At 40.6% G+C, this 121896-nt stretch overlaps 1 protein-coding gene, 1 long non-coding RNA gene and 1 pseudogene across 4 annotated transcripts; 1 reads left to right on the forward strand and 2 right to left on the reverse strand.

Annotated features, from left to right (window-relative positions):
- Positions 1-26251: 26251 nt before the first annotated feature.
- LOC115898378 lies at positions 26252-50573 on the reverse strand. The gene is made up of 4 exons (XR_004058111.1): positions 50304-50573; positions 28065-28225; positions 26833-26987; positions 26252-26372 (listed from the first exon to the last, which is right to left on the reverse strand). It is a non-coding gene; the product is annotated as an uncharacterized LOC115898378 (long non-coding RNA).
- Positions 46814-47141, forward strand: LOC115898377 (annotated as a pseudogene).
- Positions 50574-66731: 16158 nt separating the features above from the next.
- Positions 66732-119977, reverse strand: HERPUD2 (HERPUD family member 2). 3 transcript variants are annotated; one of them, XM_030932663.1, is made up of 10 exons: positions 119642-119783; positions 119023-119469; positions 116775-116807; positions 98291-98368; positions 95469-95582; positions 91708-91862; positions 72516-72638; positions 69210-69533; positions 68387-68504; positions 66732-67924 (listed from the first exon to the last, which is right to left on the reverse strand). In XM_030932663.1, exons 2-10 carry the CDS (start codon positions 119167-119169, stop codon positions 67763-67765), a joined length of 1254 nt encoding a protein of 417 aa, XP_030788523.1. In that variant the 5' UTR covers positions 119170-119469; positions 119642-119783; the 3' UTR covers positions 66732-67762. The 3 variants fall into 3 exon arrangements, with proteins under 3 accessions (XP_030788523.1, XP_010359428.1, XP_030788524.1); XM_030932664.1 differs by having other exon boundaries at positions 67167-67924; positions 119023-119439; positions 119642-119779; XM_010361126.2 differs by lacking the exon at positions 116775-116807 and having other exon boundaries at positions 66734-67924; positions 119642-119977.
- Positions 119978-121896: the final 1919 nt, after the last annotated feature.

A 121896-nucleotide genomic window follows, 5' to 3' on the forward strand; every position in this document is an offset into this window, starting at 1 on the left:
GGGCCAGTGCTCTGCCATCAAGCCCTGCTTTTACTCAGTTTCATGGCCTAGTTCTAAGTTCTTGGTTCTGTATTATGCATCTGGGCCTCCAATGAACTAAAAACTCTATGTCCTGTTTTCTCTTCTTACTCTACTGTGCCCCCTGCTTCTTCTTCTCCAAGGGAAAGAACGGGTGCTCGGGTAAGGACAGCGTTGTTGGCAATTGGGCAGGCAGGTGCAGCTACTGCACCAAGTTCAATGTATGGATTTGTCCCTTTTGAGTTCTCTTCCTCTTGAGGCCCTTCCCGCCACTTGTCTGCAGAAGTAAGGTGGCCCGGGGCCTCCTTCTTCAGAGTACCTTCAGTCATCTCTTGCTCTCTCCTTCTTTCTCTCTTTTTTTAGAAGTCAGAATTATGAATGTTTCTGGGCTACCTGAGCAGCCCATCATTTTTTCCCTTTTGGATATTCTCATCTCTCGCAAGTTGAAGTCAGACTACTGCTCTGGCCTGAGAAGGTCTGTGGCAGAAGCAGAAGCAGAAGCAGAAGCCAGTTCTCCTTCTGGCACTGGGAGCACTCCTGTCTCTGTGCTACTTTCTGCGACACGCTGGCATGTGTGTGCATATGCATGTGTGTTTTGTGCACCTTCATGTCCATGGACTTTCCTTAGATCAGAGCGGTAAAATCCAAGACTCCAGCTTGCGACTAGAGGAAATAGGGACTGCCTGCCTTTTAGTCTGCTTTGATTAAGGGCCACTGGATGTAGCAGTCCCAAATTCAAGTCCTGATCTTCCCTCTTAATAACCATGCAAACTTGGGTGATTTACCTAAACTTGCTGAGTTACAGAGTTCTCAGCTGTAAATGAGATCACAAAGCCTTCCTCAGACCCATCAGGACTGAATGAGAAGTCACACGCGAAGTGCCTAGCACATCAGGCGCCGTGTCTCAGCATTCTGCTGGTCTCCTGGGAGGTCAGAAGACATGAATATTATTTTATCTCATTTGGAAGCGTTCATGCCACCTGAGGGCAACATACGTTTTTCCATCTCAAAATCATTACAGAATAGGGCTACGAAGAAAGTGGTGAGGGGGGAGTTTTCAAAACCCTGAGCAAAGAAGGCTGCTAGAGCAGTGCCCAGTAAGATGTTGAGGTCTCGTGTCAAGTGGAGTGGTATGCAAGAGTCCCTGCAAGTGTCCCTCATGAGCCCCAGGACAGGGGCCAGAGGTCATGGTTTGAGTGAACCTCCCTAGAAGTAACATCCTGGTCCAGAAAGAAATCTCCTGATCCCCAAAACTTTTCCCACCCATTCATTGGAAATTCCTGCTACAGGGAACACACATTTTCCTGTACAGTGAGAGAGCTTAAAATGCAAGTACTGTATATCCTTATTGTGAGATTGACTACTCACTGAAATTTATTTGTAAGTCCTAAAACTTGGACGCTTTCAAAGCCATTCACAGACATGCGTAGAGTGGCAACAAAATTTGAGTTGCAGACACTTGTGTGCCCGGCTGAGGTGGAACAAAACAAACCTCTGCCTTCCTGTTTCAGCTCTTATGCTATAAACAAGCATCCTTTTCATGATCTATTTAGTGTCACTTTTTCACGTTTGTGCTTTCTGTTGGTGGCCTTGCTGTTTGAGATGGCCCTCCTGCATGGTGCTGAAGTACTGTCTAGTGTTCCTAAATGAAGGAAGGCAAAAATACTTGTGTTGGATGAGGTTCATTAGGGCATGAGTTACAGTGCTGTTAGCCATTAATTCAATATTAATGAGTCAACAATGCAGTACATCCAGAAAAGGAAGAGGAAACACATCAAACTGTGTGTGAGTCCTCTCTGGAAAGTGCTAAAGTAACATCTACAGTGCATGCTGAAGCTACGGAAAACACAGAAAAGCTCAACATCTGTGGATTCACAAGATGACAACCAACTACAAAAAAGTGTAGTAGACAGACAGCATTGTTGTGAGGCTGGAAGCCAAAGAAATTTATGATCACATTATCATAATTAAAATATTATTTTATTATTTAAAACACTGTATTTAATTACCTGTTTGTAAGAAATACATATTTTTAAAAGTGTCTTCAGACTCAAATATACATAAAACAAGGTTATGTACTGATCAGCTGGTAAAAATGGTGTGACCAGAAATTCAAGAGAACCTCATGCTGTATTTCCCCTGGAAGCAAATATTCCCTAATTCAGTGTTTGTGGCAACTTTGTAGGATGTAACTACTCTAAATAATAAGAATCAACAGTAGCACCTCAGGAAGAGACTCTCAGAATCAATGTCACACTGAAGTGTGAATTCCTGATGGTGTCTGCTTTCCTGAGAGCACATTTGAAAGTCTCACTGAATGCCTGGTAGAAGATTCAGTGTAAAGAAATAGAGGAAGTCCCGAGGGAAGGACAAGTGGGAGTAAAAGACCAACTTCTGCTTCCCCACAAGATTGTAGCTGCAGCAAAATGGAAATGATCTGCTCAAGACCAAAGAGCTTAGTGACCATGGAACTTGGGCTTACAGTTCAGGTCTGTCCTCTCTTCCCCTGCCCCCAGAGTTTTAGAAAATTTTCGTCATGCCAATGTTCAATGCATGCCAGCAGGCACCCCAGCTGTGCCAGGACTGCCCATCCCCAGCTAGCCACCAGCTGTGAGTCTTGGAACAGAGGAATACCACACAACACGATTCAGCCTAAGGGTAGTTCAGAAAATAGCCAGGCTGGAGAATGAGCAAATTATTACCATTGAACCTGCTATTCCAAGGCTTAGGATCATTCCTGATCCACTCAAGAAAGAATGACATTTGGCCAGGTGCAGTGGCTCACGCCTGTAATCCCAGCACTTTGGGAGGCCGGGGTGGGTGGATCATGAGGCCAAGAGATCAAGACCATCCTGGCCAATATGGTGAAACCCCGTCTCTACTAAAAATACAAAAATTAGTTGGGCATGGTGGCACATGCCTGTAGTCCCAGCTACTCAGGAGGCTGAGGCAGGAGAATCATTTGAACCCGGGAGGCAGAGGTTGCAGTGAGCTGAGTTGCGCCACTGCACTCCAGCCTGGCAACAGAGCAAGACTCTGTCTCAAAAAAAAAAAAAAAATGACATTTCTCAGTCCAAAAGACCACGCACAAAATACATGCCTGGTAACAGTAACAACAACAAAAATGATAACAGCAATATTTATTGAGTGCTTACCCCATGCCACCCATTGAATTCAGTGTTTAATATGTTAGATAACTTGTAGAGCTTAGGGTACATCAGAGTTAAGCCAATTAGTGCAGCATTTTAAGGATGCTGGTTTGTACAGACAGGGAGGTTCCTCATAGGCAGTGTTATTTCTGTAAATCTCACATTGAAATGTGTGTCCTGGCAATAGAGATCACTGAGAACTTAACAATGAGTGTATTACATTATATTAATTATGGAATAAATACTTATTCAACACACATCATGAGAAAGAAGGTAGGCTGGGTCCTAAAGACACCAAGCAGAACAGAGTCTCTGTCTGCAAGAAATTTACAGCTGGCCATGGAGAGAAGTCGTAAACTAACTGAGAGGTAAGCAATGCCCCTGTAAGAAAGGAACCATGGACACACTGCCTTAGTGGTTTGGAGCATTTCTTCTGCACAAGAGACACTGGGAGACTCTCAGAGGAGGGGACATTTAAACCTGACATAAAGAAAGGACTTGGGGACCAGGGGTTAAGGGGTGGAGTTCCAAAGGCAGGCAGAGTGAAAAGCAAGGGACAGTCCATCACTAGGCAGGAAACCACACAGCAAGCGTGGAGAAGAGAGTGTCCAGCGTTTGTAATATTCCAAGCCCTGGGTTACAATGAGGAAGCAAAGATGATGAAGACAAGGCTCCTGGCCTTAAGAGGCTCAAGCTTTAGAGCAGTGCTTCTCAATGTGCCCATCCACAACAAGGAGCACACACCAAAATGAAAAGCAACCTGCTGATCCTTTTCTTAGAATAGTCTGGCTAAGAAACAAGTGAACTGGCCTAGCAACAGAACTGATTTACATTTCAGCCCATGCTCACCCCATCACAGACCAGCAGCTGGTGTGCAAGCCATGCTTGGAGCCATACTTCTGCAGAGCAACGGCCTCCAGAATGAGTGCATGCAAGAAGACTTATTCAGGCACAGAAAGAAAATATTAAAATTTCTTCCTACACAGGGCCTGAAATCTTTGAAGCCAGATGTTCTTTGGCTTACCAACTTTTTTCCCTGATGCTAGAAAGGCAAAATAGTGCATATGCCATGTACTTATTACATACCATACTGGCTGGGCACAGTGGCTCACACCTGTAATCCCAGCACTTTGGGAGGCCAAGGCAGGTGGATCACGAGGTCAAGAGATCGAGACCATCCTGGCCAACATGGTGAAACCCCGTCTCTACTAAAAACACAAAAATTAGCTGAGCATGGTGGTGCACACCTGTAGTCTCAGCTTTTTGGGAGGCTGAGGCAGGAGAATCACTTGAACCTGGGAGGCAGAGGTTGCAGTGAGCCAAGATCGCGCCATTGCACTCTAACCTGGATGATAGAGCGAGACTCTGTCAAAAAAAAAAAAAAGGAAGGAAGGAAGGAAGGAAGGAAGGAAGGAAGGAAGGAAGGAAGGAAGGAAGGAAGGAAGGAAGGAAGGAAGGAAGGAAGGAAGGAAGGGAAAGGAAAGAAAGGAAAGAAAGGAAAGAAAGGAAAGAAGGAAGGAAGGAAGGGAAGAAAGGAAGAGAAAGAAAGAGAGAAAGAAAAAGAAAAAAGAAAGAAAGAAAGAAAGAAAGAAAGAGAAAGAAAGAAAGAAAGAAAGAAAGAAAGAAAGAAAGAAAGAAAGAAAGAAAGAAAGAAAGAGAAAGAAAGAAAGAGAAAGAAAGAGAGAGAAAGTTACTGCCTAAAAAGGGTGGAATGTTGCTTTATTTCTGGTAAAGCTGATACTGGAGGCTGAGCAAGGTGGCTCACACCTATAATCCCAGCCCTTTAGGAGGCTGAGGTGGGTGGATCTCTTGAGGTCAGGAGTTTGAGACCAGCCTGACCAACTTGGTGAAATCCCATCTCAACTAAAAATACAAAAATTAGCTGGGCGTGGTGGCACACGCCCATACATAATCCCAGCTACTTGGGAGGCTAAGGCAGGAGGATCACTTGAACCTGAGAGGTGGAGATTGCAGTGAACTGAAATTGTGCCATTGCACTTGAGACTGGCAGACAGAGTGAGACTCCATCTCAAAACAACAACAACACACAGACAAAAAAAAGAAAAAAGCCGATACTGGAGGACACAGCCTCCCCCATGGGTAGGTGGGTTATGAATACTGAGTCTTGCAATTAAACACATGCATTCAGGAGCAGGACTGGCCTGGACAGTGGTTCCCCTGCAGAGTCAGCGCTTTCTAGTTGGAGGAATTGAAAGAAATGTGTCCTTCCTGTTCACTCTCCAGAGAAAGGGGAGGGGGGTCTTGGCTGGGCTGTGTCTCACCAGTCACATTGTCATTCCTCCTTTCCAGGGTACAGGGAGAGAAAGGCAGAGTCTGGAAGGAAACACAGAGTCAGGAGAAACACTCTATCCCTGCCCAAAGCCTCCAGCCAGGCCAAAACTGGTGGGATCTCAGATGCCACCTGCCTGCCCTCAGCCTCCAGGCCACACTCCCCTGCGACACACTCCCTGCCATTTGTTTTTCAATTGATCCATTGGTCCTGGAGGTCTGAGGCCAAGTCCTGTCCTCCCATCCTCCCTCCACCTGCAGATCTAACAGGAACCATAACAAGGCACAGGTGGGCCCTGTGACCCACTCTCCAGGCCTCTTGCCCTCTCGCATCTCTGCCCTGCTATAGCCAAGCTGTCAGCAGCGCTGCGGTTCTTGGAGGTCTGCCTCTTCCTGGCTTCTGCACATCTGTGGGAAGCTCACGGTGGGTGTTGGGGGAGGAGTGGGAATTGTGTAAACGTGGCCATCCTGCAGGCCTGCACACGCCTGCTCTCAAACTGCCAAGGAGAGCCCCTTAGCACAGCACTTGCCTCCAGGAAGCCAGGAGCCAGGGCCTTGGCAAAGCTAACCAACAGGCCCAGGGCACACAGCAAGGGGCAGCAGGGCTGGGCAGGAATGCGAGTCTACCAGGCTCTGTCAGGGGCCCAGCTCCTCACTCACTCATCATGCTCGGATGCAAATGTGCCAGGAGCACTGGCAATAACCTGCAGTAAAACCTCACTTAAGGCAAACCTCCCACTGCTGGGACTCTGTTTGCTTATTTGTAAAATGGGACTAACACTTTCCTACCAGCGGAAATTATGAGGATTTGGGAAGATGATCATAAGACCATGCAGATGAACATATTCTGGAAATTAAAATGCCATGTCAATAAGGGATTATTGTTACTGCTCCCATCATGATGGTCCTGAAACCCACAAAATGAGAATGAGGAAAGTGATTTCTAACCATGCCACTGCCTCCCACTGCAGCCTAGAAAGGCCCAGTGACACCGGGGCCTTTCCTAAGGGGTTCACCCTAAGGGGTTCAGGCATTGGCCAGCGACACCCCAGGTACACAGTAGAGCCTCAAGGGAAAGGGAGTTCTGGCCCCCACCCACCTGCAAAAACAGAACTTGTCCTGCTTTCCATGTCCTTCATTCCAGAAATAGCCAGGCACCCTCCGTGGGTTGTGGGGAGCACTGTGGGCTGCTGGGTTTTGATTTTCCCCAGAACTGATCGGAGAAGAGCAGTTCCAGAGCCAGCTGAGCAGGAATGGGGGTCGTGTTGAATTCCCCCCAGTTAGCTAAACATTCTCCCTTGGTTAAACTGGCTGAGTCTGGAAAAAGTAAATATTTTTAGAAAGTCAAGCCCAGTGATTTTGTTTTCTAAATCTATGCTAGCATGGTGTCTGGAAAGAAGAAATATGGGTTCCGATGGGGTTTAGGGAACAGAAATTGGTATTTGAACACCAACTGTGTATCAGACACAAAGTTGGGCATGTTCACATTCCTCTCCTTCCTTCTCACAGCAGCCTTGGAAGGAAAGATGTCACGATCATTTTATTATAAATAGAAGCTTGAAGAGTCTGGGCGGCCTGCTATAGACACACAGGTGGCAAGCCACAGTACTGGGTCCAGATTCAGCCTGGCTGTTTACCATGCCCATGCCATTTCCAGGACACCCTGCTCTGCTGATCAATTTAAGATATCCCTTTCTCGCCGGATAGCCAAAGAACAGACAGACTGTAGAATGCCAGTGCCTCTTATTTTCTCTCTTTGTCTGTTCAAAAATATCATAATTTTTCTCCTTGCAGATTAGAAAAGTAGCCCCTTTGAATTGGCCAGGCATGGTGGTACACGCCTGTAGTCCCAGCTACTCGGGAGGCTGAGGCAGGGGAATTGCTTGAACCAGGGAGGTGGAGGTTGCAGTGAGCCGAGATCACACCGCTGCACTCCAGCCTGGGCGACAGAGCGAGACCCCGCCTCGAAAATAAATAAATAAATAGAAGCCCCTTTGGACAATGAAATGGTGGTGTTGACTTTTCCATCTCACCTAATAAAGTCATACCTGAGACTGGGCAATTCATAAAGGGAAGAGGTTTCATGGACTCACAGTTCCACGTGACTGGGGAGGCCTCACAATCATGGCTGAAGGTGAGCAAGGAGCAAAGTCACGTCTTACATGGCAGCAGGCAAAAGAGCTTGTGCAGGGGAGCTCCCATTTATAAAACCATCAGATCTCTTGAGACATATTAACTACCACGAGAACACTATGGGGGAAACCGCCCCTATGATTCAATTATCTCCACCTGACCCTGCCCTTGACACATGGGGATTATTACAATTCAAGGTGAGATTTGGGTGGGGACACAGCCCAACAGTTTCAGAGGAATACCTTTAGAAGCTGGCATAGAGGTCCCTAGGTTGCCCTGATTTCATTTTCTCCTCACTTACTAGATTCAGGCTAGCATGTGATGCTGCTGAAAGGTGGAAGACAGAGATATCAGGGTGAATCAGCCAATTCCCAGAGGTGGTGCACCTGTGCCCAGGCCCAGCCATGGTGATCACCAGACGCTCCCTGGAGGAAGCCAGGCCTCTTCACAACAGCAACAGGCCCAATGGTCTCTGTTCCTACAGCCCAGGGAGTGACAGGGGGTCCCTCTTGCTTAGGGTCACGTGTCCCTTTCCTTGACCCCCTTTCCTTGCTGGGACTTACAACCCAATATGAGAGGTGCTGGGTCCAGTTTAGACTTGAAATGAAAGGGTAGATTTGAAAAGGTCTAGAAGAAAGTGTTAAACATTGTTAAAGAGACTGAAGATGAGAAAGACAGAGAGAGAGAGAGATAGAGAGAGAAAAGGAGAGTATAGTCACTTTGACCAGAGAAGGAGGACACATTTGAAATGCAATCAACTCCTTATTTTTGTATGCATTGAAAATCTAAGGACTTTACAATAGAATCTTCTTTATGTCATTGGGCGTTTACCACATGGTAGACACTGGTTGCCCACCCTACCCACATTATCTGGAGTAAGGTACTCCTTCCAAATCCATACTGCATATGCATTGATGCCTTTAGAGAGAAAACAGAGGAATGACAACAGAGAAGAAGAGGAGGAAAGGGAGGGGTAAGGAGTCCCTGCTGCTGTAAAGGAGTTGAGCACTGACACACTCTAATCTGTTGAGATCATATTTTCCACTCTAAATTATTAATTTGCTGTGCTGGTTTCTACCCAGTGCTTAGTGCTATGCCTGGCATGTGGTAGGCTCTCAGTAAATATTTGTTGAAGTATATGAATACACAATTTTTTTTTTTTTTTTTACTTAAAGTTCTGGGATATATGTGCAGAACGTGCAGGTTTGTTACATAAGTATACATGTGCCATGGTGGTTTGCTGCACCTATCAACCCGTCATCTAGGTTTTCAGCCCAACATGCATTAGTATTTGTCCTAATGCTCTCCCTCCCCTTGCCCCCTACCCCTCGACAGGCCCTGGTGTGTGATGTTCCCCTCTGTGTGTCCATGTGTCCTCATTGTTCAACTCCCACTTATGAATGAGAACATGTGTACACAAATCTTTTTTAGTGTGTCCAGAGATTGAAGTTTCTAGATTTATAAACCTTGAACCCACCTTAGTGGGAGGAGGCTTACCTAAGTGGCCAGCAGCAGCCCAAGATGACACCTATGCCTCTTTGTTAACCATCAACACCACCAGTTTCAACAACACAACTTTCCCCTAACCAAGAAGCCATTTCTGCACCTGCACAAGAAATATGGGCCCACCCCTCAGAGAGAAGCTGGAAATCTGGACAAAAGACCCTGTGACCTACAATTGTCCACTTAACCCCACAGGGAAAAGTCTAAGAGAAAAGTATTTCACAAAAGCCAAAGCATATGGCCAAGCTGTTAGTTCACTGAACTCATGCCTGGTGCCTTGTTGCAAGTATGAGTTCAAGGTCTGGAGAGCATTCATGGAATGTGACTGATGGATGCATTTCTTCTTACACCTAATTCCCTCTAAGTGCTGTGAAATAGTTCCCAAGCCTTCATTCACTGGTCTAATTTCAAAGCAGATTCCCTTAGAAGTTTCAAGTGGGCAGAATGAAGAAGAGTCAAGCATGAGAAAATCCAAAGCATGGTCAGGAACCAACTACTCAGAAACTACAAATATTAGAAATAATGGCCGGGTGCAGTGGTTCATGCCTGTAATCCCAGCACTTTGGGAGGCCGAGGCGGGTGGATCACCTGAGGTCAGGAGTTCAAGACCAGCCTGCCCAACATGGTGAAAACCCATATCTACTAAAACTACAAAAAATTAGCCGGGCGTGATGGCAGGTGCCTGTAATCCCAGCTGCTTGGGAGGCTGAGGCAGGAGAATTGCTTGAACTCAGGAGGCAGAGGTTGCAGTGAACTGAGATCATGCTGTTGCACTCCAGCCTGGGTGACAAGAGTGAAACTCGATCTCAAAAAAAAAAAAGAAAGAAAAGAAAAGAAATAATAATTTTTGGCTAGGTGCAATGGTTCATGCTTATAATCCCAACAGTTTTGGAAGCCAAGGTGGGAGGACTGCTTGAGCCCAAGAGTTTGAGACCAGCCTGGGCAACATAGGGAGACCCCATCTCTACAAAACTAAAAAAAAATTAGTCAGGCATGGTGACACATGCCTGGGGTCCCAGCTACTTGGGAGGCCAAGATGTGTGGATGCTTGGGCCCAAGAAGTTGAGGCTGCAGTGAACCACGATTGTGCCACTGCACTGCAGCTTGGGCAAGAGAGTGAAACCTTGACTCAAAATATATATGTGTATATATATATATTTTAACTACTATTTGCCTACATATTTAGACCTCACCTTCTTCCAATAAATAGATTTAAGACACATACACATACATGCATAATCTTTCCATGGAAGGAATAGTGAGAAGGAAAGATGTTTGATTTAGGAGCAAGACAGCCTGGATTCACATTCTGTTCTCCCCCTAAATCAGTGTATGACCTTGGGCTAATGCCTGTGGCCTCAGTTTCCTCATTTGTAAAATAAAGATAAAAGTAGCACCTACCTCATAGGAATGTTGTGTGGAATGAACTCAACTTGAGGCTCAAAAAGAAATATTAATCACCTCTACTGACCATTTATTAAATACCGAGACTGTACTAGATACTCTTTCATACTGAGATTCAATACAACTCACAACAGCCTTATAAAGTAGGTATTACTAGTCACATTTCACACACAAAATACTAGAAGCTCAGAGAGGTTGGTAATTTGACCAAAACAACATAGACAAAGGGAAAGGCTGGTATTTGAATCCTGGTCTTCCCAAATAAAAAAAATAAAAAATAAAAAATAAACCAAGGCTGTAGACAACACTGCTTCCCAGATCCTGAGTCATCCCATGATGGTTCCTTATTCTCATAATGAAGGGGATCAACCTGCCCGAAATGCCACCCCTCTGAATTCTCACAATTAAGTAATTTCTACACATATGGAAGATAACATTCAAATTTAATGCCTAGGTCTGACCTGTCTACACCTATGATATTAAGAAAGACCACATTGGCAGAAACAGACTTTATACAATGCAAGAAGACCACAACCGTCACTGAAAACACCATCCTTTCCCACTGCTTAGGGATTGCTTGTGTAGGTTGGCCTGTGTTCCAAAGGCTTTTGTCTGTAACACCCTCAGTTAATTCACAAGATAGCACAGTACAAGATCGTGTAATAGTATTCACATGGACTCAATCAATGATAGGCTTTACTATTCACTTATTTTATCTTCAAAACTACATTATGAGATACTATCTCCATTTTACAGAAGGGGAACCCAAAACTTAGAGAACAAAGCTACTAAATAGCTGAATTCATTATGTATTGCTGCATTACAAATAACTCCAAACTTTCATAGCTTAAATCAATAATAAACATTTATTGCATCGCACAGTCTCTGTGGATCAGGAGTTTGAAAATGCCTTGGATGGGTGGTTCTAGCTTAGGACTTCTCACGAGGTTGCAGTCAGGACGTCGACTGGGACCACAGTCATTGGAAGGCTTGACTGGGGATGAAGGATCCGCTTCCAAAGTGGCTCACTCACATGGCTGGCGTACTGACACTGGCTGTTGGTGGGAGGCCTCAGTCATACTCCATATGGGCCACTCCACAGGCTGCTTGAGTATCCTCATATCATGGCAGCTGGCTTCCCTCAGAGTGAGCAATCCAAAATTCAGAGAACTCAATAGAAGTTTATCCTTTTTAGAACTCAGCCTTGGAAGCCACATAGTGTCACCTCAATCACATTGTGTTGCTTAGGAGCAAATCATTAAGTCCAGCCCACTCTCAATGGAAGAAGTAGACTCCATTTTTTGGGGGGAAGTACATCAGAGAATTTACGACATATTTTTAAATCACCACAGAGGCAGAACTGGAATTTTCATTTCTCCCTTTCTAACGTAGAACTCCAGCTCTTTTCTTGATACCCAAGGCAGGAAAAATGTGGCATCGCCATTTCCACAGTTCACCTCCACCTCCATAGCAGATATCATGAGCAACCCCAGAACTCATTCGGCCGCAGCTCGACCTGGCCTCAGAATCTCTCTCACGCTGTCCCCATGGAAGTCACCAACCATCAGATGGAGCTGGCATACAAGTAGAAATGTAGTGCATCCTGCCCATACCACAGCTATAGAGAAAAGCTCACAGGTACGTTAGGTTTCAGTATCTTAGAGCCCCTAATCTTATGGATCACCTCTGAGACACTCTATAAAACAAGATTTGTAATAATAAACCCCTCTCCCAAAAATTCTCTAAAGAGGAAAATGCTTTAGCAAACCTCGTGTTCTAACTTTTAGAAGGTGTTCTCAATTCCAGAACTCCACCGTAATTATACACTCTCACCCCACCCCAGAAATGTCATTTATGCCTGTAATGACAGGAATAGAGGCCTGCGGGTGGCATCTGCTGTTTTCTTAACTTGATACAGTGTTTGTCACCCACAGGTGCACACTGGAATCACCAGTGCCGAGGCCTGGTCCCCATCCCAGAGACTCTGATGTAACTGACATGAGGCCTGGGTACTTCTCAAGGCTCCCCGGGTGATTCTAATGTTCAGCCAGTCTGAGAACAACTAACTTAGCACCTCGTTTTCATTGCCAAATAGGTGATTCTCTGTGCATTCATTAAACTCTGCCACCTTGCAGTTGGTTAAATGAGCATATTAATAGAACTTAGAGAGTGATGAATCCCCAGGCTATATCCAACACTTACTGCTCTTTTTCAAAATGTCAATCTCAATTCGACTTTGGATTGTCCTTCCTCAGTAGTTTTTCCCGTCTCCATTAAATGAACCAACCCATCTGATTCAATAAAAACCCAAATGTTTTGTGCATTTATGAGACTTTGACACACTCTTTTCAGAATCACCTTCAGAACTACCTCTGTTTCACGCAATGTTCATATCCCTCTATAATTCATCCCAGGTCCACAAAAACATAAGATCACCCTGAAGCAAATATAAAATTCTGCTGATCTGGGAGTTTATAATAGTTTTTCAGTAAACAGTCTTCTCATAACTACATAGTAAACACTTACTTTCCTAGGTTAATAGCTAGAAATTTTTAAATTAGCTCGATAATCTAAATATCAAAATGCCACTCCTCATTCAAATATCACATCTATCCTAAAAGGGAGATTTTTTAATGAGAAAAAAAAGGTTTTACTATTGTTTTGCTATTGCTATTGTTGCTGTTCATATCTTTTAACTTCTCTTGAAATCATACATAAAAACATCTTAAGATTTTTTTAACTTGTATTATTAAGTCAGGGGTACATATGCAGGTTTGTTATATAAATAAACATGTGTCATGGGAGTTTGTTGTACAGACTATCTCCTCATCCAGGTATTAAGCCTAGTACCCATTAGTTATTTTTCTGATCCTCTCCCTCCTCCCACCCTCCACCCTCTGAAAGACCCCACTGTGTGTTGTTTCCCTCTATGGGTCCATGTGCTCGCATCCTTAAGCTCCCACTTATAAGTGAGAGCCTGTGGTATTTGGTTTTCTGTTCCTGGGTTAGTTCACTAAAGATAATGGCCTGCAGCTCCATCCATGTCTGTGCAAAGGACATAAACCCATTCTTTTTATGGCAGCATAGTATTCCATGGTCTATATGTGCCACATTTTCTTTATCCAGTCTGTCATTGATGGACATTTAGGTTGATTCCATGTCGTTGCTATTGTGAATAATGCTGCAATGAACATACATGTGCAGGTGTCTTTATAACAGAATGATTTACATCCCTTTGGGTATATACCCAGTAATGAGATTGCTGAGTTGAATGGAATTTCTGTCTTTAGGTCTTTGAGGAATCACCACACTGTCTTCCACAATGGCTGAACACATTTACACTCCCACCAACAGTGTATAAGCGTTCCTTTTTTTAAAAGGGTGGTATTTCTAACAGAAACATTTTCATCTGTACACCTTAGCCAAGGCAAGGACAGACCATCACCATACGATATTGAAGACTTCTAGGGGTAGAGGATGGCAGCAGTTCCCTTAACACAGTTCCCACATTTTATCACACCTAGAGATTACCTGGGAAGCTAATAAACATTCCTTCACCAGGTTGCACCCATATAGTTTACTCAGAATCACCAGCAGCACAAGACAGGCATTTGTGAACTTCACTGAATTTGTAAAAGTTTCCCAGGTGATGCCTACATACCACAAAGTTTAGAAACTACTGTCTTAACTCTTTATTGCTAAATCTTTACAGATCTGTAAGAAACAATGTTCTACATCCCTAAGCTGTTTTAAGAAAAAAATATCCACTCAGATTTGAGATATTTGCAAATAAAAGTTTATTTACTGGAATAGACTGTGTTACACTGTAAGGCACTTGAGAAATCTAAATGTCTCCTTATTTGCTAAGTTTTAAAATTAAAACAGAACACATCAGAACATATTCTTCAATAAATTTTTCAGTAAATTATTACCCTTTGGACTTGGAGCCTAAACAAAAGTATACTTTATGGTTTATAAATGGGCTCCTCTTTCTTCCTTTACTGTAGTTAGCTGACTTCTCTAGTTATGACATAAATGTTTCACAACTAAAGATCAAAAAAATGATACCAAATATCAGATATTTAATCATGAAAAATAAATTGCTTAGATTTCAATTGTAAAAGATAAGCATTTATTAGCTTAACTCACAAAATAACCATCTGCATCACTTTTTAATTTTTTTAATCTTAGGCTACTGCCTTGTGATTTAATGCATGTAACTTCTTTATATAATTTATTCTTGTATAGTATCTTTACTTTTAATGTACGTGTGTCTCATCTCACAAAGACCTGTAAGAGAAAGGATCATGTATATCAACGAATATTTATTGAGCATCTGCTATGTGCCTGGATCTATATTAGCCCAGAAAGTTTTCCCACAGCTGTATTATTCAATTTGCAGTTTACAAGTTGTTATTCAGTGGTAAAATCAACTTAATGGCCTAACTACCTTTTTTGTTAATGACATAGTATAAAATGGAAGCAAATAGGAAGGAATAGCAAGTAGCAGCATGCTTCTCGTATAATGAGAATAAGTTTTGACTGGGTGCTGTGGCTCATGCCTATAATCCCAACACTTTGGGAGACTAAGGCAGAAAGAATGCTTGAGCCCAGGAGTTCAAGACCAGCCTAGGCAATACAGTGGGACCCTGCCTCCACAAAAAATTAAGAAATTAGCTGGATATGGTGGCACGTGACTGTGGTCCCAGCTACTCAGGAGGGAGGTTGAGGCAAGAAGAATGCTTGCACCCAGGAGGTCGAGGCTGCAGTGAGCTCTGCTCATGTTACTGCACTCCAGCCTGGGCAACAAAGTAAGGCCATCTTAAAAAAAAAAAAAAAGAAAGAAAAGAAAAAGAAAAAAGAAAAGAAAGAAAAGAAAAGAAAAGAAAAGAAAACAGAGAGAATAAGTTTCATTTAGCAATATTTTGTTTCACTAAATGAAACAAAGGGGTGTGTGTGTGTGTGTGTGTGTGTGTGTAGGTAGGTAGGTAGGTAAAATGGATCTCGATGTAAAATATTTTTCTTCATTAAAAAGATTTGGAATGTATGCTATAGAACAGTATTCTGTGTGTCATAGCGTTCTATAAGTATGGATTAAATGGTTAAAGTCAAAATTCTTAGAAATTGAATTTTTGTTCATTTATTTGTTTTAGTTTGTTTAAAAAAAAAAAAAAAGCTGGCAGCAGCTTCTCAGGCTAGGAGAATAGAAAGTTACCTTGGAACGGATATTCATTTAGCGACTTTGAGCACTTGAGGAGTCTCTTATCCGTATGTAAACATAAAGAGCTGAGGCCTCCTGTTGGGAGAAAAGAGTTCAAGACCTCTGGCCTGGAGGGCTGAGATTCTCTCTGGTGTGCAGAGCTGGTTTGCAGGGAAAGTGTGTCTCTTTGTCTAAGTGCCAAGAAGTCACCTGAGACAGTAAGAGATGGAGCCCTGACTTTCCATTTAGAGGTTCAAAAGGCCTGATACAGACCCAGCCAAGGTCCATGGACAGCAGAGGGGAGTCTGGGCTGGCTTAAAGGCTGTAAGACAGAGATGGCCCCTGCACAGCAATATGGAAGAGGCTTTGACACAGAAACTGTGCTTTCTGCTTAGCAGGACTGGCGGGACACCTTAGAAAATCACACAGAAAAAATAATAAAGATATAACAGTGATTAATATTCTAAACTTTTTTAAATGCATACCAATTATTTGCAGGACGGAAACTTACACACAATCTGTGATATTCAGGTATATTATAACTTACTAATAGCTACTAATTGTCCATCAAACCCTCATCCCCATGATGTACCATGGGAACTTGTCAGAAGGAGTCATGGCACCATCACAAAAAGACAGACCACCAGATCTTCCGTGCCCCTGATGGAAGAACACAGTGGCACCTGCACAATGGTTTTGTCAAGCAAAAATCAAACCTGAAACTGATCAAAGCATCAGATCTGACTACTAGATAATGGTAAATGTGGAGGAGAAGGGAACAATGCCACAGGTGCACTCCACAAAATACAGACTGTGGGACAGGACAGACAGCCCATCTTCTCCAACAAATACATTGTAGGAAAAGAATAGAAGAGAAGACTCTAGATAAAATGACTCTTAAGAGGCACAGCAACGGATTGCAATACTACTCATATCCTGATTTTAACAAACCACAAAACATAATTTGAGAAATCAGGAAAATTGGAACACAGATTGGATAATCATTTAATTATGGTGAGGGACTGTTGATTTTGACAGATTTTATATTGGTACTATGATTATGTTCATAAAGAGTCTCTTAGAATTACACTCTGAAAAGCTATGAATATAAATATAGACTTGCGTCAAAGCATGAGGTGAGGAGAAATATCAGTGCAAAAACATTGGCCATGAGTGGATATTAGTCACAGCTGGAGATGAGTACCTGGGATTTTATTATTCTGTTTCTATATGTATACGTTTGGAATTTTTCATTTTCCAAAAGCCATAGGCACCCCAGTCTTTTTTGTACGCAGTGTGGACCATGTCACTTTGCAGCTTCTGTTCTATCACATCCTCAACTCCATCCCCTTCCAATCTGATGAACAGACTCAAAACAAGTATTTCATTTCATTCAGTGCACTGAAGACTGTACCAGAAACCAGAGACTTAAACAAAGTGTAAGAACTGACAATAGGTGTAAAATTCCCATGATTGTGATCAATGCAGTGATTCATGCTTGCTGATGTGCATATAATACATATACTATATACAATTTATTTACACTTTAAATTCATTCAGTGGCTTCACCTCAATGAAATGAGAGGAATGCAGTCACACTCAAAGTCTACCTAGAGTTCTACACAGTGTTTCAGTAAAACGAATCATTGTGTTTCACTGCAAGGCACACCATTTGAATGCTGAAAAGACATGTATAAATTGATTGAACCCATCAATCTCTGGGTGCTTACAATATGCCAAGCACAAGTAAATAAAATATAATTATTTTACTATGGAATTATAATAAAGTTCTACCTGCATCAGTGGTATGTCACAGGAACCATGAATTGCCACATTGATTCAAGAGTAGAGATTCAAAATGTTGAAATTCAGAGAGGACATTACGGTAACTTACACAAATTTTAAAATATTACTTGAAAGTGCAAAGTGCTACTGGGGTGCAAAGACATTAAAGATAAATTTAAGAATAAGCCACCAACACACTTGACTCATGAAGGTGACAGACTTCAGACAGACTATCTGGTTAACCATTTGCATGAATGTGTGATGATGGATAGAATGTGCAGAAATGTGTACAGGAATTGTGTATCTGTTTCTATTATGTTTCTTTCTCAAAATGCTTAGAAGTGGAAGGTTATATTTGGCACACTTGCTTCCTTATTGAGTTACTGCAACATTTTCATATAATTTTCTTTCCAAATCAATATTTACATGCATTTTAATAAAATAACCTGCACTCTCTGTCGTTTAAATTGTAGCGTGAATGTTCAGTGGCCTTCCCTTATTATTATAAGAGGCAATAATTTGGCAACAGGTTTTGCTACTGCAAAGGGAAGAAGTGTCTTTGTGGACTTTTTTTCCCATCTATTTTCTTCCTTTCTGCAAACTATCATTTGACAAACACTTAGACATTCTGTGATAAGCAGGAGCGCTTCCTTAGGAACAGGCTCCACAGGTCTGAAAAGTAGCTTTCTTGTGGAGGAATATTACCTTGTTTTTGAAGATCTGAAGAAGGGTTAGGAGAAAGAATTGACAATCACTTTCTAGGCTAGTTGAATTCCACTTAGAAGAACCAACTTTGTTTTCAATCTTTGTGCCTCAAAAGATGGGAAGCTTTATTCTTGCCTGGTATTTTTTTTATCTCCCTTCCAGGGATAAGTAAGTAATCAGATACCTGCAGTGCATTGAGCTATTTTACCAGTATTTGCTCAGGTGTCTTCTCCGGTTCTTCCAGAGTTTTTTTATTTCTTACAGCTATTGGTTTTCTATGCAGATTATAATAATTATAGAAACTTTTAATATTTTGTAACTAACAATCTGATTTGAGATCAATGTAAACCATAATCTAAGTTCAACACAGCAGTTTAGCGTACAGGAGTGATACGGTTTGGCTCTGTGTCCCCACTCAAATCTCATGTTGAATTGTAATCCCCAGTGTTGGGGGAGGGGACCTGGTGGGAGGTGATTAGATCACGGGGGCGGTTTCCCCCATGCTGTTCTCCCGATAGTGAGTGCGTTCTCATGAGATGTGATGGTTTAAAGTGTGTGGCACTTCTCCCCTCACTCTTTCTCTCTCTCCTGCTGCCATGTGAAGAAGGTGCTTGCTTCTTCTTCACCTTCCACCATGACTGTAAGTTCCCTAAGATTTCCCAATCATGCTTTCTGGTAAGCCTGTGGAACTATGAGACAATTAAACCTCTTTTCTTCACAGATTACCCAGTTTTCTAGCAGTGTGAGAACGGAGTCATACCATGAGAAAAACACCAGGACTGGAAACCAGATGACCTGAATTCAAGTTCCAGCCGTATCACTAGCTACCTGTGTGATCCTGAGCAAGTGAGTTATTTCATCTACAAAATGAAGAACTCAGAAGATGTTTTTACCTCCTTTAGATGTTTAGACCTGTGATGGTTAACATTGGGTGTCAACTTGATTGGCTTGAAGGATGCATAGATGGCTGGTAAAGTATTGTTTCTGGGTGTACCTGTGAGGGCATTGCCAGAGGAGATTAACATTTGATTCAGTGGACTGGGAGAGGAAGCCCCACCCTCAGTGTGAGTGGGCACCATCCACTTGTTTGCCAGTGAGGCTAGAACAAAGCAGGTGGAAGAAGGTGGGATGAGCTGGCTTGCTGAGTTCTGGCTTTCATCTTTCTCCCATGCTGGATGCTTCCTCCCATTCCTCCTGCCCTTGGACATCAAACTCCAGGTTTTTTGGCCTTTGGACTCTTGGACTTACACCAGTGGTTTGCTGGGAGATCTAGGGCCTTTGGCCAGACTGAAGGTTGCACTGTCGGCTTCCCTACTTTTGAGGCTTTTGGACTCAGACTGATCTCCTACCAACTTCTTTCTTCCTCAGCTTGCAGATGGCCTATCGTGGGACTTTGCCTTGAGATCATGTGAGCTGATTCTCCTTAATAAACTTCCTTTCATATATACATATATCCCATTAGTTCTGTCCCTCTCAAGAACCTTGACTAATATAAGACCTAAACATTTAGTGCTAAAATTACGTGATTTTGGCTTAGAACTGTCTCACAAGACCTTTTGCTATACTTTGTGAGCCAGCTATTCACAAACAAGCCACAGGTCCCCCCACAACTTCTCTTTCTCTCTCTCCTCTCCTCTCTCTTTCTCTCTCTCCTCTTCTCTCCTCTTCTCTTCTCTCTTCTTCTTCTTGTTCTTCTTTCTCTCTTTCTCTCTTTCTCTCTCTCTCTTTCTCTCTCCTTCCTCAGTGATGGGCTGGAAAGCTAACATTCTTGGTTTTCAGACTCCCCTGTGCTTAAGTGGGATGGCCAAGTTCTTTCTAGCCAGTGACATCAGTTGAAATTGATTTGCTCCAGACGACCACCAGAGTAAGTGCCAGAGAATAGGCAAGTAAGCAGGGTAAAAGAAAAGTTTATTAACTTGCCAATGTGAAGGAGGGGCGAGGTTCACCGGTCTCCAGCGGTGGAGGCCGATGAAGTCGCTCAGGCCTTCTCGGGGCGGTTCCTAGGTCCGCGCACGAGCAGGGGCCAAGGAAGTTCGCACCGCGTGCTCGCCGGGAGCAGCTTTTGTGTCCTGGGCCCTGGAGTGGGCGGGCAGTGGGCGGGACATAGGCGGGTCGGGGCAGGATATAGGCGGGTCGGGGGCGGGACATAGGCGGGTCAGGGGCGGGATATAGGCGGGTCGGGGGCGGGGCAGTAGGCGCGGCTAGGTAGGTTTCATTTTCTTCGTCAGACGTCAGACTCTGCCTGCGCAGTCGACCTGTGTCTTTCCCGGGCGTGGGAAAGTTGACAATGAAGAACCCAGAAATGCGCCATTTTAGTCCCTTTGTTCTTTTGTTCCCTCCCTCCCTCCGTCCAGACAGAAATCTCTTGGAGAAACTTTCAGGAAAGCTTTTTTTTTTCTTTTTGTAAAAAAAAAGAAAAAGAAAAAGACCTGGTGTGACATCCCTTCTCCCTTTCATTTCTTCTTCCATCTTCCTGATTGTGATGTGAACATGAGCCCAAAGCCTCAGCAGCAATCTTTGACCAAGAAACACAAATGCGAGGGCTAAGGCTGGACTCTACTGTGTGCGGAGGGCAAATATGAAAAGAGCCTACTTTACAAATGCACCACTAAACCATCATCCCAGACCCAGCTGGCCTACAATCACAATTCTTGTTGCCTGAAACAAATAAATATCTACCTTTTGAAAGCGCTGTTAATTGGGCTTCCTGCAGGCTACAAATGAGTGCAGCCCTAACAAACCTCAAACACAGTTATTTTTCCAGGATAGTACCAATTTTAGAAAGACTTCGTTACATTTTAAAATGAATCCTACTGCTTGGAATCAGTTTCCATTTCCCATCACCTTTGTTTCAAGCTTCCATAACTCCCACTCAGTGTTCAAGACCCCACTTATGCCCCTCTGCCCTGACTCCTCCAAGTAGAGCCCATCACAGCCTCTTCGGTGCCACTTTCACAACCGGCGCTCACCTTTATTTTTGTCCCCATCTCATTATACTATGATTTATTTAGTCTACCTTTCATCCTATCTAAACCAAGAGTCTCCAGGGACAGATACATTTTATGTTGCTTTGTTTACCACAAATACAGCTCTGAACCTGTTACACAATAGATGTTCAATAAATGGTAGTTTATTTAATTTTGGATAAGTACATTCACTTACTCATAATCATATAATATCATAATCATTTAGCAAACTCATCACTTATGTGGAAGTGACTGGGGACAACTGAACCTCATGTTGATTGTTCTATCCACAGATCTCAATCTGCATAATTCTATATAGACTCACTGCTCCTGTCATCTACCTCTAAATACATTATACACTTAACTTTCTTTTCATTTATTTATTTTTTTTCTATAGGTTATGGGTGTACAGGTGGTGTTGGGTTACATGAGTAAGTTCTTTAGTGGTGATTTGTGAGAGTTTGGTGCACCCACCACCGAGCAGTATTCACTGCACCCTATTTCATCTTTTATCCCTCACCCCCCTCTCACCCTTCCCCCCAAGTCCCTGAAGTTTAACTTTCAAAAGGAGCTTCTTTACAGTGTAAAAGCTATGCTGAACTCAGCTACCCTCCCACCTTTCTGATGCATTGTAAGCAGCAGTAGGATTGATCCTAGGTTTGTTCATTACTTTAAGGGAAATAAAAGATGTTATGATGGCCCTGAAACTCGTGGGAATGAAAATTGGAGAACTTATCACAAACAGTGCTCAGTAAACATTTATTATGCCTGGGAGGGATGCATTAGGCCTTCCTGGGACAGTGTATATTACAAATGGAGGACACAGCAAGATACTAATTCTTTCTGATCTATTGATTGCCTTGGAACAACACAGGAAGAAGACATTAGGAATTGCAGGATTGTGTGTGTTTAGGCAGGAACTATCCTTAAAATGTCAAATAAGTAATTGGGATGTAATAGGATTGTGTGAGATTACATTAAAGCCTACAGTTATTCAGTTTATTACATTTTGCTATAAACCACTAAAATGTCTATCTATCCAGGCAAATTGAAGCTGATTCAGTTATGTTTAAGAATGCTCAGAAAATTAATATTTTAGTGGCCTCATTACTGAAGCTATGGATAAAACATGTTTTCTTTCTCAAGGAAAGTGCTCCTGCCCAGGAAAAGATGCATGGTTGAGAAAAACATTCTGAACATAATTCACATATAGAATTCACAACTTTGGATACAAATTTTGCCAGTACTATCATACAGTTAATGAACTGGTTGCTCTTCTTTTAAAAAGTTACTTTTCTTTTTTCCTTTTCTCTTCAAATAAATTTACTTCAAAAGGAATTGCAAACCTCCTACCACAAAATTAACTAAGTGTTTGTTTGTGTGTGTGTGTGTGTGTGTGTGTGTGTGTGTGTGTGTGCATATCTATGTTACTGCCAAGACTAGGGTCTGATCTTTCTTTTTTAAAAGTGAGATACGAAAGTGTTAGTTGGCTGGGTGCGGTGGCTCACGCCTGTAATCCCAGCACTCTGGGAGACTGAGGTGGGCAGATCACCTGAAGTAAGGTGCTTGAGACCAGCCTGGCCAACATGGCGAAACACCATCTACTAAAAAAATAAAATAAAATAAAATAAAATAGCCAGGTGTGGTGGTGTGCACCTGTAATCCCAGTGACTTGGGAGGCTGAGGCATGAGAATCACTTGAACCTGGGAGGTGGAGGTTGCGGTGAGCCAAGATCACGCCACTGCACTCCAGCCTGGGTGACAGAGTGAGACTCTGTCTCAGAAAAAAAAAGAAAAAAGAAAGGGTTAGTGAGGTGATAGGTTTAGAAACATACTGGTTCTAACTTGAGACTTTTTCATTGACACAATAATAAAGATAACTTATGATTTTTCATTATATGATTGAACATTGTGTCCGTGTACCATACCATTGTACTATGAAGTCCCTGTAAATACCAGTAGATGTGCACACCCTAAGGCATGAGTGCAGTAGAAAGAGCACAGGTTGGCCTGGTGCAGTGGCTAATGTCTGTAATCCCAGCACTTTGGGAGGTCAAGGTGGGTGGATCACAAGGTCAGGAGTTCAAGACTAGCCTGGCCAATATGGTGAAACCCCATCTCTACTAAAAAATATAAAAATTAGCTGGGTGTTGTGGTGCGCACCTACAATGTCAGCTACTCGGGAGGCTGAGGCAGAAGAATCAGTTGAACCTAGGAGGTGGAGGTTGTACTGAGCCGAGATGGCACCATTGTACTCCAGCCTGGGTGACAGAGTGAGATTCTGTCGAAAGAAAGAAAAAAAAAGAAAGAGAGAGAGAGAGAGAGAGGAAAGAAGAAAGAAAGAAAGAGAGAAAGAAGAAGAAGAAAGAAAGAAAGAAAGAAAGAAAGAAAGAAAGAGAGATAGAGCGAGGAGAGAGAGAGAGAGAGATAGAGAGAGAGAAGAGATAGAAAGAAAGAAAAAAAAGAAAAGAAAAGAAGGAAGAAGAGGAAGGAAGGAAGGAAGGAAGGAAGGAAGGAAGGAAGGAAGGAAGGAAGGAAGGAAGGAAGGAAGAGATTTGGAAGCTAGACAGAGCTGGATATAAACTCTGGCTCCCCCACTTACCGTGTAACCTGGACAAGTTCTCTTATCTCTGTGCTTCAGTTTCCTGACCTGTGAAATAAAGTAACACAGTACCACAATGGCATACAATTACACAGTAGAATGTCATCATTTGCAAAAGCATGCTGAAGTGTAAAGGGTAAAGATGACCATAGTTTGAAACAGTTTAAAATATCAACTTGGCTAGGCTGAGCCATGCTTCCCAGAATTCCTTTCTGGTTCAGGTGGGCCTCAAGAGATGTTTTACACGAGATTTGGAGGGTGAAAGTGAAGTGGCAGTCATTTTGATTTGTATGCTCAGGTTATTATAATAGAAAAATCCAAGTAAAAGCCACTAAACAGATTCTACCCATAAGAATTTAAGCAAACCAAAAGCAATGTCTCATTCCTGGAGGTACTGTAGAGATTAGTGCCACCATAGGACCCCTGAAAGATCAGAGGTGATGATTCCTACCAATCCCCATTTGACTCACTGATTTGACCTGTGCAGTAAACAGAATGGCAGTGAATAATCAGAAATTTAATCAGATGGTGACACAATTGCTGTTATTCCAAACATAGTTTCAATTGCGTATTCCAAACATAGTTTCAACACATCCCTTAGCACCTGACATGCTGCTATTGGTCTGGCGAATACTCTTTGTTTCTCTACTGTTAGTAGACATCATCAAAAGTAATTTGCTTTCAGCTGAGAAGGCCAGCAATTTTCCTTCACCGTCCTGTTGCAGGGGTATATCAACTCTCCAGCCCTAGTGTATAGGATGTTGATCACATTTTTCATGCTGCAGAACATTATTCTGGTCAATTGCATTGATGATGTTATGTTGACTGGATCTGATGAAAAGGAAGAAATGACTTCTAGCTGCATTGGTAAGATATCACCAAAAAATCCACAAATAGCATACAACAGCATACAAAAAAAATCATACATTTATACTACAAAAAAAAAAAAAAGAAGCTTTCTATCTTTGTGAAAAATTGAAGGATTTAATTGTCTGAGGCATATCAACATATTCCTTCCATATTTAAGAGCATGTTGCTGTATCTGGCCCCTCCTACCACTAAGAAAGAGGCACAACCCCTGGTGAACCTCTCTGGGTTTGGGAGGCAATATATTCCTCATTCAGGCATATTATTCCAACTATCTACCTAGTGAGCCACAAAGCTTCCAGTGTTGAGTGAGACCCACAAGAGAAAGTTCTGCAACAGGTCCAGGCTGATGTACAGGCTTCTCTTTTGGGACATAGAACCCATAAGAACTGACGCTGCTTGAAGGGTCAGTGGCAAATAGGGATTCTGCATGGAGTGTTTGGCATACCTCTCTAGGGTAAATCACAGTGAAGACTCAAAGGATTTGGCGGAAAATCTGTGGCTCTCTGCTGGTAACCACTCTCCTTTAGAGAAACAGCTTTTAGATTTCTGTTGGGCCTTAGTAAAGACAAAATTGCCCATGGGCCACCCATCACCATATGCCTTAAGCTCCATGTCACGTGTTGGGTGCTTTCTAACCCCCCAAGCCATAAAGTTGAGAATATGATGCAGTGCTCCATCGTCAAGCGGAAGTGGTATATATGGACTGAGCTCCAGCAGGTGCCTATGCCCTCGTCCCGGCTACACTGGCCCTCAGAAACCCCGGCCCCCTTCCCTTGCTACACTGCATCCTCTCTCTCAACCCATGTGTATGGCCTCATGGGGAGTCCTTTATGATCACTTGACTGATGGGGAAGAAACAGGCTTGTTGGACAGGCAGTTCGGCCTGATATCTAGACACCATCTGGGAGTGGGCGGCAGCACTACCATCTCACTTTGAGACAGCTCCGAAAGGCAGTAGTGAAAGGAAACCCTCCCAGTGTGCAGTACTATGAGTACCGTGCCTGTTCCTTTTGCCTTGGAGAGATGGCCAGGGGCAGGGGGGCACCACTCAGTGAGTCCTCTTCAACTCAGGGTGGCTTTCCTGCACGTGGCTCCCCACAACTGATTCTGGAGGTTAGCGCCCCCTAGATGAGACTCCAGTGTCTCATATTCCCTTTTATCAGAGGTGAGGTTGTCAAGGATTTACAGATTTCCCTAATCAACAGACAAGTTCTGTGCCAACTGCCTCCCGCTTAACATAAAGCCAACTTTTAGCTAAATAAAAACTTCTGAATGCTTTTTGAATACAAATAAGAGATCTATGAAAAATCTAGCCATAGCTTCACATGTCACCGATTCCCAGGGACAGAAGTAGTCAGAGCCTGGACTTTAGATGTCGTAGTCCCTCCCTGCTCACCTTCCCAAGGACCACCTCCAAGGAGAGCTGCACAGAGGGCCACAGTCCAGGATGCCAGGATGGCCCTGAAGCCCATCCCCTAAAGGTCCCCTGGAGGAGACTGCTTTGCTATTTAGAATGTGTCTGAGAAAGCAACCAAGGCTTAGGGATGGGTGAGCACCCCCACCTCTTCCTTTGCTCATGGGAAAGATATCCATTTTATGTCATATTTGACACACAAACAGTCTCTGGCACTGGGAATGCAAAACAGAAGAAGTATGTCAGGATGGGTGGGAAAAGGGGGTCAGGGAGAAGACTCACCACAGTTCCTCCTTCGACTTAGGCCACACCAATGACTGGTTCTCCTCTTCCCCTAGACAGCCAAGACAAGGGGGGACAGGACTAGGAATCAGAAATGCCCCCTAAAGTTCAGACCCGGCCGGAGGAAGGGTGGTTTATACCCACAGCAACTCTTTCACAGAGTTTGCAACATTATTGCTAAAGCTTCAGTAATTCACCTATCAAAGGGACAATTTTTGCTATAATTTCTTCCATGTACTACCAATATTATAACACTTTTATTTAAGTAAATGTGTATAAAAAGTTTCTTCATATCCACTGCCATGCATTTTTAAAATATAAAACATGGGCATATGCAAAAATATAGCCATAAATGATAGATAAGTATAAAATTAAATACAAATTTTAAAATACATCATTAAATTTGAGAGAGATCTTGTGCCTGCAATCATTCTACACCTGAGATGTGCCCTCTCTGCTGAAAAGGGAGACAAGGGAGTGCCAGGGAGATGTGAGAAAGGATAGGCACTGACCTGAGGCCTTCTTCTCCACGCAGTCAGAAAGATCACTGTAAAATCTTCTCGCAACCTTCAGAGCTAGTGAGAGCTGGATATAAATTTCAGGTCTGCAATTTCCTGTGTAACTTCTTCCTCTGTGCTTCAGTTCCTTTCCTCATCTGGAAAATGAGCTTAACAAAGGACCACAGTGACATACGGAAATGGAGTACAATATGCATACGATTTTCAAACGCACGCTGAAATGTCAAGTCATCTATCACTTTGAAATGTTTCAGAGAAAAAAAGAGACAGAGATAGAAGTAAATGAAGGAAAATGTCAATTGTTCTATCTACCAGGTACATATAGGGATGTCCATTGTACTAGTCTTTCAGCATTTCTTTATGTACCCATGTATGCAATTATGAGAGAGAGGAAGGAGGGAGCTGGATGTGCTGGCCAGTCCCAGAGCATAGGTACTCTTCGCTGAATCTGTCCGGCCATCTCCCAAGGTTCCAGGGTTCTGCGCTGCTTCCCAGGTGCTGATGAGGGCTCCAGGCTGAACGCTTGGGGTGGCTCTGTGGTACGTGTGAAGTGTGACCTCATGAAGCCATGGCTACAGGATGGTGCTCAGGGTGCCCTCTGTGTAGCATCCCTTGGAGAATGTCCTTAGGAAAGTGAGTAGGGAGGTTGCCATGACCCCATCCAACCTGAGCCTGACTTTGACTTCCTCCTCCTCTTGTGAGAGTTTGAGACATGTGCAGCCATATGTAGACTTTTCATGCCTTTTTTTCTCTTTTCAGATACATTAATCAGCTGAAATCCAACCTTATGTTAAAAGAGAGACACAGCTGGAAGAAAAGCATGTCCCACTGACTCAGGAGAAATGCAAAACCACTGATAATCTCAGCTCTGACAAAAAGGAGGCTGTGGAGCTAGAATCTTCCTTATAGAGCATTAGCCTTTAGGATGTCAGCAGGAACTTGGAGCCTGCCAGAAAACCTCGAGAACTGAAGACGGTCAACTTAGTTCCTTAGGAGGACCTGCAGGAAGAGAAGTCCAGGCCCAGAACAAGAGGAGATAGCTGAAGTCAGGGAAAAGGTCCAGTTTCTAGAAGAGGAATTATGAGTCATCCCACAGCAAGTAGCTCTTCCAAACAGAGCCACTGGTGCACAGCTGGTCCCTCACAGCAAGGGGGCCTCCCTAATTGGAAAACAGAGCTCCCCTCCTCTCTGCTCAGCTTCCACTTAAGCTGCCAGGTTATGCTCACCTCGCTCCTCCTTCCATCCAAGGAACTGTGTATGATATTTCAAGGCCTCATTTTCCTCCTCCCTCCTTGCCTCTTTCTCTTCCTTTCTCTCCTTCTTCCAGATGCCATGCGTGGATCCCACCATTTCCACCACCGTCAAGACCTCCCCCAAACTTCACAGCCTGAAAATAGAAATGCGTGCCTGCAAAATTAATTCAGTCTTCAAACAAATCAACTATTGCACTTCCAAAACTACGCCAGGAAACTTGGAGCTTTCCTTTGTCTTGCTTAGAAAAAAATTTAATTGTGCCTCTCTCCTTATTAGTTTCTGCAGCTGCTCCTGCTTAAGAGATTATATTTTTTGCTAGATGAAGCTATAATATCCAGAGATTTATAAATGATAAGTATATCATTTACAAAATGATTATATATATAATTACTTTTTATTTTGCCCTCTCGAGAGTATAAAAACTGTATTGTAATTTTAATTATGTGTCCATTATAACCTCAACAATAATGTGAGTAGTATGAGTATCAGCAAGAAAAAATATTTTTCACTTTAAATGTTGTCTTTGTTTGCCCAAATGCTATATTATAGTTAAAAGGCAAATGTAAAAATTGTTTCATACCTATATAAATATTGATTGGCTTTAAAAAACAGACACATGAACTATTTTCTTCAAAACATACCTTTCTAATATTACTCAAAGCAGCTCACTTACACTCTTAGCATATGTGACAAAATTTATCCATAAAATGAAATTACAAAAGGGACTCTTTGTCCAGATCCGGACCAAATAGCCACAATGTATAAAACACAGTATCAAAATGAAATTAAGTTGTAAAGCCTTCATAATGATTTCTAACAATACTAAATAGTTTATAAATACTATACTTATATAAATAGTTTACTTATCTGTGAAAAGGAACTAGTAATGGGAACCCGTCATCAAGAGAGTCATTGTATAACTAAATAGAATCATAAAAATAGATGCTATTTTAAAGCATTTAATCTTATAAAACTTATTTTAATATTACAAACAAAATAGAAAGAACTAATGTATTAATTAAAATCATAACCTTTAGCAACTTTAAGACCTAAGGCAAATACTGAACTAAATCAAGAAATAATTTTTGATACCTAGACAAGTCCTAAGAACAAGATTCAAAAGACTAAATATAATTTTAATTTACCCTTATTTCTTGAGATGGCTACAAATCAACAGGGTACGCAAATGACTTTTATGATTACCTAAATTTGTTTTGCTATCTTAAATTTGCTGAAAATGGCAAAATTTTAAAACAATTCAACAGTTTTCTAGTTTTCTTTTTTGTTTGGGGAAAAAAGCAGGTTAATTTGGCTACATATAATAATATAAATGGTTGAGTAGACTAGTGCAATAATTACAGAAAAAAGGAAGGAATATGTATATAAGATAATTGATGTGATTTGATTATTAAAAGCATTACAGTGTATTAAGACAGTATTTTATATATATTGTTTTAACAAATATCAACAGGTCAATTATATTTTGAAGTTATAGTTAAAATATTTACATTTATCATTTAATTTTATGCTAATTTACATGCATATACCTAAATACAGCCATGAAGGTTTATTTATCTTTCCCTGCAAATTGTTACATAAATAATATATAAAATTAGTAAAATTAGAAGTAGAGGGCTTGGTTTTCCTTTTTTTTTTTTTTTTTTTTTTTTAAGTGACTGTCATTCAATAAGGTCTGTGCTCCATACAGTATTACTCTTAAGTACAAACTACCTCTACTGTGAAGGCCCAAAATAAACTAGTTAAATGGACTAGTTAATGGGGAATTCATGCTATAGTCAACACTCCCTGTGTCATTAACATATGTACAATTGGAGAGATGGAATAGTCTGTGATTGGACTGAAAGAAAGGGGCATGGCTTAGATCCCTAGAGCAGACCCACTTGGACTTGGACTCATGTTTTCATGGCCTGGGGTTAGTCATCCAGGCCCCTGGCCTTGGAAAACTAATGAATAGTCATTTTGTCTTTCGTAAGTGCCTAGAAACCATTTGACTGATGCATCTTGTACTGAGTCTAAAATACATCACCATTGTCATGTGAGATCACTCAACAACTCATCTGATAACAAATGGAGTAAGAGGTACTAATTTGTCCAAACACAAAGAATGTTCTCTAGATGGTCTCCCAACAGGCAGAATCTCAGTAATGGTGAAAAACCTCAATATCATGGATTAATTACCTGTGGCCTAACTTCATCTGCTGTTGGCCAAAAGTCAGAATTACAAGAAAAACATATCCAAAAGCCGTCAGCTTGCACTAACAGCAAGACCATGATGTTCTACTGAAGATAAACAATTTCACAGAACACCTACATCAGATCAATTCAACATGGGACCATGATAGAGTAGGAAAAAAGTCAAATCCCTCGGAAGTTATGTCTGAATACAAACACGAGAATACTGGAAATATAAAAACAATCCAATTTCTTCCTCTCTCAGCTCACATGAGTGGCCATTGCCTTTTTGCCAATTATATCTTCAGTTCCATTCCATTTCTCCCACTTCCAAGGTAAAATATTAAGTTGTCCATGCATAGATTTAATTTTACTTCCTGACAGTATCCAACCCAGGAGAGTACCCTGCTTCTTCAGACACCCCCCAAAACCACCTAACAAGTTTAAATCCTGAAATGCTTCCTGATTTCCTCATGGTGTGTGGTCTCCTTTGTTGCAGCAACTAACACAGGCAAATATGTTTCACTGCAGATGTATTCCTTGGGAGTTTTGACTGACAGGCAATGATACCACCAATGACTCAAACACTGAGTCATTTGATCCAAAAATGATCAAAAGCCAGTGAATACAGAAAAAAAATGAGAAACAGCAATAATAATTTTCACACACCAGACATGTGCCAGAAGGTATTTTCACATTTGCCTTTATCTCACGCATCAATTATATGAAAGCGTTCTCATTAGAGTAATTTTATAGTTCAACACATTAAGCTCAGAGAGTATAAAAGGCTTGCTCAAGGTAATTTTCATATCACGTCTACATTTGCATATGTTTTATAGCATTTTTAGCTAGGAAACGCTAAGGCTAAAATTCAGTTTTAGGTTTCTCCAGCTCTCAAATCTTTCCCTCTATGACATGATACCTCCAAATACTATTACACTGCTTTAATTAGATTCAAGAACAAATTCTTCTGACTATCTTCATGGCAGCTTCAACAAAAATCCAAGAGACCTGTTAAATTTACTAGTGGAATTCTGGAGGGTAAGAGTGACAGCTGTTGGTAAGAGGAAATACGGTGCTAAAGAGACATGTTTTGGGGTCAGAGGAAATTGAGGAACTATATTAGGAGATGGATAAAGGAAGGAGGAGCAGCCTGGAGCCATGAAAGGAGAACTAAACTTCCTTCTGCATTAGATGATGTATTTAGGATTAAAACGAATGGGTCATGGAAATGGCTGTAAACCATTCACATATTTTTTTCTTTTTTTTTTTTTTTTTTTTTTTTTGAGGCCGAGTCTTGCTCTGTGGCCCAGGCTGGAGTGCAGTGGCGTGATGTTGGCTCACTGCAACCTCCACCCCCAAGTTGAAGTGATTCTCATGCCTCAGCTTCTCAAGTAGCTGGGATTACAGGTGCCTGCCACCACACCTGGCTAATTTTTGTATTTTTAGTAGAGACGAGGTTTCACCATGTTGACCAGCCTGGTCTTGAACTCCTGACCTCAGGTGATCCACTTGCCTTGGCCTTCCAAAGTGCTGGGATTACAGGTGTGAGCCACTGTGCCTGGCCCCTTTCCTATATTCCAATCCAATAATCCTGATCCTGGAAATTTATCTTAAGTAATAATTTAGCAAATAAAATATACATATATATGTAGAAGTGTTCATTGTAGCATATATTTGCAAAGATTTGGAAATAGCATACATATCCAACAATAAGGAAATAAAATAGCACATTTTATGGTTTATACCATGCAATATTATACAACATAAAAATATAATTGTGAATAATATATGAATAGAAAAAGGCTTAATGCCTAAGGTTCAGTTACACACAAATCAGAAAACAAATAAACAGGAAAAAATAAAACATGTATGAGAGTCACACACAAAGCTGCTGGAGAAACCTTCCATCTTCTCTAAGAAGTCATTCCCTACCCTCAAGGAAGACATCAGTCACCTGGACTAGATGCTTAGCTGCTACAAGAGGACACCTGGAACCAGCCCCAAGAACTTTGCCTGAGAGCATCTGAAAGAAAGATCAGCCACCCTGGTCCTTCCCTGAGGTTACCAGGGATCTGGAAGTTGCCTCTCCAGTTGCTACTGAGAAGGTCCCACACCTTACATGCTCAACAGCTAAATAATCTACAGCTTTCCTTTGATGCCCCTCCTTCCTCAAAGGAAGGACCAATTCCACTATACCACACATTCCGTTTGCTTCTGTCCTCAGCATAATCAGAGACGTGCTTACCCCACACTGATCTGTAGTGCCCCAACTGGACCTAATCACTTCCTCTCTTCATCGTCCCAAATTAACCACCTCTCATCAGCAAAATCACTTTTAATCTCCAGCCATATCCTAAAAGTTATTATTATTATTATTTTTTGAGAGGTCTCCTTCTGTTTGCCCAGGCTGGAGTGCAGTGATGTGATCTTGGCTCACTGCAACCTCTGCCTCTCGGGTCCAAGCAATTCTTCTGCCTAGCCTCCCAAGTAGCTGGGATTACAGGCATGTACCACCATTCCTGGCAAATTTTTGTATTTTTAGTAGAGATGGGATTTTACCATGTTGCCAGGCTAGTCTCAAACTCCTGAGCTTAGGTGATATGCCCTCCTTGGCCTCCCCAAGTGCTGGGATTACAGGCATGTGCCACCACGCCCAGCTAATTTTTGCATTTTTAGTAGAGACAGGTTTCCACCATGTTGGCCAGGCTGGTCTCAAACTCCTGACCTCAGGTGATCTGCCCATCTCAAGATCCCAAAGTGCTGGGATTACAGGTATGAGCCACTACTCCCAGCCTGTTCTCCCTTTTTTCTTCTGAGTGAAACTTGGCTGGCACTGGAGGACATGCTTTACCTGAGCCCCCTTAAAAGATGCACTGCCTGATTTTCATTATGGCCCTGCAAGCAAGTAGCAGTAATGCAGGATTTTTTCAGTGCTGCTTGGCCAGCTGGAGATATCCACAGCTGGAAAAACCCACACCTGAGCCTCACTCAGCCCTGGGCTCACAACAGGAGGCACCCTGGCCACTCGACGAGCCAGGCCACACCTGGCTTGTACTGTGGCTGGATCCCACCCTGGCCACTCGACGAGACAGGACACACCTGGCTTGTACTCTGGCTGGATCCCGTGTTCACCACAGGATCCACACCCAGCCCACAGCTGGGCCAGGCTGGGGATGCCTTGACCTGCCTCCACCCTGTGCACAAGCATTCCAACAAGGGGAATGTGGTGGTGCTTGAACAGGGATGCCAGTGACCCTGAAGCCCCAAAGGGGATGTTATAGCCTTTTTCATATCCACATTCAGTGGGTCTCAAGTTCTTGTCCCATGTCCAAGAAGAATGAGATTACGCTGACAGTCAAAGGGTGAGCAGGGCAGAGAGTTTTACTGAGTAACAGTTCCCAGCAGAGAGGGGATCAAGAGAAGGCAGCCCCCTACCTGAAGTTGGGCACTCCCCCCACCTGAAGGCCGGCAGTCCCCACCAACTGTGGCAGAGTCCAGTGCTTTTATGGGCTCAGAATGGGGCAGTGCATGCTGATTGGTTTATGAGTATGCAAGAAAGGCTAAAACAAAGGCACCAATCAAAGGTGGGTAAGAAACACAGTGCAAGAAACCACTTAGGAAAGGGTAGCTATATGCAAAATAGGTGAAAGGTGGGGATCAATCAGAGGAAAACATGCCAAACGAGAAGAGAGGTTCTCAGTCTGGTCCATGGATTTATCCAAGACTTGTAGCTGGGCTTTCAGGCTTTGAACTGTCTTTGGTTTGAAGGGGAATTTCACTGGGGACCCACCCCATCTGCCTAGGCATTTGACTGCCTCCTGCCACTATCAGAAGAGTGAGGTGGACCTCACTTCAAGGGCACTGCAGTTGAGGAAATCAAGCATCTGGAGCAACAGGTTATTGGACTCATAATCTGTGGGCACAGTGAGTTGCCCAAAGTTCTACATGAGTAACCATGTACAGAAAGCCAGTGATCCAAATGCTAAATGCACTGATTCAAGAAGTGGGGTGTGGGGCATTGAAAGGTGTTGAGTAGATGGCTGCAGTGGATAAGAGAAAAGGCTTGATTCTTCAGTCTGAGGTTTTTGAAAATGAAATAGCTTGGAATGTGGCATTGAGGAGCAAGTTGATCTCCATGTCTTGAGGTACCTAGGTTGTTGCAGACAAAGCAGTCAACATATGTGAGCGCAAAGTGGATGCCCACATCTCCCATTAAATCCATGAACTGGTCTGCATTCGTACCCCATATTCCATTTTCACTGTCTAACAAATATCCCTGAGCAAACCAAAGATATCCTTCCCCTTGCAGTCTGCACCCCATTCTCTCTTGACTTCTCATTGATAAGTAGAAGGTTCTGCCATTATTCCCTCTCCTTCTGGCATCATCCATTTCTCCCACAGAGAAGAACATTCCCATGAGCCTACAAACATATTGTTTTTAAATCTTTCCTAGATTCCAAGAACAGATACATATTTTATTTTATTTATCTGTTCCCTTCAACACAAAATTCCTCAAGAGATTTGTCACCATCTCCTCTTCCTCTTTAACCATTGTAATCATGATTCTGTCCCCACTGCACCAAGAAAGCAACTCTTATCAAACATATGATCAAAGTTAATATCAATTTCTTGTTCCCATCTCACTGATTGCAGTTGACACTTTTTTTTTTTTTTTTTTTTTGAGATGTTTGAGACAGAGTCTCACTCTGCCGCCCAGGCTGGAGTGCAGTGGCATGATCTCGGCTCACTGCAACCTCTGTCTCCCAGGTTCAAGCGTTTCTCCCACCTCAGCTTCCCAAGTAGCTGGGATTACAAGCACACACCACCACGCCTGGTTAATTTTTGTATTTTTAGTAGAGATGGGCTTTCATCACATTGGCCAGGCTGGTCTCAAACTCCTGACCTCAAGTGATCTGCCCACCTAGCACATCCCAAAGTGCAAGCCACCCCACCCGGCTGACACTTTTGGAATATTTCTTCCTTAGGTTTCTTTGGTAGAAAACTCACTAGATATTTTGTCTCACCAGTTGTTCATTTTCTCTCCTTCTCTAGACTCTGCTTCTCTCTCAGAACTTTAAATTATTACATTCCCCAGTTCTCGGTCTTCATTTATCTATCTCTTCTCTCTCTCTCTAAGAAATCTCACCCATTCTCACTGCTTTAGAAACTATCTGTACTCTGGCTCCCAAATCTATATCTCCAAACTAATCCCTCCTGATTTCCAGGCTTGTAAATCCAACTGTTGACTCAGCATCTCCACTTGTTTAATAGACATCTTGCACATAAAAGAAATCTTAGTCCATCCTTCTCACTCTAACCTATTCCATCCTGTCTTCCATACCTAAGGAAATGAGGCCACCAACCACTCAGTTGCTCAGCCTGAAAACCTCCAAGTCATCTTTTTTTCTCCACTTCGCTTATAGTCCATGTCCATCAACACACACTATTAGCTCTCCCCCTACAATACATGTCCCAACTGTGAACTCTTCTCACCACCTCCACTTCTCACACTCAGCCCAGCCATTCTTGGATGCCACCTGCAGCACAGCAATGGCCTCTGGATGTGTCTTGCTATCTCCATCCTGCCCCTCAGTCCCCTCCCACTGTGCATTTATCATCTTGTCACAGCTAGAGTGAGCTTTACAAATAGAAAATATACATGTATAATATTGAATTTCTGAAAAGATGTTCGGTCTCAGCAAGCAACTAAACATTTTGAAATTAAAATAACACATTGCTCAATGTAGTGCTTGGCACAAAGTGACTTCTCAATGAATATTTATTGTATACATGAAAAACAATTTTTCATTTACGAATTGGCAAAACTTTTTAAGTATAAATGTACAGTGTTAGCAAGGGCTCAGAGAAATGGCACTCTTCACACTTCTGGAGAGACTGTGTTTTCTATCAGGAAATTTGTCTCAAAAGTCTCCGAAGTGCCCATATATTTTGAACAATTACTTTCTTTTTTTTTTTTTTTTTTTTTTTTTTTTTTTTTTTTTTTTTTTTTATAATGGGAGACTTCAACACTCCGCTGTCAACATTAGACAGATCAACGAGACAGAAAGTTAACAAGGATATCCAGGAATTGAACTCATCTCTGCACCAAGCGGACCTAATAGACATCTATAGAACTCTCCACCCCAAATCAACAGAATATACATTCTTCTCAGCACCACATCGCACTTATTCCAAAATTGACCACATAATTGGAAGTAAAGCACTCCTCAGCAAATGTAAAAGAACAGAAATTATAACAAACTGTCTCTCAGACCACAGTGCAATCAAACTAGAACTCAGGACTAAGAAACTCAATCAAAACCGCTCAACTACATGGAAACTGAACAACCTGCTCCTGAATGACTACTGGGTACATAACGAAATGAAAGCGGAAATAAAGATGTTCTTTGAAACCAATGAGAACAAAGATACAACATACCAGAATCTCTGGGACACATTTAAAGCAGTGTGTAGAGGGAAATTTATAGCACTAAATGCCCACAAGAGAAAGCAGGAAAGATCTAAAATTGACACTCTAACATCACAATTAAAAGAACTAGAGAGGCAAGAGCAAACACATTCAAAAGCTAGCAGAAGGCAAGAAATAACTAAGATCAGAGCCGAACTGAAGGAGATAGAGACACAAAAAATCCTCCAAAAAATCAATGAATCCAGGAGTTGGTTTTTTGAAAAGATCAACAAAATTGACAGACCGCTAGCAAGGCTAATAAAGAAGAAAAGAGAGAGGAATCAAATAGATGCAATAAAAAATGATAAAGGGGATATCACCACTGACCCCACAGAAATACAAACTACCATCAGAGAATACTATAAACGCCTCTACGCAAATCAACTAGAAAATCTAGAAGAAATGGATAAATTCCTGGACACTTACACTCTCCCAAGGCTAAACCAGGAAGAAGTTGAATCCCTGAATAGACCAATAGTAGGCTCTGAAATTGAGGCAACAATTAATAGCCTACCCACCAAAAAAAGTCCAGGACCAGATGGATTCACAGCTGAATTCTACCAGAGGTACAAGGAGGAGCTGGTACCATTCCTTCTGAAACTATTCCAATCAATAGAAAAAGAGGGAATCCTCCCTAACTCATTTTATGAGGCCAACATCATCCTGATACCAAAGCCTGGCAGAGACACATCAAAAAAAGAGAATTTTAGACCAATATCCCTGATGAACATTGATGCAAAAATTCTCAATAAAATACTGGCAAACCGGATTCAGCAGCACATCAAAAAGCTTATCCACCATGATCAAGTGGGCTTCATCCCTGGGATGCAAGGCTGGTTCAACATTCGCAAATCAATAAACGTAATCCAGCATATAAACAGAACCAAAGACAAGAACCACATGATTGTCTCAATAGATGCAGAAAAGGCTTTTGACAAAATTCAACAGCCCTTCATGCTAAAAACGCTCAATAAATTCGGTATTGATGGAACGTACCTCAAAATAATAAGAGCTATTTATGACAAACCCACAGCTAATATCATACTGAATGGGCAAAAACTGGAAAAATTCCCTTTGAAAACTGGCACAAGACAGGGATGCCCTCTCTCACCACTCCTATTCAACATAGTGTTGGAAGTTCTGGCTAGGGCAATCAGGCAAGAGAAAGAAATCAAGGGTATCCAGTTAGGAAAAGAAGAAGTCAAATTGTCCCTGTTTGCAGATGACATGATTGTATATTTAGAAAACCCCATCGTCTCAGCCCAAAATCTCCTTAAGCTGATAAGCAACTTCAGCAAAGTCTCAGGATACAAAATTAATGTGCAAAAATCACAAGCATTCTTATACACCAGTAACAGACAAGCAGAGAGCCAAATCAGGAATGAACTTCCATTCACAATTGCTTCAAAGAGAATAAAATACCTAGGAATCCAGCTTACAAGGGATGTAAAGGACCTCTTCAAGGAGAACTACAAACCACTGCTCAGTGAACAATTACTTTCATATCTAAATTTTCAATTTAAGAATTTGACTAAGGATGTGCACAAAGTTGTAGCTTCTGCATCTTTGATGTAACCAAATGAAACCTTCAGAAACCAGTTGGTGTCTTGGTGTGTCCATTTGCTTGTTTTGTCTGTCGCTCTAGATGGGTCGGGGGTTAAGAAAAAGGATTTTTGTCACATGACACAGAAACATTTTCCAGGCCTTTGTCCTAAGAGAGGCCAATGTTTCACAACCCTGACTTGAGTTCACTAGTTCGGGGTGGGACCTAGGCAGGATATTTTTAAAGCTCCTTACAGAGTTCTCAGAGTAGTCTACTGAGAAGGATTGACCTGGGTTTTCCTCACCCACAGCAAGAAGGGTTGTTCCCCACACTGCAGTTTTCTGAGAGGAGCCCCCCAAGTGACTTTGCCTGCGATGGGCATGGCTGTGTAGGAACTGAAGGGGCTACATCCTAAGCCCCCCTGACTTGACAGGAGCAACTAAGAATCCTGGTTCAGATAATCTGTCATGAGGGGAAAGCCTCATGCACTCTTCACTTATAGAACAAGCCTCTTTTCCATAAAGCAATATTATAAAGGGGAAGTTTTTTCAGACTCCATCCAAATTGCCATCCAAAATCTAGTACCTAAATTAGTTAGATTTTCTGTGAATATTTTAGAATATTGCCTGTCACATGGTGTTATGAACTGAATCTGTACCCCCAACATTCACATGTTGAAATCCTAACCCCTAATGTGTTGGTAGAGATGACTCTCTTTGAAAGGTAATTAGATCATGAACCTGGAGCCCTCACAAATGGGATTCGTGCCCTTACAGCTCTCTTGATCTGTTTTCACCATGTGAGGACACAGTGAGAAGATGGTCATATGAAAACCAGGAAGAAGGCAACGAATCAGCTGGAACCTTGATCTTGGACTTCCCAGCCTCCAGAACTGTGATAAATACATAGTTTTCTTTAGGACCTCCAGTTTATGGTATATTTGTTATAGCAGCCTGAATGGACTAAGATACATTATGAAAGTTCACTTTCCTCTACTATAAAATGGGTGGAGAATAAAATGGGATAACAAATTGCAAAGTACCTTATCTGTAGCTGGCAACATTTTTCAGGTTAGAATTCCTAAAAGGTTAAGAGTATGAAATCAAGCTACACAGTTACTCCTCCCCTTGCCTTCTTTTCCCCACTGCCACATCTGCCTTGCATTCATTTTGCAGCCTGAGCTTGCCTGCAGAGATGCAAGGCAGGGCTTTGCCCAGCCTGCAGATGTTGCTGGATGAATGGCAGGATGGGGATCCCGAGTCAGCTCCTCCTTTGGCTCTTCCCCTGGCCTCTCCCACCATTACCACTTCTCCCCCAAGGACATGCAGGGGTCAATTACAAGAGCAGGGTGCCTCGTTGGCAGGAAAAACATGGACACTGAATTAGAACAAACATCTTTGCCTGTGGTCCTTTGCTCTCCCTGAGGCTGCTGAGAGGGATCTGGAGACAGCTTCAGGTGGGCTCTTCTGGGCTCTACAGAGACCTGGGGTGGCAGACAGGCCAGACTGCCCAGGCACTGGGGCACACTATCTTTTGAACCAGTTGCTGACTCTAGGTTCACCTTTCCTTGCCATCAGATGACCAGAGACAAGATCAAGGCAGAACAGATGTTGGACCTTCCTAGAGCCTCTGTTTAAAATCAAAGGGGACTTCCTCTTACTGATCCCATCTATCTCAGTAAGAGAAGGAGCAGCTGATCCTCTCTGCTTCTCAAACATCAGTATTTTGGCTAGAAAAACACCAATTTATATTCAGTAATCCAGGCATTTTAGGTGACAATTTAACCTTCCATGTTCAAGGATGGATATTTTTGTTTCATTTATAAAAATTCATTATTGAATAGAAAGAAGCTCTTTGTTGTTTGAAGGGTATATTAATTTCCTGTTACTGCTAGAACATTAGCCCCCACTTTGAGGCTTTGAAGGACACAAGTGCATTGTCTTACAATTCTAGAGGCCAGAAGTCAGACATTGATCATCCTGGGCTAAAATCAAGGCGTCAGCAGGACTGTGTCCTCCTGGAGGCTCTAGGAAAGAATCTTTCTCTGCATTTTCCAGCTCCTTGTGGTCCCTTTCCCCATTTTCAAAGCCAGCGGTGGAGCATCTTCAAATCTCTCTCTCATTTTGACCTCCTCTTCTGCTTCCCTCTCCCACCTTAAAGACCCTAATAATTACATTAGACTTGCTTCGGTAATCCAAAATAACTTCCCGATCATAAGGTCAGTTGATTAGCAACTTAATTCTTTCTGCGACCTTCATTCCCCCTTGCCATGTCACATGATATACTCACAGGTTCAGGGGATTAGGATGTGGACATTGTTGGAGGGTCATCATTCTACCTACCACAGGGAGTATACAACATTTTGGTTTGGCTGCTAAGCAAATGATGACCCCACCTACCTACCTACAGATGAGCCTTCAAACTTCAAAAGAGGGCCTCGGGCCCCAGACAAGGAGCAAGACTTCCCAACACCATCAGGCCACTTTCTGGTGACAATAGTCAGAGTGGTTAGGAATCAGCACTGATGATATTTAGGTGACTAAGGTAGCATGATCAGAGCCCAGATAAGTATTTTGTCCTTGGAGAAAAAGTAGGTCTGTGTCTACTCAAAGCAGTCAGGAAGGGGGAGGCCAGAGCTTGAGTTATGAGGCGATCTGAGCATCAAAGTCGGAAAAACAAAGTTCAAACACAAAATCTATGTGGCAAAAGCAGGGCTGACACTGTGAGACCAAGTCCCTGGCAGAAGCCAAGGGCAATGAGAGTGAAAATGGAATTTAGCATCCAAAAGTAAGCCTACTGAGCTAATGCACTGCTGTGTGCCTATTTGCCAACTGCCCTTATGGTGTTGGGCAGATCAGCCTGGCTTAAGGATACAGGGTTTCGCTGATATCATTTTTCTCAGAGATGACATTAGAACTACATATTCTTTTGATTCATTTTTGTTGTCTCCCCAAAATTAAAGAAGCTCAGTGGTTAGAAGATGACCATGCCCATTAGTAATCCTGATGTGGAAGTGGCATTTGGACATCCTGGCTGGACTCTCTTCCCCACCGGCTCCAGCATCTTTGCAGGTTACCGAAGTGTTTACAAGCTGAAGAGAAATAAGATAAAAACCTGGCATCTTAATGCATGCCACTCATATCTTTTCAAATAGCTTCATATTCCATGGAGTCCCCTTTCATCCAGGTATCAGTGCATTTTCTTCGCTGCAATAACGGACTCACATTGGTGAAGGAAACAGAATACTATCAGAGTGATACAGGAAAGTCTCCATTTTTTTCCACTGTGGCTCAGAGAAAAGAGAGTTAGCATTCAGCCTCTGACTAATGTGCTTCCTAGATTTGAGAAGCAACACAAACCTCAGCTGATTTCATGGTAAAGTGTTATCTAAGCCCATGTCTTTCTTATTGAGGATACAAAGAGCTCTAATATTTAGCCATAATTTCTAAGATGATGCAAACAAGGGAAAATTGAATGGAAGGAAAGCAAACTCAAATAAATACAAGGTACTGTACACCAGATATGAGGCTGTGTGTTTCACGTGCTTTTTTGTGCACCCCTCACGCTAATCCTAGGATATAGTGATAATTCTTCCCATTTAAATTGAGCACTTGAGGCTCACACAGAGTATAAATGACTTGTTCACGGTGATTTTTTAAGCACATGCCTACAGGCTTAAAATTCATTTACATTTTAGCTAGTAAGGGGTAAGACTAAAATACACACTTAACTCTCTCTGATCCCCCATAAGTTTTCCTCTATTACATAATTCTTCTAAATATTATTAGTACTCTGTTAGTTTTCCAAGCAGATTCCACAGCAAAATTCTGAATATCCTCAATGGTGGTTTTAGCACAGATACAAGAGACGTGTTCAAATTACTGATGGACTTCCCGAAGGGTAGGGGTTGGCTGGTAGTGAGAGGAAGCCTGGCTCTGAGAAGGAGCATTGGGGAAACGGGGGAGATTAGGGGTCCTGGTGGGAGAGGGAGAAAGGGGAGCCGTCTGGAGCAGTAGAAGGAGGATTGAACTTGGCCCTGGATTCGATGAGGCATCAGGGACTAAAACAAAAGAATCAATGAAATGGCTTTATACCTTTTATATTCTGATGCAGCAATTGGAATCCTGGAACTGTATCTATCCTAAGGGATAATTTAGCAAATATATAAGCACACACATATACCCAAAAATGTTCATTGCAACATATATTTATAAAGATTTGGAAACATCATACAAGTCCAACAGTATAGACATAAATGAGCAAATCTTTATACTTTCCTGTCATGCCATGTTCTATTTTAAATGTATAATTTGTATGTATTTAAATAAAGAAAAATGCTTGTAAGATTCGCTTTTAAAAATCAGAAAATAGAGAAGCAGGGACAAAAATCTTCACAAAATATATATGAAAGAGAGTGTCTTGGGCTGTGGAAAGAATAGGCTTCTGCTGCTGTGTGTCCTTCCTTACCTGCAGAGAGAGACTGATCCCCTGAACCAGCTTCCACAACACAGTACATCTCTCCCAGCCCCAAAGACCAGCAGGCCTGGAAACCTGGCCCAGCATTCCTGAGCTTCCAGCTGAGCAAGACCAGCCACCAGCTCCTCTTCCCAGCCACTATACCTCAGGCTCCTGCCTTCTCCAGCTCAGAAAGTGAGGCCACTGCCCACTCAGTTGCTCAGCCTGAAAACCTCCAAGTCATCCTTGATTCCCTTCATAGCTCACATGCAATCCATCGGCAAATGCTATTAGCCCAACCTCTGCAATACATCCCAAACCTGACTCCTTCTCATGGTACCCACTTCTCACACTTGCACCACTGAAATGGCCTCTGGACATATCTCTATCTGCCATTCTGGCCCCCTCCCCCTCCAACTATCCACTCTCACCTCAGCTAGAGTGAGCTATACACAAAAGAACTGAGAGGCCGAGGCAGGTGGATCACTTGAGGTCAGGAGATCGAGGCCATCCTGGCTAACATGGTGAAACCCCATCACTACTAAAAATACAAAAAAATTAGCCAGGTATGGTGGCACGCACCTGTAGTCCCAACTACTCAGGAAGCTGAGGCAGGAAAATCGTTTGAACCCAGGAGGTGGAGGTTGCAGTGAGCTGAGATCTTGCCACTGCACTCTACCTTGAGCAACAAAGCAAGATTCCACCTCAAAAAAAAAAAAAATTATAATTAGCTACCAAGTATATGAAAATATGCTGAATCTCAATGAAGATCGACACACTTTGAAATAAAGTAACACTGTCCAATGGAGTAATGGCATATAGAAAACACTCAAGAAATATGTGTTGCACACATGCGAAACTATTTTTCATCTACCAAATGGACAAAGATTTTTAAACTGAAAATTTCCAGAATTGGAAGGGTCCAAATAATCACACCTTTTTCACTTCTAGTGAAATTGTGATTTTTTTTTTAAGTGTCAAAAATATCCTGTAACTTCACATCTAAAATTTTAACCTAAGGATTTAATTAAGGAAGTAAGCAAAATGATATCTTCTTCATCTTTTCAACAACAGGCTTAGACGCTGAGGAATGAAGAAATTAGTGCCTATTTGCTCATTTCTTTATCCTTTCTGGCTGCCTTTGGGAGGAGGGCAAGGACATGCGTATTTTTTTCTCCCAGGAGGCCTTTGTCCTAGGACACTTGATGTGAAGCCTGGCTGCATTTAAAATAATCTAGAAATTTGAAAAATGTATGTATTACTAGGTTGTATCTCCAGAGATTCCAATTTCATTTGGCTCAGGGTGGGGCCCAGACAGGGTATTTTTTTTAAGTCTCTGGGGGATTTTCAGCAGCCAGGCTGAGAGGGACAGGCCTAGGGGCCCCTCCTCCTCCAGGGAAACGGGGCTCCTCCCTTCTCCACATTGCAGGTTTCTGACAGGAGCCTCCTGGAGGTGACCAGAACCTAGATGGACACAGCTGCATGGGAACCTAAAAAAGGCTGGAACCTAAGGCCCCTACCTTGAGAACAGCCACAAGGAGTCCAGGGGCCAGGCTAGCAGTTGACAAGGAATGTCCCTACAATTAGCTTGCTGTGAGCTTACTTAGACAACGGTGCCTAGACAAATAAGCCTAGTACCTGGGCTCCACCCGCAGTAGTGGGGGTGGTGCCTAGAGAATGTTCATGATCCCAGGCCTCTCCCAGCCACGTGCTTGAGCTCCAGGTCCTAGATTAATTCAAAGATAATTGATGAAGTCACAGAAAAGTCACTCATACACTCAGCAAATACTTATTGAGCATCTACTATATACCAGGCACTGATCTAAACACTGGCGATACATCAGCAAATAAAAGACTACAGCTACATCACTAGCAGGGAGAGCCACGGATTAAGCACTAAATGTAATCTGCAAGTAAAACATACAGTCTGCTAGATGGTGATAGGGACTCAGGGGTAAATAGAGACATGTAGGGGTGGGTGTGTGGGGAGGGAAGCTCAGGGGAATAGGAGTAGGTCCTGACCCCTGACCTACTCTTCCTACTCAGGTGGGAGCCTGCCAGAGGTGTTCAGGAACCAGCAGGAGGGTAGGGTGGCTAGAGAGGAGGGGCTGAGGAGAGGGCACCATTGGGGGTAAGTCTCAGAGAGGTGCATAGGGGAGCTTTGGCTTTTACTCCACATGGAATGGAAGCCACTGCGAGGTGTTGGGCACAAGATGAGAATATTGCCAAACAGAACTTGGACCCACCTACCTGGCACAGCAAAGCCAAACACTGACATCAGGATTTACAGCAAGAAAAAGTGAGGCATTTATTGCAAAGTGCCAAGCAAGGAGAATTGGGCAGTTCATGCTTAAGACCAGAACTCCCCACTGGCTGACAGATAAGGGTTTTTCTAAGGCAGTGATATACTTTGTATACTTCTCCCTGCCCAAATCTCATGTTGAATTATAATCCCCAGTATTGGAGGTGGGGCCTGGTGGGAGGTGACTGGATTGTGCGGGTAGATTTCTCATGAATGGCTTGGGCCATCCCCTTGGTGCTGAGCAAGCTCTTGCCCTGAGTTCACATGAGATCTGGTTCTTCAATGTTGTGTGGCACCTACCCCCGCCCCCCCCGATCCCTCTCTCTCAATCTCTCTCTCTCTCTCCTGCTTTTGCCATGTGAGGTAACTGCCCCCCTTTTGCATTCCACCATGACTGTAAGCTTCCTGAGGCCACCTGAGAAGCCAAGCAGATGCCAGCATCATGCTTCCTGCACAGCCTGCAGAACTGTGAACCAATTCAACCTCTTTTCTTTATACATTACCAGTCACAGGTATTTCTTTATAGCAATGCAAGAACTGCCTAATATAGGCAGGAAGGCAGAGGTTACAGGCAAAGTCATAAATCAACACAATGAAGCTATACATTGGCTTGGCCTAAAAAAGGCAGGACATCTGGAAACGGGGTTGGGAGGACCAAAGGTCATAAGTGAATTCAAAGATTTCCTGACTTGTGACTGATTAAGCTTTGTTTAAAAACTTGGGGTCAGTCAAAAGGAATGTTGAGCTCTGGCCTGTGGGCATGACTTTCTCTGGGCACCTCAGGAAGAAATTCAGAATAACTGGCAGGCAGAGTTCAGTCCTTGTTCCCCTTATCTGAGGTCTACAGGCCGACAGATGGCATTTTGCATTTGCTGGGGGTCCGGGTTTATAAAAAACAACTCAAAGACATATGTGAAGATGTTATCTTTAGTTTCTATAGGGAACCAAAGAGTTTGTGGCTCTAGTTTCCTTGGCTGTTGTTTAAAACTACTGTTGGCCAGGCACAGTGGCTCATCCCTATAATCCCAGCACTTTGGGAGGCCGGGGTGGGCAGATCACCTAAGGTTGGGAGTTCGAGACCAGCCTGACCAACAAGGAGAAACCCCATCTCTACTAAAAACACAAAATTAGCCAGGGGTGGTGGTGCATCCCTGTAATCCCAGCTACTCGGGAGGCTGAGGCAGGAGAATTGCTTGAATCCAGGAGGCAGAGGTTGCGGTGAGCTGAGATCGTGCCGTTGCACTCCAGCCTGGGCAACAAAAGCGAAACTCTGTCTCAAAAAAAAAAAAAAAGCTACTATTTACCTATTCACTTATCAGGTTGCTCATTTACTTCTCAAGGTGACCTAGGTACCTGGAATTTCCCTTAAAGGAACTAGGATTTTTCTTTATTTCTATGCTTGAGGGCCTTGACAGACCCTCAAAGGGAGCCCTGTTCCATCTCAAGACTGAACACTAATGGTTTAGTGGAAGTGGGAAAATCAGGTAGGACGTTACTGAAGTGACCTGAGGGAAGAGAGAACAGGGACTGAGCCCCAAGTGGTGGCACAGGAATTGTTGATAAGTGGGCAGGTTTGGATGCATTAGGAGGTCAAAGCCAGCATGCTGTTTTGACAAGTGTCAAGAGGGGTGAGAGATAAACCCTGACTTCAAGGTTTTTGGAGTTTCATGTTTTGAATTTTCACCATTTGTGATTCTTTAATACAGAACTGGAACATTTCACCAACCCACAAATCGGCCTGGCCCTCACGTGCAGCATGCCTGGCTCCTCCGGCATCGCCGCTATGAAGAAAGTGGTTCAGCAGCTCCCGCTGGAAGCCGGGCCCAACCATGCTCAAACGCGTACAAGTTTCCCAGGCAGCTGCAGACTTAAAACAATTCGGTCTGCAGAATGCTCAACATGACCCTGTGCTGACTGGAGTATCTTCAGGTACAAATCCCTTCAGACCCCGGAAAGTCTGTTCCTTTTTGTAGTAAAATGAATCTTTCTAAGGTTTTCCAAATCGCTTCTTATGATCCAGTGAATATTCAAGAGAGCTAAATTTGAAACCTGCACAAAAGCTTATCCCTGTAACACATGGGCCACAATATATAAAATTCTGCTTTTGTCAGTCCTTAACATCTACCTCTCTGAATTTTCATGAATTTCTATTTCACAAGAGTAATTGTTTTATAAACACTGGCAGCAGCATACAATAAAACTTAGTATGAAAAAAAAAAAAAAGAACTGGAACATTTCTTGCATCCTGAATATTCCTGTGCAATTCTTATCTATTAGATTCGGGGCACTTCATGAAGGGATTGCTATGACTCTCCTCGCAGCCCTGAGGACTAAGTACAGTCGCCAGCTGTGTGACCAGCAGGAGGGAGACCCTGCTGGAGAGGGGTGAGGGAGGTGGGAAGGGCTGGATGGAATATGCTGAGACCCAGGAGGAAAGGCACGTCCTAACATTTCCAATGAAGGAATAAGGAAATCACAAGTCCAAGTCTTTTTTTTTTCTTTTGAAAGAGTCTCGCTCTGTTGCCCAGGCTGTAGAGCAGTGGTGCAGTCTCAGCTCACTGCAACCTCTCGTCCTGGGTTCAAATGATTCTCCTGCTTCTGCCTCCCGAGTAGCTGAGATTACAGGCACCCGCCACCACGCCCAGCTAATTTTTGTATTTTTAGTAGAGATGGGGTTTCCCCATCTTGACCAGTTGGTCTCAAACTCCTGACCTCAGGTGATCCACCTGCTTCAGCCTCCCAAAGTGCCAAGTCTTTATTGTAAACCATGACTGGCTGCCTGAATTCTAAAATTCTTAGGACTTAAGAAGCAACAAGCCATGATTGACTAATCAGTTGAAATAAAAACAGGTCAAGGTGGACCCACCCTGAGGCTCAATCCCAAATGCCAGTCTCCCTTCCTGCACCCTCAAGTGCACCTGTCTGGCTTGAAAACAAATTCCCTGTATTCGGCCTCAAGCTAAGCTAACGGAGCAAACAATTCCTTTCAGCCAGGCCTCTGCTTTGTTCCAGGGCTTGCGTTTTACAGGGGCCACGGCCCTGGAGCCAGCCTCAGGGGTGAGATTTCTCCTTCTCATGAAGGAAGCAGTGTTGAAAGCAAAGTATTTGATTCCTGTTCTTGAGGCCTAAACATTTAACTGTAAAGTATGTAGTGTTCTGGAATTCTGGCTGTGGTATGTATCAAGCTACGAAAACAACATGCCATCTTGTCTCTCCATGTAACACAGAGGTACAGAGAGGCTGAGATAAAGAAACACATAAATAGGTGGTTAGCTGTGATAGTAAAATAAGGGAACCACTGGGAGAATTTCCATGCTGCTGGAAATTAGAGCTGCCACTGCATAAAAGCTGCATACATTTTGACTTGATATCACCATCAGCTAAGCAGTAGTTATAACATTTTGTCCCTGGAAACGTATAAAGTTAAGAGACTACTTGTTTTTCCAGGAGACAGCTTTCTGAAAAATGTTAAAGCAGATTTTCATAAACAAACTATCAGGCACACACCTATTTTTTTCTATAGCAATTATCACTTTTTACCATAATAAATGTACTTATTTACTTATTTTTTGCAATTACTATTTATTGACTCTTTTATATAAATTTACATAATTTACCTATTTGGTGCATTTATTGATTATTGACTCTTTCCCTCTACTACAATGTGTAGTTCTTTGAGGCCGATGGAGATCGGTGCATGTGGTGGGTGTTGCTGCTGCTGTGGTTGTTGGCCCGGGACACAGCTGAAAACTCAACCCAGGTCTTCCTGGCTCCACGTCTAGAGCTCTATTTTCTCCCCAACTCTAGCTGTGCAGGCGTAGGGCGCCAACCCTAATTCTTTATTACCCTAAAGGTGTTACAGGACTATTTAACTCACAAACAGGGAAGAGATTCTCCCTTTACCAAGCCTCTTCTATTGCGGTTCTCGGTTGCTGTGATATTCTCCACGTAGATATGCCCTTATCTACTATTTCAACCTTAACATTTCTCAGCCACTAATAAATTTTAGTTTAGTTTTGAATCCCAAGCACCCAGGACACTGGGATAGTGATCAAGGAGGAAAGGCAAGTCCTAACCTTTCTAATGAAGGAACAAGAAAACGAAAGCCCAACCCTTTATTGTAAATCATTACGGGGTGCCCAAATCAAACACAAAATGTAATTTTACATGTTACGTAAAATTGGGTGCTATTTTTGAATACCACTGGGTGCTTGGAATTCAAACATAAACCAAACCCCTGCATTAATTGCCCATAGAAATTGATCCTGTAATCAATATCCCTCTGAAATTTTACACTAGATCTCTAGCTGTATGCTTTGAATTAATCTCACATTGAACTCGCAACCTGACACCAGTTTCTGGTGTTTGTCTTTAAGATAAGCAGGCATAGGGTCTCTACTACTCCAGGTCTCCAGAGTTTTTATTAAAAGTATCTTATCTTACATGTATTATAAGTGAACAGGTGCTCACATCCCATAGTGCACTGGGAAAAGTATCCTTGAGTGCAAAATGTCACAGGTTGTACAAATCCCATTGTCATTTCAAGGAGACTCCTCACTACATTCCTAACCAAAAAGCCAAATTGAATTATTATAGAATTCTGGAATAAACCTCCTAATCCTTTCACAAATCTCTGTCAATCTGCTACCATCTGACCACACTGGTATACTGTCCACCCATGTGGAGACTGTTACTCAGACAGATCATTGGAGATTTTTAGTCAGAGTATAATTTATGTGCCAAGTCAACATATCTATCTGGAAAATATTAGAAAAAGTCAATATAACGAAAAGCTTTCCCTTGTCTCTTTCTTGAAATTCTTCTCTAGCTTAACCCAATTTCCTAAGTCACTTAGAGGCCTTTAAACAAAATGAAATCTTAATGATGTCTCTGCCATGAATAATTAATTGTTGGTGTACAATCTTCTCAACAAAATCCATTCTCATTAGATTAGAGGTTTCCGCAAGATACATGAGTTCATTATGGACATTTTTACATTCTTCTTGTATCTTTCTTTCTTTGTCCATTTTATCTGTGCTGTGATCTGGGATTCCATCACCCTGACAGCCTTCCAAAGAGAAGCAGTCGTCAGGCAGTTAAAGACCTTTGAGAAGTGGTAAGGTCTTCCTGCTTTAAAAAATGGCAGCATAACTGGAGAGGAAACAATGAACAGTGAAGGCTTGAACTGACCATGGTGGTTTGGTCTTTCAGTGGGAAAGAGGAGGATCTAGGAAAGATAGGCTTACCTGTCCTCTTAGAAACTTCTACATCCGTCGGTCTTCCATCTCATAAGAAAGCCTTGAAGACCAGAAAGTCCTGGGAAGAAAGGAACATTGCACCAACCCAGCCTCTTGTGGTTTCTTTTCAGATGCTGAAATGCAAGGTCATAGACACAATGGAGAAACTTTAGAGGCCATTTACTGCTCATTGGACAAATAGTTGGCCACTGCCATGAGTTACAGGTCTAGCCACTGTGCTTTTATGAACTTCATCCCCATCCCCTTCCCAATCCCTCCTTTTCATTCTTCCCTCCTCCATCCTCACATACAAATGTGTTCAATTGTTCCAACTGTATTGCTGAACCAAGTTAGATTCATTAAATCTGTGTTTGCATTTAAAAACCTAATCTGGAAGAAGAAAAGAATCTCAAACACGTTTGAATTTTTCCTCCTAAATATAAAGTATATACACTGGATTATGCCTAAATTACTGTATTTTAAAGTAATGATTCAAAGAACAGTTAGGCATAGGATAGGCTTTGCAGATGTCAGGCACAGAGTTCTTTGTTTCACACATTTTTTACATAGCTGGAATCACCCAAGAGACACAATCTTGTATCCTGTTCTTGTTCATCTGTCATGTACATTTCTGAGGTTACAACATTGTTTCTACAAACATCATTTAGAAATATCACATGGCACTCCATCGAGTCAATATACTCTATTTTAATAAACCATGGCCTTTTCTTTCCATTTTTAAACTATTAATAATGGTGCAATAAGCATCCTTCTGTAAAACCTTTTCCAATATTTAGGACTGTTTCCTTAGGTTCAGTTCTTCAAAGTGGAACTGCTGGACAAAGGAGAATACTTAGGTTTTTGAGATATACTGTGAAATAGCTTTTCCAAAACACTGTTCTACTTTACATTCCCACATATACTGTGAGCTGGACCAAAGTGAAAAAGATCAATAAACTTGCAATTTCAGGTGGTCACAACGTACATAAGAGCCTGACTTTAAATATTTATTATGAAATGTACAGTACATACAGAAAAGTACATAAAAATTATGTGGTTTAAAGAATAATAATGGCCAGACACAGTGGTTCACGCCTGCAATCCCAGCACTTTGGGAGGCCCAGGGTGGGCAGATCACCTGAGGTCAGGCATTCAAGACCAGCCTGGCCAACTTGGAGAAACACCGTCTCGACTAAAAACACAAAAATAAGCCAGGCGTGGTGACACGTGCCTATAATCTCAGCTACTCAGGAGCTGAGGCAGGAGAATCGCTTGAACCCAGGAGGCAGAGGTTGCAGTGAGCCAAGATCATGCCACTGCACTCCAGTCTGGGCGACAGAGCGAGACTTTATCTCAAAAAAAATAAATAAATAATAATAATAATAATAAAATTAACAGCCATGTACCCACTATCCCGTTTAAGAAATAGACTATTATGACCACATTAGTGGCCCCTCATGTGCCTGCGTTAGTGTATCACAGCAGCTACAGACAGATCTCAAAATGCCATTGATGTAAAACACACGTACACATACATTGATGTCCCTCTCACATCACAGTCCATGCAGGCTCAGGAGCTGTACTTGCCACCTCCAACAGTAATTTAAGACCCTGGCTCTGGCCCCATTGAAACACAAGCTCTGGAACAAATTTAAGACTGTTAAGAGTCTTAACAGTAATTTAAGACTCATCATTTCACCATCTTGGAATTTTTCCTTTTAGTTAAGTAGAATAAATAAGAGAGGACACAGAGAACTTACATCTGCTTTTAACTGCCTTTCTCAAGGAGTGACACATCACTGCCTTCTTCGGTAAGAGCTGCCACATGGCCTCAACTTAACTCTAAAGAGGGTTGGAAATGTGGCCTTCCTTTATGTCTGAACAACACTGCCCATCACATATTGCCTCTGCCACAGTCAGATATCTTATCCCTGACAGATAACCCTTCCTGCCTTCTGTGTTAGTCACTCCCTTGCTTTTCTTTAAATAGTGTTGTAAAAATTGCCTAGGAAGCACAAATCTGTGTAAGAGAAGGAAAATATCAACGCTATTCTACAAGGGTTCCCAACAGAAGAGAAGGTGGCAAAATGGGCGTCACAGGCTGGCTTCTGTTTCCCTGAGAATCTATGAGAGCCCTTTCTAGGGATGTGTGCAGGCAAGGTCATGGCTGAGTCATGGAAACCATACATTAGCACAGCTGGGGCATCAGACAGAACTAGAATTTGAACTACCTACCAGACACCTGTCAGAAAGAGCTTTGGAGGGAGGAGGCTGCTCTGTATTTTCTTCTGAACTCACAGCCCTCTTCTGTCAGCCCTCAAGAGTTCAGAGCTAACCCAAGCATCAAGGGGAGAGCAGCAGCTTTAATAGCACTGAGCCAAGAGAAGAATCAGGACCAGCCTCCCCCAGGCATTCTTCTCACAGATGGCGCTAAGACAGCAGGGATCTTGCGATGATGGCCCTCAACTCACAGAGGCTGCCTTCCAGCTCCGCTGTTGGCCACCAGCCTGGGAGCTCCCTTCATCATCAGCCTGTGGGTTTCCTTCACCTCTCTCCTACTTTGAATCTCCAGATTCCAGTGCCCCCAGCTCTTTCTTTCTTGGTTTACTCTTTATCAGTTGTTATTCTTTGAACATAGGGAGCTTTCGTTATTTTAAAGTTGTAACTCATAACTCCAACGCCTGGAGTCCTGAGGGCCTTTTCCACTGTCTGTTCTTTCTGCTGGAAACATACAATTCAGCAGCTTCTTAAGAAATGGTGTATGAGAGACACGTTTTTTGAGAAAATACATATGCATTTTTGAGTTTGCAACACATTTTTTACAACCATCATAGAATGGTGGCATGACATTCCATTGAGTGTACTATGGTTTGGCTGTTTCCCTACCCAAATCTCATCCTGGATTGTAATCCCTGTAATCCCCATGTGTTGTAGGAGGGACCCAGTGGGAAGTAATTGAATCATGGGGGCGGTTTCCCCTGTGCTCTTCTCATGATAGTGAGTTCTCACAAGATCTGATGGTTTTATAAGTGTCCGGCATTTCCCCTGCTGGCTCTCATTGTCTCTACTGCCGTCCTGTGAAGAGGTGCTTTCCACCATGATTGCAAGTCTCCTGAGGCTTCCCCAGGCATGCAGAACTGTGAGTCAATTAAATCTCTTTTCTTTATAAATTACCCAGTCTCAGGTATTTCCTTATAGCAATCTGAAAATGGACTAACACAGAGTGAATACATCCTATTTTACCATACCATGCCCTTTTTAAAGATATTTTATATTGTTTTCCACTTTTCACTACTATTAGTAATGTTGCAACCAGCATCTTTCCACATATGGATGCCCTCCATGGACAGGGTAACCTGGTGGGCACTATGGAGAAAGAGTGAGGACACAGTCTAGTGGGCACAAAACAAGAAAATGACAGCAAAGGGAAGCAAGTATATGTATACACACACACACACACACACACACACACACACGCATGCATGTCTAACAGAGAAACATGTGTTTTCCTAAGAGTCTGGGGTACAAAATGGCCTCCCGCTAAAACTAAAGTTCTCTGAGGTCTTTGTGTGTGACTTAATTACACATGCTAATTTTCCATTTTAATCCATAATTATCTATGATGGTTTTGATATTGAATAATGATATTCTAAGTTACTTACCAGTTATCTCATCTGTGGCACCAATTTTAGTTGCTACTTCTCTGAAACCTCCACATCCATGCCTTATACAATCCATCTCTCTGGTTCCAGTCTGGCATCCAAAGCTGGACCCCTCCTCCTGGAAGTATGTCTTCCACTGTTCCTCCCTTTTGCCTCCAACTCATAATATTCAGAACTGAACACAGCATCCCTGATCCACCTCAAACCTGCCTCTAACCCTTATTCCAGCCTGGGATATGAAGATTCTATTTCCATTATAAATCTACCAGATATCAGCCAATTTAATGAGGCGGAAGACTTTTATTCTCTGGAGGTTTCTCACAAAAAAATCAGTGAAGAAGGCTAAAATATTACCAAGGGACTGCTACCCACTGCCCTTTGACAGGAGTGAGTGAAGACTCTTAGTCATTCTAGAGGGGCTCAGAGCACCCAGAGGGCCCCGAAGCCCCAGCAGTAACTGGCATGGGAAAGAAGAATGGAGGGAAGTACAGGATGACGGGAAAAAAGAGAGAGTCAAACGCTTCTCTCTGAATGCAACTTTGTAAAAAGACTGGGCTACAAGGAACCCAGTCTTTTATTCAAATTACTTTGCATTACTTAACTGAATCTCAGTTTCCTCAGTTGTAAAACAGTAATAACAGCTGTCCACCTTGAAGACATGCTATTGTTTAATTCTTACATCTAATAAATATTTCTAGAATATTACCTGTAGAGTTGGTGCTAAGGATATCACAATAACAGGACATAATTCCTGCCTGCAGGGTCCGTGTGGTCTGCTTGTAAGAGAGACCCAAGGAAAGAGGCAATCACAGTAAAGTACAATTAGTGTTTCCCAGCTATGCGCAAAATGAGATCATGACTTTATAGTGCTTAGCAAATGTTAGAGTGTTGTACAAATTTTGGCTTTATTAGTACTGGGTACTCCTGATCCTATTCAGGGGTCTCTAACTACTCTTGCTCTGTTCCTCCCCACCAAGCCATGAAGCAGAAGGCCAGCCTTGGTACCCACAGCCTCTTCTAATGCCAAAGCCTCTGCTGAAGGGGCAGGACCAAATGAGCCCTGCAACTGATCCCACCTTACTCTCAGGCAGCAGGTGATGGAACTGCATTGACACTAAGCCCAGGCAACCAGTCGATACGCTGACTTGTGACACATGATATTGTCTAGCAAGAAACTTTGTGTTGAGCCCGTCAGGTTCCTTCTTTTGAGAATTTTAACTGGGAAACACAGTAGGAATCCAGCAGTCAACAACAGGCCTGAAACTGGAAAAATGCTGAGAACCAAGACATGAGGCAGAAATGGGAGGATGAAGGGTCATAGCGGGCAGCGGTTACTAAGAAACTATGAGTGGAGAAAAGTATACCAAGCAGAGGAAAAAACGGAAAACATCTGCAGTGACAGGACTGTGGAAAACATGCACAAAGAAAACTGAGGCTGGCCGGGCGCAGTGGCTCACGCCTGTAATCCCAGCACTTTGGGAGGCTGAGGCGGGTGGATTACCTGAGGTCAGGAGTTCGAGACCAGCCTGGCCAACATGGTGAAACCCCGTCTCTACTAAAAATACAAAAATTCCCTGGGTGTTGTGGTGTACGCCTGTAATCCCAGCTACTCAGGAGCCCAAGGCAAGAGACTCACTTGAACCCAGGAGGTGGAGGTTGCAGTGAGCCGAGATCATGCCTCTGCACTCCAGCCTGGGCAACACAGAAAGACACTATCTAAAAAAAAAAGGGAAAAGAAAGAGAAAACTGATGCTATTATAGACAGTTTAGGCCTTGAGGACAGCAACAGGGGGTATGGCTGGTCCCGCAGGTGACTCTCCACTTCCCCTGCTCCTTCCTTTTATTTGTATTTTCCTACCAAAAAAAGAATGAAACCTTACAAAGCCAAACTGAAAAGATGCCTTTGAGCACACAAAAATAATATTCACTCTAAAGCCTATTGACTGAATTCTCAGATACATTTCTTCTTTCACTGTTTTCACAATTACCGTCTTCTATATGCAAAATCTAGAAGGAAAGATGCAATTAATTTTCATGACATCACGTAGTATTTTACTATTTGTTTGCAGGCCATCAACAAACTTCCCTCATGAGAAAATCCTAACTGTAATCAAGAAAGCAAATATCTTCCAAAAGCTCTTTGGAGAAATGGCTGATTCTAGCACCGGAGCAGAAAATACACAAGATGAGCTTGGAACATCTTACTATGCCAGGAAATAAGCAAGTGCTCAAAAGAAAAGTCTCAATGATGGGGATATATCAAAGGAACACAACATCACTAATTCACATGGAAATGCAAATCAAAACCACAATGAGATACCATCTCACCCCAGGTAAAATGGCTATGATCAAAAAGACAAAAAATAACATGCTTGAGGCCTTGGAGAAAGGGCAAGCTTGTACAAACAGGTGAAAATGTAAATTAGTATAGCCACTATGGAAAACAGTGTGGAGGTTCCTCAGAAAGCTAAAAATAGAGCCACCATATGATCCAGGAATTTTGCTACTGGCTATCTATCCAAAAGAAAGGAAACCAGTATACCAGAGATATCTGCACTCCCATATTTATTACAACACTATTCACAATAGCAAAAATGTAGAATCAACCTAAGTGTCCCTCAACAGATGAATGGATTAAAAAATGTGGCATATAGACACAATAAAGTACTATTCAGCCATGAAAAGGAACGAAATCTTGTCATTTGCAGCAACATGAATGAAACAGGAAGACATTATGTTAAATGAAATAAGTCAGGCACAGAAACACAAATATCACATGTTCTCACTCTCATGGGAAAGCTAAAAAGTGGATATCAAGAAGACAGTATGACTGGTGGTTACCAGAGTCCAGGAAATGGTGAGGTGGAGGCAGGAAGAGAAGTTGGTTAATGGGTACAAAAATACAGTTAGATAAAAGAAATAAGTTCTAGTGTTTGATAGCACAGTAGAATGACTATAATTAACAAGAACTTACTGTATATTTCAAAATAGCAAGAAAGGAAGATTTGGAATGTTCCCAACACAAAGAAATGATAAATTTGAGGTGATGGATATCCCAATTACCCTGATTTTAGTACACATTGTATGCTCGTATCAAAATGACACATGTACCCTATTAATATGTACAATTATTGTGTAGCCATTAAATAGGAACACAGGAGCCACCTGAAAGACCTCCCAGTGGCCAAAGCTTAAACAATATTAACAATAAAATAAAGTCATATTGGATTAAAACCCAATGTTTAAAATAAATATCCATGAGTCCACACTAACACAAATAAATAGATTGATTAAATAAATAATTGGGAGGCAAGAGATAAATCCCGCCATAGAGAAGAATTCCAAATAATTTATGTAGATACTCCGTCCTCGAAGCAGTGAGGCATAACTCCCTGCTCCTTCTTAGCTGCACACAGTGACTTTCTTCCAAAGAGCTCAGTGTGGAAGGCAGGTGGGAATTACTTTACAGTGGGAAAACCTGACAAACACTACCAGGTGGCCAGGTGACCTTCACCAGGTGGTGAAGGTCAATATCATGTATTTCTTTTTTGAGATGGAGTCTCACTGTGTCACCCAGGCTGGAGTGCAGTGGCACAATCTTGGTCTACTGCAGCCTCCACCTCCTGGGTTCAAGGAGTTCTCCTGAGCAGCCTGCCACCATGCCCAGCTAATTTTAACGGCCCGCCACCATGCCCAGAGATACTATGTATTCTTGATATGATGTGATGAAAATATTTGGCACATTACCCCTGTTGTCTTCCTCCTAAAAATACATAACCCCAGTTTAATCATGAGAAAAATATCAGACAAATCCCAAGTCAAGAGACATCCTATAAAAATACTCCACCCATACTACTCAAAAATATTAAGGCCATCAAAAACAAAGAAGTCTGAGAAATTGTCACACCCTAGAGTAGCATAAATAGACATAACATCTAAATTTAATGTGATATCTTGGAATCTTGGAGCGGATTCTGGAACAGAAAAGAGACATTAGATAGACTAAGGAAATCTAAATAAAGTATGGACTTTAGTTAATCATAATGTATCAATACTGGTTCATTAATTGCAACAAATGTACCCTACTAAGGTAACCTGATAATATAGGGGGAACTGGGTGCAGAGAATATGGTAACTCTGTATCATCTTTGTAATTTTTCTGAAACTCTAAAACTGTTCTAAAATTAAAAGTTCATTTTTGAAAGTTAAAGAAGTTAAGGAAACATATCAAAAGCATCATTAAGCAATTGGGGCCATCTTTATATGTTTTTGTTTCAGACAGTAATGATTAGATCCCTGTAATAAAAGACAAGGTCTGGGAAAAAAAAAAAATGTCTCCCAAGAGAATTACTAAGTAGGGCATGGGAATAAGGTGCTATCTCACTAAGCAAACACTATGGCCATGGAGGTGGATTGTCTGCTGATTTGTTCTAAAGTGGAGGCTGTCAAAAATTTAAATAGCTCTTGCCCAGAATATAATGGTCTAATTCAACTACCAGGAGCCACCTCTGGACACAGAGAGCGAGACAACAGAGCTCAATGCTTAACTCCTACAGGAACTTCATTCGTCTGTCTGGTGCCAACAGCACCCTTGAGTCACCTATAAAAGTGGCCAGGTTTGTTATCTATATTTTTCTATATTTTTGAAATATTCCATAATAATATTAAGAACATTTTTATAATTTTTATTAGCTTTCAATTTTGAAATAATTTCAAACTTGATGAGAAAAGTTGCAAAAATAGCACAAAGAATTCCCACATACCCTTTACCCAGCTTCCCCAAATGTTAACTTTCTGCATAGTTATAGTACAGTGATCAAAACCAAGAAATTAACATCGAAGCAATACTATTAGCTCACCTACAGGTTGTATCCAAAAGTTACCAATCGTCCCACTGAGCTCCTTTTTCTGGTTCAGGACCCACGGTGCATGCACAGCTGCCATGTCGCCCTTCTCCTCCAATCTGGAGCATTTCCTCGGCCTTTCTTTGTTTTTCATGACTTTGACACTTTTGAAGAGTCAGTGTAAAATCATTTAAACCCATTGAGTATATGACAATCTCCCTAAAACTGTTTTGAACTGAAGGCAGCTCTTCAGCGAGCTGCCAGGCCGTCAGGGAGCACCCTTGATACAGTTTCTCAAGCTAGACAACTCTGCAGCCTCTGCAACCCTCAGAGTGGCAGGAGGCGCGTGGGAAAGTGGCACAACAAAGGCGGGGCTGCACTTCACTGGGATTCCGGACAACCAGTATCCTGAGCACCTAACACGGCACCAAGCTCCTACGTGCCAAGATACCTCCCCCACTCGTAGGAGCATCTGAGGAGGTGGGTGGGTGTGTGCTCCAATCCACTTGCTAGGGCTTTGTGGAACCAGGAGTTCACGGTTGTGTGAGCAAAACCCAGATGCCAGTACTGCACATCCTGGAGTCACCTGGAGGCTACAGTCTCCAGCTTTCCCAAAGTTCGCCATCAGGAACCAGAATATCAAGGCCCGAGAGTGTCCTGTCTTCCACGTTTTTTTCATGTTTGGTAAGGTAGCATCCTTTCCTCCAGCGTCTCCAAGCCCTGAAGTAATCTTCCTCCAAGGACCGCCGCAGTAGAGCTGTGCAGTGTTACACCACCATCTAGTGCTAAAAATAGTACAGTGCAGCCATAGCATCCCTGCCGCTCCAGTCACAGCTCCTGGGGGTGTAATTAATAATTTAGCAACGTGCCAAGATTTAACAAGTTGACTCTAATTTCACGGTGTGACAAGCCAGTGTGGTTTAGCAGGGAAGAGGCATTGGAGTCAGATGAATCCCTTGTCTGCCCTTACCAATGTGCCTTGCTCTGTCTCTGACGGTCCAAACTTTATCTTCCTCAGTTAAAATGGGACTAACACTGTATTCAACATTGTTATAATGTACCTGCATAAGTCCTGGGGTGATAGAAAGTCCCAATAAACATGTATTGCTTCTCATCCTCCTCCCTACCCTCTGTATACAGAGGATTTCCATGACAACCTGGAGCCGTTAAAATGGAAGGGACTCTTCTCCATGAGGTGTGATGTTCATCCAAAGAGCCGGACAATCTATAAAACCCTGAGGCCGCTCCATGGTTAGGAGTCGGGACTCGGAATCTGAATTGGCTTATTTTGAATACCAGCTCTGACGGTTGCTGGTTTTTCCATCTGTAAAATAGCGATGGTAGTGATGATGCCTATCTCCTAAGTCTGTTGTAAGGATTAAATTAATACCTGCAAAGCACTTAGAAGGCAAGAATTTCGTAAGTGTGAACTATCATTAATAACATTTTTTAGCAAGCTGGACCCAAAAAAGGCAGGAGGCAGGGGAAGGCTCGGAGCCATCATTTATTTAATTTATAAAAGAAAATGTTCCACTTCTTGTCCTTTTGAATAGTACTCTACCTCTCATGTTTTCCCCTAAACACACACACACACACACACACACACACACACACAATCTTCAAATACTTATTTTGAGTCTGGCTTCTCTTCAACCAATTCCAAGTCTCAGCTTCCTGGGCCATCACCAAGATGAGGCTGGGCCACGAGCAGCCCATCTGAGCTTCACAGACAGCCCAAATACTTCAGCCATTGGTATAGTCCTGGTAAAGTAAGCCCTTTATCATTATGAAATATCCTTTATAGTCTAGTAATGCCTGAAAGTTTACTTCGTGTACTAAATACACCAGCTTCCTTTTGGTTAATACTTGCATGATAGTCCTTTTTCCATCCTTTTACTTTCAGTCTTTCTGTATCCTTGTTTAAGGTATGTTGTTTTGAAGTCTCAGATAATTATATTTGCTCTTTATCCAGGGGTGATAATATTGCCTTTGAAATGGAATATTTAGTCCACATATGCTTGATGTAGAGATTGATGTATGTGGGCGTTTGTTTTCTATTTGTTCCCATCTGTTCTGTGCGTTTTTTTTTTTTTTTCTTCCTTGGGATTGTTTTATTTCATATTCTCCTTCTGTTATCGTTAGTTTTATATTCTCTTATTCTTTTAGAAAATACTGTAGAAACTGAAACATGTACCCCTGATTTATTCATTTCTAATATAAATCAGTGCCTCCACCATCTTCACTTTCAAGACAGTTCAAGGACTTCAGAATACTTTAATTCCATTTACTCAGGGGTCCCCAGTCCCCAGGCTGTGAACAAGTACTGGTCAGTAGCTTATTAGGAACTGGGCCGCACAGCAGGAGGTGAGTGGCAAGCCAGCAAGCATTACCGCCTGAGCTCCACCTCCTGTCAGATTAACAGTGGTACTAGATTCTCATAGGAGTGCTAATCCTATTGTGAACTGTGCATGTGAGGGATCTTGGTTGTGCGCTCCCTATGAGAATCTAATGCCTGATGGTCTGAGGTAGCACAGTGTCATCCCAACACCATGCTCCCAATCCCTCTATCCCTCCACCCACTGTTTGGGAAAAAATCATCTTCCACAAGACCAGTCTCTGGTGCCAGAAAGGTTTGGGGAGCCCTACATTTACCTCCCTCCACACTTACGTGCTTTTTTTTGGTGATGTATTTTAGTTCTTTATATATTTAAGATCCCATAAAGTAAAAAGTTGTTTCATACATTCAATATTTATTTAGTTTTATACATATACTTACCCTTTCCATTGCCCTTCAATGCCTTTCTGCACCTCCAGCTATGGTCAGTGATCATTTTCCTTCTGCTTCAAGAACACCCTTTAGTACTTTCCTTTCATGCTTTTGGTACTTTTCATTGGTGGCAAATTATATTTTCCTTAGTTTGGATGTGTCTTTGGAAGGATATTTTTGCCTCGTAGTCTTCTAGGTTGGCTATTATTTTCTTGAAGCTCTCTGAAAACACCATTCCATTTTCCACTATCATTACTTCTGCTGAAAATCCCCTAACAAGGCTTGCTGTTGCTCCTTTGAAAGTAATATGTATTTTTCCTCTGGCTACTTTTAAAATTAGTCTTTGTTTTTCAGTAGTTTTACTATAAAGTAATTAAGTATAATTTTCATTGTAACTTATCCTGCTTAGAGGTCAACAGCATTTCTTATTTATGTGGCTTAATGTCTTTCACCAATTTGGGAACATCCTTAACCATTAACTCTTCGAATAGCTGTCTACCCTATTTACCCCCAGCACCAGTCTGGATATTATCTTTCATTTCATTACCTGTCTCTTAAGTTGTGTGTATCAGAGCCATCTACTGATTTCTTAATTGTTATATTATTTTTCAATTCTAGAATCTTAAATATAACGTCCAGTTCTCTCCTGAAGTTGTTCCATTTGGTCATCTAATTCATGAACATTTTAATCATAGTTACTGTAAAGTACCTGTCAGATAATGTTAACTATCTGAATTTCCTGGAGGTCTGTTTCTATTGTTCACTTTCTCATTGTTGGTCAAATCTTGTGTTTTTGCATTCCTATTTCTTAAACAGACTTTGAAAACAATTAATAGAGAAAATTTGAGAAATTAGACCACGTCCTCCTCCTTCAGAGGGGCTTTATTTTGCTTCTGGCCACCCACTAGATCTGAGGCTGGGCTGCACTCCTTGTGAGAACAGGCCCATATCCAGTTCACCTTTAATCAAAGAGTAGCTCTTTGGGGTCCCAAGAGAAAGTCTGGGGTGTTTTCCAGGGCCACTTCTACTTGGACCCCAACTCTTAATTTTTGGTCTCCATTAGTCTTCTACAAATTCTATTCAGTTTCTCAGCCCCTGCCCTTGAAATAGCAAGTCCCTTGAGGGGGAAACGAATAGTATCAAATGTACATCTCACCTCTCGAATATTAGCCCTTGCTTTCTCAACTGCCTGATCCTTGAATAGATATGTATATTCTGGTTTTTGTCCTTTCCTCAGCAGAAGGGTTGGTGCAAAACAAGCTAATCTCCCTTTGCTCAAGGCTGAACTCTCCACATTCCTTATTTGCATAATTAATTAATTTTGAAGTCCACGGTCTAGAGTAGAATAGACTTGGGTTCAAGTCTCCATTGCGTTACTTACTAGCTGTGTGTTTTCAGGTGAGCTATTTAACTTCTTAAAATCTTAGTATCCCATCTAGAGAATGGAAGCAATAGTAGTACCTACCTACCTTATTTTAAGGATTTTTTAAGATGCAGGCATAGCATTTAGCACAGAGCCAGGAACACAGCAAATATTTAAACGTAAATGACATCAAGTTTTAAAGCATTTCAAGTAACCGTTGTTATCATTATGTAATAGAAAGGATGGCGCAACAGCAGCCTATCTCCCATGCATCCCCTGTGAAAGAGTCTAACTAACTGGGGGAAGATCCTCTACAGGTCTAAGTTTTTCCCACTTGCTCATCCTATGGCTTTGGAACATTTGGATGAAACAGCTTACTGCACCACATTAAATGGTTTGTGCAAGGGTTGGTGTGCTCTTTTTGGAAAGCAGATCAATTGGAGGAAGGGTCAGAACTTAGCAGTAGGATCAAGAAAGTAAGCTTTGGCAACAAGACCCATGAAACTGGTCCCCTACACTAGGGCCTCCAGGGTTTATCCCCAAAGTGTAATGGGAGGACAGGTGCAACCACTGGGGTTTGCTCTGGAAAGAGGAGACAGGTCTTCTACTGTCCTGCCCATATCAGGGCTGAGACTTCATTGTGCTTGGGAAAGGTTTTCCACTTACTAAGAATTCTAGACAGTAAAGGGGCCCTAGAGGCCTTGACACAGGAACCCTGAGTAATTATTCTCTGCTCTCTGTAAGAAAAACATTTCATTCGAATATTCCATAATTTTTAATAAAAGGCTTGCATTGTTCACAACACATTCAAGAAGCATTATCATTGATTTTCCTTTGTGAAATGTTTAAATATTGAAACATCCAAAATATTAATGCGTATAAAATACAACAAACTTACTTTGTACCTACCATGCAGTCGGTTTCTATCACTTTCCCAAGTTGCAGTTCCAAAGTGCAATGCTAGCAATACCACCCGCAGAAGTGAGTCCAAGGAATGATCTAGTAGATGAGAACATCACATGCCAGAGCCGGGCAGTTTTGCACATCCAGCAACACTACTCCAGATACTGCAGGCCTTAGGGTCTGACGTCCACCGGACTTCGAAAAAGCTGATATATCACATCACATTACAGTCTTTTAACAGTGAGGCAAGGCCGGACGCAGTGGCTCACAACTGTAATCCCAGCACTTTGGGAAGCCAAGGCAGGTGGATCATGAGGTCAGGAGTTCAGGACCAGCCTGGCCAAAATGGTGAAACCCCATCTGTACTAAAAATACAAAAATTAGCTGGGCGTGTTGGCAGGTGCCTGTAATCCCAGCTACTTGGGAGTGTGAGGCAGAGAATTGCTTAAACCCAGGAGGCAGAGGTTGCAGTGAGCCGAAATAGTGCCACTGCACTCCAGCCTGGGTGATAGAGTGAGACTCCATCTCAAAACAAACAAGCAAACAACAACAACAAAACAGTGAGGCAAAAACTACCACTGGGACTGTATATCTGAAACTCCAAATATGGTCTTTCCTCCCACAAATCTGAAAAGCCTAATTTCAATAGTGATGGTAGAAACAGCCAGAGAAACTAGTTACAATACTGGTGAGCTGTGGCATCTAATTATGTTAACAAAATATGATGCGAATGTCTCCAATTCTCCAGCCCTACAGACCACCCTTTTCTTTTACCCACCTAACATAATCTGACCCTCTCACTGTAGAAGGTCTAGTCTTTATGGTAATGTATAATAATGTAAGAAGTCCTAGAAGTGTTTATATTCCAGAAACAGGTTGTTACTAGTCACAATCTGGCCTTAAGACCAGTGTTTGGATTACCCCAGCCACCTAGGTACCATCTGGCCCCAGAATGGACACAGTCCCTCCCTGAATCATCCAAAACACAGCTGACATTGGGCTGTAGTTTTGACAAAGACTTAATGAATGTGAGGCTAACACAAGGGAATTAAAAATGTAGGGAAAATAACAGTGGCTCACGAATTCCATGTTCTTAGAACCTGTGACAACATCCCTTCACAGGAGTTTATAACCAGGACCTTTCTCCTTAGGCCCCAGCCTGCTGCTAGGAGGCAGGGACTTGTTCATTTCCTCCAGAGGGGTGTCCCCACAATGCTGCCCACCCCCAATGAGTTCTACAGCTCCAATTCTCTTCTCTCCAGCTCCCAACAAAAATGAAACTGATCAGTCTCATAATTAACTCAGAATTCTCTCCCCACCCTGTACCTGCTTTAGGCTCTGACCCATGGAGCATTTCTGCCAGCTTTGGTAGTTTATCTATTTAGCTCCCAGGTTAAAATCCAGACCTTTCTTCTGCATGCAATAATTACATCAGTCTTGAAATAAGCCATCCCTAATCATGGACCCAAACAGTGTTCAAATGTGGCCATAACTCACTCTGCTGAACATCTGCTAATTCTGATTATTTCCTAATTACCAACAATGCAATGAATATCTGGAAAGCTAAATCTCACACATGCATGATATCCTTTCAAACTTCTGCTGGCACTCATCCAGGACTGAACTAAATACCAGATTCTCCCCAACTTCATCCCTTCTATATGGTGAGAGAAATAAGGAAATAAATGTAAACTGCAACAGTGTTAACAGCAAAGTAATAAACTGTGCTTCCAGGGAAAAGCCTCCCAAAGAACTGGCAATTATGCTGGGATCTGATGAGTCATTAGTGCTAGTGAGGCAGAGAAGGAAGAAACTGTGTGTTTGCAGCAAAAAGAACAGCAATTTAAAAAGTCCGGGGCTGGAAGGTGCTGGAATTAGAGCAGCCTAGCTAAAACAGGAATTAAGGGGGAGCTCAAACTGACAGGAAGCGAGGGCACAACCTTTCAGGATTTTGTAAGCCATGTTCATTATTAGTCTGATTTGTATTCTAGGAATAACAGGATGACACTGAATGATTCTGTGCACATTTTGAAAATCTGATACTTGCTGGAATGGCTATATTCTATTTTAAATTCCCCTACAGTTTCACCAACACTAAATATCATCTTATGAATTTGGTAGTTTTAACTACTAGATACTACTTTTTTTCATCTTTATTACCCATTTCCTATTGGAGTGCTTTTTTTCCTTCTTTTACTGGATACAAATTTTTTTTACTGGACTGAATTTAAGACTTCATTTATTACCTTTTCTATCTTTTTTGCTCTAATTATTTGCCTTTAAATTACTTATGTCAAAACATTATATTCTTAGCCACCTTTAAAGATTCTGCCACAAAAGTGTCCTCTGACTCCAATGTTATATATTCACCTATATGTTCTTAGTATTCTCATGATTTGATTGTTCATATTCAATCATGATGTCTTGACATTTATAAATAGAAACCTAACTTTACTTTTCAAATGGTTAACTAACCAGTCATCCCTGATAATTCACTTTTATCATTATAAGTAAACAAATCAGAAAATAATTTATTGATGTTTTCTTAATCTTCTCTGTTATCTAATCATATACATAATTTTTTTTTCCTGGGCCAGTACCACACTCATAATTTTATAATGCATTTCATGTGAGATAAAGTTCTCCCGCCCATATGTGTTTTATTTAGCTATCCCGCAAGAAACTTACTGCCTTCTCATGATACATTAACTTGGCTTTCACAGGGATTTTTAAACAAACTAATGAGGTTTCAGACAATCTAACTAGGAGATATCCATCTGGGATGGAAAGAGGTGTAAATGACTTTTAAGACTTCAGCAACCCTTCCAAACAACTACTAAAATTTATATAATTTTTGCATGTAATGGGTGAAGAGTTTGAACAAATATCCCATAAAACTGTTTACCATAATTGACTTTTTATTTAAAAAATTACACTGAGCAATTTCCAGCATATCTTTTTTTTATAAAAGTACTGCCTATATCAAACATTTTATATCACGTTAATTCCATTGAAGAGCTGCCTTTTTCTGTTAAGGTATTGATTCCAATTGATGGGATACATGCCCTTAAAATAGAAAGTTTCCATTATTTATTCAAAGGTCAAAATTAAGATTATTGAGAAGTTTATTGCTTTATGGCTGGGCAAGATGCTACTAGCACATTTTAGGTAAATAATATTCTTTATTAAAACTATGAGGTCATTCTGTTTAAAACTTTCAAGATAATTCACAGAAAATAGATATATTTATTCAAATTAAACATTAAAGGGCCAGGCTACTAGCTATAGACATTTATATGTGAAGCAGCTCTTTTTTTTTTTTTTTTTTTTTTTTGAGACTGAATGTCACTCTGTCACCCAGGCTGGAGTACAGTGGCCCAATCTCAGCTCACTGCAACCTCCGCCTCCTGGGTTCAAGCAATCCTCCTGCCTCAGGCTCCCGAGTAGCTGGGATTACAGGCGCGTGCCATCACACCTGGCTAATTTTTTTGTATTTTTAGTAGAGACGGGGTTTCGCCATGTTTGCCAGGCTGGTCTCGAACTCCTGACCTCAAGTAATCCACCCGCCTCGGCCTCCCAAAGTGCTGGGATTATAGACGTGAGCCACGGCGCCCGGCCAATGAAGCAGCTCTTTAAAGAAATAAGACATGAAAATAGGTCTGTCCTGGTATACTACACATAATTGAAATGAATAACAACTGGAAGACCAATATTGTTACGCTATGTTCTGTTACGATCTTAAAAAAAAATTCAGACATTTAGTAGTCCATTTGTGCTTAAAATATTCATATGCATGAGAAGCCTAAAGAAAAAAAACACCTCTGTACATGATGATCAAAAAAAAGTTATAAATTTTTTTGAAATTGCACTGTTATTTAAACCACTTTCCTAAAGTCAGACCCTCCTTGTAGCTGGCACAGTTTTTCAGGTCAATTGGCAACCTGGGGAGGCCCCTCTGGTATTAGTGAAGTAAAGAAGGTGGTGATGAAAGACCAAGCTGAAGCCACTAATCCAGGCCTTTGAATTGCACTGGCATCTTCACCTGCATCTTCTCCACTCTCGTCTTCAAGCCCATCATCCATAAGACGCTCCTTTCAAGCAAAACAAGAAACATACTCCTGAGTGATGTGAACGAGCATTGGCTCATAATAGAAGACAGTTAAATTCTTTGTAGAACAAAGGAATATGAAGTGGTACATATGTGGTCATTAGAAATCTTTAAGGCCAAAATTGGTAAATTCCTCAGTGTTCCAGTTTAAAGGGGACAACTGCCAATGCAATACAATAAATTCTTACCATGTGTATAATTTTATTTCTAGACTATTTTCAAGAAAAAAAAGTTACTTCTTCCCATTTAGTTATAATATATGACTGATTTGGTATTATATTCTAAGCTCTCCCAAATGAAACCATCACAATTTATATGTTAGCTTTCTTTCACATACCACTTCACAAATACTTATGGAACATCCAATCTTCTTTCATCACACTGGTCCCATACAGTGCTGGGAAAATCTCAGTAACTTAAGTATACAAAAGCTTCAATCACATACCATTTCTTCAAGTTCCAAGTTGTTTGCATTTTGCCCATCATTGTTAACTTCAGCATTATTGTTGGGAGCCTGTTGATGACCTCCTTCTTGCCTAAAAGGAAACCATCCAGCTTGGTGTCTGTTCAGTAAAATAAAGAGAAAATAAAATAAGTCACAGTTGTTTTTATTTGTAACACTATAAAATGTTATTAGTGTCCTATAAGAGAAAAATGATTAGAACTATAATAAATAAAAAGACCAAATCTCCCACTTCAGGACAGGGAACCACCCTTCTCAAAGCAATGACAGCAAAACAAAACCAACTCAAGTCTCTAAGTCTATCATGGACTTCACTGGCTCTATGTTAGTTATTAAAACATATCAGGAATCATAAATCTTTTTTGGTATTTTTCAAAATGAAATACAACTTAGATATCTGTTTGCCCCTTAGAGAGAAGGGAGCAGGGGAAAAACAGTCTACTTATGAAAAAAATCTGGCTTATACCTATAGGACTTACTATTGGTAAGTCTAATGAAAGAGGACAACCTTATGCAGGAGTGCATCACACACTTCTTAAGTTCTAAATAACGGATAGAGTATATCTCACTGAATGAACAATTTTTATAAAACACAGTAAACAAAAAATCTGCTTCTAAATAATTCTGATAAACATTCTCACTCAACAAAACCTGCCCTTGCTTTTGGCATCAAAAACATGCCAGATATCTAAAGTCCAGCATTCAAATTCCTTCACTCAACATTCACAACAGACTACCCTACACCAGATTCTGTGCTGAACAGTTTCAGACATTAAACCACAAAAAGTTAATGAACATCACTCACAAATAAACCAGCAGCATGGCTCCCATTACCATGATAAACCGACTAAAAGAAGAATAGAAGTATACAATGCTAAGGAGAATCGCAGCTCGTGAGAACGTGTACATCCAGTCTAGCCAGTCTCGATTGAAGTCTTCTTCATTTAGTACTGGACCTCCCTGTGCATTCATTTGAACATTCTCATTCATGGGTCGATTTTCTTGGGCCACTAGGTTTGGAGCTGGTGGGGGTTCTTCTCCAGGAACATGTGCCAAATTTAGAGGCTGTGAAGTAGTAGGCTGGGTTGGGTTGACATTTGATGTGGCCTGAGCTGAAACTGCAGCTTGACTGAAATAGTCACCAAAATAAATATTAAAAAGAAAAAAAAACTTTACCATACCATATTTTTTTAAACTTCTTGGGGAGCTATATGTATTTTTCATAAACCTAATATGGAATATCCCAACTCCTGTACCACATTTCTTAGGTAAGCACAAATTCCAATGGAAAAGTGGAGCCAAGGTTGATGGTAGATGTCACACAGGAAAGCATGTTCTCTCAGCCTGGTAGTGTAAGATGACAGGGGAAAGGCAAAAGATGTGAGAGCAGCCATGTTAACCACTACTCTCTCTTTCAATCAATTACCTTATAAGCTAATGAGATGTCCAAACCTTTTCATGAATGCCCCCTTTTGTTATTCTACATGGGATGAATACTCCCAAACTCACCCTGAGACCCATGTTTTGAAAGGCTTGTCTAAAAATACATACTATTATTACATTGTGTGTCTACTGCCAGTGATAAATGATTTGTATTAGTATCCTAAAATCCTAAATACATCTCAGATAACAACCCTTTTACCCCAATACTGATTTGGAAGAACTCCAACTGGGGACCACTGGTCCTTGTCAAGTTAGAACTAAAATTGTGATTCTGAGGTTTGCTTATAATTTGATTGCTTAAAATTTCCCATTAAAGAGTAAATTTCCCAGAAAAGTGATAATATATCTTGGATTTGCTTTAAATTATCCAACAGAAGGAAGAAAGTTGTAAAATAAGACTAACATGAATTGATAAATGTCAAAGCTGGGTGATAGGTACACACAGATTCCTTTTATTACTCTACCTTGTTATGTTTTTAAATTTTTCTACAATAAGAAGTTAACAATCAAGAGAGCACAGGAAAGTTAAATAAATGGTTCCCAGGCTACAAAATCCTATTTAAGCCAGTATGCTAATATCTTTTATCTGCATAGGGCTTTTTAGTTTAGAAAACACTTCCTACTTCATGAATACTCTGATACACAGGTGAGTTACTTTATTTTAAAGGGGAGAAACTGAGGCTCTGAAGTTAAATGATCCACATAAGAGTATATGATTTAGCAGCAAGCATAATAAGCTCCCCTTATCTCACACAGTTCTTGTGAGGTTCACAAACGAGACAAGGTGGGGTATCCAGCATCCAGCAAAGTACTGAGCACAAAGCAGTCACTCAAATGATAACCATTACCATGGCAACATGTAAGGTACGAATATCCTGCCTGGAGCCAAGGGCTTATGAAAGAGAGCCTTAGGATACAAGGTTCATAAAGCAGCTTAGCTTTATGGGGAAAAGTCTGGAGTAAGGACAAGGATGTAGACTTCACAGTGGGCAAGAGAATCAGAGGATATCTGGGTGGCTGCAGGAATGACTGACTTAATTATGTGTTAAGAAATGTAACCTGGCAAACCGGGCATGGTGGCTCATGCCTGTAATCCTGGCACTTTGGGTGGTCGAGGTGGGTGGATGGATCACTTAAGGCCAGGAGTTCAAGATCAGCCTGGCCAATGTGGCAAACCCCCGTCTCTACTAAAAATACAAAAGTTACCCAGGTGTGGTGGCACACATCTGTAATCTCAGCTCCTGGGAGGCTGAGGCATGAGAATCGCTTGAACCCGGGAGACGGAGGTTGCAGTGGGCCAAGATTATGCCACTGCACTCCAGCCTAGGCAACAGAGTGAGACTCTGCCAAAAAAAAAAAAAAGGGGGGGGGGAGGGAGGAAGGGAGGGAGGGAGGGAGGGAGGGAGGGAGGGAGGGAGGGAGGGAGGAAGGAAGGAAGGAAGGAAGGAAGGAAGGAAGGAAGGAAGGAAGGAAGGAAGGAAGGAAGGAAGGAAGGAAGGAAGGAAGGAAGGAAGGAAGGAAGGAAGGAAAAAAAAAAAAAAAAGTAACCCAGCAGTAGTATAAGGAAATAGAGTAAAAAGACTAAAAGGAGAAAGCTATTGAAGTCAAGTGGACTTAGAATGAGAAAAGACCTGGTGAAACATTGGAGGTAGCATATGGGGAAGGACAAAAGCTCTATTAACTCATCTTCATAAAATTCTGCTTTCAGGAGTAACAAAAGCCAGAATCAAAGCTGTTTACGGTTAAGAGCTTGGGTAGTAAGAAGAGAGTTAGTATCACTGACAAAGAAGTGAGAAAGGAGAAGGCACTTAAAGAACAAAGGAATCAAATTCTAGATGCACTGAATTTGAGGTAAAGGCTCATTCCCCTATGGAAATCTTCCAACAATAAAGCAGAGACACAGGATGAAGCACAGGAGATGAAGAACCAGGATTCATTCACAGAGAGCTAACAACTAAGGCCATACACAAAAGAAATCCAAGAGAACTACCCCCACAACTAAATCCCGTCCTCTCTACCGACTATGAGTGCTGAGAAGCACGCAGTAACAAATACATGATGAACTGAGAAAGAAATGTTAATAAAATGAGCTATTAAAGGACACAGAAAGATAAAAAGATACGGAAGACAAAAGAATCACAGAAACAAGGAGAGGAGAAAGGTAAAGAGAAGCTAATCAATGTTAAATGAATGCAGAATGAGTTGAGGAGAATGAAGGCTGAGAAACTGTCCTCAATGCTAGGACTGTTCCATGCTGACCAGAATCAAAACGGACTAAATACTGAGAGTCAAGTAAGCATATTAGCCACACTTGAGCCCTACATACGCTATGGCCTCCCTGACATGATTCTATCCCTTTTTTTATTTGACTAACTCTTCATGTACATTTGCTGCCTTCCAGTGAAACATTCCTAAGTTTTCTCCTCTTGAATTTATAAAATGTTGTATTAAAGAATCTGAATACTGCTAAATGTAATTAGGGAAGACAGGGAGGAGCCAAGGGCAGGGTTAAGCTCATGTGAACTGGAGGTGAACCCTTTTTCCTTTAGTAAAAACAACATTAAATACATAAAAAAAATGAAATCCCAAATCAACTTACTTAGGATAAAAAGAAAATAAAGCAAGTAACACAGTGAGTAACTTAAAAAATGAACTCAGATTAACTTACTACTGCATGTAATACTGATGAGCATACATCTGTTGCCACCACAGCATCTGCAGTGGGCTAAACGCAGGATACACTGGGAATCCAGGTGGAGCAACTTGCCCAGGAAATTGGTTGTCTACATTTCTGCAAGAAATAAATAATGAGCTCTTTTAATGCTCTAGCAGTTAAAAGTATTATTCTAAATTTTCATTTCTGAACCCCAAGTCAACCATTGACAGAATATATTTAAATCTCACTGAAAAGAAAAATACTTATTTTCAACAATTCTTCAAATAAAATAATACATCTTACATAGGTTGACCCAGGGCCCAACTACAGAGAATAACTAACATTTCAGCCCAGTTTTAAAGGGAAAACAAAGCGAAACACCACAAAATATAGAGCCAATCTGAACATTTATTATCTTTTCATTTCATCACATGAAGCCAAAAATACCTTCATTTTAAGTACATTTTCCTTAAGAAACAAAGCCCTAAAATAAATTTCATGACAAAATATTTTGGGGAATGGTGAAACAGACAAATGATATTTTATATTAGTAATAAAATGTTACTAAAATACAGCAGCTATGAGCTGTAAAACAAAAAATGAACATTACAAAAACCTGTAAAATATTCTGTAAAGAGACAAGATTAGCAGAACATGTTCACATATACATTCTTAAAGTAGGCTAAAATTTTCTTTTTTCTTTTTTCTTTTTTTGAGACAGAATCTTGCTCTTTCACCCAGGCTGGAGTGTAGTGGCGTGATCTTAGCTCACTGAATTCTCTGCCTCCTGGATTCAAGCAATTCTCCTGCCTCAGTCTCCCAAGTAGCTGGGACTACAGGCATGCGCCACCACACCCGGCTAATTTTTTTTGTATTTTTAGTAGAGACAGGGTTTCACTGTGTTGGCCAGGCTGGTCTTGAACTCCTGACCTCAGGTGATCCTCCCGCCTCGGCCTCCCAGAGTGGTAGGATTACAGACATGAGTCACTGCACCTGGCCAAATTCTATTAATTCAGTAAAACTTGTAGAAGGTCACATTTAACTTCTCTACAGTTTCCTCACTTCTAAAATGGATCTAATAATAGACTCTTCCTCACAGGATTCTCACCCTGTATCCATGAAATGCTAGCTAGTTTTATTTTTATTCTTTCCCATTCCAACACCGAACACGATGCCAAAGTGTATAATGTGAGGTTTGTAGAAAATCACATATATCAAAACAACTACAGAGATAAACAGGTAAGTAAACGCAGAATTCTTTATGAATTTGCTAAGTCTTCTTCACATTACTTTTTATCTTTAGCTAATACTAGTTTGGTCTATCCGGAGTGAGACAAGAATAATTAAATTCATTAGCTGTGATTTTATATTCTAAAGACTGTTTACACATACAATTGGTAATAATTGATTATAGAAACCTAACTTTAGAAGAGCTTGGGGAGCTAAGCCTGAATAGGCTATACTTAAGGAAACCTGGTGCTAGGTAAGGCATCACCTTCCCCACATATTACCTGAACTTTCCTTATTCTTAATGGAGCTGTGGCAGCCACAGAGGGTCTCATCCTCAAAAGACCCTTCAATCTCCTAATATTATATATATATTATATATACCTTCATATAGGGTCCTGTATAAGGGGGAAAAAACTTCAGCTCTCTTGGACACAGGACAATAGACGATACAGCACCTCCCCACATCAAAAAAAGCAAACCTCAACCCAGCTATTCCTTTAAAAAGGTGTCAGTGACCAACTCTGGAGAGAAAGCCATACCACTGAGGCAGAGAAGTATTATAAAAACATTCGTTTTATACAATTCAGCATTTACACCAGGGAGCGGATGCATCTCTGCACAAATCTATAAAACTACCCAAATCAAGTATTACAGCAATATGCTGTATCTAGGTGTATATTTTAAATTTTATTAGTATTCCCCATTACGGAAAAAATCCATTCCCTTGAAAGTAAATCTCCACCAATCTCTATCATTAATAAGAACGTCAAACAAGTCTGTTACTTCAACTGTAAAATGGGAAGGCTGGACTTTGTCATTGTTTTTAAAGCTCAAGGGAGAAAAAGAAGACACTAACAATTACTTTTTTAAAAAGTCATAGTTTCCCACCTCACCCTCCTGCATGCTGCCCAAAACATATGGAGAATATGGTGATTACTGAAAATACGTTGCCAAAATAAATAACCTGCCCAAAGTATTCTTCCCTTTTTTCCTAATAAGTTAGAAAACCACGGGACAATATAATTGCCAAATATATCCCAGGCCTGAGATGACACACTATAATTTTCAGTTGTGTTCATTACCCTCAGACAAGATGGCATGCATTTGGTATACTCCAGAAACAAGGAATAAAAGATCTGACACTAAATTATAAAGTTATTAATAAAATATATAGGAATAGATACAATGAAACACATTACTTAAGAATTTAATATATTTTAGAGTACGCATCATTACACAACAAGTTAAAGAGAATTGTTATTTAGTGCTAGGAAAAAAGATTACCAAATTTGTGAGAGAAGGGAGTTTAAAAAGCTTCATCTCATTCTATATATTCAATTAGGAGAGCTGAAATAAAGCATTAAGAGTTAAACCAGAGATAGCCTAGAAGAAACTAGAATTATTTACCAACCCTTCGGAGGAAGGATTTTCCTAACTTAAGTAACAGAAGAAAGCAGAAAAAAAAAAATCAACATATTTGACAACAAAATTTAGAGAGAAATGGCTAAGAAATGTTGCAATAAATTGTAGTTAATATCTTTTCTATATATAGAACTGATAGAAACAGAATAATCATCAGGATATCAAATACTAATTAAAGCAAAGATAGCATTTTTAAGTTTGTTTGCCAAGGTAGAAAAGATTAAATAAAAATATCCATTATTGGCAAGAGGTACAAGTAAAACCTAACTCTTTGATTGCTAGTGGCAGTGTAAATTGGAATAAGCCTTTAAAACACAATTACAAAACTAAAGACCTTTAAAAATCTTTTGCTCTATGGAAAAAAAAATTCTAGCTCATGGATAAGAAGAATCAATATCATTAAAATGGCCATATTATCCAAAGTAATTTGTAGATTCAATGCAATCCCTATGAAACTACCATTGACATTTTTCACAGAACTAGAAAAAACTATTTTAAAATCCATGTGGAACCAAAAAAGAGCCTGAAGAGCCAAAGCAATCCCAGGCAAAAGGAACAAAGATGGAGGTATGATGTTACCCCACTTCAAACTACTGCAGGGCTACCAAACCAGCACTGTAACTGGTACAAAAACAGACACACAGACCAATGGAACAAAATAGAAAGCCCAGAAATAAGGCTGCACACCTACAACTGTTTGATCTTTGATAAAGCTGACAAAAACAAGCAATGGGAAAACTATTCAATAAATGGTGCTAGGATAACTGGCTAGCCATATGCAGAAGACTGAAACTGGACCCACCTTCCTTACATCATAGACAAAAATCAACTCAAAGTGGTTTAAAGACTTACATGTAAAACTGAAAACTATAAAAATCCTGTAAGGCAACCTAGGCAATACCATTCTGGACACAGGAATGGGCAAAGATTTCATGACAAAGATGCCAAAAGCAATTGCAACAAAAGCAAAAATTGACAAGTGGGATCTAATTAAACTTAAGAGCTTCTGCACAGCAAAAGAAACTATCACCAGAGTAAACAAACACCCTACAGAATGGGAGAAAATATTTGCAAACTATACATCACACAAAGGTCTAATATCTAGCATCTATAAAGAACTTAAACAATTTTAAAAGACAAGAAAAACATTTAAAAAGTGGACAAAGGACACGAACACACACTTTTCAGAAGAAGATATACATGTGGCCAACAAGTAAATGGAAAAAAGCTCAACATCACTGATCATTACAGAAATGCACATCAAAACCATAATGAGATACCATATCACACCAGTCAGAATGGCTACGATAAAAAAGTTAAAAAATAACAGATGCTGGCAAGGTTGCAGAGAAAAGGGAACACTTCTACACTGTTGGCGGGAGTGTAAATTAGTTCAACCATTGTGGAAAGCAGAGTGGTGATTCCTCAAAGAGCTAAAAACAGAACTACCATTTGCCCCAGCAATTCCATTACTGGGTATATACCCAAAGACATATAAATCATTCTACCATAAAGATATATGCACGTGAATGTTCATGCAGCACGATTCACAATAGCAAAGACACAGAATCCACCTAAATGCTCATCAATGACAGACTGGATAAAGAAAAAGTACATATACACCATGGAACATTACACAGCCATAAAAGAGAATGAGATCATGTCTTCTGCGGGAACATGGATGGAGCTGGAGGCCATTATCCTTAGGAAACTAACGCACGAACAGAAAACCAAATACCGTATGTTCTCACTTATGAGTGGGAGCTAAACGATGAGAACACATGGACACAAAGAGGAGAACAACAGACACTTGGGCCTACTGAGAGTGGCGGGTGGGAAGAAGGAGAGAATCAAAAAAAATTACTGGGTACCAGGCTTAGTACCTGGGTGACAAAATAATCTGTAAAACAAACCTCCATGACACGAGTTTACCTATGTAACAAACCTGAACGTGTACCCATGAACCTAAAAGTTTTTTAAAAAGCTTTGCTCTTATGCCTAACTGCCCAAATAATTCTGCTTTTGAAAATTAACTTATAGAACTATGAAATAAGGAAAAAAACTTCACATCTCTGCCCTTTAATAAAACCTTTATACATACTCCCACTTCCAGCCCGCTGTCCTCTAGTAATATAGAGAAACTGGAGACAGGGACAATAGTTCATTAATTTTTTTAAGAAATAGAGAATGTTATAGCACTTACCACCACAATGAAATTGCCTTTTTAATTGCACACCTATGTAGGCATTTACTCTCTGACCTATCCACTTTGGCCCATTCCTACTTTAAGACAGAAATCTACCCTAAATACAGCAAGGCCAAAATGTAACAAAAACATGAAGGGATGTTCCCACAAAACTATTCATCACAACACTATTTATAACAGTAAAGATTGTAAATAACTCAAATATTTGTCAATATGAGGTTGGATGTCACAGTTTACTCACTGAACGAATTAGTATGCAGCTATAAAAAGGAATGAAGATCTCTCTCTACTCCTATGGAGTGACTTCTTAGACATTTACATGAAATTTTGTTGAAAAACAATGTTAAGAAGAATATGTATAATATTTGTATAAGAATGAGGATATATTTATATGTGTGTGTATATATACATGTGTGTGTACACACACACACTAACACACACACATTTTCATGAATTTTCCACAAAGAAACCAATGGAAAAAATATATATAATAAAAATAAAATAATACATTATTATGGAAAGGAAGAGAAAAAGAGAAGTGAAGAAAATGAAAATAAGTCTCTCTGTATCTTGTTTTGACTCTGGAACATTAATGTTTTATGTAATTAAAAAAACTAAACTAAAAAGAAAAAAATAGAAAGCTGGAAAAAAAAACTAAAGAAGTTTCAAGTTTAATAGTATAACCATACAGATAATTATTCTACTGACTTCAAAACAATATTTTAACTATCCCTAGTAGGGTAAATACTAAATACAAAAAGAACAATAAAAGTTTTAAATCACACTCAGTGATCTTACAAAAGTGGAAATAGTATTGCTATTTTAAAACTATTTGAAAAACATAAGCATATATACATACAGATAAAGCAAATAAGTAATTATGCTAATTCATTAGGGACTAGGATGTTTTAGCATAGAAGATATATAAATACACATACCCAAGATGATTTGTGAAAACTCTTTAACTTTTGGCCGGGCGCGGCGGCTCAAGCCTGTAATCCCAGCACTTTGGGAGGCCGAGACGGGCGGATCACGAGGTCAGGAGATTGAGACCATCCTGGCTAACACAGTGAAACCCCGTCTCTACTAAAAAATACAAAAAACTAGCCGAGCTAGGTGGCAGGCGCCTGTCGTCCCGGCTACTCGGGAGGCTGAGGCAGGAGAATGGCGTAAACCCGGAGGGCGAAGCTTGCAGTGAGCCGAGATCCGGCCACTGCACTCCAGCCTGGGCGACAGAACGAGACTCCGTCTCAAAAAAAAAAAGAAAACTCTTTAACTTTTAACATAAATTTGAAACATCGGTATGAACTCAAGATTTTTTTTTTCCCTTTTTTCTAAAACATACATAGCACCACCCACCCATGGGAGAATTCCTTTTAAAAAAAAAACAAAAAACAAAAACAAAAAAAGATGAACCTTAATTGAATTTAATCAGGCCCTAGATCTAACTACCAGTTTACAGGCAATATAGGATAAAGAAAAATGCTAAATGACACCATGAGAACTTAGTCAGCTATATTTAGACCACTGTGGGAAATAACACAGAACAACTACAGAAAGCGTATTAAGTAAGAAAAGAAAGGAAAAGGGAATTAGATTAGAAAAGCTTTAAGAAACATTAACCTGCCAGGCGTAGTGGCTCATGCCTGTAATTCCAGAACTTTGGGAGCCTGAGGCAGGTGGATCGCTTGAGGTCAGGAGTTTGAGACCAGCCTGGCCAACATGGTGAAATCCCATCTCTACTAAAAATACAAAAATTAGCCAGCGTGGAGATGTGCGCCTGTAGTCCCAGCTACTCAGGAGACTGAGATAGGAGAATCACTTGAACCTAGGAGGCAGAGGTTCCAGTGAGCCAAGATCGCACGCCTGCACTCTAACCTGGGGGACACAGCAAGTCTCTGTCTCAACAAAAAAAAAAAAAAAAAAAAAAAAAAAGGAAACATCAACCAAATGCACCATGTCACTCTCTTCAAATACTGATTCAGTCTGAACACAAACTGAATACTAGATGATACTGAAGATTTTTTAATTTTGTTGAGTTTTCTAATGGTATTGTGATTAAGATTTTTTAAAGCCCATAGCTACCATATCTGTTACAAATACACACTGTTTAAAGATATAATTATAAGGTCTAAGTTTTGTTTTAAACTCTAGCCCAAGGATAAAAAAGGAAACAGAAGAGGAACTAGATGAACAATGGTAGTTTGTTGATTGCTGAAGTTAGGTATTAGGTACACTGGGGTTCATTACAATATCTTCTGTACTTTGTGAATGTTTAAAAAGTATAATAAAGTCTTTAAAAATAAAAAAGCAGTATATAAAAATACTGACTGTTTAACTTAAATATCCATCAGCAAGGACTGGTTCATTAAGGTATAGTAATCTGTATAATAGAATGCTGTGCAATTAATAAAGAATGAGACAGCTGGACTACCCTGTGGTCACAGCTACTCAGGAGGCTGAGGCAGGAGGACTGCTTGAGCCCAGGAGTTCAGGGAAGTCTGAGCAACATAGTGAGACCCCATCTCTAACAAAATTAAAATAAAAACTAAAAAAATATATATTATATAAACAAAGAATGGTACAGCTCTTGTGTATTAATGTGGTGCAGTTGTTAATATACTTAGTGAAAAACCAAGATATTGGCTAGTGTGTACAGTAAGTCCTCACTTTCATTGTCAGTAGGTTCTTGGAAACTGTGACTTTAAACAAAAGGATGTATAACAGGTCTTTGAATAATGTCATTTTGTTATAACATTAATGAAAAAAAGTCGGTTTTGCTAATATTGTTTCACTTAAAGTTGCAGTTTCCAAGACCCTATCACGATGTTAAGCGAGGACTTCTTATATAGAAAGTATGCTATTGGCCGTGCGCGGTGGCTCAAGTCTGTAATCCCAGCACTTTGGGAGGCCCAGATGGGTGGATCACAAGGTCAGGAGATCGAGACCAACCTGGCTAACATGGTGAAACCCCGTCTCGACTAAAAAATACAAAAAAAACAAAAACTAGCCGGGCGTGGTGGCAGGCGCCTTTAGTCCCAGCTACTCGGGAGGCTGAGGCAGGAGAATGGCGTAAACCCAGGAGGCGGAGCTTGCAGTGAGCTGAGATTGCGCCACTGCACTCCAGCCTCGGTGACAGAGCGAGACTCTGTCTCAAAAAAAAAAAAAAAAAAAAAGTATGCTATTATGTGTTAAAATAAACACATGTACACATGCACAGACATACACATATACTTGTGTACGCACATTTTATCTCTAGAATAATACAGGGGAAACAGCTAATAATGGTTGCCTCTAAGGAGGGCAAGTGGTATAAGACATAGAAATGAAACTCTTACATACTTTTGTTTTGTTTTGTTTTGAAGATGGTACTACTCATCACATATATTACCTCTTAGAAAATAATTTTAAAAATAAACTACCTACTATTTAAAAAATAATCTACTGTCTCTCTGACCAGTCTCTGTGTTCCTAAGAACAGAGAATGGGCTTTATACATTATTACTATATCTCTAGCATCTAGCACAATAAATATGTATTGAACAACTTCATATGAGCATTATGAAAATATTGAAAATAAAATACTGATTATAAGCAACTATTCTAGTAATTTGTAAATTCAACTTAATTATTCAACATTAAATGAAAACATGTAAGGTTACCAACACAGTAAAAATTTCAACTATATTAAATAAAAACATCTACAAAGTAAAGGATACTGAGCTGGGCATAGTGGTTCAAGCCTATAATCCTAGCTACTTGGGAGGCTGAGACGGGAGGACTGCTTGAAGCCAGGAGTTTGAGACCAGCCTAAGCAACATAACAAGACTCTATCTCTAAAAAAAAAATTTCAATTAGCTGGGCAGGGTGGCACATGTCTGTAGTCCCAGCTACTCAGGAAGCTGAGGTGGTAGGATCACTTGAGCCCAGAAGCTCAAGGCTGCAGTGAGCTATGATGGCACCACCATACTCCAGCCTAGGCGACAGAGTGAGACCCCATCTATTTAAGAAAAGAAAAAGAAAGAAACAAAGAAAGGACACTGGAAGAAAACACAAAATGTTAAATTAATTGTCTTCTTTTTCTGGCAAAAAGCAAAATAAAACAGCAGAAACATGGAGAAAATGTAACTATTTGGAATGTGTAATATGCCTGTCCCCATAGAAAATGTCATATTCTTTATGCAAGGAAAAGTAAGATGATAACCTGGTTTCTCCCTCTGCCCCTAGGAAAGTCACAGTGAGGAAATAGCTGAAACAAACAAGCTGAAGGAAATCACAGCTGGTGGCAGAAGTTCTGACAGCTTTTATTTTTTCTTTTCAGATAGGCTATACTAATTAGCACTGTAGGATAATAACTAAACACAGAAAAAAAGGAGCAAGGCAAATTCACTGAAACCCATAAAACTGGTGGAGTACTACAGAAATTATAAAGAATAAACAAGAAGTAGAAAGACTGTCATTCACAATTATATACTTGAAAGCTATACCAAAAGACACTCATTGTAGGTTTTAAAAAGTTAAAATTACAGAGGAGAGGAGATTAAAGGAACTGGAAACTTCAGGAACAAACTTTCACAGGAAACTTGTTAAATTATCCTTGCTTCCCCCACCACTCCATACAAGCGACCAAGCAGCAACCTCATGGAATCCCACTGTGTTCCCAGAAGCCTCCTTTTCAAGACTCTGCACTTGCTTTGTTCTCCCTATTAACACCCTTAAAGACAGCTCAAACGTTATCACCTCTGAGGCCCTTCCAACTCCTCCAAGCAGAGATAGTCCCTCCCTCCTCCAGGCTCCCCCAGCATTTTTTTCAAGGCCCTGACAGCCCATCAGCAGATGGTACTTCATTTGCCTATCTGACCTACTTCCATTGAGAAAGTACAGAATTCATTTTCCTCTCCTGAGTGCCTAGCACAAAGCAGATTCTAAAGTAAATATTTACTGAATGAAGTCACAGGGTCTTCATGCAAATAGATTTGCTCACACAGTCACTAACACTTAAAAGCTGACTGGTAGATCTGACAAGAAAAGTTTCGAATTGTGGTTGGAGGTAGGACACCACCATTACGAATGAAGTTAAAATACAGATGATAACCTAGGAAAAAATAGTGCAACAAATGATAGACAAAATAGTCACTTCGGCAACGCTGTTAAGAATATAGGCCTCCAGGTTAAAAATGGATTTGAATTCTAGTTCTGCTACTGTGAACTCAGGCAAGCTGCGTAACCTCTAAGTCTCATTCTCCTCCTCTATAAGCGCAGATAACAGTGCTGAGACCAGAGTTTGTATAAAATGCAGTGAAATAAGGCACATATAGGTGCTTAATATAATGCCTAACTTCTGCTAATGCTCAATAAGTATTAGTTATTAATATCCTTTTGGATAAAGTGTGGTAAATGAATTTTTAAAGATACCACCACACCAACAAATAAGCAACTCACAAATAAAACATAAAGAATGCCTCTTTGTCATATCTCAAATTAAAACATGGACATTCCAACTTACCACTTTAGCAAGTACATATCTGTACAAGTAAAGATACTCAGGATCTTTAACATTACTGAGAAAGTAAACTAGTACAACTTTACTGCAATTTTGCAAAAGTCTTTAAGGGCCTCAAAAAGTCTTAAGAACACTTTGAACACTTAAGAAGACTTAAAGGTTATGCAGCTTGCCTAAGTTCACAGTAGCAGAACACTCAGGAATTCCCCTTCTCACAATTTATCCTAAAATAATAACTGCTAATATGTAAGCACACACATTTAAGAATGTTGATTATGGTAATATTTCATGGGAAAAAAGACTGACCCAAATGTTTACGGTAAAAGATTGCCCCAATTCTTCAGTCTTCTATAACAGGATTATATATGCATACTATCTGCCACACAGTGGCAAAACTGGTTTACGCTGGCTCATCTAGCTCATAACAGCACACTGCTTAGCCATGATGGGAGTATTTACACCACAGAAATCAGCAAATGCTATAAATCTAGTGCTTTATTTCCCTCACCCCCCAAAGCCAGCTGGTAAGCATTTACCAGCACAGCACCAGATGCCATTTTGCAATACTTCCCCCTCTCAACACAGCTGAGCTGTTGAGAGTGGTCATGTGATTGCTTTGGCCAATGTAGTACTACTAAATGTGACAGGCAGAAGACTTCAAATGTGCTCAGACATTAGCTTGCCCTCTTGTTTTCCTGTCATTTGCCATGAGACGAATGTGTGCTAGGAAATGACTGATCTACAGAGAATGAGAAACTTGAAACAGATCTGAACTCAATCTACAACCCAAGGAAGAGCTGTACCAGTGACTAAAAGATCTGTGAGCAAGAAAAATAAAATGTATTGTAAGCCACTGAGATTCTGAGGTTATCATGCAGCAAAAGTAACTAATACATTCTCCATCAATATATGTGTGAACAAATTAGTAAATCTACATAAAGAAAAATCACACAGACTTTAAATGTTGTAGATTTACAGCCAGGTGCAGTGGCTCATGCCTGTAATCCCAGCACTTTGGGAGGCCGAGATAGGTGGATCACGAGGTCAGGAGATCAAGACCATCCTGGCTAACACGGTGAAACCCCATCTCTACTAAAAACACAAAAAATTAATCGGGCGTGGTGGCGGGTGCCTGTAGTCCCAGCCGCTCAGGAGGCTGAGGCAGGAGAATGGCATGAACCCGGTAGGCGGAGCTTGCAGTGAGCTGAGATCTTGTCACTGCACTCCAGCCTAGCTGACAGAGCGAGACTCCATCCCAGAAAAAAAAAAAAAAAAAAAAAAAAAAAGTTGTGGATTTATATTTGACCTGGAAATATGTCCAAGTTATATTACTGTTTTTTTTAAGTTTACAAAACAAAATAAACAGTATGATGTTTCTATTTTAAAAGTATACATAGAAAAGTGTTTAGAAGGATAGTTACTAAAAATGTTAGTAATGGTTGTCAACAAAAAGTGTCAAATGGTGTGAAATATTTGAAGAGATTTACTCTGAGCCAAATACGAGTGACTGATGGTCTGTGACATAGCCCTCAGGAGAGCCTGAGAACACGTGCCCAAGGTGGTCAGGGGATACCCTAATTTTATACATTTTAGGGTAACATGACACATCAAATACATGTGAAATATACATTGGTTTGGTCCAGAAAGGCAGGATAACTCAAAGCTGGGGCTTCCAGGTTATAAGTAGATTTTTTAAAAATATTATTGGCAATTGGGTGAAAGAATTATCATCAATAGAAAGGAATGTCTGAGTTATGATAAGGGGTTGTAGAGACCAAAGTTTTATCATATAGATGAAGCTCCAGGTAGCAGTCTTCAGAGAGAATAGATTGTAAATGTTTCTTATTAGACTTAAGGTCTGTGTTGATGTTAAATGCTGGTCAGCTTTTCCTGAATTCCAAAAGGGAAGAGGGCATAATGAGGGATGTCCAACCCTCCCTTCCCGTCATGGCCTGAACCAGTTTTTCAGGTTCACTCTGGAGTGCCTGGGCTAAGAGGAGAGGTCCACTCAGATGGCTGGGGGACTTGAGAATTTTATTTTGGGTCTATATGGTTATTTCTGAGTGTTAGGCTATAAGAAATTTTTACTTTTAAAAATTCAGACAATAGGGATTCTAAGAGGGGCTTCAAGATGGCTAACGAGAGGCATCTGATACTCACCTCCTCCACAAAAAAGAACAAAAATACTAAGTAGATAATTACACTTCCAGTGGATCACCTAAGGGAGAAAGCTGGAATTCAATAGAGAAGTGACAGGAAACACCTAAGGTAAGGAAGGAGACAGAAGCAAGGCAGCCTGCTGCACTGGATGGGCTGGGAGGCTGGAAAGGCTCCCCAGGGCAGGGAAAGGTTAAGTGGGGACCCCCAGCAGTCTACATTCCCACTGCAGACTCCTGTAATCCTAGCCACAAGAGAGACCCTTAACACACATGGGCCCCGAGACTAACAGGAGACCACGTGAAGGCGCTGCTCAAGAGGAGTTCACAATGGGTCCCACACACCTCCTAAGTCCTAAATAGCTACAGCAAGGCATCATTTGCAGAGTCCAACCCCCATCGGGCTGCATCCTGCCCTGGGGCCCAAGAACCCCTAAATCTCACATCCCTGGAGCCTCACTGAGATCCCCTGTGCATTCCCAGGTGGTGCTGCTAACTGATGTATCTTGGGCCAAAGTGCAAGACATTGTCAGCAACCCCATAACTGTGAATGGTGCTACTGAGCATTTACACGTACGTACCCTGAGGACAGGCTACAAGCTTGCAGCTGCCATCTGAGACCAAAGTGTACCCCCCCATCAATTTATGACTGTTGTCACTGAAAGCAACCCAGCCCTCCCAGTAACAGGCTATAGTACATCTCCCGAGCACTGTGCTGGAAGTCTGGGGATCATGCCATCCTCGCCTACCAGAACCAGCAGCTGCACAACCCAACAGGGGGCCTGAGGTCAAGCCAGCTTGGCCCAGTTCCACCCACCTCCAGTGGCTGAGCATGCCATCCAGGGGCCTGTGGATTACCCCATCCGTAACTGTTGGCACCTGAGTACTCCTCCCAGAGGCCTGAGGACCCAACCTGCCACTATTACCACAGCAGACACCCATGTGCATGCACTACCTGTGGGCTTGGGAACTGGCCCATCCAACCCATTGCAATCATCACCAACACCACCATAGACCGCTTGGGAGCCAGAGGTTTGTCCCACCACTACTACTGCCATAATCCATGGCATATCCACTGCCTAGGGGCCTGACAACATGCCAAACTGCCCAGCTCACCACCATCACTGATGGCATCCAAACAAACTGGCTGGAGGCCCCCCAAGAATTGGCCCACCTGGACGATCTCACACTGGTGCCAGCGTATGTCACACTGGGGCCTAAGGACAGGCATACTCAGCCTACCACTGCCATCACTGGGACCTAAAGATTGGCCCACCTGACACCCCTGTCCCCAGCAAAACTTCACCACAGCCTCCACTAAAAACTGCACCCTAAGACACTCAGGAAATCAGACACTACTGACACTGTTCCTGACAAAATTCATACAGAGACTATACTATGGTATACATACAGAATCAAAGCCAAAGTGGCCTACCAAACAACAGCATAGACACATCGTTAGGAAAACGTGCCCCCCTACAAAAGCAAATTCGAAAACCTGAAGAAGGGACTGTTATACCACAGGCACAGATATCAACATAAGGATAGAAGAAACATGAAAAAGCAAGGAGATATGACACTTCCAAAAGAACGTAATTCTCCAGCAATTGATTCCAGTGAAAATAAAATTGTGAAATCCAGAAAATGAATTCAAAATAATGATATTAAAGAAGCACGATACAAGAGAATTCAGATAAACAATATTTAAAAATCTGAAAAACAATTCAGGATATAAATGAGAAATTTACCAAGGACACTGATATCATTCAAAAGTACCTGAGGAGAGTGAAAACCACCTGGTGACCACTGAACAGGCCCGGAGATAAAAACTTCTTATCTGAGCAATTTAGAAGGGAGCAAAGACTACCTGGTGACCATCAAACAGGCCATCCAGAGGCAAGACTCCTTATCTGAGGAATTTAGAGGTAATCAAACCTCCCTAGTATCTAAAGTCAGCATCTGATTCCAGGCTTCTTTCAATTTTTATAAGTAACTAAAATTTCTATACATCTCTGGAATGCCATGCTGAAACTAATTTTACAACCCTAAGCTACTGTCTTAAAGTCTATAAATGCTCCTAAGGAAAATCCACCACGGTGCGCTCAGTCCTCTCACTGAGGCACCCTGCTGCACTATTTTGCAGCATCCTTCCTTTCTAATAAAGTTTCCTTTTTCAAACCTGTACTATTGTAAATTCTTTTAACCAACCTGTGAGTTGACCACTTCCTGGTGCCAGGGCTCTGACACCTCACCCAACAATCCTCAAATAGATACAATTCAAAAAGGTCTTCTCCACAGCACATTATAGTAAAACTGTCAAAGTCAAAGAGAGAATTCTAAAAATAGCAAGAGAAAAGCATCCAGTCACTTAATGCTTAGAACCCCCAGCAGACTACCAGCAGATTTCTCAGCAGAAACCTTACAGGCCAGGAGAGAATAAGCAGATACATTTGAAGTGAAGAAAGAAAGAGAGAAAAAGAAAGGGAAAAAGGAAAGAAATGCAGGAAGGAAAGAAAGAAAAGGAAGGAGAGAGAGGGAGGAAGGGAGGGAAGAGAAGGAGGGAGGGGAAAGGAAGGCAGAGAAGGGAGAGAAGGAAGGAACCTCTCTGCCAAGGATACTATTCCCAGCAAAGTTATCCTTCATAAATGAAGGAGAAATAAAGTCTTTCCCAGATAAGCAAAAGCTGAAGGAACCCATCACCACTAGGCCGGCCCTCCAAGAAATAATCAAGGGAGCCCTATACCTGGAAGGAAACACATCAAAATATAAAACCCACTGGTAAAGCAAACACACAAATAAAAAAGAGAAATAATTTAAATGTCATCACTACAGAAAACCACCAACTACAATGAAAAACAATATGAGAGAAAGAAAGGAATAAATGCTACACAAAAACCAGAAATCAATTACTAAAATGACAGGAATAAGCCCTGTCATATCAATAATAATCTTGAATATAAATGAATTAAACTTTCCACTTAAAAGATACAGAGGGGCTGAAGAATTTTTTAAAATGATCCAACCATACGCTTCCTACAAGAAATTCATCTCATCTGTAAAGACACAGACTGAAAGTAAGGGATGGAAAAAGATATTCTAAGTGAACAAAAATCAAAAGCAAATAAGAACATCTATCCTTATAACAGATAAAACAGACTTTAATTTAAAAACAGTAACAACAAAGAAGGTCATTATATAACGATAAAGGGATCAATTCAACAAAAAGATTTAACAATTCTAAACATATATGAACCCAACAACAGACCACTCAGCTTTATCAAGAAAACATGATCAGACCTAAAGGGAGGGACAGAATCCAATACAATAAGTGCTAGGGACATCAACACCTGACTCTCAGCATTACACAGATCATCTAGACAGAAAATTAACAAAGAAACACTGGATTCAAACCGCACTTTAGACCAAATGGGTATAACAGACATTTACAGAACATTTCATCCAACAAGTACAGAATAGACTCTTCTCATCAGCCCATGGATCATTCTCCAGAACAGACCGTATGTTAGGCCACAAAACAAGTTTCAACAAATTTTTAAAAACCAAAATCATATCAAGTATCTTTTATGACCACAATGGAATAACAGTAGAAATCAGTAACAAGAGAAACTTTGGAAACTGTACAAAATACATTGAAATTAAACAACATGCTCCTAAATGACCATTGGGCCAAGGAAGAAATTAAGGAGGAGATAAAAAATGTTTGTGGTGTGTAGTGGCATGTGCCTGTAATTCCAGCTACCCAGGAAGCTGAGGCAGAAGGATTGTTTCAGCCCAGGAGTTCTGCAGTGAGCTAGGATCACACCACCACACTCCAGCCTGGTCAACAAAGTGAGACCATCACAAATGAAAGTCAAAAAACAATATACCAAAACCTATGGAATACGACAAAATTGGTGCTAAGAGAGATGTTTATAGTAATAAATGCTCACACCAAAAAAGTAGAAAGATTTCAAATAAACAATCCAACAATATACCTCAAAGAACTAGAAAAGCAAGAACAACCTAACCCAAAATTAGTAGAGGGAAAGAAATAATAAAAATCAGGATAGACTGAAAAAAAAATACAAAAGATCAACAAAATAAAAACTTGGTTTTTTTAAAAGATAAAATCAATAAACCACTATCTAGGTAACCAAGAAAACAAAAAGACCCATATAAATAAAATCAGATACGAAAAACGAAACATTACAACTGATACCATAGAAATACAAAAGAGAAATAATCAAGCTATTATGTACAACTGCACACTAATACACTAGAAAATCTAGAGAAAATGGATAAATTCTTAGACACACACAGCCTGCCAAGATTGAATCAGGAAGAAACAGAAAAACCTGAACAGACCAATAATGAGTAATGAGATTGAATCAGTAATAATAAAAAGAAAATCTCCCAACAAAGAAAAGCCCAGGATTGGATGGCTTCAATGCCAAATTTGAGCAAAACTGTTTTTTTGTTTGTTTGTTTTTTGTTTTAAGACAGAGTCATGGTCTGTTGCCCAGGCTGGAGTGCAGTGGCGCAATCTTGGCTGACTGCAACCTCCACCTCCTGGGTGGAAGTGATTCTCATGCTTCAGCTACCTGAACAGCTGGGATTATAGGCATACACCACCACGCCCAGCTAATTTTTGTGGTTATTATGTATTTATTTACTTATTTATTTATTTGAGACAGAGTCTCATTCTGTTGCCCAGGCTGAAGTGCAGTGACACAATCTCAGCTCACTGCAATCTCCACCTCCTGGGTTCAAGTGATTCTCCTGCCTCAGCCTCCCGAGTAGCTGGGATTATAGGCATGCACCATGATGCCCAGCTAATTTTTGCATTAGTAGAGACAGGGTTTCACAATGTTGGCAAGGGTGGTCTCAAAACTTCTGGCCTCAAGTGATCCACCCACCTCAGCCTCCCAATGTGCTGAGATTACAGGCATAAGCCACTGTGCCCAGCCTTGACCAATCTTATAAAGAAGAACTAACACCAATTCTCCTCAAACCATTCCAGAACACTGAAGAGGAGGGAATTCTATAAGGCATTACCCTGATGCCAAAACCAGAGAAGGACACAACAAAAACAACAAAAAACTACAGGTCAGCCATGAACACAGACACAAAAATTCTCAACAAAATACAGCAAACCAAATCCAACAGCACATCAAAAAGAGAATACATCATCATCAAATGGGATTTACCCCAGGGATGCAAGAATGATTCAATATATGCAAATCAATAAACATGATACATCACATTAACAGAATGAAGGACTAAAACCATATGATCATCTCAACATCCCTTCATAATAAAAGCTCTCAACAAACTAGGCATAGACAGAACATACCTCAACATAAAAAAGACTGTATATAACAAACCCACAGCTAACATCATACTGAATAAGTAAATCTGAAAGCCTTTCCTCTAAGAGCTGGAAAAAGACAAAGATCCCCACTTTCACCAGTCTTTTTCAACACAGTACTGGGAGTCCTAGCCAGAGTCATCAGGCCAGAGAAAGTAAGAAAATGCAGCCCAATTGGAAAAGAGGAAGTCAAACCATCCCTCTTTGTAGATAAAGACTCCACCAATAAACTCTTAGATTTGGAAAGTCACAGGACACAAAATCAAAATACAAAAATCAGTAACATTTCTACACACCAAAAACAAACTAGTTAAGAAAGAAATCGAGCCGGGTGTGGTAGCTCATGCCTGTAAATCCCAGCACTTTGGGAGGCCAAGGCAGGCAGATCACCTAAAGTCAGGAGATCAAGACCAGCCTGGTCATAATGGTGAAACTCTGTCTCTACTAAAAATACAAAAAATTAGCCCGGCATGATGGCAGACACCTGTAATCCCACTTACTTGAGAGGCTGAGGCAAGAGAATTGCTTGAACCAGAGAGACAGAGGTTGCAGTGAGCTGAGATTGTGCCACTGTTCTCCAAGATCCTACTCTCTGATCTGCTTTACCTGTGGCTGCATTTCCTCTAGAAGTGCCTAACCCAAAGGGCCTGCTGTAATTGTTATAGGGTGACTGTGGCAAGCTTCTTAAGAAAACTGCTTTATAAAACTATCAATACAACAAAGATCCTGGACAACATGCAGCGGTTAGCATATCCCTGTAATACATCATGGTTTTACTCTAACACAGTTGTTACCAAGTTGATCAGAAACACTTGTGGAACTTTTAAAAACTTTTAAAAACAGATTGCTGGGATCTGTACTCTTCCAAATATACCTTCACTCAACCACACTCCCCTGAAGACTAAATTGAGTAGATCTATAATGAGACTGAGTAAAAAAAAAATTAGTTACGTAGATCCTTGCTATTGAAAGTGTGGTCCAAACATCAGAAGCATCAGCATCATCTGGGAGCTTGTCAGAAATGCAGATTCTCAGGCTCCATCATACCTATTGAATACAAACCTGCAGCTCAGCAAGGTCTCCCAGTGATTAGGACAAACATTCAAGATTGAAAGCGCTGCCCTACATGATTCTGATGTGCAGCCAGGTTTCAACAGCAGTGCTTTTCTTAACCCTCTAGTTCTCAAAATATAAAATCAAGTACATGAATAAATTTAAAATGTACTTTAATTGCTGCAAAGAGGCTATGGTGAAAATCAAAAGGAACTCATTTTTAGGGGGCCCCAATCGCATTCCATAGCTACCACAATTTCACTTACCCTTGCATTACATATGGAAACTGGTGACTCTGTGTTTGGTCAGTTTGTGCTTGTGGAAGTGTACGCTGCCTCAATCCTTCCGAGGAAGAACCCGCAGCTAAAGACAACATTTCTTGACTAGATGATGGAGTTGTTGATCCTGAATGATCTGAACTCTACAAACAAAAATGTATAATTTTTAAAAGGAGATTTAGTTCTTTACAATCATAAAATTACAGGCACATTACTAAAAATGTATTCATGAAATCCCTCCGCAAAACAACTAAATTTCTTTTTTTTTTTTTTTTTTTTTTTTTTTTTTTTTTTTTTTGAGACGGAGTGTTGCTCTGTCGCCCAGGCTGGAGTGCAGTGGCCGGATCTCAGCTCACTGCAAGCTCCGCCTCCCGGGTTCTCGCCATTCTCCTGCCTCAGCCTCCCGAGTAGCTGGGACTACAGGCGCCCGCCACCTCGCCCGGCTAGTTTTTTGTATTTTTTTTAGTAGAGACGGGGTTTCACCGTGTTAGCCAGGATGGTCTCGATCTCCTGACCTCGTGATCCGCCCGTCTCGGCCTCCCAAAGTGCTGGGATTACAGGCTTGAGCCACCGCGCCCGGCCTAAAACAACTAAATTTCATAAATTTGCTGTTTTAAATCTTGTGTCCAGTATAAGTAGATACTTTAATTTTGATAAGTCAAAACTTATCAAAACTGCTTAATTAAATTAAAATATTCCATTTTTTCAACTAGAAATGGCTGAGGAGCAGAATAATACACAAAATAAGCATATTAAATTTTGAGGATTAAGTTAATGCATAAAAAGCTCTTTTCGTTTTATTTTTTTTTTATTTTTATTTTTATTTTTTTTTTGAGACGGAGTCTTGCTCTTTCGCCCGGGCTGGAGTGCAGTGGCCGGATCTCAGCTCACTGCAAGCTCCGCCTCCCGGGTTTGCGCCATTCTCCTGCCTCAGCCTCCCCAGTAGCTGGGACTACAGGCGCCCGCCACCTCGCCCGGCTAGTTTTTTGTATTTTTAGTAGAGACGGGGTTTCACCGTGTTAGCCAGGATGGTCTCGATCTCCTGACCTCGTGATCCGCCCGTCTCGGCCTCCCAAAGTGCTGGGATTACAGGCTTGAGCCACCGCGCCCGGCCTAAAAAGCTCTTTTCACATGATTAAATTAATGCACACAAAGCTCCTTTCTTTTTTTTTTTTTTTTTTTTTGAGACGGAGTCTCGCTCTGTCGCCCAGGCTGGACTGCAGTGGCCAGATCGCAGCTCACTGCAAGCTCCGCCTCCCGGGTTTACGCCATTCTCCTGCCTCAGCCTCCCGAGTAGCTGGGACTACAGGCGCCCGCCACCTCGCCCGGCTAGTTTTTTGTATTTTTTAGTAGAGACGGGGTTTCACCGTGTTAGCCAGGATGGTCTCGATCTCCTGACCTCGTGATCCGCCCGTCTCGGCCTCCCAAAGTGATGGGATTACAGGCTTGAGCCACCGCGCCCGGCCTACAAAGCTCCTTTCATGATGCCTAACACATATAAAGTGTTCAATAAATGGTACTAATTACAGAGTCATTTAAACAGTTACTATGTGTCAAGTACTGTACAACATCCTACTGGTAACACATTGGTTTAAAGTAATGAAAAACAGGCTAGAAATCAAAAGATCTAAAATCTAGTGTTATCTCTGACATTAACAAGAAGTATAACCTTAAAGGTTCACTTAACCTCTCAGAGTCTCCACTTTCCTACAGAAAATGAGATTGGACTAAATTTTCAAGATTCCTTTCAGTTCTAAAATTCTATTAGTTTATAGAAATCACTAACAAATATTACTTTTTTACAAAATGAACTATGAGGATCAAAATGTTAATCGGGATTTTTTTATTCTCATGCTCAAATTTTTTTAATCTCGTGCTCATGGATTCAGTAACCGTAAACAATATAACTCCCTGAAGACCATCCCAATTTGTTTAAAAATAGTTTGTCAAGTGTTTCATGTACATTTAAAACACAATTACATTTTACATAAATTACAGTTCTTCCACTTTAAAAAGCTAGGTACAGTATTATTTTAACATCCTTCCTTTAACAAGTTTGTTAAAGTGTATTTTACCCATACTGCCTTCCTATTGACAGGATGTCTTTCTGCATGACTCCCATGCTAAGTCCTGCCATGTGAAACGTCCAAAACAGTCTTTTGCAAAACAGCCCACACCAGTCTTTTGCAAGACTAACAAAAACTTACTTTAAAATGTTACTTCACACACAATAGATATCAAATATCTTACTAAGGAGTCTGGATTCTTAGAAACATAAACTGGGAAAGGCTGCTTTTTTGGCAAGATTTCTCATTAAATGGGCCATCATAATATGGTGCTCATTAATACAATTATTAGAAGAAAAGCCTAGTCATTTGGCAGCACAACCTAATTTCTCTAGAACTAATGATTTCTGACCTTATTAGGTAATTATTTTATGATTAGATCTTTAAAACATTTTCAAATCCCTTGAAATTTCTGAACCATGAAAAATTAAGGTGAATTCAACTTAACATTCCTTTGATACTTTTCAGGCTTTCATAACACTCTGAAAAAAACAAATATACACACTAAAGATACAAAATCATGGCTGAGCAACCCACTGGAAGAGTCAAAGTCAGAAGGCTGTTTCCGAACAAAAATTGGAGCAATACAACTGTGTCCGACAACTACAAAAAAAAACTCTGTGCCAATGCCAATGTCTGTGCCTTTCCATGCCAAGACAGGAAACATATAAAGACCCTTGGGTGTTTTGACAAGGCATATTTTATTTAGTTTAATGTGCTAAATTCCCATGGCTGGTACTAGGAAATACTTACCATTAAGAGAATACTAATTAAATACAGCAACTGGAGAAGCTAGTTTCTTAAAGCAGCAGTTAACTCGTATCTATTGAGAGACCTTTCAACTAGTTCCCACCCCTGTCATTTGTGCTCTCTTTCAAGCTTTGGCTGGATTCTTGACAAGGAAAGCATACTTAGCAGTATACAAGTTCCCTGCCTGCTCAAGAAGTTGAAAGCAAGCTTCCACTCATCCAATCCTCTTACCTGCAAAGGTGTCATAGAAAGCCTTTATGGGAAATCAAAAATAACATAAGAGGACTGAGGACAATGTCTTTGAAATTTACAGAAAATGTCTAAATCGAGAAAGTCAACTATTACAAAACATTTCCAAAACAATTTTAGGCAGATGGAAAAATAAGGATGGAGGAATGAATACCCAAGTCTGAAAGAAATTAGCACATTAAGTATTACCTCCCCAAGCAGGTGGAAGGTACACCCAAATCCAGTCATTTTTAAAAAACAAAATCCTTGACCAAGTCATCTACTTCAAGAAGATTTAGGGTACTTAAATTTTAAACAATTTAATCTACCTTGAATCAAATATACTATTTTAAATACCTGGCATATTTCTGAAATATCATTGGCCTAAGAATTTATATTATATAACCATAACATAATTCTGTTTTCTAAGTATTCCAGTAATTAAACTTTTGAAGATGAAATCTATTACTGACCTGCCATACAGCAAATTATAACTCATGGTGAATAGACTTCAAGGGATAACACTGCGTATTAGACCTTTCAAAATGATAAACTTTACAAAATGTCTAACTTTAGTTCAAAACGCAATCTCAAAATCCACAAGCTCCAATTGTTCTGTTTTTCATTTAGTTTTTAGAGGCAAAAAATAAGAAGAAGATGAAGAAGAAGAAAAGTTCAATGTTTACTCCTCCCAAAACAACTCACAGAATTGCTGCTGGATGCCAATGCTTCACGACTTTCTCTATTGGTGCTGGATTTTGGAGAACTGGGAGGAGTCCGAGAAGTACATACTAGATGAACCATATGATACTCATCTTGCTAAAATTAAAGAAGATTACATTTAAAGGGTAGTACTACAAAATGTACAGTTCAAAAAGTCAGTAGCTAAACTGAAATACTTAAAACTTAGGTCCCTTTACAGCCTAGCCGTTCTATTACTGATAAATTGTTATCATTTGAAGGTAAATTTGTCATTTTATTTGGGATCCTTTTGAATTCAAATCTTCTCCATACTTGGAAAATGATCTAAATACTCTAATTGCTGTATTAAAAAATTATTTTGCATACAAAGCAGTCTTAAAGCAAACAATGTTGTGAAAGTTGTATCAGCACAATCTATCATTTCAGCATGAAAACATCTAGCATCTTAAACTTTTTACAGTTTACATATTTCCATCACTTGAGGCTTAGCAACCATAAAAGAAACTCAAATAACTTCATCATAATCACGTTTGCCTTAATTTTAGCAAGGTGATTTTTTTACTCTTTTTGGAGTCAAAAACTATTTTCATCTATAACACCTATAAGCAGATATAAAACAGACATTTAAACTATATTCTGTAAATATCCCATGTTTTTCCATAAACTTACAAATATGACTGAAGAAAAACGTAACAAATAACGATTAGGGTTGGCATTTTAGCTTTAGTGAGATCATGAGCATATTTATTTATACTTAGACATAAAGCTAGCAAATAAGATGGAGAAAGGAAAGAAGGAATAAAGGAGGACAAAGAACAATGAGGGATGAGTCAGCAAGTTTTAAAAAAGAAAAGAACAGAATGACAAAGAAAAAGGAGCAGAAAGAAAGATACCCAAATGATGAGAAAGGGAAACAAAGTTACTAGAAACTAAGAATGTATCACTTGCCTACCATGAACCTATAATTGTGCTTAAATTTGGAGGCAAATCCAAGAAAGGGTACAACAGGCCCTTCCTTAAAGAGGCTCGTGATATTGTTAAGAGAGTAGACTTGTGCACTACAGCACAATTACAGAAACAGAGAACAGTCTTTTTTGCGTGAAACTGAGAAGTCCAACCTTAATTACTTTAGGAGTTTGGAGGAAGAAGTTCAGGGTTAGAATGCTAAAGAAAGGCTTCAGAGACAGCACGACAGAAGGTATGCCTGGCAAAGAAGGTTGAAGACACTCCTAATTTTCAATGCCCCTCTTAGCTTCTTAATACAGAATATTAACAAGCATACAAGTATAAGATGTTGATCCTTAGAAACGTAGTTCCAAAAGGTCATTATTAATCACAATTAATTCACAGAATTTATTTATCTTGGGAATGTTTCCATAAAACATTTTGTGACTAAATAGGTAAAGCTAATGGCAGCATTTAAACTGAAAAAAGTAAAGGGGTACATTGACTTTAACAAAAACAGTTGAAAGAACTATTTAAAATATAAACATATTACTCAACATGTTTTATATAGGAGCACAAGAGTTCTTTGACTGAGGCAGTTTTTATTTTAAGTTGTCTGGCCTGAAACCATTTCTGACGGCAAAAATCTTTTAAAAGTCTTCATGTGCAGATTTAAGCTATCCTTGGGGTAAAATAATTAATATATTTGTATTTCAAAGAGCAGATGGCAGAAAGGACTATATTGAAATATATTTTATTTCTGAGCACCAGCATAAAAACAAGAAAAAAAAAAAAAAAGACCAGCCAGAACACAGAGGTTTTCAGGGCTATTCTAAATGATACTATACTGGCGGAGACATGTCATTATATATTTGCCAAAACTCGTAGAATGTGCAACACAAGAGTGCACCCTAAACATAAACTACAGGCTTTGGGTAATAATGTATGTCTTTAAAAAAAAAGAGGAAAGAAAGAAAAAAGACAAAAAACCTGCTGCAAAATCCGCTATTTTTGAGGGAGTGGATATTGCACCATGTTAGCAATTTGAAACTACATAATTCCAGTAACAGCAAGAAGTCACACTGGCAAAGCTAAAATGTCAACTGTCTAAGCAGAAGGAATATACTAATTTTTTTTTAAGTTTCCCACAGGTGATCATAAACATACAGGAGAAGATACAGATCTTCTAAATTAGATAAGGAATATTCACAACAACAGTTTAAGTCAAAGAGCTAAGGCAAAACATAGAAGAAATTCAATTCTGCTATACTCACCAACAAAAAGCAACATTTCAAATGCTGAAAAGCTCTATAAGTATAAATTCCACAAACGAACATGAGCTAAAAGCTACCACTAAAATAACTAGCCTTCAAGCTGATTTTATTGAAAATATTGAAATATAAAAATGTATTGAAATATATTTTAGCTCTGAGCACCCACAAAGTTTGCTAACTGATGGACCAGTTAATTTCCTCCTGAAATTAAACTCCCAACTCACGCAATTTGTATAAAAATATGATGCAGCTGGCAAAAAGGAGATTTAGAGGAAAGATTGTTATCAATGAAAATCCGTCACCACTACTGAACATTCTACTTCTGCACTACTGACGTCAATAGCATTTTCTTACAAAAAATGGCAAATACCTGACCACGAATACATAATCCTACTTTAGATTTAACTATCAGATGAATATACAGAACCGTTACCTAAACTAGCAAGAAACTATCATGTTACTTTCTAATTTATCTTTACTTGTTATGCTACCCAAAGAGATTGATTTTAAGTATCTAAAAACTGAACTGGTTGAATACAATTTCAGAACATATCTCCTCTCACATTCTGAATGTATCTGGTATCAAATAGTGATAGAAAAGCTTACTTTTCTGAGAATGTCTTTCAGCTGCAGATGATCGGGAAGCAGTCTGCCCGAATACACCAATCTCTGATCCTTCGTCAACTAAGAAATGGGACAAAGAAAAGAATTCAACTTTTCTAATTATGCAAATTGAAGGTTGGGAATAACATGCCTAATTATGGGTAAAATAAAACTCCCTTTAGGCACAAGTAAGCAGAAAACTGACACAATTTAAGAACTTTTGTTTTTCCAAATTCTACTTAAGAAAAAACATTTAAGAGTTCAGCAAATGGTAATTTATCTATTGCAGCTATAATAAAGTACAGATAATTAATATTATCCTGGCGGGGTGGGGGGAGGTAGGTAAATTGGAAGTCTGTCTTTTCAACCATAATGCAATGCATATATGACTATCATTAAGAAAACTTCAAGACTATATAAATGAGAAAGTGGTTGGCCTTATATTAATAGTCAACAGTAGGATAAAATTTCAAGGTCACCAGAATCATTTTGCCTTATTTTGTCAATTTTTCATCTAAGATAATATATGACTTATTTTCTTCCTAACATTGTGCAGAACAATTTACTGGTTTTAATTCAAGAGCCATGTAGATTTAGTTACAAATTTACTTACTAATTATTATTCCTACCACTCTCACAAATACCTTTGTTATGCTTTTCAAAAACACAAGACTAAAGAAAAATCAACACAAGTGCATGGAGAGTCAGTTGCCATCTCTATATGCAACCAAAATATGAAATTATGTAAAATTAAAGCATCTGTATATACTCCATATAAGGCCTATTTAATAACTGCAAAACAGGTGAATGTTCTTTGCATTTTATCAAAACAAATACTAGCCATATCAGTAATTCTTAAATATGCCAAATCCAAGCCACAACTATAACAATTTTTAAGACTATGTATTCAACATAGCTACTACAAAAGGGTCTTCTTATACTAAAACTAGCCATAATAGAAATTATCATACTAAGATCAGTGGTTCAGGCATCCTTACACACCAAAGATATAGCTATCCTTCCAAGATACTTAACCATTACACATATTCCAGTTTCTCCTGGAAGCATTTTGGAGTGTACCATTCCTCAAATGCACATGTACAAACTCCTATATATAAACAATCAAATACAATGCACAGGTTTGAAAATCATAAGTCTTACAACCTTTATATTTATATATAAAGGTTTCTGTTTATATAGAGAGAGACAGAGAGAGAGAGGAGCACTGTGGTATTGTAAAATATATTTGGTTTTCATGCTGTTTTCTGCCAAAGAGCTCCTAAAATCCTTGGAATCTTCAGAAAGATGAGTATCTTTAGTGTGCTAATAAGACAACTGGTGGCTGGGGGACCCTACACTGCCCCAGGATGGAGGCTGGTTGCCAGGGGAACCAACCAAGTGATTAGAAGTTTGCAACTTTCAGTCCCACCCCCACCCCCAACCTCCAGAAAGGGAGAGTGGCTTAAGGTCGAGTTGATAAACCAACGGCCAATGATTTAATCAATCATGCCTATCTAATGAAGCTTCCATAAAAACCCAAAAGGACGGAGTTCTGAGAGCTCCAGCATAGGAGAAAGAGTCGAAGTTCCTCGAGAGTGGATGGGCCCAGAAAGGGCATGGAAGCTCTGAGCCCTTTCTCCCAGTCCTATGCATCTCTCTTCCATTTGTATCCTTTGTAATACTATCCTTTATAAGTGAGCAAATGTAAGTAACATGTTTCCTTGAGTTCCCTGAGCTGCACTAACAAATTAATTGAACCCCAGGAGGGGGTCACGGGAACCCCAATTTATAACCAGCTGGTCAAAAACACAGGCCACAACCTGTGCTTGAGACCACATATGAAGGGGGGCAGTCTTGTGGGATTGAGCCCTCAACCTGTGGAATCTATCTCCAGGTAGATCGTGTCAGAAGTAAACTGAATTAAAGGACATTCAGCTGGTGTCCTCTGGAGAATTATCTGCAGAACTCCTTGTTGTTGGAGAGAAATCCCCACACATTTTGGTGACCAGACATTACAGAAGAATTCTGTATTGAGTGTTGTGGAGCATAAGAGAAACTGAGTTTGTTTTTCCTATATCCTTATAGGCACTGAATGGCCAACTATGCGAGCATGAGTTGAATGCTAAATCTACAATCAATGATTTAATTCCTGCCCAAAATGAATTATGCAATGCCTTATAAATCTCCATAATGTAGTTATTACAACTGGAACCTAAAGAAGTTTCTTCAGTAAGTATTACAGTCATCACTAACTATCACTTTTTTACCAAACATTTAATAAATAGATACTTTTATGTCATATCATCACTCTGCATAAAGGACATCAGTCTCTTTTTGTGAATTTTTTTCCTTTATAAAAATTCTCAAACATACATACAGTGGAGGGAATAAAATGAACCCACAGGTACCATCTTCAAGAATTCTCAAGTACCCAGCTTCAACAATTACCAAATTCTGCTATTCTTGTCTCATCCATCCCTCATTTCTTTTTATTTTCTTCAAAGAGAATACTGCATTTTAATTTTAAAAAAAAAAAGAGAGAGAGAGAGACGGGGTCTCACTCTGTTTTCCAGGCTGAAGTGCAGTGGCTATTCACAGGTGCGATCATGGCACACACTACAGCCCCCGAACTCCTGGGCTCAAGTAATCCTCCCGCCTCAATCTCTGGAATAGCTGGGACTCCAGATATATGCCACTGTACCCAGCTGAGTACTGTATTTTAAAGCAATATGACACATCATTTCTTTTCACCTGTACAAATTCAGTAAGTTTTATAATAACCATAATGTTACTACATTCAACAAATAATTCCTTAATATGTAATATCCAGTGCAGCTCAACTCTTCCCACTTGCCCAAAAATGTTTTTTAAAGATTATTTGAATCAGAATCCAAATAAAGTTCACACACAAAATTTGGCTGTTATGCCTCTTTTAATCTTTTAACAGTTTCTATTTTTAAAAAATTTTTCCCAGGCTATTTACGTGTTGAAGAAATTGTTCGTCTCATAGAACTTTCCAGTCTGATTAGGCAAACTGTATCCTCCTGGTATTGCTCCGCATGTTCCTGTAGTTCCTGTACAATGTAGTTAGATCTAGAGGGCTGATCAGATTCCAATTCCTTTTTGTATGACAAGAAGACTTTTGACAAGGGGGACCTCAAATTGCACCATTTTTGACCAGTAGGAGTCCCTACAAGGTGGCTCCTGCATTTTAACATGACCTCTGTCATCTCTAATAGCAGCTTCCTTGTTCTCAGGCACAAAATGCCCCAGAAGTTCATCTTACACATTTCATGCCCCAGACCTGGAATCAGCCATTGCTCCAGGATTCATGATTCATTTTAATGGGAAATGGTATCTAAAGACCAAAATCTGGGAGCTATGAATACTGATTTTTACTTGTCATTACTTCTTCGGTAAGCAGAGCTAGAAAATAATGTATTTTTATAAAGAGAAACTTAAATCCTGAGTTCATTGTGACATTTCCAACTAAATAGTATTCACTCATTTTATTTGTATCTTCTTACCCTGAAAATCTTTCTTGCTAATGACATTAATAAATACATGCCATTAGCAAATGTACTTATTTGTTTTATCCTACTATATGTAATCTCAAAATAACAATAACAAGATTGTTACTAACAATATTGAACAAAGTTTAAGATTTCTTATTGATCTTCTCTGTCCTTAGGATATAGGTCACTAGGCAAAATACAGTGTTTCAAAGTTACTTGAAATAATAATTCTTGTAACTGTGTCACCATCCTGATGTTTTTTAATTCTTGTGTTTTCATTTAGAGATTTCTCTATTTTTTTATAATTATATATAACAAAAAAATGGCGGTAAGGTAAAAACTATAAACAAGGTGCATTCAAAGAGGCTTTAGTTCTGTCCTTGTTCCATGATTTTGAATTGCCCTTACAATGCTTAACAACAAAGCTGAATACACACATACTGCTATTTTCCTCCTTTTCTTACATAAAAAGTAGTACAGTACACTTACTCTATTGCATCTTGTTTTCTCACTTAATAAACCAGGGAGATTACTGCTTAGCAGCATAAAAATATTTCCCCATTCTTTTTAACTAATGCACAATGCTCCATTATATGAAAGTACTATAGTTTGTTAATGGATATTTGAGCGTTTCTAGACTTTCGTTGTTACGCACAGTGTCCTCCCTTCATATTATTCTATTTATCTCTGTATTTTCCCACAGCATCCTGCAACAAGGAGATCATTAATGACATTGATAATGGTAATCTTGGTGGTATAACAGAATAAAAACCTAACTGGAATTGATTCAAGAGAAAAGGAGAGACACGTAGAGACAGCAAATATATACAACTTATAAACAATTTTGCACTTAAAGGAAGAAACAGGACAACAGCTAGAAGGGAAATGGGATCAAGAGAGGGTCTTGCTTTTGGTTTGTTTTATTCTTTTGTGCTTTTGTTTATTCAAGAGAGAAATAACGTGTTTGTATGCCAATAGGAGTAATTCAGTAGAAAGGAAAAAACTGATGATGCAAGAGAGAAAAACAATTTCAAGAGCAATGTCCTTCAGTAGCTAATAAGGGATGGGGGTCTTGTGCAGAGGAGTTGGACTTACAGCACAATATGACAGATGTAGGTAAAGAGATGATAAGAAACTTATACAATATCCCATCACCAGCACTCTGTGCCTCGGTTTCCTTATCTGTAAGATAAGGGCAATAAGAGTTTGTATCTCACAGGGCTTAATTTTCATAACAATGGAAATGCACATAAACTAGAACAGAACACAATGCCTACTGAGTATTCAATTAACATTAGGTGCTAATTTCTAGTACCTGCTCCTCCCACATCATGCAGTTTCATGAGGCTCTAATGAGATTATGGAAAAGTACCGAAAAGTTGAATGACTAACAGCAGGCTGTGTATATTCATTATGCATAAGAACATGATTTGGATGCTGCTAAAACAGGTTGGGTTAAGGTTGCAATGACTGTCACTTCACATGATTTAAAAAAAAAAACAAAGTCCCAAATCACGTTAGAACTTTGAAGTCTCAGTTTTTTTGTTGTTTTCTTTGTTTTTGTTTTTTTGTTTTGAGACAGTCTCGCTCTGTCACCCAGGCTGGAGCGCAGTGGCACGATCTTGGCTCACTGCAACCTCCACCTCCCAGGTTCAAACAATTCTCCTGCCTCAGCCTTCCGAGTAGCTGGGTTTACAGGCATGCACCACCACACGCTGCTAATTTTTGTATTTTTAGTAGAGACAGGGTTTCACCATGTTGGCCAGGCTGGTCTCAAACTCCTGGCCTCAAGTAATCCGCCCACCTCAGCCTCCTAAAGTGCTGGGATTACAGGCATGAGCCACCATGCCCAGCCTAAAGTCTCAGTTTAAAATGACATCTATAAACAACAAAAGGAAATCTTTTAATTAATTTTACCTTCTCTACGAGAAAAAATACTTCCATATTAGTCAAAAGAAGTCCATGTCCAAAACATAAGTTATCTAACTTACTTTTTTTATTTTTAGTGAAAGAATGTAGTATTTACCAACTACTTCTAGATGTTAATATATTATCTGCTTTCTACATGGATAATCTCCATTTTCCTATTAAACTGTAATAGTAATGGAATTTCTCAGATATTTTATCAAAAGCATCACTTCTAAGCAAGATAGGGAAAAAAATATGCTGGAAAACTCAGTATTTGGGACTACTGATCAAAATATACATAAATGGCGCACACTGGCAGTCCTACTTAAAATGTTTACTCCCATAATTTGTTAGTAGACAGGTTTAAAACAAATTTTTCACAGAAACAATAGGTCATTTTCAGTCAGAGACTTCAAAAGCCAAAGCTTGGAAAACTTTGCAATGCAATACAAGTTAAATAAATTTAGGAAAAGCATTTAGTTAAAAATAGAGGTACTGAAATCTCATGATAGCTATAAAGTGATTATCCAGATTATTGATAATATTAATTTTTTATCAAGATAAAAACTCAAAAGATTTTGAGAATTCCTAGTCCTGGAACTATGGGTCGCACACATACAAATAATTATTAAATTTAAAAGCTAGCACACACATATTGTATTTAACCCAAAATATAGCTAACTAAAGTAGTATGACTAGTATCCCAGAAAGAGACTGGTAATCCCTTATCTCCAAGTCCTTCTTTTTTAAAACCACCTACACCTACTAAACAGAAAGGTTAGGCAATAGCTAAGCAAGTCCATCAGCAGTAGGAGGAAAAGATGCAAAAGCACCCAGCAAAAGTTTCTGACTTTTGCAAGGAGAAAGACAGACACCACAGCCTTTATCATTTGCTTCTCTAGAAGAGGAATCAAGGTTTAGAAAAACCATTAGTAGGCATGTGTACATTTCATTCATATCACTGGTTTTTGCCCTGCCAGAGTCTTTGCTAAATTTCCCATCCAATTCTAAACGTTAAGGTTCTTCACATGAGTCGCAAATTTGTCTCTCTGTCCAAGGCCTCACCCTCTCAGACCCAGATTCATATACCCAACTGTTAAGAGATTTGACATCTTCATATATTTTAATAGGTAACTCAAATTCTACAATGCATTTCAATTCCCAATTCCCCAAATCTTTCCTCTTATTTCTTCCCTATCCTGTAACAACCTGTGACCAATTGTTTAAGCCAAAAACCTGGGCATCATCCTCAACTTTTCTTTCTCTTGCCTTGCCTCCCATATCTAACCACAGTCAAATCCTATAGACTCTATCTCCAAAAGTCCCTCTCAGATCAGTCTACTTCTTTCCACCTACACTGCCATTACCCTAATCTAAACCATCATTTCTTGCCTGGTCATCTGCAATAACCTTTTAATTGGTTTTCTTCCATTCTACAGTCAGCAGCTCTAGTGATCTTTTAACAACTTAAATCAGCCAGGCATGGTGGTTCACATCTGTAATCCCAGCACTTTGGGAGGCTGAGGCAGAAGGACTGCTGGAGCCAGGAGTTCAAGACCAGCCTGAGCAACAGAGCAAGACTCCATCTCCTCAAAAAATGTTTTTAAGTGTAGCCAGGTGTGGTAGGGCATGCTTGTAGTTCCAGCTGCTTGGGAGGATGAGGTGAGAGGATCACTTGAGCCCAGTAGTTCAAGGCTACAGTGAGCAATGATCACTCCCCCTGCACTCCAGCCTGGGAGACAGAGGAAGACCCTGTCTCAAAAAAACAAAAAACAAAAACAACAAAACAAAACAAAAAAACTTAGATCAATCCTGTCACTCTCTGATGGAGTCCCACTACAATGGATTTAATTCAAATTCCTTTCCATGGCCAGATCTGGCTTCTGTCTCTCTCCAAACTCCCCAGTAGTAGTAGTCTTTCCTCCTTACGAGCCAAACTGACATTCACTTAGATCTGAAGCTCTTTTTCAATTCAGACACCCGCCTGCTGTATTCTCCCCCAGCTCTTACATACCTGACTCTTAATCACCTTTTAGATTTTAGTTTTAAAATCACCCCCACAGCAAGGTTTTCCTTGACTTACAAATCTACAGTATAGTATTCCCTCTCACACATCCTGTTTATATCCTTCGTAACACAAACCACAACCTCTAATTATGCCAACATGTGTTTTTTTTTTCCTTAAATAAAAGTGCCAAGAATAAAGGGTCCATAGCCATCTTGCTTGTCACTGTGTTCCCACAGCCCACTACTGTGCCTGACAGAGTACATGCTAAGTGTAGATTTACTAAATGAGGTGTCATGAGTCCAAAACTGCTTACATAGACTTGGAGAAACCACCTAATTTGAAGTTTGTTAAATTAGTTATTTTACATGTAATCAAGAAAAACAGAAATGAAATACTCAATCTATGAATTACAACACTAACTTAAAACACTTGCTGGTGCTAAATTCATCTGATTCATTTCCACAAATGATACTGATATTAGCAAATTATGATAAAGAAGCAATCATATATTAGTATTGTAGTATTTTTTTCTTTAAATTAGTAGTCAACTTTGAAAAAATGGTTTTATCTTTCCATAGCAAGGTCACATCAATTTTCAGAAATGTAGAACATAAAAATGTAACAAAATTACATAGTACCCCCCAAAATACATAAAGCAAAAACAAGTATGGGCAAGGATGCAGAGAAACTAGACCCTTCACATGTTGCTGGTAGGAATGTAAAAGGGTGTAGCCACTGTGGAAAAAAAGTTCGGCAGTGTCTCAGAGAGTTAAACATACGGTTGCCCTATGACACAATATATGCCCAGTTCCATTGCTAGGTACGTACCAAAAATGATGGAAAACATATGTGCACATAAAAACTTGTACAAGAATGTTCATAGCATCATTATTCATAATAGTCAAAAAAAAGTAGAAATAACCCAAATGTCTATCAGCTGACAAATGGATAAACAAAATATGGTGTATATAAATATATGCACACACAGAATATTATTCAGCCATAAAAAGGAATGAAATACTGACACATGCTAAAATGTAGATGAGCCTTGTAAACATTATGCCAAGTTAAAGATAGCAGGCACAAAAATCCATATAACTATGATTCTAGTTATATGAAATGTCTAGACTATGCAAATCCATAGAAAGAGAAAGTAGAAAAAAAAAAGAAACAGAAAGTAGATTAGCAGACTGGAAGAAAAAAGAATGGGGAGTGACTGCCAATAGGTATGGAGTTTCTGGGGTGATGAAAATATTCTAGAATTAGATAGTGATTATGACAGCACAACTTTGTGAAGTACTAAAATCCATTGGGTCATATACTTTAAAAGGGCAAATTTTGCAGTATGAGAATTATATCTGCATTAAGAAAAACTGTTACTTTCAATTGAATATTCAAATGCCTTCAAATAATCTGAAGTTTTTGGTTTTTTGTCGCCCAGCCTGGAGTACAGTGGCATGGTATCAGCTCACTGCAACCGCTGCCTCCTGAGGCTTAAGTGATCCTCCCACCCCAGCCTCCTGAGTAGCTGGGACTACAGGCATGTGCTATCACACCTGGCTATTTTTTGCGTGTGTAGGTATATATACACATATGTGTGTGTATATATGTGTATATATACATGTGTGTGTGTGTGTGTGTGTATATATATATATATATATATATATATATATATATTTTTTTTTTTTTTTTTTTTGGTAAAGACAGGGTTTTGCCATGCTGCCCTAGTTGGTCTAGAACTCCCCGGCTCCAGTGATCCACCAGTCTCAGCCTCCCAAAGTACTAGGATTACAGGTATGAGCCACCATGACCAGCCACTATGAAGTTTTAAAAGGAAAGATATTCTTAACAAAATACTAGCTAACCAAATCCAATAACATATCAAAAAGATAATCTACCATGATCAAGTAGGTTTCATACCAGTGATGCAGGCATGGTTTAACAAACCCAAATTAATAAATCTGATACACCACATAAACCGAATTAAAAATAAGATGATCACATGATCATCTTAATAGATGCAGAAAAATCATTTGACAAAATCCAGCATCGCTTTATGATTAAAACTCTCAGCAAAATCAGCATACAAGGGACATGCCTCAATATAATAAAAGCCATCCATGACAAACCCACAGCCAACATAATACTGAATGGGGAAAAGTTGAAAACACGCCCTCTGAGAACTGGAACAAGACAAGGATGTCCATTCTCACCACTCCTTTTCAACACAGTACTCGAAATCCTAGCCAGACCAATCAGACAAGAGAAAGAAATAAAGGGCATCCAAATTGGTAAAGAGGAAGTCAAACTGTCGCTGTTTGATGATCATATGATCATTTACCTAGAAAATCCAAAAGACTCCTCCAGAAAGAAAGTTCCTAGAACTAATAAAAGAATTCAGCAAAATTTCCGGATACAAAATTAATGTACACAAATCAGTAGCACTTTTATATACCAACAGCAACCAAGCGGAGAATCAAAATAAGAACTCAACCCCTTTTACAATAGCTGCAAAATAATAAAATACTTAGGAATATACCTAACCACGGAGGCAAAAGACCTCTACAAGGAAAACTACAAAACACTGCTGAAATAAATCACAGACAACACAAATAGAAACACATCCCATGCTCATGGATGAGTAGAATCAATATTGTAAAAATGACCCTACTACCAAAAGCAATCTACAAACTCAATGTAATTCCCATCAAAATACCACCATCATTCTTCACAGATTTAGAAAAAAAAATTCTAAAATTCATATGGAACCAAAAAAGACCCCACAGAGCCAAAGGAAGACAAAGCAAAAAGAACAAATCTGGAGGCATCACATTACCTGGTTTCAAACTATACTGTAAGGCCATGGTCACCAAAACAGCATGGTACTGATACAAACACAGGCACATAGACCAATGGAAGGAATAGAGAACCCAAAAATAAACCCAAATACTTACAGCCAACTGATCTTTGACAAAGCAAACAAAAACAAGAAGTGGGGAAAGGACACCCTTTTACACAAACGGTGCTGCGATAATTGGCTAGACACATGTGGAAGAATGAAATTGGATCCTCATATTTCACCTTATACAAAAATCAACTCAAGATAGATTAAGGACTTAAATCTAAGACCTGAAGCTATAAAAATTATAGATGATAATATTGGAAAAACCCTTCTAGACACTGTCTTAGGCAAGGATTTCACGACCAAGAACCCAAAAGCAAATGCAATAAAAGCAAAGATCAATTGTTGGGACTTAATTAAACTAACGAACTTCTGCATGGCAAAAGGAACAGTCAGCAGAGTAAACAGACAACCCACAGAGTGGGAAAAAATCTTTATAATCTAATCATCTGATGAAAGACTAATATCCAGTACCTACAAGGAACTTAAACAAATCAGCAAGAAAAAAAAAACAAAAAATCCCATCAAAAAGTGGGCTAAGGACATGACAGTTCTCAAAAGAAGATATACAAATGGCCAACAAAAGATGCTCAACATCCCTAATGATCAGGGACATGCCAATCAAAACCACAATGCAATACCACCTTACTCCTGCAGGAATGGCCATAGTCAAAAAATAAAAAAACAGCAGATGTTGGTGTGGCTGTGGTGAGCAGGGAACACTTGTACACTGCTGGTGGGAATGTAAACTAGTATAACCACTATGGAAAAGAGTGTGGAGATTCCTTAAAGAACTGAAAGTAAAACTACCATTTGATCCAGCAATCCCACTACTGGGTATCTACCCAGACGAAAAGAAGTCATTATACAAAAAAAGATACTTGCGGCCAGGTGCAGTGGCTCATGCCTGTAATCCCAGCACTTTGGGAGGCCAAAGTGGGTGGATCATGAGGTCAGGAGATCAAGACCATCCTGGCTAACACGGTGAAACCCTGTCTCTACTAAAAATACAAAAAATTAGCTGGGCTTGGTGGTGAGCACCTGTAGTCCCAGCTACTTGGGAGGCCTGAGGCAGGAGAATGGCGTGAACCCAGGAGGCGGAGCTTGCAATGAGCCAAGATCATGCCACTGTACTCCAGCCTGGGCGATGGAGCGAGACTCCATCTCAAAAAAAATAAAATAAAAAGATACTTGCACACACGTTTATAGCAGCACAATTTGCAACTGCAAAAACAGGGAACCAACCCAAATGCCTATCAATCAACAAATGGATAAAGAAACTGTGAGATATCTATATCTATCTATATATCTATATCTATCTGTCTATCTGTATGATGGAATACTATTCAGCCATAAAAAAGAATGAATTAATGGCATTTGCAGCAACCTGGATGAGACTGGAGACTATTATTCTAAGTGAAGTACTCAGAAATGGAAAACCAAACATTGTATGTTCTCACTCATAAGTGGGAGCTAAAGCTATGAGGATACAAAGACATAAGAACGACACGATGGACTCTGGGACTCAGGGAGAAAGGGTGGGAAGTGGGTGAGGGATAAAAGACCACAAATAGGGTGCAGTGTTTACTGCCTGGGTGATGGGTGCACCAAAATCTCACAAATCACCACTAAAGAACTTATTCATGTAACCAAACACCACCTGTTACCCAATAACCTATGGAAATAAAAAATAAAGTAAAGGAAAAGGAAAGGAAAGGTATTCTTTAATTTTACAGTAATTGAAAACAGAAAAACTGGCCAGGCATGGTTTCTCACACCTATAATCCCAAGCACTTTGGGAGGCCAAGGCAGATGAATCGCTAGAGCCCAGGAGTTCAAGACCAGCCTGGGCAACACAGTGAGACCCTGTCTCTACAAAATATACTAAAGTTAGTTGGGCATGGTTGTGCATGCCTGTAGTCCCAGCTACTTAGTAGGCTGGGGTAGGAGGATCACTTTAGCCCAAGAGGCAGAGAGGTGAGCGAAGGTCGTTCCACTGTCCTCCAACCTGGCAATAGAGGGAGAGACTGTCTCAAAAAAAAAAACAAAGAAAAGAAAAAAAGAAAAGAAAACAGAAAAATTAACTTACTAATTTTTTCATGTGCCTAAACTAGGTAAAAAGTAACACTTAGAATTTTTTTTTTTTTTTTTTTTTTGAGAGTCTTGCTCTGTCACCCAGGCTGGAATACAGTAGCATGATCTCGGCTCACAGCAACCTCCATCTCCCAGGCTTAAGCAACTCTCGTGCCTCAGCCTCCTGAGTAGCTGGGATTACACTATGCCCAGCAAATTTTTTTGTATTTTTAGTACAGACAGGGTTTCACCATGTTGACCAGGCTGGTCTCGAACTCCTGACCTCAGGTGATCTGCCCGCCTCCGCCTCCCAAAGTGCTGGGATAACCGGCATGAGCCACTGTGCCTGCCCGGATACTTTTTATGCCATTAAAAAAAAAACTGCCTCTTCAGTTTAAATATCAATGAATTTAATTTAAATATCAGGGCTGGGTGCGGTGGCTCACGCCTGTAATCCCAGCACTTTGGGAGGCCCAGGCGGGCGGATCACTTGAGGTCAGGAGTTCGAGACCAGTCTGGCCAACATGGTGGAAACCTCATCTCCACTAAAAATACATGGCAGCAGCAGGTGTGCAAGGCTGAGGCTGGAGAATCACTTGAACCTAGGAGGCGGAGGTTGCAGTGAGCCAAGATTGCGCCACTGCACTCCAGCCTGGACAACAGAGCGAGACTCTGTCTCAAAATAAATAAATAAATAAATAATTTAAATATCAGGAAAATCATGTGTTAGACCTAATAACAAATGACAATAATCAACTAAATTTTCAACTAGTTATTTTGGTATTGTAAGCTACAGCATTAGGAAAAGCACAGATTTTGAGATGTCAATTGAATTTGACTTGTAAAAAGTAATATAATATTATTTACCCAGCCCTGCTAAAAACATTACCTTTTGGCTTGATTAAAAACCCATTTCTGGGCTGGGGCGGTGGCTCACGCCTATAATTTCAGCACTTTGGGAGGCCAAGGGGGGTGAATCACAAGGTCAAGAGTTCGCGACGAGCCTGGCTAACACGCTGAAACCCCCATCTCTACTGAAAATACAAAAAAATTAGCTGGCCATGGTGGCAGGCGCCTGTAATCCCAGCTACTCAGGAGGCTGAGGCAGGACAATCGCTTGAACACAGGAGGCAGAGGTTGCAGTAAGCTGAAATCGCCCCACTGCACTCCAGCCCAGAAGACAGTGTGAGACTCTGTCTCAAAAAAAACAAACCAAAACAAACCCATTTCTACATTAGTTAGGGTAATGATAGTTGCTACGACAAATCCCAAGATCTCAGTAGTTTAACACAATAAAACTTCATTCGTTTCTCAATTTAAAAAACATTGCATGGTACCCTTTTAAAATAAGAATTCAGAAGGCTCAGCATTGACAAATCTAAAAGTACTAAATTGTCAGTTTAAAGATTCTACTGATAAGATACTGGCTCCACAGAGTAATATATAAATATAATTGGCTCTCCATTAACACCACCACTATTCTTCCTGGTACTCACCCCTATATCCGATAGTCAGCAAATTCTATCAGGTTCACTACTTTCACCACCAATACTTCACCCTAGATGAAGCCCGGTCACATATGGCAGTGAAGAATCAGCCAAATAATAAGACAAAGAACAAGTTGGAAACATCCTGATATACTCTTGAGTGGCCCAGAAACAGAAATAACCCACTCCAAATAAACAGCTGCTTAACAACTGCCCAAAAAAACCTCTGCTACCCACTTAACAGACATTGCTAAAAACCAAGGTGAGGAAAGCTCACTTGCTGGTATAACAGGTGAAAATAAGTCCTAACCTGGACTTTTTTTGTTGTTTCTAAAAGGTTCACGTATATGCCATTATTGAAAGTGTCTGACCCTTTAATGTTTAACTAAATATCAGAAACAGATCAAATATCATACATCTCTAACACATTTAAATTATCTCCTGCAGTCTGATAAATGAGTTTAAAGCCAACACTACTTCTATATTTCAAGAACGTCACTTAGTATCAAATGATTAAATTTTTTACGTTATGTCAAGGATTAAATGGGTCTTTCAATTATGTATGGCTTAAAAATCATGTTCCTAGTATATCCAACTTCAGCATAATCAAACTTCACATGCTAATTTAAAAATATTAATTAAAAATTTTTAAAATATCTATCATCTTAATAGTCCAGTAAAAGCAATCTTCAACTTACAGGTTAGTTCAATGAACTGTAATTTAGTCCTTTAAAAGCAGTAACTATTAAGTACTTACATATAGTTCAGTCACAAATATCAAATAGCTTTAAAGAGCTGGGTCCCAGGAAGTGCACAAAATATCATTTCTCTGGGAAATGAATTCTGTAAATTTGTACTAGAACACATCTCCTTCCCATTTCCCAATAAAAGCATCCAATCTAAAACCCCTGAAAATTCAGAAACACTATAAATAGAGGCACAGTCACCCAAACTGCCTCTACCCCTTATCTCCTTGCAGTAACAGTAAGCAAAACTGTACATACAGAATATTACAGAGTAATGTTCTCTGGAACTCCAAAGAGACATTCCCAGTTTAACTGCTTCCACTCACGGGTGAAGATACATGATATTCACACGGCAAGTGATGTACAATAGACCATGTCAAAGTATATGACTATGGTTCACACAAACTGGTAGACTGTGAAGACAGGACAAAGATACGTGCACTGCAGTCTTCGGATATTATGCATCCAATCTTTCCTATAATTTCTCAGAATAAAGAGAAATAACCACACATTAAGCTAAGTGTCAGCACAACAGTAAGGCTGTTATCCATTTATCTGCAGCCTTTAGACAATAAACCAGCCAAACATATACATCTCTTTTTATAGCTCAACTGGTTATTTTTAGTTTACAATATATAACTGAGATGGCCGAGTCCTTAATGCCTTTCTTCATTTTATTATATATAACCATCATATACAATATGTACAGTAAGTCCAACCTGGGTTCAAATTCTAATTCTACTCCTTAGAGTCTGACCTAAGCAAAAAAAAATTATCAAGCCTCGGTTTCTTCATCCATAAAGTAGAGCTAATTACAAACCTTACATCATAAGAAGTCTATGTAATAAAGCATATCAAATGCTTATTATAATGCCTGGCACACATGGCAAACACTTAGTAAATGGTAAAGTCAGAGCAGTTAAATAAAAGCATTCTAGACAATCAAAGCAGAATTTATTATGTTAAAAAAAGAAACTTAAGCTAAAAGTTCTACAAAAATCCTATCTGAAAAGTATTGATAAATGATTAAACATTACCTTGATAATAATGTTATTATATTTTCCAAAAAGACATAAGGCTACAAATAACATTAAGCAGTAAAATTTTAGTGAGCAGTCATTCAAAACTTTTAGTCTGTTTTCCATCAACTTTCACATTCAATTTGATAGTACCCTTTGTTCAAAAGAGGTTTTAAAATCTTGAATTATATTTCTCGGTGACATGAAACCCCCTTAAATGTATTAAAATCTTCTAAGACAATAGTTTTATAAAATAAAAATTGTTTTGTTTATGGATTATAGCCCCTTTAAATCAACAATTCCAAAGTGGTTAAACAAGTAGACTTTTTAAAATGACCTAAGTAAGGTAATACGAAATTACAAAACTAAGAAAGATAAAATTTCAAATGATATAAGCTATTTCTACCTATAATAAAAGTAAGACTTCTGATTGCAGGCAATTTGGTTATGGAGCGTTGTAACCTCACAACAGAGCCTATATATACAATTGGTTCTATTCTTGCTTCTTTAATTCTAATAGAATCTGAGAGTAAAGGAACAGTTTGAAAAAACAGCACAAACCTGCCTAGCTGATCAGGAGAGGTAGATAAGAAAATGACTGCTTAGTTTAACAGCATGAATGGCAAAGACAGAGGAAATCTATCCAGAACTGAGGGACACAATCAAGAGGTATTTTGACCCCAAGACTGAAAAATGGAGAGCCAAGTCATGCAAGCCCCAAAAAGGTTTGCCTTCAAAATTGAATTCAGAGTGAATCAGGTCCACCTTAGTGACTGCTTGTTCACAAGAACAGATACAGTAAGAGAATGAGAAAAGTACCTAACAGGACTTAGAGATTGATATTTTTAAAGTTTTCTCTAGGATGATCCATCTATTATCAACCATTTTGATATTTACATCTCTAATAACTGAGTCTAAACTCAGATTAAAGTCTGAAACTCAAGTAAAGGTGGTCTTCTTGCCAAGTATCTTTACCACCAAACAGCAATTACCTAATTTTAGAATTATTTCACAGTGCAGGCCAATTTCAGGATCTGAAAAGCTAGTCATGAGTGATGTCAAATGTCATATTACAATACAACTCACAATTATCTATATATTCTATTAATATAAACTAGTGCACTTCCCGTTTCCTAAACCAAGTCCTTAAGCAATTATCAATATCATTCAAAGTTAATTCCAAAAGAGCTCAAAACTCCACATCCGAGGTTTTTAATTATGACTTTGTGAACATTTTCACAAAAATGGCAACTACCTAAATTCCTAACTAGAAAACACCTTTCCCTTCATAGATCATTAAGGATCTATAATCTTTTTACCTAATACTGCATTACTAAGTAACATACTAACATAAAACAAAGTCATCAGTGCAAACATTAACTCCAAAAGAACAGTTAAGGCCAGGAGTGGTGGCTCATGCCTGTAATCCCAGCACTTTGTGAGGCCGAGGTAGGTGGATCATCTGAGGTCAGGAGTTTGATACCAGCCTCACCAACACGGTGAAACCCCATCTCTACTAAAAATACAAAATTAGCCAGGCGTGGTGTCACACGCCTGTAATCCCAGCAACTGGGGAGGCTGAGGCAGGAGAACTGCTTGAACGCGGGAGGCAGAGGTTGCAGCAAGCTGAGAGAGTGCCATGGCACTCCAGCCTGGGCAACAAAAGCGAAACTCCGTCTCAAAAAAAAAAAAAAAAAGAAGAGTTTAAAAAAGGAAGCTAACAGATTCTTGTCTGCTTAAAACTGTAAACAACTCTTGAAGAAAACTTCAATGTCCCTGTGAATCTTTTCTTGAAACAGCTACACATTCCCCTAACCCCTGCTCCAGACACAACCATTCCCTTCCTGTGCTCCTATGCAGCACACAGAACATCCCTCCTGTATCACACAAGTCACATATTATTACGGTTATTTACTTACATGTCACTAGATCTGAGCTTCATAAAAGCAAAGGACTCTTACCATCATCTTCACACTTAGCATAAATATTCAAATGCTAGGCCAATAAAATCCTAGTTAAATAAATAAATGAAGACCAAAAAAATGTGCTTTGAGGGGAGGGGTACATTTGTTCTAAGTTTACTAGGGGAGGGAGAAGTGCATTTAACATATCCGTATGGAGACTGTGATTCGTCAAATCAGTATCTGACCATGAAACTAGGAACCTAAGATTTTACAGCTTCACAGAGTTCAGCCAGAATTCCATTAACAGCATATAGACATATGACCTATCCTTGTAAGATCGTAAAAGGACAATCTCAAATTTCCATTCTTTCCCCTCTAGCAGCACCAATTTATTTTCCTAGAAGCCACTGCCCACAGGGACAGAGGCCCTCCACCTACCCCTGACCCATCAGATCCAATTAGAGCAATGTTAATGAGAGCCATCAACTTTTTACTTACTGGGACACTCCTGTTCCTACAAAGCACTGCAGCCCTACTCCGCTAAGTCCACACACTGATAACGAAAGTAGGCATATGTGCAAGGAAGATGCACAAGAAATTATCTCTGTTAAACATAACAGCACTTGAAAACTAAAACACAGAATCAATGTTTAGTCATAGCAGGTGGTCAGAAAAACCTAAACTTCCTTTATAATATTACTTAACAGCAAACTGTTCTGAATTCTAAAAAATGACCTTACAAAGTAAACTTTTAGGACTCCAACTCCTATGTTGAGGACTACCTATGGCTTTGCGACACCATTAAACTGCTGCTCAATAACTGTGATGCTTCAAATCAATTCTCTTATGATAAGAATGTAAACTTACTAAATCTAGTAACTATACAAAGTTTTCAGTGAAATTCTATGACAATAAGCACACATACCCGTGCTGCTCCAGAGCTCCACCCACTTTCAACCTAGAAATGAAAGTTAGCCATTACAATTCACTTAAAGAAAACTTATCAAAGGAGAAAAAAAGGTTTGCCATGTTAATCATTAATAGGCTGCATAGTATTTGGTTTAGCCTCCAAAAGTGCCTCCAGTGTGGCTATAAGAGGCAGGCAGGTTGGGAAGGAGAAGTTCTGCAACAGGTCTCATCCTCAGACAGCTAACTAATGCACAGCAGCACTGACATCCTCCACTAGTGATCAGTGCTGCACAGACACACCTCCTGCCAAAAGCAGGCCTCTTCAGGGGTAGATAAGGCAGACAGCCTTCCCACTCCCGTCTCAGGTACTTTTTTAAAAAAAGAAGGTTTTAGAAAAGTGATAAATTGGTCTATAAACTGCAGACTAAGTCCCTTTTGGTTTAATAGTACAATGTAAAGATCTTACGTTAAGTACATACCAGAGCATATATTTGCTATGAACAGTATTGTGGAAGTCTATGACTTTCAACTGACTATCCTAAAAACCTATTTTCCACTTCAAAAATGTGTAAAACTCATCATATGCAACAGGAAATCTTTTGTAATCAAGATATTTTCAAACAAATTGTTACTCCCTGTGTAAATCTTAACTTTCAAACAAAAGATGTGAATAAACAGGGGCTCTAACTAGTTTGTTTCAAGTACTTAAATTCCTCAGGGTTTTTTTTCTCCTCCTACTAAAAATATTTGTATCACAAAGTACTGATAAACACAGCTAATGCCAACTAAGAGTTGTTTTTCTAAACCTCCTGTTTTTGCAATAACCGCCCCATTTCTGTGGTTCTTCTGCAAGTCTACAAGCCTAACTAAACTTAATACAACACTGAAACGGTCATAATTCATTAATATCATAATATAGAGCAAGTGTCTTCCTTAACTTAGGTGCCTAAAACAAGTGTTAAGCATAGAAAGCATAGTTGCCTTTCAACGGATCCATGCTTAAACATGCCTGATTCCAAAAGTATTTCCCACCCTAAAATCCAATCCTTTTCATTAAATAAATGTTTTAATAAACACTACTTATTCAAGAATTTAAAAATGTATACAATAGAGAATGTGAAAGCCTCACTTTCATACACAGTACTCTACATGACAGTACACTTCTTTTCTAAACTATTTCAAGACTCCTTGATTACCAACTACGTCCTTTCAAATCTGACTTTGGGGGACAGATGGAACTGTACTGTATTTTATTTATTATCTTTGCAATATCCAGACATGATTCAGAATGGAACACAGAACAGAAAAGTCATATGAGAAGAATGCAACAAATGGTGGTGGGGTGGAGGGCAGTTCTCTTTGAAATTAATGTCCATGTATCCTCTACAGGAGAAAAATGTTGAAAGGGGTGGTGATGAAAGTGAATCTACAACTTATAATTCTTTGGTCCTTGAAATATATATAGTAACCTTGAGAGTATAATTTTTATAGGGGCCACATACTTATTTCTAAGAAAAAAATATCTTCAATTTCTGTTTAAATTTCTGGGTCAAGTGTTGAAAGTAAAAAGGAATTTTAGTCTAAGAAGCAATAAAAGCTCTGATACGGGTTGTAGTGCTTTATCTTTTTTTTTTTTTTTAAGAAAGGATATATCTCTCACTCGCATATTAGGTTGATGACTTTAAGTCCAAAGAAAGTGGTCCCTTTTCCAGGTCTGCTTTTTTTTTTTTTTTTTTTGAGACAGAGTCTCACTCTGTCACTCAGGCTGGAGTACAGTGGCGCGATCTTGGCTCACTGCAACCTCTGTCTCCCGGGTTCAAGCGATTCTCCTGCCTCAGCCTCCTGAAAAGCTGGGATGACAGGCGCAAGCCACCACACCCGGCTAATTTTTTTATTTTTAGTAGAGATGGGGTTTCACCATGTTAGTAAGTCTGGTCTCGAACTCCTAACCTCGTGATCCGCCAGCCTCGGCCTCCCAAAGTGCTGGGATTACAGGCGTGAGCCACCGCGCCCGGCCTTGCCTGCCAATTCTTAAGTCCCTTGATATTTCTGCTTTCTCTTACTAATTAACTGAACCTCATCAGGAAAATATTAATGATGGTTTGAACACTCAGGAGACACAACCTCAGAACTCAAAATACCTCGCGGTCTACCAAAAGAGACCTATTTGATTCAAGACTGGAGGGGAGGAGCAGGAAAAAGGAGGGTACACGGCACGAAAAGCTGCTGGTCAGAGCAGCTGCCCCCAGCTTTTACACACTTACTGGTTTGCTAGGGTAAACGTTAGATAGATGCGTTTTTAGTTTCCCCACGGTCCAGTTCAAGAAGCAGCTAATAGTCTGGTCACTGTATTTCTGATTCGGTGCTTTAATGATGAGGGTCACAGGAATCTCCATCCCACTTTGGTCCATGGTGCCCCCAAAATCAGACAGAGAGTCAAGAGGAGCAGCAGTTAACCCCAAAAGAGCCGAGGTGGTCACCGCCGGCGCGACTGGGATGCGGCCAGAAGTGAGTTCTTAATATTCCGTGTCCAAGTCAGTTACAAGTGCACTGGGCGATACGAAGGCCATTGCCGGTACCAAGGATGGACTGAGGTGGTGGCAACGGCGACGGTGGGGTCTGGGGTGCTGGGCCGTGGATGCACCTCTCCCCGCCAGGTCCGGGCTCCGCCAGGCTCCAGGCTGTGGAGGCAGTCGCGAGGAGAGAGGAAGCTATAAGAAGGAAGGGTGGAGGGATGAGGGAACGACGGCCGGCCCGGTGTCACTGCCCCGCCCCACCGCGACCCCCAAGCTGAAACGCAACAAGGCCCCTACGCCACGGCCCCGCGGTGCGGGTTGGGGAAGGGGCTGGGCCGCTCAGGGCGGTCAGCCGGGACTGGGGTACCTGAGAGAAGGCCGCGGGGCCCGCCACCGCCGCCCTCCGTGCCCAGAGAGGGCCGCCAGCCACACCGTCCGGCGGGGCGTTCTCCGCGGCAGCCGCTCCCTTCCTGCTGCGCGGCGGCGGGCACGGCCCAGCCCCGGGTCTCGCGAGGAGGCGCGGGTGGCAGGGAGAGAAGTTGACCCAAGGGCGCGGCCCGGCTTTCCGCCTGACCCCTCAGTCTGGACAGCGCAGGGTGGCGCAAGGCAGGGCAGGGCCGGGGGCGGCCCAGGCGACTGCAGGTGGCAGGAGGGCGGGGACGAGAGCCGTTGGGCCGGCCTCAGGCGCGCTGGTTTTGCTGTTATTGTGAGGATTGTCTGGGGCCCCTGTAAGCCGGAACAGGCAGGGAGGAAGTGCGTCACTGGCGGCACGCCCCTGCACATGGCCCTCCTCCGTCCCCGCCAGCCCTGCCAACCGTGTCGCTGTCGCCCGCTGGCCGCGCTCGGGCTGCCCGGGATTCTATCTGCCAGGCTTCGCGTCGCCGAGCGGCAGGTCGGGCTCCTCGGAGCCTCTCCCTCCTGGCCGTTTGCTCGGACTCGGCCCCAGCTGCCCTGAAGCCTACCCACTAGCTCCGCTGGCGCTAGCCTACCCTGTCTTGACCGCACCCTGAAGATTTAGGGAGTCTTTCTCCATCCCAAGAGTCGTCTCTGCAAAAGCTGATGTCCTTCCTGATGCTGAACCACACTTCTGCTCAAAATGTGTTGAGCGCCGTCTGTCTGCAAAGCAAGGTGCCAGGATCTTTGGCGGAGAAGCCGTGGGGTACATGCATAAAGAGTACTGGCTTTTGGTAAAACCCTAAGTCCTCCTCTACTTTCTGGGGGACCCTGGCTGTCCTTGCTGGGCCTCCCTTGACTTCTCTAATGGGGACGGTAATGCCTACCTGACCGCAAGCTGAGTAAATGAGCTATGAGAGCAAACTGTGGTGCAATTCTAGCGTGTGCCAGCCTCTCAAGCGTCAGTTTCCGTCTCGTTCCTCTTAATCTTCACTAAAATCCACAAGTATTCATTGAGCATCTAATGCGTGTTCAGTATGGTGGGAGATGAGGGAATGACAGTATATTTTTCTATTTTTATAGGTTAGACAAAGGAACAAAAAGTTTAGTCTGTTGCCCATAGCCAACCTTTTCTTCATTTTCTGCTGTGGTTTAGGAGTCGGTATAGTAAGTTAAGGGTTGTTAGATGTGCATTTTCACAGCTCCCGACTTCCACTTAAGAATAGATAATACAGGGGACTTTGCAAGCTGGCTTCTTTCCCTCTCACTTTCAGAAGGGCTTCGAGGTAGCCACCACTGAATTAGTTGAGAGACAAGGCACCCCGCCTGAGGAAATCTCAATTGCACAACCCCTACTATGCCCCAACTGAGCAGGAAGCAGTTAAACTGGTCAAACCTGGTCAAACCTCCCCAACAGCACTTGGGTTTTACTGTTGAGAGAGGGGACTGAGAGCCAGGACTAGTTGGATTTCCTAGGCAGACTAAGAATCCCTAAGCCTGACTGGGAAGATGACCACATCCACCTTTAAACACGGAGCTTGCAACTTAGCTTACACCCGACCAATCAGGTAGTAAAGAGAGCTCACTAAAATGCTAATTAGGCAAAAAACAGGAGGTAAAGAAATAGCCAATCATCTGTCGCCTGAGAGCATAACAGGAGGGACAATGATCAGGATATAAACCTATAGGCATTCGAACCAGCAACGGCTACCCTCTTTGGGTTCCCTCCCTTTGTAAGGGAGCTCTGTTTTCAATCTTAAATCTTGCAACTGCACACACTTCTGGTCAGTATTTGTTAGGGCTCAAGCTGAGCTTTCGCGCGCCCTCCACCACTGCTGTTTGCCGCTGTCACAGACCCGCAGCTGACTGCCATCCCTCCGGATCCGGCAGGGCATCCACTGTGCTCCTGATACAGTGAGGCACCCATTGCCGCTCCTGATCAGGCTAAAGGCTTGCCATTGTTCCTGCACGGCTAAGTGCCCAGGTTCGTCCTAATCGAGCTAAACACTAGTCACTGGGTTCCATGGTTCTCTTCCATGACTCACAGCTTCTAATAGAGCTATAACTCTCACCACATTGTCCAAGATTCCATTCCTTGGAATCTGTGAGGCCAAGAACTCCAGGTCAGAGAACACAAGACTTGCCACCTTGGAAGTAGCCTGTGGCCATCTTGGAAGAGGCCCACCACCATCTTGGGAATTCGGGGAGCAAGGACCTCCCAGTAACACA

The sequence above is a fragment of the Rhinopithecus roxellana genome, chromosome 6 (genome assembly GCF_007565055.1).
Source record: "Rhinopithecus roxellana isolate Shanxi Qingling chromosome 6, ASM756505v1, whole genome shotgun sequence".
NCBI classification, from domain to species: domain Eukaryota; kingdom Metazoa; phylum Chordata; class Mammalia; order Primates; family Cercopithecidae; genus Rhinopithecus; species Rhinopithecus roxellana.

What these genes read in the sequence shown, in the direction of transcription:
- HERPUD2 (XM_030932663.1), bottom strand. Translation starts at nt 119,169, where the DNA reads ATGGACCAAAGTGGGATGGAGATTCCTGTGACCCTCATCATTAAAGCA. An exon ending in GGAGCTCTGGAGCAGCACGG is followed by an intron (nt 98,369 to 116,774) that starts GTATGTGTGCTT and finishes CCCATTTCTTAG; the next exon opens with TTGACGAAGGATCAGAGATT. An exon ending in CATCAGTATTACATGCAGTA is followed by an intron (nt 69,534 to 72,515) that starts GTAAGTTAATCT and finishes TGACTATTTCAG; the next exon opens with TCAAGCTGCAGTTTCAGCTC.